The sequence below is a fragment of the Oncorhynchus gorbuscha genome, linkage group LG14 (genome assembly GCF_021184085.1).
Source record: "Oncorhynchus gorbuscha isolate QuinsamMale2020 ecotype Even-year linkage group LG14, OgorEven_v1.0, whole genome shotgun sequence".
NCBI classification, from domain to species: domain Eukaryota; kingdom Metazoa; phylum Chordata; class Actinopteri; order Salmoniformes; family Salmonidae; genus Oncorhynchus; species Oncorhynchus gorbuscha.
In genome coordinates this window covers 35,806,539-35,950,717 of record NC_060186.1, presented here as the reverse complement: position 1 = coordinate 35,950,717, position 144,179 = coordinate 35,806,539, and the positions used below count along the sequence as shown (strand labels likewise).

The 144,179-nt window shown below is 44.5% G+C and overlaps 2 protein-coding genes across 2 annotated transcripts in view; both read right to left on the bottom strand.

Moving 5' to 3' along the window:
* LOC123995832 (solute carrier family 35 member F6-like) overlaps nucleotides 1–9,020 on the bottom strand; it is a 12,116-nt gene extending 3,096 nt beyond the window's left edge. Inside the window, exons 1-4 of the mRNA XM_046299515.1 lie at nucleotides 8,842–9,020; nucleotides 4,363–4,435; nucleotides 4,021–4,192; nucleotides 3,140–3,355 (exon numbers count right to left, since the gene is read on the bottom strand). Coding sequence (XP_046155471.1) covers nucleotides 3,140–3,355; nucleotides 4,021–4,192; nucleotides 4,363–4,435; nucleotides 8,842–8,918 — 538 coding nt within the window. The 5' untranslated portion in view covers nucleotides 8,919–9,020. The remainder of the gene's footprint in view (nucleotides 1–3,139; nucleotides 3,356–4,020; nucleotides 4,193–4,362; nucleotides 4,436–8,841) is intronic.
* Nucleotides 9,021–77,711: 68,691 nt separating this feature from the next.
* Nucleotides 77,712–143,282, bottom strand: LOC123995771 (potassium channel subfamily K member 3-like). The gene is made up of 2 exons (XM_046299444.1): nucleotides 142,833–143,282; nucleotides 77,712–80,758 (listed from the first exon to the last, which is right to left on the bottom strand). Exons 1-2 carry the CDS (start codon nucleotides 143,113–143,115, stop codon nucleotides 79,821–79,823), a joined length of 1,221 nt encoding a protein of 406 aa, XP_046155400.1. The 5' UTR covers nucleotides 143,116–143,282; the 3' UTR covers nucleotides 77,712–79,820.
* Between the last annotated feature and the right edge of the window lie 897 nt (nucleotides 143,283–144,179).

The following is a 144,179-nucleotide window of genomic DNA, read 5'->3' as shown; positions in this document are numbered from 1 at the left end:
AAGTCGTTGGCCATGTTTGAATACCATTCATATGTATCCTTCCCATTTTCCTTGAGGTAATCGCTGATCAGATGTGACTGGACTGGTGAAATAACTGCTCTGTTAAGCTTGCTTTCAACTACCCAATCATAAGTTAGATCCGTAATCAATTCAAGTGAGGACACAGTAATAATGTCAGATAAAACTGATTATGGCAGTAGGCAGAGTAGGGCTGACAACATTTAGTTGACTGGTCGATTGTTTATCAAGATTTGTTTTTAGTCGAGCAGCGGCAAATAAATAAATAAATAAAAATAAATATACCGTGGGGAGAACAAGTATTTGATACACTGCAGGTTTTCCTACTTACAAAGCATGTAGAGGTCTGTAATTTTACATCATAGGTACACTTCAACTGTGAGAGACGGAATCTAAAACAAAAATCCAGAAAATCACATTGTATGATTAATTTGCATTTTATTTTATGACATAAGTATTTGATACATCAGAAAAGCAGAACTTAATATTTGGTACAGAAACCATATGTTTCCTGTAGTTCTTGACCAGGTTTGCATACACTGCAGCAGGGATTTTGGCTCACTCCTCCATACAGACCATCTCCAGATCCTTCAGGTTTCGGGGCTGTCGCTGGGCAATACGGACTTTCAGCTCCCTCCAAACATTTTCTATTGGGTTCAGGTCTGGAGACTGGCTAGGCCACTCCAGGACCTTGAGATGCTTCTTACGGAGCCACTCCTTAGTTGCCCTGGCTGTGTGTTTCGGGTCGTTGTCATGCTGGAAGACCCAGCCACGACCCATCTTCAATGTTCTTGCTGAGGGAAGGAGGTTGTTGGCCAAGATCTTGCGATACATGGCCCCATCCATCCTCCCTTCAATACAGTGCAGTCGTCCTGTCCCCTTTGCAGAAAAGCATCCCCAAAGAATGATGTTTCCACCTCCATGCTTCAGTTGGGAGTGGTGTTCTTGGTTGTACTCATCCTTCTTCTTCCTCCAAACACGGCGAGCGGAGTTTAGACCAAAAAGCTCTATTTTTGTCTCATCAGACCACATGATCATCTCCCATTCCTCCTCTGGATCATCCAGATGGTCATTGGCAAACTTCAGACGGGCCTGGACATGTGCTGACTTGAGCAGGGGGACCTTGCGTGTGCTGTAAGATTTTAATCCATAACGGCGTAGTGTTACTAATGGTTTTCTTTGAGCCTGTGGTCCCAGCTCTCTTCAGGTCATTGACCAGGTCCTACCGTGTAGTTCTGGGCTGATCCCTCACCTTCCTCATGATCATTGATGCCCCACGAGGTGAGATTTTGCATGGAGCCCCAGACCGAGGGTGATTGACTGTCATCTTGAACTTCTTCCATTTTCTAATAATTGCACCAACAGTTGTTGCCTTCTCACCAAGCTGCTTGCCTTATTGTCCTGTAGCCCAGCCCAGCCTTGTGTAGGTCTACAATTTTATCCCTGATGTCCTTACACAGCTCTCTGGTCTTGGCCAGAGGTTGGAGTCTATTTGATTGTGTGGACAGGTGTCTTTTATACAGGTAACGAGTTCAAACAGGTGCAGTTAATACAGGTAATGGGTGGAGAACAGGAGGGCTCCTTAAAGAAAAACTAACAGGTCTGTGAGAGCCAGAATTCTTACTGGTTGGTAGGTGATCAAATACTTATGTCATGCAATAAAATGCAAATTAATTACTTAATCATACAATGTGATTTTCTGGATTTTTGTTTTAGATTCCGTCTCTCACAGTTGAAGTGTCCCTATGATAAAATTACAGACCTCTACATGCTTTGTAAGTAGGAAAACCTGCAAAATCTGCAGTGTGTCAAATACTTTTTCTCCCCACTGTGTGTGTGTGTGTATATGTGTATGTAAAAGTATTTAGTCAGCCACCAATTGTGCAAGTTCTCCCACTTAAAGATGAGAGAGGCCTGTAAATCTTCATCATAGGTACACTGCAACTATGACAGAAAAAATGAGAAAAAAAATCCAGAAAATAACATTGTAGGATTTTACATTAATTTATTTGCAAATTATGGCGGAGCGCACAACCAAGGCTACACTTGTGAGGAAAAGTTTTAGTTTTATTTTATTTCATTTATGAGTTGTAAATTTATTTTGTCTTGTTTGGAGCGCTCCTGTCAATCTTGTGTAAGGACACGCACCTGATTACGCATGGCCCTGGGCCAACGCTACCTGGCCTGCGCACAAATGTAGGCTTATAAATGTGCCCATTTGGCAATCTGATACTATTTCTGATTGTCTTAACTCACCATCACCATGGAGTCATTTTTTCTTCGCCTCAAAAAGCAAGTCAACTAAGTATATTTTTACATGAGAATGACAATAGTTCCTCAACGTAGCCTATTTGAAAAATGCTCTCCCTTTTGATAACCACTCAGCATGAAAGGGTAAAGAAAATGGTATGTTCTGATCCAGTAGAAATGTCATAAAAAAGGCCTATATTTTATCTCTTGTGCAAATAGCCTACAGCTGTGCCTGTCTGTCCGGAGCTCACTGGAGCAGGAAACTCTAAGGGCCCAGAATATTTCATACAATGTTGCAAGTTTGCTAGCATGAGCTTCAGGCCGGACCCAAGTTAATAGTTGACACAATGTTCAAGTTCCTTGCAGACAGGCCATGCATAGCCAATGTGATTTATAGGATATTTTATACCTGTGCACTGCAATGTTTTTATTTGTTGGCTTGATGTAGGCAATTTTTACATGTATTTGATCTGCGCACATCCCACGCAAGCTTTCTTCTTTTGCACAAGTATATTGAGTTTGGAAAAACTGGATGTATTCATCTTAGAAATAGTTTTCACAAACAAACTTCATATGTCTGAACTCAGACTCAAATAGGCTTCACAAAAATAACCTGTTCGCTGTGGTAAAATGTTTATTGTGATTGGTGATTTTCTACATTTATCAAAGTCCCATCAGGTAGCCTGTTTTCCGATGTGTCCATGTAAACAGGATTAAGGAAATTGTTCTTCTTGCAAAGCATGTAAACATTTAAAATCAAACTATTATATTAATCTGACTATTCACAATAATTGTATTATTGTGTGAATGAAACCATACTCATTGTGTTCTACAAGTATCCGCTTCCAACCCACCATTCTCTCAACCTTACCAGTGATGACCTCGCTAAGTTTGTGAGAGTCGTCCTTGTGTCCGCTCATGAAGTCAGCCAGGCCCACCACTATCAACCCCAGGATGGTGATGAGGATGCCTGTCCACTGACTGGCTACCAGGCGGCGCCCTAGGAAGGCCACCGAAAGCAGGCCTGTGAAGATGATCACTGCCCCGCGCAACATCTGGAAGCTGGAGGCGCTCGTCATGTTCAGAGCTGGGGAAGAGAGTCACAGACAGAGCTTGGTTCAAATAGGGTGGCAGGTATCCTAGCGGTTAATAGTGCTGTGCCAGTAACCAAAACATTACTGGTTCAAATCCCTGAGCCGACTAGGTGAAAGGCACTAACACTAAGTCGCTCTGGACAAGAGTGTCTGCTAAATGACTAGAATGTAAATAGGATTTGTTGTTTCAATATGTCTGCCCGGAGTGGCAAATGGACAGCAGTTGCACTTGGGACTATTCAATTGGTTCAACTGGCAATTAGTTCCAGGCAAAAGAAAGCAAATACTATTTGAACCCAGGTCTGCAGGCAGTCAGCACAAACTTTCACTGTGACAATCTAGAGTTCTCAGATATTGTGTTCCAGTTCCTTAATAAAATGGAGGATTCATCACAGGAACTTCAATGGAAAAATGTGTTTAATTGTGTCCCTGACCACAATGTTACAGATAATTTTGACTTCCTTGCAGTTTTTGAAAAATACTTTTGAAGAATAGAACTTGGAAGCTCTTTTCGGTGTGAATTGTCACGTTAAAATATTTTATGTAAGGTACGAGGGAATTAAATGGCGGCTCAAGCAACGAGCAACATGCCCAGAAACCCTGGAGCGCACTGCAATACCAAATTAAGATAAATATCCTGGATGTAGGGGTCACGTACCAACATACATGATGGAGGTCGCGGTCATGTCACAAAGGGCAGGGGAAAGGAAAAGGAGGGGGTTGAAGCTCTGGCCCGTGTTCATCTTGGGCTCTGGTCTCCGTCTGTCGTGACAAAGCAGCATGTGGAAGACAGCCAGACAACTGAGCTCCCCCAGGAACATCCCTACGGCCTAGAGAGGGGAGGCAGAGAGGTAGAAAGAGAGAGAGGGGAGGCAGAAGTGACAGACACTGAGCAATAAAAAAATAACTGACATTTAATCCATCCAAAATGTTGATAAAGACAAGTGATTCATTTAGGTATTAGCTTACACACTATGTATTTTTATTTGAAAGACTGTACCTGTACAAATGGGTGGGCGAATGCGTGTTCAGGGGAATCTTTACAACCCTTTGCGGAGAACATGTCAGCCCATCTGGAGGAGAAGAGAACGTTGATTAAGTTTGCTCAAGAATGTCACACCAGGTCTCCCGAGTGGCGCAGTGGTCTAAGGCACTGCATCGCAGTGCTTGAGGTGTCATTACAGCCCCAGGTTCGATACCAGGCTATATCACAGCCAACCTTGACTGGGAGACCCATGAGGCGGTGCACAATTGGCCCAGCATCGTCCGGGTTAGGGGAGCGTTTAGCCGGCCGGGATTTCCTTGTCCCATCGCGCTCTAGCGACTCCTTGTGGCAGGTGAGGTGCCTGCAAGCTGACCTGGCCAGTTTGACAGTGTTTCCTCCAACACATTGGTGTGGCTGGCTTTCAGGTTATGTGAGCAGTGTGTCAAGAAGCAGTGCAGCTTGGAAGGGTTGTTTCAGAGGACGCAAGGCTCTCAACCTTTGCCTCTCCCGAGTCCATATGAGAGTTGCAGTGATGGGACAAGACAGTAACTGCCAATGAATTTGCAGTTTTTTTTGGTTGTGTTTCAGATTAATTTCAATTGGGGACAAAATAATGGTAAATAATGTAGCGTCATTTTGGAGTCACTTATTCTAAATAAAAAATAGAATATGTTTATAAATACTTCTACATTAATATGGATGCTCCCATGATTACGGATAATCCTGAATGAATGGGCAATAATGATGAGTGAAAAAGCTACAGACACACATATCATACATATAAACAGTGCATTCGGAAAGTATTCAGACCCCTTGACTTTCTCCACATTTTGTTACGTTACAGAAGTAGTCTAAAATGGATTAAATCATTATTTTTTCCTCAATCTAAACACAATACCCCATTATGACAAAGCGAAAACAGGTTCATATTTTTTTCAAATGTATTAAAAAATAAAAATGTACTTATTTACATAAGTATTCAGACCCTGTGCTATGAGACTCGAAATTGAGCTCAGGTGCATCCTGTTTCCATTGATCATCCTTGATGTTTCTACAACTTGGGAGTCCACCTGTGGTAAATGCAATTGATAGGACATGATTTGGAAAGGCACACACCGGTCTATATAAGATCACACAGTTGACAGTGCATGGCAGAGCAAGCCATGAGGTTGAAAGAAAGAGCTCAGAGACAGGATTGGGTAATGGTAAATATCTGGGGAAGGGTACCAAAACATATCTGTAGCATTGAAGGACCCAAAGAACACAGTTGCCTCCATTCTTAAAAGGAAGAAGTTTGGAACCACCAAGACTCTTCCTAGAGCTGGCCACGTGGCCAAACTGAGCAATCAGTGAGAAGGGCCTTGGTGAGGGAGGTGACCAAATACCCAATGGTCACTCTGACAGAGCTCCAGAGTTCCTCTATGGAGATGGGAGAACCTTCCAGAAGGACAACCATCTCTGGAGCACTCTACCAAATCAGGCCTTTATGGTAGAATGCCACTTTCAATCAAAGGCACATGACAGCCCACTTGGAGTTTGCCTAAAGGCCTCTCAGACCATGAGAAACAAGATTCTCTGGTCTGATGAAACCAAGATTGAACTCGTTGTCCTGAATGCTAAGCGTCACGTCTGGAGGAAACCTGGCACTATTTCTACAGTGAAGCATGGTGATGGCAGCATCATGCTGTGTGGATGTTTTTCAGCAGCAGGGACTGGGAGACTAGTCAGGATTGAGAGAAAGATGAACGCAGCGAAGTACAGAGAGATCCTTGATGAAAACTTGCAACAGAGTGCTCAGGACCTCAGCGATGCTCCCCTTCCAACCTGACAGAGCTTGAGAGGATCTGCAGAGAAGTGCAGAAGTGCAGGAAATACAGGTGTGCCAAGCTTGTAGCGTCATGCCATGTAGAAATGACTGACATAGCAGATTTGGACGCGACTAAAAATACAAATGTGGTGTTTTGTGCTTGTGCACATAATTACATTACCTGACCTCCCCCAGTAAGACTAATCCCATCCAAATAGGGCATATCACATCAGACAGCAAAATGGATGCAGAAGACATGACAAATAAACTTGAAATGGGGGAATGTTTACTCATTGCTCAGGAGGTAAAGGGAAAGTCAGATGTGTGGAATACATTTGTCCATTTGTCTTGCTGTGGAAAATACTGGAGATCAATAAAAATGTAAGGAGCAAGCTCTATGTGCATATTATGTGTGCCAAACAGGTGCTGTAATAGATTACAATATAATTTTTCTGACCATTTGGAACAATGTAAAGACTAAATTAATTCTAACCATACCAGAGAGTTTGTTCAAGCCTTTATTACAGCAAAGACTAACTGTCGCATTCATTTGCGAATGCAATTTCCAAAATGGAACTGTTTATTTATTGATTAAGCAAATTATTCAAGGATCGCTTTGTTTTATTTTAAAACTAAAATGCTTGATTGTATTTCAAATCGTGAATGACTCGAATGCTGTATGACATGAACAAATTAATGATTGATACAGTAGCCTATATAAGTATTGAAATATAGGCCTAAGTAAGTTACAGTATTAAGACTAAACAGGATGTGCTTTTAGGCCTACAGCTCAGTGGTGGTTATACGAGGCTGCTATACTAAGCCTACTAATTATAATTACACTATTTATAATAGTAATAATAACAATAAGAAGATCAAGAAAAAGGAGCGTGTTTATAAATATAATTTTTATGACAATTTGGAACAGCCTAATAAACAAATCATCATTGTTTTTTGCCAGATGTCTAGCCTGCATTTTCCGTACTTGACGCCCAAGTGCTTAGCTTTCAAATAGCTAAAAGCGAGCTAGTTGGAGAGTGTGTGTGTGTGTGTGTACTTCCGTTTGTACCACCTCATGGTAAAATGACACATGAGTTGAAAATATTGAAAGCATGCGGTACACAGAATGCACCACAGCCTAGTGCGGTACCCCCAACAATGCGTTACTGACTGCTCTATTGACAATGAAAGACGTCCGTCGGAATGCAATGAGTTTGATGCATCAGGAGGACATGAGTCATCAGTCTCGTCTCTGCTCCACACACACCGAACAGATTCCGATATGCTGTTTTGAGTTTTTATGCAACTTGGTGAATTTATTAATATATATATATTTTTTGTTTTATAATTATGTCCCCCCCACTTCTAAAAGCAAAGTTGTGCCCCTGCAGAAACTGAACATCGAGCTCACAGAAAAATGGAATTCAAATTATTTTATAGATTTAGTTTAAAATTTAAAAAATACCCAACTTTTCTATTAATCGGTCAGCACTAGCACCTATTGGCTTTTATAGTCCAATAGGCCTAATCAGTAAAGGCATGACTGGCATGTGAGTGTTCTCCTTGCTGATTCAATAGAAGGGATGTAGTAGCCACAGTGCCACACAAAGTGATGATGCTGCCTTTTCCCTCACACCAGCAGATTGAGCTCCATATCATAAATATGCCCGATTGAGTCAATGGTTTATTGACAAAAGTTAGCTCTTGATCTGAACACATTTGACATTCACACACTGCCAAGTCTTTAACACAGTTGGTCAAATAAACTCAAAGGGTCTTCACAAATTACCCCTAAAAATAAATAAAATAAATTCTAAACAACAAACAACTGTTCTCAGCTCAAGATAACATTCTCCTCAGTGAAGCGCAGACAGTGAAGGGTTTGGTTTCAGGTGACTGCCCTGGTAAGAAGTACCAAAAAGTGGATGAAACTTGATCTCTCTATTTGCTACATTGACTCATTTCACTGAGCAAGAGCAACCATGTGTAACATACAGTATCCATATTGAGGGACTTTTGCCAGACTAGACCACATCTTTGACAAAATGTTAAAGTTGATTAGGTGTCATTTCCACATGACATAAAAAAGCAGAGTAGCAGAACTACCACCTGTAACCCCAATCCACATCCTATTTTGCATGACAGCAAAATAAGTTAAACTGCTGTAATTTACAGAAGTCAATTTAGAGTCGTGTCTGTTTTGTGGCACAAAGCCAGTGATTTGCTGAGACAGCAGTGTCCTGCATTTCATGACATGACAAGACATGAATCAACAGTGACACAAGACATGAATCAACAGTGACGCAAGGCAAATGTTAAAGGTTTCCTTGTCTGGCATTTTATCTAATGTCTAGCAATTTCCCCATTTCAAATGTAATCATACATTACAATTGACAGCTGTAATTAAACTTACAGAATATCATTATCAACCATGCTTGATTGTATAAAAAGGTATTTACAAAGATGGTGGAAATATTTACTTTCCCAAATTAAAGATACCATGAATCGCCAATTTAGACAACTGTTGATACAAATATATTGAGGAACAACTCTCTTTACCATGAATAGTGCAATAAACATGAACAACATTTCAGGCTGAATCTTGGTCTAACACGCATTACATTCGCGTTGGCTACATTGTAAACACGGTGTCATCAATGGACAACATAATTGAAGCGTTCACTTACTTTGCTGATAGCGTGTTGATAGAGCCGGTTGTGAGCATAAGACCCGCAAGAAAGAGTTGATACTTTGTCCAAGCCATGTTGGACGTGCGAGGATATAATATACAATAACTAGAAACTTTGTTTCAAACCCAGCGAGATGTTTACCAGCAACCGTGTGCACTCCATCTGCCTACAAAAATTCAATCACATGACTTTGAGTGTCAGCTGACTGAGTGCGCACAAGCAGTGAAAGGATGGTTTCTGGCTCGTGGGGCATTTTGTTTGAAATGCAACCCTGTCTCCTAGGGAGTAGGTTACTTTTTGAAGACACGGACTGCTTCTGTATGTGTATACTGTTTAATACAACTTAAAAAATGCTTTTATTGAACACACATGCTGGCAAAAAAATGTCCAGGCTTCTGCCTCCCTGTGACAATCAAGCCCCTCCTATGTCACTGCTCAACATTAACATTACACCACATCTCCCTTTATTGAAAAGAACATACTGAGCGGGGTTCAGTCTGGCTTTAGATCAGGGCACAACACCATAACTGTGCAAACAACATCATTAATGCACTTGATAAAAAGCAACGTTGTGCTGCTCTGTTTGTGAATTTATCAAAGGCCTTTGATTCAGTTGACCATGAATTGTTGCTAGCGAGACTCAGAAACATTGGCCTCAGTGAAGGGGCAGTAAATTGGTTTAGGAACTATCTTTCTGACAGAACACAATGTGTATATACGGACAATCACAGTCTAGCTTTCTTGAGATTAATAGAGGTGTGCCCCAGGGTTCCATTTTAGCTCCTGTGTTGTTCTCAGTTTTCATTAATGATTTGGGAAATGGGATGCAACCAGCAAAGTTACATCTATATGCAGATGATACAGTTATATATGTGCTCCTTTTGTGGTTCAGGCTGTTGAAGAGCTCCAGACTGCTTTTCAGTCACTGCAGGCCTCCCTTTATGGTCTCAAACTGGTCTTGAATGTACAAAAAACTAAATCCATGACCTTTACCAGAGCTAGAACTCTGCCAGAGAATGTTAGCATTGTCACATCTGGTGGCGTATCCATTGAAAAAGTGTCATTCTACAAATACTTAGGTATTTGGTTGGATGACAAGTTGTCCTTTAAAGTTCATGTGGATAATCTTGTGACAAAGCTTAACTTGAAATTGGGTTTTTATTTTCATAATAAGGCTTGGCTAGAAAAAAGCTTGTTCAGTCCACTTTCCTCTCTGTAATTGATTATGGTGACTTGTTGTATATACATGCAGCCTCCTCCGTCTTACAAAGACTGCACTCTTTATCATGCATCCTACCGCTTTATTACAAATGCCAAGTCACTCACCCACCATTGCACATTGTACCAAATGGTAGGTTGGACCTCACTTTATATGCGCAGAAAGATACATTTGTATGTGTTCATCTACAAAGCCCTTTTGGGTAAACTCCCTCTTTACCTCTGTAGTCTGGTCTCCTTCACCACCAGCAGTTACCATACCTGGTCTGCTCGGTGGTTGCTACTTAAAGTCCACAGGACATTCACAGTATTAGTTCTCTTCTTCTAGACTGCCTTCTCTTCTTCTACACCAGATGCATGGAATAGTCTACAATCCATGCTTCATCTAGATATGTTAGTGCCACTGAATTAATTTTAAATATTGATGGGAAACTGTTACAGAGGAGTGTAAATGCTTTTTTTTAGGCGGGATCATGTTGTTGTATGTTTTAATTATGTAATTAATTGATTGTTGCTGCCTTCTTGGCCAGGTTTCCCTTGAAAAAGAGACTCTGGGTCTCAATGGGCATTTCCTGGTCAAATAAAGGTTAAAAAAAAAAAATTCTACATGTTACCACTGGCTAAATCTATGACATTAAAATGCCTATTTACTCTGTTCCATCTGACTGTGCAATCCACTGTCTCATCAACACAGGCAGGGAAATTATAAACTTGATCTCCACTATAAAAAGCATCTAGACATCTGACATTTATTTTAGACTAACTTGTAGTTTTCAACAGTGGAGATTTGTATAAACATTGCCGTCTGTCTCTCCGATATTTGCAACATTGTTTCAATATTCAAATTTGATCTCCAACTTTCCCATAGTAATGAACGTGTAGGGGTCGGTAATCGGGATGAGAGAGACAGGCAGGGTTTCTCAGCCAGTCAAAATCATGAATCAGCTGGCATTATTTTATGGATATATACAAATAAATGTCACTTGAAAAAAGGTCAAACGAAACGAAGCGCAGCTAGTTTGCAGTCTTTCCAGATTTTGTTTGAAGTTATTGTGTTAGCTGTGTTGTTGGCTAGCTCCTCTGTCGCAAGAGGGCACATGTTCTATGCCAGGCAAAATCGTGACTCATTAGCTCATTGTATCCAAATAAATGTCACATCTTAAACAAATGCAGCTACTGTTGTTATTCTGTCTGCACTGTTTGTCGTGACTGTAAATTAGCCGTAGTTGGCTAGCTAAGAACATTGCCAACCAGTATGGCAATAGAACATTCAGAACAAAAAGACTGAAAGACTGGGTCACGGCTCTGGCAACCGAACTAATAGAACGAACGACCAGCCGGCTTGGGTAGCAACCATAGCTTTTTATGGGGGACTATATCTTGTGGAAGTCCTTAAGCCATTTTGCCACAACTTTGGAAGTATGGTTGGGGTCATTGTCCATTTGCACGACCCATTTGCGACCAAGCTTTAACTTCCTGACTGATGTCTTGAGATGTTGCTTCAATATATCCACATAATTTTCTATCCTCATGATGCCATCTATTTTGTGAAGTGCACCAGTCCCTCCTGCAGCAAAGCACCCCCACGACATGATGCTGCTACCCCCGTGCTTAACGGTTGGGATGATGTTCTTCAGCTCATTATGGCCAAACAGTTCAATTTTTTGTTTCATCAGATATTTCTCCAAAAAGTACGATCTTTATCCCCACGTGCAGTTGCAAACCGTAGTCTGACTTTTTTATGACGGTTTTGGAGCAGTGGCTTCTTCCTTGCTGAGCGGCCTGTCAGGTTATGTCGATTGTAGGACTCGTTTTACTGTGGATAAAAATACTTTTGTACCCGTTTTCTCCAGCATCTTCACAAGGTCCTTTGCTGCTGTTCTAGAATTGATTTGCACTTTTCAAACCTAAGTACGTTCATCTCTAGGAGACAGAACGCGTCTCCTTCCTGAGCGGTATGATGGCTGCATGGTCCCCGGTGTCTATACTTGCATACAATTGTTTGTACAGATAAACGTGATACCTTCAGGCGTTTGGAAATGGCTCCCAAGGATGAACCAGATTTGTCTTCAAAATAAATCTGAGGTCTTGGCTGATTTCCTTTTATTTTCCAATGATGTCAAGCGAAGAGGCACTGAGTTCGAAGGTAGGCCTTGAAATATATCCATAGGTACACCTCCAATTGAGTCAAATGATGTCAATTTGCCTATCAGAAGCTTCTAAAGCCATGACATCATTTTTTGGAATTTTCCAAGCTGTTTAAAAGGCACAGTCAATTTAGTGCATGAAAACTTCTGACCCACTGGAATTATTATACAGTGAATTATAAGTGAAATAATCTGTCTGTAAACAATTGTTGGAAAAATTACTTGTGTCATGCACAAAGTAGATGTCCTAACCAACTTGCCAAAACCATAGTTTGTTAATAGTTTGTTAATTAACATTTGTGGAGTGGTTGAAAAACAAGTGTATCTTCAAATCACATACCTATAAATGAACTTACTTCAGAGAAAAAAAACAAATGTAGTAAATATTCTCAACAACATGTATTCATTGTCTAACAGATACAAATAAATTCAATAAACTTGAAATCATCAGCATGGTAATGAAGAAAATAGCAAAGACTGGATCTTTCCCAAATAAATTGTATATGTTTTTATGTAGATACAACTATGTGGATGTTGACATTAGGATGTTTAAAGGGACAACTACATAATTGTTTACATGGGCCAAGTGATAACTGAGCAATAGATGGTATCTTATAATATAGAAACTGAGTATTATTCCTTATTGTTACTAAATTCTGGGTTAATATTGGACAAACACGGCATTGGGTTAATTCAACCCAGCGTGTTTGGGTTGTGTTTCTAACCCAGCGCCTTGGGTTGAACGCTTGACCCAACTGCCGGGTTAATTAAACTACTATATATTGCTGGGTTAAAACAACCCATTGTATTGGGTCGTGACATAAACCCAGCACATTGGGTTGGGAGATTGACCCAGCAGAGGGGTAAATTATATAATCCTAATTTCAATTTTGCTTGAAATGACACATATGGAATCATGTAGTATCCAAAAAAGTGTTAAACAAATCAAAATATATTTTATATTTGAGATTCTTTTAAAGTAGTCACCCTTTGCCTTGATGACAGCTTTGCACACTTGTCATGACTGTCCTGTGAGGATCCAGATGGGTCGGATGTGTTTGGGAATGTCGGATCAGCTTTGCAGTGGATAACTTCGGTCAGACCCCCTCTCACCCCAGAAGGGAGCAGGTGGGGGGTTGACAGTTCACACCCTGTTGTAAATCAGCGATGAAAATATTCCGCTATCTCACTCTCCAAATTCACACAGGAATATGCCTTTATTTCACATTTGTTTTCATGACAAAACTCTAAGACTTTCTAAAGCATAGAACATGGAGAATAACATAGAACATGGAGAATGGGCAGAGGTGACCTAAGAGAAGACTAATGTCATATAGGTTGTTATTTTGTGATGTCATTACAAATGTTATAAAGGAAATACTGTAACTTGAAAGGTATACCCAATATATGTGTGAACTTTCCATCCTTTACGTTGTGTATGAGATATGAAAATTTATGAAAGTGCTTTTGTTAAAGAGAGGGATGTGAACTTAGAAACTATAAGATTATATATATTTGTACAAGTGAGTAGTCACCAACCCCTTGAGTGAGGTCCGAGTGCATGTCAGCCTCACAAACTGCCTTGTCGTCTGGGGAAGGAGAGGAGAAACCAAGGTGCAGCGTGGTAAGTGTTCATATTTTAAATATTTTAATGAACACTGAAAACAAAACAATAAACAACCAATAAACAGTCCTGTAAGGTGCAACACAACACTAAACAGAAAATAACCACCCACAAAACACAATTAAAAACTGCCTACCTAAATATGGATCTCAATCAGGGACAACGATTGACAGCTGCCTCTGATTGAGAACCATGACAGGCCAAACACAGAAATAGAAAATCATAGACAAACTAACATAGACAACCCACCCAATTCACGCCCTGACCATACTAAAGCAAAAGGCAAAACAAAGGAACTAAGGTCAGAACTTGACAGTACCCCCACCCCCCGCCGCAAAACCTGAACATATAGGGGAGGGTCTGGGTGGGTGTCTGTCCGCGGTGGCGGCTCTGGTGCGGGACGTGGACCCCACTCCACCATAGCCTTTCTCTGCTTCCTTAACCGCCTCCGTGGTCTCTTAAGAGCGGCGACCCTCGCAGCCGACCTCGGACTGGGGACCCTAGCCACGGGTCCCGAATGGACGGGAGATTCCGGCAGCACCGGACGGATGGGAGACTCCGGCAGCGCCGGACAGGTGGGAGTATATGATTACTGTAAGAGTAGTTTCTAAAATGTACAAATGTTAAGAGGAGCCCTCTCCATGTCTTTTGTAGCATATCATGTCAGTCCACTAAGGACGTGTTTAAATGTATTAAGTGTGTATGTTTACCCTGTGTTGCCATTTAGTTAGCTAGCAAATAAATCACTCAACCAATTTGTGTAGTACTGAATCTTAAGTAAGGCTGGGTTTTTTGCAGATGCAGGAGGTTACGACTCTTCAGAATGATAATTTGATACGAGGTTATAATTAATGAGTTGACTGTTTATGGCTGTAATAGGTAAAGACCTTTACAGTTTAATTTGGAAGATAACTCTTTAAATAACCGGTCTCGTGGTGACCCAAATCCTAATTAGTTAATTGTTGCATGATTAATTTAATTGAGTAACAATTATACGTAGTTAGTTGATTAGAGAAATAACAGTCTACAGATTAATGAAAGTAAAGTCACAACGCTCTTGGCATTCTGTCAAACAGCTTCATAAGGTTGTCACCTGGAATGCATTTCAATTAACAGGTGTGCCTTGTTAATTTGTGGAATTTCTTTCCTTCTTAATGTGTTTGAGCCAATCAGTTGTGTTGTGACAAGGTAGGGATGGTATACAGAAGATAGCCCTATTTGGTAGAAGACCAAGTCCAAGAACAGCTCAAATCAAATCAAAGTTTATTTGTCACGTGCACCGAATACAACAGGTGAATACCTTACAGTGAAATGCTTACTTACAGGCTCTAACCAACAGTGCAAAAAAGGTATTGGGTGAACAATAGGTGAGTAAAGAAAGAAAAACAACAGTGAAAAAGACAATAGTGAGGCTATATGCAGACACCGGTTAGTCAGGCTGATTGAGGTAGTATGTACATGTAGATATGGTTAAAGGTACTATGCATATATGATAAACAGAGAGTAGCAGTAGTGTAAAAGAGGGGTTGGCAGGTGGTGGGTAGTGGGTGGAAGGACACAATGCAGATGGCCCGGTTAGCCAATGTGAGGGGGCACTGGTTGGCCATGCCAATTTGTACCAGAATTTATAGTTAAAGTGACTGTGCATATATAATAAGAAAAGATAAATGACAGTCCATCATCACTTTAAGACATGAAGGTCAGTCAATCTGGGAAATTTCAAGAAGCGCTATGATGAAACTGGCTCTCATTAGGACCACCACAGGAAAGGAAGACCCAAAGTCACCTCTGCTGCAGAGTTTAAGTTCATTAGAGTCAGCCTCAGAAATTGGAGCCCAAATAAATGCTTCACAGAGTTCAAGTAACAGACACATGTCAACATCAACTGTTCAGAGGAGACTGTCTGAATCAGGCCTTCATGGTCAATTTGCTGCAAAGAAACCACTACTAAAGGACACCGATAATGAGAAGTGACTTGATTGGCCAATAAACACAAGCAATGGACATTAGACCGGTGGAAATCTGTCCTTTGGTCTGATGAGTGCAAATTCGAGATTTTTGGCTCCATCCGCCGTGTCTCTGTGAGACGCAGGGTAGGTGATCTCTGCATGTGTGGTTCCCACCATGAAGTATGGAGGAGGAGTGATGGTGTGGGGGTGCTTTACTGGTGACATTGTCAGTGATTTATTTAGAATTCAAGGCACACTTAAACAGCATGGCTTCCACAGCATTCTGCAGTGATATGTCATCCCATCTGGTTTGAGCTTAGTGGGACTATAATTTGTTTTTCAACATGAAAACGACCCAAAACACACCTTCAGGCTGTGTAAGGGCTATTTGACCAAGAAAGAGCATGATGGAGTGCTGCATCAGATGACTTGGCCTCCACAATCACCAGACCTCAACCCAATTGAGAAGGTTTGGGATGAGTTGGACTGCAGAGTGATGGAAAAGCAGCAAACAAGTGCTCAACATATGTCGGAACTCCTTCAAGACTGTTGGAAAAGCATTCCTCAGGAAGCTGGTTGAGAGAATGCCAAAAGTGTGCAAAGCTGTCATCAAGGTAAAGGGTGGCTACTTTGAAAAATTTAAAATATAAAATGCAGTTTGATTTGTTTAACAGGTTTTTGGTTACTACATGATTCCATATGTGTTATTTCATAAAAATAAAGAAAACCCCTTGAATGAGTAGTTGTGTCCAAACCTTTGACTGGTACTGTCACGTTCTTTCAAAATCGAACCCAGAAGCAGTCCAGGACAAGGAGAGTAGGAAGAAGGTGAGTATTTATTTACAAGTGAATGTGAATGGGTAGATATATCCAGGTGGCGTAGCGGGCAGCGGTGGTGAGTTGATGGGCGTAAATAGGTGGATCCAATGGGGTAGCGGAATCCTCCGACGACCAGGCGGGAATGGGGTAAATGATCCGGGTGAGTAACTGAAGACAGAACAAACGGAGGTAAGTTTAAGGCAAGCAATACATAAAAAACAACAAAACAAATTCTATCCAACTTGAGGCTGATACTATGGCACAACATACTGTTCATGGCTAACGATCCGGCAGGGAATGGATGTCAGGTCAGAGCTTTTGAAGGGGGGAGGTGATGATCAGGACAGGTGTAGGACAGGTGTGCAGATTACTGATGGGATACAGGTGCGGGTGAACATCGATCTCCCAACAAGCTAATTCGCCCGGCAACCAGACAGGGTGCGTTCCAGGACACCGGAAACAAACTCCAGGACAGAAACACAGGCAAACACAGACTCAGGAAGCGGGATTCGTGACAGGTACTGTATATTTTAAAATAGCACATTGAAACAAAGCCCTAGTCTAAATATGTATTTTTCACAAGATACGATTTCATACGATATAATTTATTTATATATTATTTAATGAACCAAACAGTCCAAACATCAGACTAAAGTATTATTTGAAATTGATGTGCACACTCAGATTGATGTGGAAAAATAAACAAAGGATGCATGTGTGTGACACTGAATTAATCTGTGGCATTAACACAGATCTGTCTATCTGTCACGCCCTGGTCTTAGTATTTTGTGTTTTCTTTATTATTTTGGTCAGGCCAGGGTGTGACATGGGTTTATTTATGTGGTGTGTTTTGTCTTGGGGTTTTCGTAGGTATTGGGATTGTGGCTTAGTGGGGTGTTCTAGCATAGTCTATGGCTGTCTGGAGTGGTTCTCAATCAGAGGCAGGTGTTTATCGTTGTCTCTGATTGAGGGAACCATATTTAGGCAGCCATATTCTTTGAGTGTTTCGTGGGTGATTGTTCCGTCTCTGTGTAGTTTCACCAGATAGGCTCGGTCACTTTGGTTTTTCTTTTTACTTGTTTTGGAAGAGAAGAGAAGAGAAGAGAAGAGAAGAGAAGAGAAGAGAAGAGAAGAGAAGAGAAGAGAAGAGAAGAGAAGAGAAGAGAAGAGAAGAGAAGAGAACAAGGGCCAATTTCCTTGCGGAGATGGTGCAAAATACATCAACACGGTCGGTCCCTGGGATTGGGCTGGCCAACACGATTCGGTTTGCTTGGAAGGAAAAGGAGTTGGAGCCTTTAGGACGGGAAACTTTTGGAAGGATAATATTGATGGGGATTCTAAAGCTGACGGTGAAGGACGTGTTTTGTTTCCAAGGCAACTCATTGGAGGGAGCATACGACGTGGCACTATATACAGTGGAGAAACATGATGATATCCTGAGAAGGGCAAGAGCAGTGGGAGGTGAGAGGCCGATGAGCCACTATGAAATAACAAGCCTGGCGAAGAATAACTTTAGGGTTGTAACTGTCAACATTTACAACCCTTACGTTAAGGACGAAGAGGTGAGGGCTTTTCTGGGGAGATACATGGATAACATCTCCTCAGCAAGGCACCTCAAAGACTCCCTTGGGTTTTGGAATGGGAGGAGAGGCTTCCAGGCCCTCCTCAGAGAGGACCCAAAGGGACATGGTGGCTACCTCCATCCTCCTGCTATGTTCTCCCTAGGGGCTGACAGGGGGACGTTGTTTTATGCACGTCAGCCCCCATTTTGCAGGTGCTGTATGGCCTACGGACACATATTCGCCTCGTGCAGCACAAGAAAATGTAGATTTTGTGTATCTGAGGAACACGAGGCGAGGGATTGTGACAAGCCTAAGACGTGCCATGGGTGTGGCTCGTCAACACACCTGTGGCGGGGGTGCCTGGCCCGTCAGAGGTCATATGCGTCTGCGGCTGGGGGGGAGCAGGAGCGGGGGATGGGGGAAGAAGAGGAGGGGAAGGAAGCACGCCTCATGACCAGAGTACAGGTCCAGAGGGGAAGGCCGCAAGGAAGGAGAAGGAGCAGGAAGCGACGGATGGAAGAGAGAAGGAAACGGACGGCACGGGAGTAGGAGAACCAGGAAAAGCGGCGGAAGAAGGCAACCGAGTGGAGGAGCATGAGAGAAGAAAGCGAGGGAGGAGTGGTGGAGAAGGAGATGGTGGAAGAGCAAGTGGACTGGGGGGAAAGTGCCCTGGTGGAAGAGATGAGGGGTATGGTGGAGGAGCTGGCGGGGGGGAGGGTGGTATCTCTCCACTGCCGCCATCACCAAAGAAGAGAATGAAGAGGAGGGTGCGATTGGCCGACAGTGAGAGGGAGGGGATGGCCAAGAGAATGATGGGGGTGGGAGAAACCTCTGGGTTGCTGCTGGTTTCCCCAGGCCCTCAACTTCTGTTGGGTGGGGACACACCTAACAAGACTCAGGACTGGGTACAGTAGGAGGTGGGGAGTTTTTTGTTTGGGGACTCAGCCTCCCCGATTGTTTTTTTTTCTTCTCCAAACCAGCTGCAGCACTGGGGAGGGGAGGAGTGTGGGGGTAGACCCAGGGTGCAGGGCACCCCGGAGCCAAACACTATTCCTGCATCCTAGGTTGGTGAGATGGAGGAAGAGGGGGGGGGGATGTCGGGAGTACGGATGGTGTTCTCACCGGTAGATATGGAGCAGGGGAGCATCGGGTGAGTCTCCTGTTTTTTTTCTGTCTGGGTTTAGAATTTGAGTGTATTACATGTTTTTATTTTTTCATGGGGTCTAATTTTACTTTTGTTAGTTTAAATATAAGGGGTTTAAGGGATTTTGTTAAGAGGAGGGCGGCTTTTAGTTATTTGGAGGGTGTGGGGTTTGATTTTTGTTTTTTTACAGGATGTTCACCAGAGGGATGGAGAGGATGTTAGTAGGTTTAAGAGGGAGTGGGACAAGGGGGAGTCGGTTTGGGGTATTGGGGGGGGGTGCACTCATCGGGGGTAGGGATTTTGTGTGGGCACAGGGAGGTAAAAGTGGAGGGTTATTTTGTGGTGATGCAGGGGAGGATTATAGGGGTGGATGTCACGATAAGGGATTGTAAATTTAGATTAGTGGTGGTGTATGGGCCACAGGTGGTGGCAGACTGGAGGAAGATGGTGGACTGTCTGGCGCCCCTGTGTGTCACAAATAGGAAATTAGTGATAGGGGGTGATTTTAATACAGATTTAGGAATAGGGGGATAGCAGTGCAGGCGCCATCACCGGGCTAATGGCTTGCCATGGTCTGGTTGATGGTGGCCTGCACACTACTCCGAAAATGGCCGGTCCTACATGGCGCAACTCCAGGGGTGTTGCGTGGAGGCTCGACTATATTTTTGTATCCAGGTCTTTGGGTAAAGTTGTCTGGGCGGCTGTTGCCTGTTTTCTTTTCGGATCACGACGGAGTGCTCCTGCAGGTGTGGTCGCCAGTCTGCCTCTTTGGTAGGGGGCACTGGAAGTTAGATCGGGATGTGCTGGAGGAGCAGGCTTTTGTTGACGGGTTTTTTTGGTTTCTTTTGGAGGCTTGAAGGCCTCCGGTCCATGTGCAAGGGGGTGTTAGAGTGGTGGGAATTAGTTAAGGTGAGGATTAGGGATTTTATAATAGGGTATTGCAAGAGGAAAAAGAGGGAGGAGAGGAGGGAGGTGGATCGTATCCAAAGGTTAATTGAACTCGAGTAGGAGGCAGGCAAGCTCTGGGGTGTTTTGACTGGGAGAGATCCGCAACCCTAAAGGCGCAGCTCAGGGAGTTGCTCGAGCTTTCTTGGAGCGTGCGCATAGTGGCTTTCTAGAACACAATGAGACTTGTTCTGCTATGTTCTTTAAGTCGGTTAGTGCCAGACAGAGTAGGAAGGTAATGCATGGCGTTAGTGAAGAAAGTGGTAGTATTGTTAGAGAACCAGAGGATATGGTCAGGGTGACAACTGATCATTTCCAAGGTTTATTTAACCGGTTAAGACTCTAGGGGCAGTATTTCATTTTTGGATAAAAAGACGTGCCCATTTTTAGCGCAATATTTCGTCACGAAAAGATGCTCGACTATGCTTGGAATTGATAGTTTTGGAAAGAAGACACTCTGACGATTCCAGAACTGCAAAGATTTTCACTGTGAGTGCCTTAGAACAAAACCTACAGGCAAAACCAAGATGTTTGAGCGACCAGGAAATCAACAGGATTTCTGATGGCACGTTTTCCATGATCGCCTTATATGGCTGTGAATGCGACAGGAATGAACGGACACTTCCTATCGTTTCCCCAAGGTGTCTGCAGCATTGTGACGTATTTGTAGGCATATCATTGGAAGATTGACCATAAGAGACTACATTTACCAGGGGTCCCGCACGGTGTCTGTGTGGAAATTGGTGCGCAAAAGTCGCCTACCAGTATTTTTCCATCCGAATCTGAGAACAATGCAGGCTTCCAGGAATGGCATTTCAATGAAGAGATATATGACAAAACACCTTGAGGATGGATTCAAACAACGTTTTCCATGTTTCAGTCGATATTATGGAGTTAATTCGGAAAAAGTTTGACGTGTAGGTGACTGAATTTTCGGTTAGTTTCGGTAGCCAAATGCATAGTAACAAAACGGAACGTTGTGTCCTACACAAGCATCTTTCAGGAAAAACTGGACATCTGCTATGTAACTGAGAGTCTCCTCATTGAAACATCTGAAGTTCTTCAAAGGTAAATTATTTTATTTGATCCCTTTGCTGGTTTTTGTGAATATGTTGTGTGCTAAATGCTAACGCTAAATGCTAAGCTAGCTATCACCACTCTTACACAAATTATTGATTTTCTCTGGTTCTAAAGCATATTTTGAAAATCTGAGACGACAGGATTGTTAAGAAAAGGATAAGCTTGAGGATAGGCATATTTATTTCATTTCATTTGCGATTTTTAGAAATCGCTAACGTTGCGTTATGGTAATGAGCTTGAGGCTATGATTACGCTACCGAATACGGTGTGGGTAGGACTAACAGGTTAATAAAAGGGAAATAGATGTAGAGCAGGGAAATGTGTTTTTGGAACACTTTTCCTGGCAGTTGCCGGAGGACATTAGAGAAGTGATGGAGACTCAGATCTCACTAGAAGAGGTTGACCGGCTGAGTTTTATCTCAAGTTTTGGGGTATACTTGGACCAGTGGTCCTCGAAGTCTTGAAGGCCATCCTTCAATGGCTGTTGGTGTGCTGTCACTTTTATATAAGAAGGGGGAAGTAACAGACCTTGGCAACTGGCGGCCGTTGACCATGCTGTGTGTAGATTACAAGCTACTTGCAAAGGTTTTAGCAGACCGGTTGCGCACAGCCCTTCCCTACGTCGTCCATGAGGATCAGACGTGCGGGGTGCCGAGTTAGTGTAAATAGTCACTTGGGTGACGTTTTTGACCTCTCGTCTGGGGTCATGCAGGAGTGCCCACTCTCGGCTCTCCTCTTCGTTCTGTACATGGAGCCTCTGTGGGCTGCCATTAGGGCAGACACAGGGGTGGAAGGCTTGTTGATCCCTGGAAGTGTTGGGCTGCGTGTTAAGATGACGCAGTACGCCGACGACACTTCCTTGCTGCTGTGCAAGGACTCGTGCCTGACAAGGTCCATTGCCATCTTTGGGGATTTCACCCGAGTGTCGAGAGCGGTTCTGAACCATGCAAAGTCTTCCATCAAGTTTTTCGGAAGATGCCGCGGTAGAACGGATGTGCCCGGGGGGTTATCTCTCTGTGAGGAGGCCCTGAGGATTCTCGGGGTCCATTTTGAGACCTCCGGCTCAGCGACGCTAAACTGGAACATGCATATTGCCGTGGTACAGAGGAAGCTAGCAATGTGGAAGGCTAGGTATTTATCTTTTATGGGCAAAGTCCTGGTCCTAAAGGTGGATGTGTTGCCGTCTCTTTTGTATTTGGCGTACATCTACCCATTGCCGGCTTGTCTGAGGAGGCCTCTAGTGAGGCTTGTGTTTCAGTTTATGTGGAGTAGCAGGTGCGAGTGGGTCGCCAGGGCATGCATGCTCTGTCCCATCGGGGAGGGAGGTAGGGGGGTACCACATTTCCCCCTCAAGCTGGACGCAATTTTTGTTTCTTTCTTGTTAACGGAGCTTGCTCATCCAGTGATCCACCCGTCCGGTTACCTCCTGCGGGTGTTCTTCTCGTATCAGGCGAGAAGCATAATGGTGTGGTCTAACACGGGTCCTCGGGCGGAACAGCTGCCGTGGCACTTTGGTCATGCGGCTAAGTGGCTGCATGCGCACCCTGAGGTTGAAGTTGCCCGAGTAGGTTTAGATCACAGGCACCTGTACGAGGAGGTCAGAAAGGCAGGGAGTCCGGCGCCTGTAGTGGGCATCTCGGAAGTGGTCTGGGAGGGAGTGCTGGCGCGGGGTCTGGACAACAGGCTCAAGGACCTGAATTGGTTGAGCCTTCATAAGTGCTTGCCGGTACGTTCCATCTTGTACCGGTATAGTTTGGTGCAATCCCCCCACCTGTCCAAGATCCTCTTGTGGCAGGGAGGAGACTGTGCGCCATGTCTTTTGGGACTGTGCCTTTGCCGGAGTAGTATGGGCTAGGGCACGGGTGTTGTTAGGTTTGGTAAAGGGGGATTTTGTATTGACGTGGGCCAGGTTAGAGAGGGGTGTAGGGAGAGCAAGAGGGATGGATAGGGACAGGTTTCTGCTCTGGCTTCTCATGAGTCTCTTTAAACGGGGGCTGTGGGAAGCAAGGCAGAACATGGTGAAGACAGGGAGAGATTGGGGGGTGGAAGGGATAGTGAGGAGGGTGGAAGGAGATTTGAGGGGGATGATGAAGAGGGAGGAGAGGAAGTGGGGGCAGCATGCTGCTCGGGAGAGGTGGAAGGGGGGTTTAGGCCTGGGTGTCATTTAGATTTGTAAGAGGATAGATTAGGGACGGGGAGATAGGGAAAGGTATTTTGTAGGGTGACGGGGAGGGAAGATGCTCCCCTGAGGTTTTGTTTGGGGTTTATGTTTAGTTTAATTAAAATACCATTATTGGAGTATGTATAAAAATTATGAGTTGTAAAGAATAAATGGTATTGAAGGTAATGAATGATTTTATATTTAAAAAAAATAGGCTGTTTCGGTTTTCATGTTACGTTTATTGTTTTTGTATTGATCGTGTTTCATCTTCATTAAAGATGTATCTAATAACCACGGTTCGACTCTCCATCACCGCAAGAAAACCGTGACAGATTCACCCACCACAACGTGGTGACAGGCAGCGGCAGGAGGAGCAGCGATCACAGGACTTCTGGACTTGGGAGGAGATATTGGACGGAAAAGGACCCTGGGCACAGCCTGGAGAATATCGCCGCCCCAAAGAAGAACTGGAGGCGACGAAAGCGGAGAGGCGCTGATATGAGGAGGCAGCACAGCGACGGGGATGGAAGCCCAAGAGTCAGCCCCCAAAATTTCTTAGGGGGGGCTCACAGGGAGTATGGCTACGCCAAGTAGGAGATCTGCGCAAACTTCCTGTGCTTACCGGGGGGTTAGAGAGACCGGGCAGGCACCATATTATGCTGTGGAGCGCACGGTGTCTCCACGGCTCTATAAGCGTGGTCGCAATATTGGAGATGGCTTGGTGAGCTCTGACATGCCCCCTGAGCACACTCAGACACTCTTGACTCCTATCCCAAATGGAAACTACAAATGTGGCTCATGCACACAGTGCAATAGAACTATAAAAACATCTTTCTTCAAACACCCACATACAGGTCAAAAGATCCCTGTTAGGGTTATCACCTCATGCAAGACCAAGGGAGTAATCTGTCTCATCACCTGTCATGTTGAAAAGCCTACGTAGGACAAACAAAAGACAATTAAAACAATGCATAGCTCAATCAGGTGTAAGAACATTGACTATCCAGTAGCAGCTCAGTTTGTTGAAGCTAACCATTCAATCTCCTCTCTCAAATACACAGGCATTGAACGTGTTGCTCTACCAAGGAGAGAGAGAAGGTAACATCGAGATCCTACTACTACAAAGGGAGGCTTACTGGATATCATATCTAAAACATTGACCTCTAGTGGTCTGAATATTGATTTTGATCTCAGGCCCATCTCATGAACAAATCTTTCTTTTATGAGTCTTTTTTTAAGTCTTATAAATTGATATTTTATTTCTACAATTTATTAACTTACATCAAATATGTTCCCACTGTTGGTGATGCTCATTATACATAAAGGTTGAACCAAAAGTTTACATGTAACAAATATGAAATTAAATACGAAACAATCGTGAAATTGAATTAAACACTAATGTATGTTGATGCTAATATGATGTACAATATTCAATTGTGTTTCTATATGATAACAATAGCCTAATATATTTTATATTCCATAAACCATTGTTTTTTTAACAGTTTCACTATTTCATTTTAATTAACTTAATCATTATGACACGCTCCTCACTATTGTCATTAGTTGTACTAATTGCACTGTTTGTCTACATAACCTGGTTCAAGTACTTATGACATTACCCTGAAGAAGGCACAGTGATGCCGAAATATTGGTAAATATCCATTAAATTGCCGGGAGTTTATACACGGAGTGTGCAACTTTATTTTGATAGTTTATAGTTTATTCTCCGTTAGTCAGCACCTCCACATAAACACATTTTTCTGCGTGTGCGACAGATCATGTTTGTTAATCTTCTTTAAAACCTGTTAGGGATGATGCAAATTTTCGCAGCTTTTTGTTAAAAATCGTGCAACATTTCAACGTCCTGCTACTCATGCCAGGAATATAGTATATGCATATGATAAGTATGTGTGTATAAACAACACTCTGAAGTCTCTGAAATTGGTTAAATCATGACTGTGGCTATAACAGAATGTGTTTAAGAGTAAAAATCCCAAGGAAAACGGTTCACCAAAAACACAAAATAAATATTCATCCGCCAGTTTATGTATTGTCTATGGCGATAGAAAATAGATGAAGTCCCGTTTACAATGCCTACAGCTTCCACACGATGTCGCCAGTACTGGCATTTCATTGCATGTTTATCCTTGGTGGAATGACATAAAGGCACTTCCTGTCTTGGGGTACACCGAGGAATTTATGAAAGTGAAAAAATGGACGATGATTTCAAGACTTGCTGCTATCGAATACAGATCGACCCGTGATCAATTTTATCGATTATTAACGTTTATTAATACCTGAAGTTGGTTTACAAAAGTAGTTGAAGTGATTTGTAAAAGTTTATAGGCAACTGTTTTAATTTTTTAAAATGACGTTACGTCTTGTGAAGGTGAATTTTCCTGGATCAGACGGCCTTCATAAATGGACATTTTGGGTATACAATGACGGATTTAATAGGGAAAAAGACCCAATGGTGATGTTTATGGGACATATAGGAGTGCCAACAAAGAAGCTCGTCAAAGGTGATGAATGTTTTATATTTTATTTCTGTGTTTTGTGTAGCGCCGGCTACCGCTAATTCTTTTGTTTAGGCCTCGTTCAGGTATTTTGGGGGGTGCATGCTATCAGATAATAGCTTCTCATGCTTTTGCCGAAAAGCATTTTACAAATCTGACATGTTGGTTAGATTCACAACGAGTGTAGCTTTAATTGAGTACCTTGTATGTGTGTTTTAATGAAAGTTTGAGTTTTATCGAGTACTACAGTTGGCGCTCTGAAATTTCCGCTGATTTTGGTCCCTGTACAGGATATATCTCTGGACTTCGTCACTGGACTCCTCCTGTCTGATGGCTACATGGTTATCCTTACTGTGGTTGACCGTTTTTCCGAAGCCATCCATTTCATTCCTCTCCCCAACCTACACTTAGCCAAGGAGCTGGCTCACCTCATGGTGCAGCATGTCTTCCAGATCCACTGTTCCGGTGGATATGGTAGCCCAGTGATTTGAGCGTTGGACTAGTAACCGGAAGGTTGCAAGTTCAACCCCCCGATCTGACAAGGTACAAATCTGTCGTTCTGCCCCTGAACAGGCAGTTAACCCACTGTTCCTAGGCCGTCATTGAAATTAAGAATTTGTTCTTAACTGACTTGCCTAGTTAAATAAAGGTAAAATAAATATGGTCTCAGTTCTGGAAGGCGTTCTACACGCTCATTGCGTCGTTTGCCAGCCTCTCATACGGGTTCCACCTCCGGTCAAACGGCCATTTGAAGCAAGCCAATCAGGACCTGGATATGACTCTTTGCTGCCTGGTCTCTGCCAATCCCACCATCTGGAGTCAGCAGCTCGTGTGGCCAGTGATCTCTCGCCTTTTTAGTGCTCCCTGTGATATCAACCCGCTCTCTTCCAGGAGGAAGAGGTCAGCATACCCTCAGTCAAGATGTTCGTCCACTGCTGTCGCCGTACCAGGAAGAGAGCCCAGTCGGCTCTTCTCTAGACCACCTCCAGGTATCAATGACAGGCCACCAGACCCCGGCTCCCCGTTATCGTCTTGGGCAGAGGTTATGGCTGTCCACTCAGGATCGTCCCCTCCAGGTAGAGTCCCTCAACCTGTCCCCCGCTTTTATCAGCCCTTTCCCAATCTCCAAGATTCTTAGCCCCTCTGCTGTTGGTCTTCTACATTCCACTTTTCTTGTGTCTAGGATTAAACCTATGTCCCACAGCCTTATATCTACTGCTCTTTGCCTGCCCCGTGTTGAAAATAAATGATCTGAGAACTGTATTATCTGCCTCCTGTGTCGGCATCTGGGTCATATCCTGAGTTGTGATAGAGGCTTTATACAGGGTGTCCCGGTTCCGAGTCAAAGTGTGGGGATACAGATTAGTCGAGGTCATTTTCCTCCCTATAAAGCAAGATGGCGCCGACAGAGATGGTCGCCTTGCTTCAGGTCCTTAGGAAACTATGCAGTTATTATTTCTTACATTGTTAGCCCAGAAAATCTCAAGTGTTATTACATACAGCTGGGAAGAACTATTGGATGTAAAAGCAATGTCAACTTACCAACATTACGACCAGGAATACGTCGTTCCCAAAGCGGATCCTTTGTTCGGACCTCCAGCCTGGACATGAGCTCTTATCCCAGAGGCCGACCCAAAACAACTAGGTTGCCGCAGGAGAGGCAGACGGAGCGGCCTAATGTTCAGACTCAGAAGGCAAGGACGCCTTCCACCTCCAATGTCCAATCGCTAGTTAACAAGGTGGACAAAATTAGGACACGAGTTGTCTTCCAGAGAGACATCAGAGATTGTAACATTCTCTGTTTCACGGAAACATGGCTCAATCGGCATATGTTGCCAGAGTTGGTACAGCCACCCGGTTTCTTCATGCATCGGCCAACAAAGACAAACACCTCTCTGGTAAGAAGAAAGATGGGGGTGTATGCCTTATGATTAACGACTCATGGTGTAATCACAACAACACACATGAACTCAAGTCATATTGTTCACCTGACCTAGAATTCCTTGCAATCAAATGCCGACCACATTTTCTTCCAAGAGAATTCTCTTCAAATAGCCACAGCCGTGTATATCCCCCCAAGCAGATCCCTCATTGGCCCTGAAAGAACTTCACTGGACTCTATGTAAACGGGAAACCATACATCCTGAGGATGCATTTATTGTAGTTTGGGATTTTAACAAAGCTAATCTGAGAATAAGACTTCCTAAATTCTATCAGCATATCGAATTCGACACGAGATGGTAGCATCTATTTAATCTATTGTTTCATCTATTTGTTTCTGTTTCATCTATTTTAGAGAGCATTACTCCTTCGCCAAAATAATCCTCCACCTGACAGGTGTGACATATCAAGAAGCAGATTAACCAGCATGATCACTACACAGGTGCACCTTGTGCACGGGACAATAAAGGGCCCCTCTAAAATGTGTAGTTTTGTCACACAACACAATGCCACAGATGTCACAGAAGTTTTAAGAGGGCATACAATTGACGTGCTGACTACAGGAATGTCCACCAGATCTGTTCCCAGAGAACTTAATGTTAATTTATTTACCATAAGCATTCTCTACCGTGTTGTTTTAGAGAATATGGCAGTGTGTCCAACTGGCCTCACAAATGCAGACCAAGTGTAACCAAGCCAGTCCAGGACCTACACATCCGACTTCTTCACCTGCGGGATCGTCTGAAGAGGGGGAAGGGGGGTGCTGAGGAGTATTTCTGTCTGTAATAAAGCCAATTTCTGGGGAAAAACTCATTCTGATTGGTTGTGCCTGGTACCCCAGTGGGTGGAAATTGCATGGAAATGGCCTGGAAATGTTTGCAAACTTTTGGCAACATTTTGTGAAATACCATTTAGTTTGCAGCAAAATGACCTATAATGTTTTGGGTCAATGTGCAGTGGGCATAACCTTCTCTTCATTCACTTGAAGGACTATCATTTGTTTACTTGCAGAAAAAAAACATTTAGACAGTTTTTCGCATAGAGTATCTCATTGACAAGATCAGAATTGATTGTTACCATATTAAGTTCTTAATGTATAGCTGGGGATATCAGTTGGCTATCACTGGCCCCTCAGTGAGTTTTGGGGTCACTAAGTAGCTCACATTGTATAGAACATTGCAATAAATATACTGTACATTAACAAATATATATATGTTGTTCTAAAAATGTTGTCACCACTATAACCTTTATCTGAATCAATGGGGCTGATTCTTTTGGAAAAAGTCTCAGACAGTATACAGTAGGCTGTTAGGGTTTTCCTGTGGTGAAGTAGAGGCGGACCAAAATGCAGCGTGGTGGTTATTCATGTTCTTTAATGAAGGAACTATGCATGAAATATCTAACAAAACAATAAATGTGTGAAAACCAAAAACAGTCCTATCTGGTGCAAACACAGAGACAGGAACAATCACCCACAAACACACAGTGAAACCCAGGCTACCTAAGTATGATTCTCAATCAGAGACAACTAATGACACCTGCCTCTGATTGAGAACCATACTAGGCCGAAACATAGAAATACCCCAAAACATAGAAAAACAAACATAGACTGCCCACCCAACTCACGCCCTGACCATACTAAATAAATACAAACAAAGGAAATAAAGGTCAGAACGTGACATAGGCCTATATACCAAAATCCACAGATCTAGATTATTACAAAGTATCTCTATTCAATCAAATATATTTATAATGTCCTTAAACCCCTAACAGAAAGCAATGCAGATGTAGAAGCACAGTGGCTAAGAAAATCTTCCTAGAATGGCAGGAACCTAGGAAGACAAGGAAGGCTAAATGTTCAGCTCATGATAGAGCTTACATCATTTGAAGTGAGAGATAAGTGAATAGGCTTGAATAGGTTTAATTAAACTGAAATATTTAGCATTCAATTATTTTATTCATGAGCTACATTACACAAAATGCTTGAAATGAACCAATTACAATTAAGCTTTGTATTCAATTCAATTATTGATGGGCTATGCAATGTCTCAGAGAACAGAGAGTACAGAATCCACACTAACATCCAGGCATAAAGTTCACTACACTTTTATGCATTCATTGATCCATAGGTGATTTGACCATGCATTCATGACATACAGGGTTAATGTTGTTTATGTTATTATGATCAACATCCTTAGAAAGATTATGTTACATTGGCTAAGAAGGATAATTCAATGTCTGTGGTAAGGTATCGTTATTGACTTGTAAATCTACCAGGATTTGTTTCATTGAGGTCACATGAATCATCGGCCTCAGCCTCCAGGTTGGTTACTGTATTCAAATACATGGAAATCATTGAAATGTTAAAATATGGACAGCAGATGGCAGACAAGTCCAAAGTGGTTTGGCTGGCTCTGGCTTCTTCTGCAAGAACCTCTGACTTGCTCAGAGCTAGTGTAGAGGATGTCAATCAAGCCAGGTTGATGAGCAGAGCAGTTTGTCAAGGACAGCTGTCATCCTTAAAGAAAGGCCCCCAGACCTCACATAATTACGCACCAACCTGGCTTGATTGACATGACGATATGCACGTCTCGTTTTTTCAGACACATTGTTTCATCCGATTATGTCCACTGACTTAAAGCTGTAATATGTGGAAATGTGGGTTATAAGCAAGTCCAAGAATCGGTAGATCTGTTCTATGTGCTCTATTTCTATGCTTCCCATTCTTACGTTTTGTGTTTGTGTCTTTTACTTCCGGCTTTCAACTTACACTTGAAACTTGTAATAGTAGAATAGACATGGTACAATTTCGAAACTGGGTAGTGCATCATCAGTTTTCCTCTTGTCATGTCAATCATTGCATACCTTAGAGAGCTATTTATAACTTGTTAGAAATGTCCAGATCAACTAACGAGCCCATGTCAGCTTACATTTTTTAACTAGATTTTTTGCTTTAAACCTGCCACATTGTCTCCACACCCCATTAAAAATTTTGGAGAATTGTAGGAAATATACTGTAAACCTGCAACATTTTCTCTCCGCCAACAAGAGGGATGTGAAACGTTTGTGTCTTGAACATTGCTTGTGTCCGTAGAAATAGCGTGCGGAATATTCCCCTAATGCTGGAAGTGGGACCTGATCGAAAAGTTTGGGAACCCCTGCTCTACAATATACATTGCTTGTTTTGTCACATAAACTGAAATTAGGCAAGCTATTAGAATTTTTGCATCAAGGAAATTGAGTGATTCCAACATATTGAGGGGTGAAAGAAAAGCATAATATATACAGGTACAATGGGGAAAAAAGTATTTAGTCAGCCACCAATTGTGCAAGTTCTCCCAATTAAAAAGATGAGAGGCCTGTAATTTTCATCATAGGTACACTTCAACTATGACAGACAAAATGAGAGTTTATCTCAATACTTTGTTATATACCCTTTGTTGGCAATGACAGAGGTCAAACGTTTTCCGTCTTATTTTTTGTTTGTTTCACAGAAGAAAAAAAACATTTGCCTCTTCAAAGTGGTGGACGTGTTGTGTAAATCAAATGATACAAACACCCCGAACAATCTCTTAAAAAGATGAGAGAGGCCTGTAATTTTCATCATAGGTACACTTCAACTATGACAGACAAAATCTTTTTCTCATTTTGTCTGTCATAGTTGAAGTGTACCTATGATGAAAATTACAGGCCTCTCTCATCTTTATAAGTGGGATAACTTGCACAGTTGGTGGCTGACTAAATACTTTTTTGCCCCACTGTATATTACTAAAGATAAGTCTAGGGTTTATATCTAAGGTTTATTTAATCCTGTAGTAAACGGGATATTTTGTCAGGACAAGATGCTAGAATATGCATATAATTGACAGCTTAAATCATGTCTGTGGCTATAACAAAACATGTTTAGGAGTAAAAATCCCAAGGAAAACTGTTCACCAAAAACACAAAATAAATATTCATCCGCCAGTCTATGTATTGTCTATGGCGATAGAAAATAGATGGAGTCCCGTTTACAATGCCTACAGCTTCCACACGATGTCGCCAGTACTGGCATTTCATTGCATGTTTATCCTTGGTGGGATGACGTATAGGAACTTCCTGACTTGGGGTACACCGAGGAAGTTATGAAAGTGAAAAAATTGACGATGATTTCAAGACTTGCTGCTATCGAATACAGATTGCCCCGTGATCAATTTTAATCGATTATTAACGTTTATTAATACCTAAAGTTGGTTTACAAAAGTAGTTTGAAGTGTTTTGTCAAAGTTTATAGGCAACTTTTTGAATTTTTAAAAATGACGTTGTGTCTTGTAAAGGTGACTTTTCCTGGATCAGACAGCCTTCATAAATGGACATTTTGCGTAGACAATGACGGATTTAATCGGGAAAAAGACCCAATTGTGATGTTTATGGGACATATAGGAGTGCCAACAAAGAAGCTCGTCAAAGGTAATGAATGTTTTATATTTTATTTCTGCGTTTTGTGTAGCGCCGGCTACCGCTAATTCTTTTGTTTAGGTCTCGTTCAGGTATTTCGGGGGGTGCATGCTATCAGATAATAGCTTCTCATGCTTTCGCCGAAAAGCATTTTACAAATCTGACATGTTGGCTAGATTCACAACGAGTGTAGCTTAATTGAGTACCTTGCATGTGTGTTTTAATGAAAGTTTGAGTTGTATCGAGTACTATTAGTTGTCACTCTGAAATTTCCGCTGATGTTGATCCCTGTACAGGGACAGCAGCCGTAAAAGGTTTTAAGGATCTCTACACATCGGTGTCCCACCCTCGGGACAGTTGAGCTAATGTGCGTTAATGCGATTAGCATGAGGTTGTAAGTAACAAGAACATTTCCCAGGACATAAACATATCTAATTTCAGAAATCTTAAATTCTTGTTAATCTAACTGCGCTGTCCAATTTACAGTAGCTATTAGAGTGAAAGAATACAATGCTATTGTTTGAGGAGAGTGCACAGTTATGAATATGACAAATTATTAATAAACCGATTAGGCACATTTGGGCAGTCTTAGCACAACATTTTTAACAAAAATACAATGGTTCATTGGATCAGACTAAAACTTTGCACATACACTGCTGCCATCGAGTGGCCCAAATTTTAATTGCGCCATGGCTGGAATAATTCATTAATGGCCTTTCTCAAGCATTTCAAAGATGACGGTACAACAAAAACTACAAAAAAGTTTTTTAAAATTGTATTATCGGTTTTTAAATTGTATTATCTTTGACCAGATCTAATTTGTTATATTTTTTAAGGTAAGGTAATATAGGCCAGAGTAGCAAGTAATTACAATTTAGCAAATTAACACTGGATTGATAGATGTGCAAATGTTGATGTGCAAGTAGAAATACCGGTGTGCAAAAGAGCAGAAAAATAAATAAAAACAATGGATGAGGTAGGTAGATTGGATGGGCTATTTACAGATGGGCTATGTACAGCTGCAGCGATCGGTGAGCTGCTCGGATAGCTGCTGTTTAAAGTTAGTGAGGGACATAAGTCTCCAGCATCAGCGATTTTTGCAATTTGTTCCTGTCATTAATTTCACATTTCCACAAACTTCAAAGCATTTCCTTTCAAATGGTATCAAGAATATGCAAATCCTTGCTTCAGGTCCTGAGCTACAGGCAGTTATATTTGGTCAGGCATTTTAACCTCTTGCTCCTACCTGACATGCAGGCGTCCCATCTAGACATCTGGAAATGCAAATGCACTACGCTAAATGCTAATAGTACTAGTTAAAACTCAAACGTTCATTAAAATACACATGCAGGGTATTGAATTAAAGCTACACTCGTTGTGAATCCAGGCAACAAGTCAGATTTTTAAAATGCTTTTCGGCGAAAGCATGAGAAGCTATTATCTGATAGCATGTAACACCCCAAAAGACCCGCAGGGGACGTAAACAAAATAATTAGCATAGTCGGCGCTACACAAACCGCACAAATAAAATATAAAACATTCATTACCTTTGACCATCTCCTTTGTTGGCCTCCTAGATGTCCCATAATCACTATTGGGTCTTTTTTTCGATTAAATCGGTCCATATATAGCTTAGATATCGATCTATGAAGACTGTGATAAACGAAAAAATAGCGTCTTATAACGTAACGTCATTTTTTTTAATTAAAAAAGTAGACGATATACTTTCACAAAACACTTTGAAATACTTTTGTAATGCAACTTTAGGTAATATTAAACATTAATAAGCGATCAAATTGATCACGAGGCGAAGTATATTCTTTAGCTGTCCATCTGGAAATAATGTCCGGGTAAATCTCAACCAAAATATCCGGTCAGAGGCTTGAACAAATGGCTTGTCTCTTCTTTGTTTGACCAAGAAACAAAGCCTTGGCAAATGACAAGACTGTTGACATCATGTGGAAGCTGTAGGTATTGCAATCTCAGCCCCATTTATTGTGGTTCGCCTTTATCAATGGGTTGAAGTGGCGGGTGGATACAGTGCCTTGCGAAAGTATTCGGCCCCCTTGAACTTTGCAAACTTTTGCCACATTTCAGGCTTCAAACATAAAGATATAAAACTGTATTTTTTGTGAAGAATCAACAACAAGTGGGACACAATCATGAAGTGGAACGACATTTATTGGATATTTCAAACTTCTTTAACAAATCAAAAACTGAAAAATTGGGCGTGCAAAATTATTCAGCCCTTTTACTTTCAGTGCAGCAAACTCTCTCCAGAAGTTCAGTGAGGATCTCTGAATGGTCCAATGTTGACCTAAATGACTAATGATGATAAATACAATCCACCTGTGTGTAATCAAGTCTCCGTATAAATGCACCTGCACTGTGATAGTCTCAGAGGTCCGTTAAAAGCGCAGAGAACATCATGAAGAACAAGGAACACACCAGGCAGGCCCGATATACTGTTGTGAAGAAGTTTAAAGCCGGATTTTGATACAAAAGGATTTCCCAAGCTTTAAACAACCCAAGGAGCACTGTGCAAGCGATAATATTGAAATAGAAGGAGTATCAGACCACTGCAAATCTACCAAGACCTGGCCGTCCCTCTAAACTTTCAGCTCATACAAGGAGAAGACTGATCAGAGATGCAGTCAAGTGGCCCATGATCACTCTGGATGAACTGCAGAGATCTCCATCTGAGGTGGGAGACTCTGTCCATAGGACAACAATCAGTCGTATATTGCACAAATCTGGCCTTTATGGAAGAGTGGCAAGAAGAAAGCCATTTCTGAACGATATCCATAAAAAGTGTTGTTTAAAGTTTGCCACAAGCCACTTGGGAGACACACCAAACATGTGGAAGAAGGTGCTCTGGTCAGATGAAACCAAAATTGAACTTTTTGGCAACAATGCAAAACATTATGTTTGGCGTAAAAGTAACACAGCTCATCACCCTGAACACACCATCCCCACTGTCAAACATGGTGGTGGCAGCATCATGGTTTGGGCCTGCTTTTCTTCAGCAGGGACAGGGAAGATGGATGGAGCCAAATACAGGACCATTCTGGAAGAAAACCTGATAGAGTCTGCAAAAGACCTGAGACTGGGACGGAGATTTGTCTTCCAACAAGACAATGAAATGATCCAAAACATAAAGCAAAATCTACAATGGAATGGTTAAAAAATAAACATATCCAGGTGTTAGAATGGCCAAGTCAAAGTCCAGACCTGAATCCAATCGAGAATCTGTGGAAAGAACTGAAAACTGCTGTTCACAAATGCTCTCCATCCAACCTCACTGAGCTCGAGCTGTTTTGCAAGGAGGAATGGGAAACAATTTCAGTCTCTCGGTGTGCAAAACTGATAGAGACATACCCCAAGTGACTTACAGATGTAATCGCTGCAAAAGGTGGCGCCACAAAGTATTAACTTAAGGGAGCTAAATAATTTTGCACGCCCAATTTTTCAGTTTTTGATTCGTTAAAATAGTTTGAAATATCCAATAAATGTCGTTCCACTTCATGATTGTGTCCCACTTGTTGTTGATTCTTCACAAAAAAATACAGTTTTATATATTTGTGTTTGAAGCCTGAAAATGTTCAAAAACCTGAGGATTATAGTCTGTTCCAGTCCAGGAGCTGTAGCTAAGCATGATCTGCTGTATTGTTTACCTTACCCATCTTCAAGTGAGAATGGAATCTGGGGCAAACCTTGTGCCATAAACACTTCAAAATATTACAGAGGAATGTTATTCTCTGAGGGTTGAAGTGAGAGTTGATCTGTTGTGTCACATGGAGAGGCACTTGAACAGACCTTGTGGGGGTGAGAGCTGAGAGGGCTCCAGTCTGCAGTGAGGAGAGACAAGTGGCTTCACAGAGAGTGGGGAGGGGACAGAACAGAGGCTTTCTAACTTGCTCAGTAGGCGTCTAGTTGTCCCTGCCATTCGCCTGCCCTGAAACCATTCTCCATCACAAGTGCTATTTCAGTGGAAAGTAAAGTGTACATGCAGGCAGGAGGGAAAGCAACAGGCAGCCCATTTCAGTAAATTTAATAAACAACCGATGAGAGGGGATGAGCCCTGGATATGAGGTCTTTCTAAACCCATTTGAACTTAAACCTTAGATATAAACCCTAGACTCTTATCTTTGGTAATATACAGTCAGCCACCAATTGTGCAACATCTAATGACTCCCCACCCCGCATGCGGGAGCGTAATCATTGCCTGATCGATAGCCTAGCATAGCATTTTGTCCAGCTAGCAGCAGGTAACTTGGTCACGGAAATCAGAAAAGCAATCAAATTAAATCGTTTACCTTTGATGAGCTTCGGATGTTTTCACTCACGAGACTCCCAGTTAGACAGCAAATGTTCCTTTTTTCCCAAAATATAATTTTTGTAGGCGAAAAAGCTCAGTTTGATCTTCACGTTTGGCTGAGAAATCACCCGGAAATTGCAGTCACGAAAAGGGCGAAAAAAAGATTCCAAATTAGCTCCATAATATCGACAGAAACATGGCAAACTTTGTTTAGAATCAATCCTCAAGGTGTTTTTCAAATATCTATTCGATAATATATCCATCGGGACAATTCGTTTTTCCAATAGGACCGATAGGAGTAATGGCTACCTCTGTATTTTACGCGAGAATCTCTCTGGGAGCATCAGGTGACCACTTGCGCAATGTAGCCGCTTACGGGTATTCTTCAACATAAATGCGTAAAACTATGTCACAATGCTGTAGACACCTTCGGGAATACGGAGAAAGAGTAATCTGGTTGATAGCCCATTCACTGCTCAATAGGGACGCATGGAACGCAGCGCATTCAAAACATGAGGCACTTCCGGATTGGATTTTTCTCAGGCTTTCGCCTGCAACATCAGTTCTGTTATACTCAGACAATATTTTTACAGTTTTGGAAACTTTAGAGTGTTTTCTATCTTAAAACCTGTTAGGGATGCTGCGAATTTTCACAGCTTTTTGTTAAAAATCGCGCAACATTTCAATGTCCTGCTACTCATGCCAGGAATATAGTATATGCATATGATAAGTATGTGTGTATAGAAAACACTCTGAAGTCTCTAAAACTGGTTAACCTCATAGACCGAACCCATCCCGGATCCGGTATCGTGACTACTGCTCAAGCTCATTACCATAACGCAACGTTAACGATTTCTGAAAATCGCAAATGAAATGAAATAAATATGCCTGTTCTCAAGCTTAGCCTTTTCTTAACAACACTGTCATCTCAGATTTTCAAAATATGCTTTTGAACCATAGAAAATCAATCATTTGTGTAAGAGTGTTGATAGCTAGCTTAGCATTTAGCGTAGCATTTAGCACGCAACATATTCACAAAAACCAGCAAAGCAATCAAATAAAATAATTTACCTTTGAAGAACTTCAGATGTTTCAATGAGGAGACTCTCAGTTACATAGCAGATGTCTAGTTTTTCCTGAAAGATTCTTTGTGTAGGACAAATCGCTCCGTTTTGTACATCACATTTGGCTACCGAAACGAACCGAAAATTCGGTCACCTACACTTCGAACTTTTTTCCGAATTAACTCCATAATATCGACCGAAACAATGGCAAACGTTGTTTGAATCAATCCTCAAGGTGTTTTGTCAAATATCTTTTCATTGATATACCGTTCGTGGAATCATGGTTTTTCTCTGAATCCCATGGAAAAATACCAGCAGCTGAGTTTTGCGCACCAATTTCCACGCAGGACACCGGGCGGACACTTGGCAAATGTAGTCTCTTATGGCCAATGATATGCCTGCAAATACGTCACAATGCTGCAGACCCCTTGGGGAAACGATAGAAAGGGTAGGCTCATTCCTGGGGCATTCAAAGCCATATAAGGAGACAATGCAAAACGTAGCTTCGGAAATCCTGTTCATTTCCTGGTTGCAGTAACATCTTGGTTTTGCCTAAAGCTTGTGTTCTAGGGCACTCACAGTGAAATTTTTTGCAGTTCTGGAAACGTCAGAGTGTTTTCTTTCCAAAGCTATCAATTCCATGCATAGTCGAGCATCTTTTCGTGACAAAATATCGCGCTTAAAACGGGCACGTCTTTTTATCCAAAAATGCAATACTGCCCCTAGAGTCTTAAGAGGTTAACGTAATGGCAAACCGGTTCACCTGTCAACATACCTACTAAATCGTCTAAACCGAAATCTGGAGATGTCATATATTTCAATGTTTTATTGATATAGAGGTAAGAAATTAGGAGGATATAGACGGAGGGAGAAGTCCAGGGGTGTGCTGCAATTCAATCCCATGCAGGTAGGACGACATATACAGTATGTGATTGAGGCCACGACCTAACCGTACACATTTTTGTTTTAGCTCCAGACAAAACACCTGCTTTTCAAGGGCTTGATGATTTATTGACAAGTAGAATCAGGTGTGCTTGTCTGGGGCCACAACAAAAATAGGTACTGTTGCGGGTACTGGAGGTATACCTACTCAGGTATACCTGCTGCTGCTCTTATGTTGTGGTACAGTGTATTGGTGGATTTGGTTCTGTCTGTAGAGTGAGGGTAATATTACATTTGGTAAAGTGAACTAGATTATTGTAGCTCTTTATCATATTATCACATGCTCTTACATTATGTGGTCCTTCTGTAGCTCAGTTGGTAGAGCATGGCGCTTGTAACGCCAGGGTAGTGGGTTCGATTCCCGGGACCACCCATACGTAGAATGTATGCACACATGACTGTAAGTCGCTTTGGATAAAAGCGTCTGCTAAATGGCATATATTATTATGAGCGTATATACAGTTTTCGTGTCTTTGGCTATGCGGGATTAAGTGATATGACATGCTATTCTATAAAATAATTTCTCCGTAATTAATATTACCTGATTGAGCTAACCATGTAAATGTAATTAACTAGAGAGTCGGGGCACCACAAAATAATATTTATAGAGCTGTGATCTTCCGAATAAACTCTTAAAGACCTAGTAATATTTAACATCAATAGCAGTCAATATTAATCGTCACTTTAATTCAGTCTCATTGTAACGTTGTTCGTCTGTTGTAAGAAGAGAGTCAGACCGAAATGCAGCGTGTAGGTTACTCATGACTTTAATGAAGTTAACTTAATCGCGGTACATGAAATAACTGAATAAATACAAAAACAACAAACGGAACGTGAAACCTATTACAGCCTATCTGGTGAACACTACACAGAGACAGGAACAAACACCCACAAAATACAAAGCGAACTCAGGCTACCTAAATACGGTTCCCAATCAGAGACAACGATAAGCACCTGACTCCAATTGAGAATCGCCTCAGGCAGCCAAGCCTATACAACACCCCTAATTAGCCACGATCCCAAATACTACAAACCCCAATACGAAAAACAACATATAAACCCATGTCACACCCTGGCCTACCCAAACATATAACAAAAACACAAAATACAATGATCAAGGCATTACAGAACCCCCCCCCCTAAGGTGCGGACTCCCGGACGCACCTTAAGAGCATAGGGAGGGTCCGGGTGGGCTTCTGTCCATGGTGGCGGTTCTGGCTCGGGACGTGGACCCCACTCCATAAATGTCCTATTTCCTCCCCTTCGCGTCCTGGGATAATCCACCTTCTCCGCCGACCATGGCCTAATAGTCCTCACCCTGATCCCCACATAACTGAGGAGCAGCTCGTGACAGAGGGGCATCTCAGGACAGAGGGGCATCTCAGGACAGAGGGGCATCTCAGGACAGAGGGGCATCTCAGGACAGAGGGGCATCTCGGGACAGAGGGGCAGCCCGGGACAGAGGGGCAGCCCGGGACAGAGGGGCAGCTCGGGACAGAGGGGCAGCTCGGGACAGAGGGGCAGCTCGGGACCGAAGCAGCCCGGGACTGAGGGGAAGCCCAGTACTGAGGGGGAGCCCGGTACTGAGGGGAAGCCCAGTACTGAGAGGAAGCCCAGTACTGAGATGAAGCTCAGGCAGGTAGTAGGCTCCGGTAAATCCTGGCTGGCTGGCAGATCTAGAAGAGACTGGTTGTCGAGCAGATCTGGAAGAGACTGGTTGTCGGGCAGCGCTGGGCTGACTGGCGGCACTGGCGGCGCTGGGCAGACTGGCGGCGCTGGGCAGACTGGCGGCGCCGGGCAGACTGGGAGCACTGGCGGCACTGGGCAGACTGGGAGCACTGGCCGCTCTGGGCAGACTGAGAGCACTGGCTGCGCTGGGCAGACTGGGAGCACTGGCCGCTCTGGGCAGACTGCTGGGAGCACTGGCCGCTCTGGGCAGACTGGGAGTACTGGCCGCGCTGGGCAGACTGCTGGGAGCACTGGCCGCTCTGGGCAGACTGGGAGTACTGGCCGCTCTGGGCAGACTGCTGGGAGCACTGGCCGCTCTGGGCAGACTGGGAGTACTGGCCGCGCTGGGCCGACTGGCGGCGCTGGGCAGACTGGCGGCGCTGGGCAGACTGGCGGCGCTGGGCAGACTGGCGGCGCTGGGCAGACTGGTGGCACTGGGCAGACTGGCAGCGCTGGCGGCGCTGGGCAGACTGGCGGCGTTGGGCAGACTGGGAGCACTGTCGGCGCTGGGCAGACTGGGAGCACTGGGCAGACTGGGAGCACTGGCGGCGCTGGGCAGACTGGGAGCACTGGCGGAGCTGGGCAGACTGGGAGCACTGGCCGCGCTGGGCAGACTGGGAGCACTGGCCGCGCTAGGCAGACTGGGAGCACTGGCCGCGCTGGGCAGACTGGGAGCACTGGCCGCGCTGGGCCGACTGGGAGCACTGGCGGCGCTGGACAGACAGGAGACTCCGGCAGGGCAGGAGAGGAGAAAGGCTCTGGCTGCGCTAAACAGGCGGGAGACTCCGGCAGCGCAGGAGAGGAGAAAAGCTCTGGCTGCGCTAAACAGGCGGGAGACTCCAACAGCGCAGGAGAGGAGAAAAGCGCTGGCTGCGCTGAACAGGCGAGGCGCACTGGAGGCCTGGTGCGTGGTGCTGGAACTGGTGGTACTGGCGCTAGGACACGCATAGGAAGCCTGGTGCGGGGAGCTGCTACCGGAGGACTGGTGTGTAGAGGTGGCTCTGGATAGACCAGACCGTGCAGGCGCACTGGAGCTCTTGAGCACCGAGCCTGCCCAAGCTTACCTGGCTCGATGCCCACTCTAGCCCGGCCAATAGGAAGGGCTGGTATGTGCTGCACCTGGCTCTGCACCCGCACTGGAAACACCGTGCGCTCCATAGCATAACACGGTGCCTGCCCGGTCTCTCTAGCCCAACGGTGAGCACAGGGAGTATGCGCAGGTCTCCATGCTGCCTCCTCATACCTGCGCCTCTCTACTTTAGCCGCGTCTATTTCATCCTTGGGACGGCGATATTCTCCCGGCTGCGCCCAGGGTCCTTTACCATCTAATATCATCTCCCAAGACCAGAAGTCCTCATATTGCTGCTCCTCACAATTAACAGGGAGAGTAGGCTCAGGTCTGACTCCTGACTCAGCCACTCTCTGTCTGCGCTCTCCCCCCGTTACTTTCGGTTTTCGCTCTGCGTTGCCGTGTTTTCCTTAGACTCCTGTAGCCCTCTTCGCACTGCTGAAGCGAATCCCAGGCGGGCTCCTGCACTCGCTCTGGGTCGGCCGCCCACCTGTCGATTTCTTCCCACGTAGTATACTCCATGCTTCTGCTGTCCATAACGTCGTCCTTTAGCTCCTGCCAGTTCACACGCTGCTCGGTCTGTGAGTGGTGGGTGTTTCTGTAACGTCGTTCGTCTGTTGTAAGAAGAGAGACAGACCGAAATGCAGCGTGTAGGTTACTCATGACTTAAATTAAGTTAATCGCGGTACATGAAATAACTGAATAAATACAAAAACAACAAACGGAACGTGAAACCTATTACAGCCTATCTGGTGAACACTACACAGAGACAGGAACAAACACCCACAAAATACAAAGCGAACTCAGGCTACCTAAATACGGTTCCCAATCAGAGACAACGATAAGCACCTGACTCCAATTGAGAATCGCCTCAGGCAGCCAAGCCTATACAACACCCCTAATTAGCCGCGATCCCAAATACTACAAACCCCAATACGAAAAACAACATATAAACCCATGTCACACCCTGGCCTACCCAAACATATAAAAAAAACACAAAATACAATGACCAAGGCGTGACACTCATCTGAAAGTTGTACATTCTTGGTTATCTGCACAAACCCTGGCAAACAAGTTGAATCAACAATGCAAAATTGGATTTAATTATTTATTTATTAAATACCTAACTAATCACACAGAACTACATATATACATAATTAATCATAACTTGTTTACAAATTACATCCTAAATGAAAACATGCGAGCGGAACAGATATGACAGCTTGTTATACAAAAGAAAAGGGGCTGGATTTGAATGAAAGGGTGTGAAGACTGAGGAACAAAGGGCGAAGCTGTGCTATCGTAAATACAGTATCTTATGCAATCTAAATTACCACCCATTTGGAAAACGAAAATGCAATAAATATTTACTCTGACCAGCAATAAATATTTACTCTAGGTTGGTGGTGGAGGGAAGGCCGTGTTGCCCAACTGAGTCCTTTGTCCTTTGAAGAATGTCTCTGCTGGTAAATTGGATACGTTGTAGTAACATTGTTGTGTGGTAGATGGATACTCTGTCTGTTCCTTCCTAACCTGCGTTTGCAGCTGCTGTTGCTAACTCAATGCCTAGGAGGTATCACTTCTGTAGTGAATGAGAGTTCAAAGTTCATACCATTCGCAACCAAAGCTCACGCTGATGTTTGCTTCGTTCTGTAGTTATTATCTGAACCATTCTGACATCGGACCGTCATCCTCAGAACAGGACGTTATATTGTCGTCAAGGCTTTATATGGGAAGGGAGAGGAGGGCGTGTTTGAAACGTTTTATAGCCCATGTCCCTTCACAGGGGAGGGCCACTGATTGAGCAGAGCCCTACCTTATGAAAACCCAAATCTCACATTTTAGAAGCTAAAATCACATTTCATCCCATCACGAAAATATGATCATATTACTCCAGTGCTAGCCTCCCTACACTGGCTTCCTATCAAGGCAAGGGCTGATTTCAAGATTTTACTGCTAACCTACAAAGCATTACATGGGCTTGCTCCTACCTATCTCTCTGATTTGGTCCTGCCGTACATACCTACACGTACGCTACGGTCACAAGACGCAGGCCTCCTAATTGTCCCTACAATTTCTAAGCAAACAGCTGGAGGCAGGGCTTTCTCCTATAGAGCTCAATTTTTATGGAATGGTCTGCCTACCCATGTGAGAGATGCAGACTTTGTCTCAACCTCTAAGTCTTTACTGAAGACTCATCTCTTCAGTGGGTCATATGATTGAGTGTAGTCTGGCCCAGGAGTGTGAAGGTGAACGGAAAGGCTCTGGAGCAATGAACTGCCCTTGCTGTCTCTGCCTGGCCGATTCCCCTCTTTCCACTGTGATTCTCTGCCTCTAAACCTATTACAGGGGCTGAGTCACTGGCTTACTGGGGCTCTTGCATGCCGTCCCTAGGTGGGGTGCGTCACTTGAGTGGGTTGAGTCACTGATGTGATCTTCCTGTCTGGGTTGGCACCCCCCCTTGGGTTGTGCCGTGGCGTAGATCTTTGTGGGCTATACTCGGCCTTGTCTCAGGATGGTAAGTTGGTGGTTGAAGATATCCCTCTAGTGGTGTGGGGGCTGTGCTTTGGCAAAGTGGGTGGGGTTATATCCTTCCTGTTTGGCCCTGTCCGGGGTTGTCATCGGATGGGGCCACAGTGTCTCCTGACCCCTCCTGTCTCAGCCTTCAGTATTTATGCTGCAGTAGTTTGTGTCGTGGGGCTAGGGTCAGTTTGTTATATCTGGAGTACTTCTCCTGTCCTATCCGGTGTCCTGTGTGAATTTAAGTATGCTCTCTCTAATTCTCTATTTCTCTCTTTCTTTCTCTCTCTTGGAGGACCTGGCTATATAAATAAATTTGATTTGATTTGATTTTCATATTCAAACATTTAAATTTAACAACAATTCCATGTGAATCCGATAACTCTGATTTAGACTTTCCACTGTAGAGTTTGTCATCTTATCATTGATCAGAATGTCTCAGATGACAACCAAACTGACATCATATTCATTAAGTACCACCGCATATGTTCAATTGGTCGGATTACCGGAATATAGTTAATTTCCCCCCACCTTCTGATGTTCCCAGAATCTCTATGTTAACCAAGTGTTTTGCAAATGTAACATCAGTAGGGTAGAGAGAGGAAAAAGGGGGGAAGAGGTATTTATGACTGTCATAAACCTACCCCCAGGCCAACGTCATGACACAGTTCATGCTTGTAACAGGGTTTACAATTAAATCATGAACATGCATCTATTCGTCCTATGTCCTATACTGAGTTTGAAAACCAAATTCATACTTTTGTGATACAACCCTAAGAAATGCATGTAAATTGGAATCACTCTGTCTGTGTGTCTGATACTGCGTGACCCATTTGGCAGTGGGTGCTTTTGATGAATAGTGGTACATAACAATGGCTCAGGTCTGCTGTACAAGTGCAGTAAAATCACACATTCACCTATAAGCCTATTAAAAGCAGCAGGGCACTTAGGAAATAGTGTCTACGGCTTAATCAAGCCTGTTGCTAAGCTACATCTTTCTAGTCTCATTTGATGTCTTTCCCAGACTCCCTAATCAATTTAATGGCTCTCTTTCATGTATTTACTTGTTTGCTTTTCCCCTGCTTTTTAAATTTGAAAACAAGGGTCCTCATTTTGCACATGGAGAGATGTATTTATCATTTGAAACTCCAGCCATGATGACTTGGTAGCACGTAAAGTAGTTGAATTTGCTGTACTAAGAAATGCTATTAGCCCCACTTTAATAATATATTTCCACATGCTGCCAAGATGATCACCCTCACAGTGAAATAACTGCAGTTCATGTACTCCTAACATGTATTCCTAATTTACTTGAATGTTTATTAAAGCAAAGTTATGCATACTGACTACATTCAAACCCTGATTTAAAATGTGATACAATCAGTCATTGATACAAAGCTTTCCATTGGAATCCCCTTATATATTCAGTATGTATCAGTGAAATAAGTAAGAAGACTGTCCCTCAAGCCTGTAGTCACCAGCTGTTGAGACACTTGGAGGAGAAAAATAATTTCCAGCTGATTTTCAAGCATTTGCCTATGGCCAGCAGTCAAAGAAAAAGCACACACACACACACACACACACACACACACACACACACACACACACACACACACACACACACACACACACACACACACACACACACACACACACACACACACACACACACACACACACACACACACACACACACACACACACACACACACACACACACACACACACACACACACACACACACACACACACACACACACACACACACACACACACACACACGAGAGCAAACACATGGCGTTGGATGTGACGTCTCCATATTAGTTAGACAGACACACGTTTGCACACATACAGACACAAATACAGACACGTACAGACACACACTTTGGGCCCCATCCATTGCCGTTGGCTGGAAATGTGCAGGATGTAATAGAATTGGCAGCCCTCCATGTCCCTTAGAGAATATGTCAACAATCAGTCTGCATCGTTGTAATAACTGTTATTTCCAACTCAGAGGCAGGCTGATGCAATCCTGGATGCCCTTTCATTGGAGACCCGCGTTTCAAATTGGAGAGGCATTCAAGTAAACACGTACTGGGGACACTGTCATCATTGTCAAAGCTCGAAGTCTCAGGTGACTGTTGACGTAAAAGGGATGTGAAAAGAAGGGGATATGGGCTGGATGGAAAGAGGGAGTGAATTAGATATAAAATACAACATGATGCCAAAGACTTCTATGTAAACCTCAGGCTTGTATAAAAATTGGATCAGTAAATCAGATGGAAATGTGTATTGTAGAAGAATAACGTTGGTCATGTCTGTTATAGTTACTCTATGACTGTCGCATAACTGAAGTTGTTTGTCTGTATTTTGCATCCTCAGTCACATGAGCAAGCTCACATTTCCATATTTGGCTGTGATGATACTGCAACAGATATCTCTACAAGTGGGGGAGTGAGCTCACCTAATTTAGTTGGATCATAAATCGGCAACAGCAAACCAGAACCTCCACAGCCCTAAAGCTTAGTACTGCAAAAATATTAAAGGGATAGTTTGACATAATTACATATTTTAAAAACAAATGGAAGTTAATGTCTCCGTTGAACATGTTTTACATTTCATGTTTTGTTGCTCAATTACTTGTTATGAAATTATTTTGAGATCATATGTAATTTTGCTGAACTGTCCCTTTAGTGGTGTTTTTTAACAAGTAAGGTGTTCTGTGTTTGAGTCAGTCTTTTGAGACCATAAGGAGACTAGAATTTGAGCAGAGCCAGGGTCTAAGGCTATGATGTAGAGCTGGGTCATGTTCCACAGTTTATGCTTTAACCACACAATGGTTTGACTTAAACAACCTTACCCTTTACCGTGTTTGACCATTCTTTTAAACTATACACACATTTGCACAAGACTAATGAAAAGCTGTTGGTAAAGCATGATGGTGAAACCCATAGATGGTAGTAGAAGCTTATGTATAATTTGCTTTGCATTGCCACCCTGCTTTAACATCCTCTCTGATTCAGAGGGGCTGGGTTAAAATGGGAGACACAATTCGGTTGAATGCATTCAGTTGCACAACTGACTAGATATTCCCTTTCCCTTTTCCCTTTATTCTTTGAATATATTGAATCTTAGTTCTCTTTCATCCTTGAAAAGATGTGTGATATAAGCCTAGTGTTTATAGAAATCATACATTAATGTCACACCCTGGCCTACCCAAACATATAACAAAAACACAAAATACAATGACCAAGACGTGACAGAACCCCCCCCCCCCCCTAAGGTGCGGACTCCCGGACGCACCTCAAGACCATAGGGAGGGTCCGGGTGGGCGTCTGTCCATGGTGGCGGTTCTGGCTCGGGACGTGGACCCCACTCCATAAATGTCCTATTGCCTCCCCTTCGCGTCCTGGGATAATCCACCTTCTCCGCCGACCATGGCCTAATAGTCCTCACCCAGATCCCCACATAACTGAGGAGCAGCTTGTGACAGAGGGGCAGCTCGGGACAGAGGGGCTTCTCAGGACAGAGGGGCATCTCAGGACAGAGGGGCATCTCAGGACAGAGGGGCATCTCAGGACAGAGGGGCATCTCGGGACAGAGGGGCAGCTCGGGACAGAGGGGCAGTTCGGGACAGAGGGGCAGCTCGGGACAGAGGGGCAGCCCGGGACAGAGGGGCAGCCTGGGACTGAGGGGCAGCCCGGGACAGAGGGGCAGCTCGGGACAGAGGGGCAGCTCGGGACAGAGCGGCAGCTCGGGACCGAAGCAGCCCGCGACTGAGGGGAAGCCCGGTACTGAGGGGAAGCCCGGTACTGAGGGGAAGCCCGGTACTGAGGGGAAGCCCGGTACTGAGGGGAAGCCCAGTACTGAGAGGAAGCCCAGTACTGAGAGGAAGCCCAGTACTGAGAGGAAGCTCAGGCAGGTAGTAGGCTCCGGTAAATCCTGGCTGGCTGGCAGATCTAGAAGAGACTGGTTGTCGAGCAGATCTGGAAGAGACTGGTTGTTGGGCAGATCTGGGCTGACTGGCGGCACTGGCGGCGCTGGGCAGACTGGCGGCGCTGGGCAGACTGGGAGCACTGGCGGCGCTGGGCAGACTGGGAACACTGGCCGCGCTGGGCAGACTGGGAGCACTGGCCGCGCTGGGCCGACTGGGAGCACTGGCGGCGCTGGGCAGACTGGAGATTCCGGCAGCGCAGGAGAGGAGAAAAGCGCTGGCTGCGCTGAACAGGCGAGGCGCACTGGAGGCCTGGTGCGTGGTGCTGGAACTGGTGGTACTGGATCGAGGACACGCACAGGAAGCCTGGTGCGGGGAGCTGCTACCGGAGGACTGGTGTGTAGAGGTGGCTCTGGATAGACCGGACCGTGCAGGCGCACTGGAGCCCTTGAGCACCGAGCCTGCCCAAGCTTACCTGGCTCGATGCCAACTCTAGCCCGGCCAATAGGAAGGCTCTGCACCCGCACTGGCTCTGCACCCGCACTGGAAACACCGTGCGCTCCATAGCATAACACGGTGCCTGCCCGGTCTCTCTAGCCCAACGGTGAGCACAGGGAGTTTGCGCAGGTCTCCTACCTGGCATAACTATTCTCCCTTCTAGCCTCCCCCCAATATTTTTTTGGGGCTGCTTTTCCGGCTTCCAACCGCGTCGCCGTGCTGCCTCCTCATACCAGTGCCTCTCCGCTTTAGCCGCATCTATTTCTTCCTTGGGAAGGCGATATTCTCCCGGCTGCGCCCAGGGTCCTTTACCGTCTAATTCCTCCTCCCATGTCCAATTCTCCAAGTGGTGCAGCCTCTCCCACTGCAACTGCTCTTCACGATTAACCGGGAGAGTAGGATCAGGTCTGACTCCTGACTCAGCCACTCTCTCTCTGCGCTCTCCCCCAATAAATATTTGGGGGTTACTTTCGGTTCTCGCTCTGCGTCGCCGTGTTTTCCTTTTAGACTCCATTCGTCTATAGCCCTCTTCGCACTGCTGAAGCGAATCCCAAGCGGGCTCCTGCACTCTCTCTGGGTCAGCCGCCCACCTGTCGATTTCTTCCCACGTCGTATACTCCATGCTTCTGCTGTCCATAACGTCGTTGCCAGTTACACGCTGCTCGGTCCGTGAGAGGTGGTGGGTGTTTCTGTAACGGCGTTCGTCTGTTGAATGAAGAGAGTCGGACCGAAATGCAGCGTGTTGGTTACTCATGCCTTTAATGAATGATAAGACGGTACATGAAATAACTGAAATACGAAAACAACAAACGAAACGAGAAACTAATTACAGCCTATCTGGTGAATACAACACAGAGACAGGAACAAACACCCACAAAATACAAAGCGAAACTGAGGCTGCCTAAATACGGTTCCCAATTGGAGACAATGATAAGCACCTGACTCTAATTGAGAATCGCCTCAGGCAGCCAAGCCTATACCACACCCCTAATCCCAAATAATACAAACCCCAATGCGAATACAACATATAAACCCATGTCACACCCTGGCCTACCCAAACATATAACAAAAACACAAAATACAATGACCAAGGCGTGACAACAGTGGTAATGTAAGGTGAGCTCGAACCACGACTTATTCGGTAGAACACATAATCATAACTGACACAGGAGCAACACGGCAGATTTAACGATAATAGGCGGTGAAGTCACAAACATTTCTGAGGCACACAGTGCTACTCCCTTTCAAAAAAAGGCAGTAAGTTCTATTGCCATGGCTTCATTAAGAATTTTGTTCTTGTATAATTCATGTCCTTCTGTACAGTGCTTACATATCTGTAGAACAGGGAAAAAACGTTGTATATTCACAAATTCATTCTCACAAATCCTCTTGCAGTGTTTGCATCAGCAGGTGAGGTTTGATGAGGATGTTACTGCTTACAGGTTAGGAGCTATCATTAGTGTAAATATACCTTGCATTTCCATTCTTTAAAGTTCTCAATTATATGCAGGCTCAAATCAATCTTCAGATCTGCAATGCAGCATTAAAGGTCAAAGGTGAGATGTAATATTTTTTCTTTAATAATTTTTTTTTTTTTTTAATATAAGTGAAAGACAGAGCATTCAGGAAGTATTCACACCCATTCACTTTTACCCCATTTTGTTGTGTTACAGTCAACATTTAAAATTGATTAAATTGAGATTGTTTGTCACTGGCCTACACGCAATACCCCATAATGTCAAAGTGGAATTATGTTTTTCACATTTATGAAAAAATTAAGCTGAAATGTTTTGAGTCAATAAGTATTTAAGGCAAGCCTAAATAAGTTAATGAGTAAATATTTGCCTAACAAGGATCCACCATTTTTTTTAGATGTTTGCCTAAAATGACATACCCAAATCTAACTGCCTGTAGCTCAGGACCTGAAGTAAGGATTTTTAAAATATTTGTATTTATTTATTAATGTATTATTAGGATATGCATTTTATTCTTGATACCATTTGAAAGGAAACACATTTGTGGAAATGTTTAATTAATGTAGGAGAATATAACACATTATATATCTACTTATATATATATATATATATATCTACTTATATTTGTACCATCTTTTAAATGCAAGAGAATGGCCATAATGTATTATTACATCCCAGGTGCAATTTAGATTTTGGCCACTAGATGGCAGCAGTGTACACGCAACGTTTTAGACTGATCTAATGGACCATTGCATTTCTGTTAAAAAAAATGTCCATCAAGACTGCCCAAATGTGCCTAATTGGTTTATTAATACATTTTCAAGTTCAAAGCTGTGCACTCTCCTCAAACAATAGCATGGTATTATTTCACTGTAATAGCTACTGTAAATTGGACAGTGCAGTTAGATTAACAAGAATTTAATCTTTCTGCCAATATCAGATATGTCTTTGTCCTGGGAAATGTTATTGTTACTTACAACCTCATGTTAATCGCATTAGCCTAAGTTAGCTCAACCATCCTGCGGGGGACACACCGATCATGTAGAGGTAAGTCACAAAATAAGCTGCATGGACTCACACTATGTGCAATAAAAGTGTTTAACATTATTTTCTGAATGACTACCTCATCTCTGTACTCCACACAACAATCTGTTAGGTCCCTCAGTCTAGCAGTGAATTTCAAACACAGATTCAACCATGAAGGCCAGGGAGATTTTCCAATGCCCCGCAAAGAAGGGTAGAGGGGTCAAAATAAAGAATAAAATAAAAAAAAGCAGACATTGAATATCCATTTGTGCATTGTGAAGTTATTCATTAAAATGTGGATGGTGTATTAATACACCCAGTCCCTACAAAGATACACTACAAAGAATCTGGAGAGAGGAAGGAAAACACTCAAGGGTTTCACCATGAGGCCAATGGTGACTTTAAAACAGTAAAAGAGTATAATGGCTCTGATTGTAGAAAATTGAGGATGGATCAACAACATTGTAGTTACTCCACAATACTAACCTAATTGATAGAGTGAAAAGAAAGAAGTCTGTACAGAATACAAAATATTCCAAAACATAGAAGGCACTAAAGTAATACTGCAAAAATAGTGTCAAAGCAATTTTTACTTTTTTTATATTTGATTATGAATACAAAGTGTTATGTTTGGAGCAAATCTAAAACAACACATTACTGAGTGGCACTCTTCATATTATCAAGCAATAGTGGTGGCTGCATCATGCTATGGGTATGCTTGTAATTGTTACACACTGGTGAGTTAGGATAAAAAAGAAACCGAATGGAGCTAATCACAGTCAAAATCCTAGAGGAAAACCTAGCTTAGTCTGATGTCCACCAGACACTGGGAGATGAATTCACAATTCTCTTTTTTCTCTTTTTTTACCTTTCAGAACGACAATAACCTAAAACACAAGAACAAATCTACACTGGAGTTGCTTACCAAGAAATGAGTGTTCTTGAGTGGCCGAGTTACAGTTTTACTTGAAAAGCTATGCCAAGACCTGAAAATAGTTGTCTAGTAATAATCAACAACCAATATGACAGAGATGGAAGGATTTTGAAAAAGAATAATTGTCAAATATGTCACAATCCAGATGTGGAAATCTCTTAGCCAGAAACACTCACAGCTGTAGTCACTGCCAAAGGTGCTTCTAGAAAGTATTGACTCAGGGGTATGATTACTTATGTCAATTAGCTATTTTTTTCTTACATTTTCAAAATGTATGCAAACATTTTGCCAAAGTTTGCACATGACAGGGACTCCGTGAAGCTCTGTCTAGTCTTTCGAAAGTGAGCGCAAGCTTGGCCACATGTCCAATATGAACCCACTGCATTCATCCTGTGTGACTCAGCCTGTAGAGCATGGCACTTGCAACGCCAGGAGTGTGGATTCAATTCCTGCTGGGGCCATCCATGTAAAAATGTATGTGCACACCACTGTATGTGCACACCACTTCAGATAAAAGTGTCTGCAAAATGCAATTATATTACAGTACATACTACTTTTTTAAACCTAAGTAACATATAATTCACACTCTGAATAGAAGATCGATTCAAGTTTCGTATCAACATTTTATTTTCAACATCAGAATAAAATAAAATTTAAGATAGATAGGCGTACTAGTATGCTAATTATGATCAGTATTGGTTAACCATATAATATATAGTGTGATCTCCACAGTGCAACAACAACATTAACAAAACAAAAACAACGACAACAATACAGTTAAGTAAGCGGCAGAAAGACAATTATATTGTCTTCATGTTATGAATGGGTGGTACTGTATTGGGAATGGGTTTGGTCTTTCATGTTGAGCTGCTTCCTGACAGGGGCTGTTTGGAGTGGGTCTCTCTCTCTCTCACACACACACACACACACACACACACACACACACACACACACACACACACACACACACACACACACACACACACACACACACACACACACACACACACACACACACACACACACACACACACACACAAACACACACACACACACACACACACACACACACACACACACACACACACACACACACACACACACACACACACACACACACACACACACACACACACACACACACACACAATTAGATCAGCCTGCTAAAGCTCTCATTACCCTCTACATCTGCTTTGGGTGGACACAGAAGCCACAGATAACCGTAATGCCAGGTGCTTTAAACACACTGATCTAACACGTCGCTCTGTGTGCCACCTGAATCGGTGATTCTATAGGAGTAGTGCAAATTGCAGTCCCACCCCCCTCAAAAACAAGATAAAAAACAATAAAGTCTCCAAAATTATAACATTTATTTGTATCATGATATGTTATAATTCAATCCAAGGCAATAACAGACGTTGTCAACATTATATAGTTTCACAGACGTAATGTATTGATGCTCGAGTGCCAAATCAACACTAATTTGTATCTATTTGTCTTTGTTACTTCTTTTTGAGTCTAATTTTTGTATATATTTATGCATTTATATAGTGTTAAATTTTATGCTTATCTATTTGTGTTGTTCAAAATGTCTGAATAAAAATGACAGTTAGTGCAGAATGGGGTGTGGGGGGGGGGGTGCCCAGGGAGCCATACAAGCTAGAACTGCCACTGTTCATAGACTCGGCGGTCATGTAGTGTCCCTAAGGGGAGGACTAGAAAATTCTATCCCCTTTGGTGCTGCCATAGAGTTACATTAGAAGTGCCCATCAAATCACATTTTCTTTGTCACATGGGCTGAATACAACAGTGAAATGCTTACTTACAAGCCTTAACTTACAAGCCTTTAACCAATAATGCAGTTTTAAGAAAAAATGTCATATCACGTTATATGTACAGTAGCTTTGATTGGACTGATCATGTCAACATCATACTTTCAAAATCTTAGCTAGCAGTCATCATCATGAATCAAGTCGACAATCTACTGGAAAATCCTTTTTAATCCTTGTCATATGAAGAGAAATTATGAAGAGAAATTATAGATGAAACGGCAATTGGACATAAACATTACACAAGTTGGAAATCACAAATTCAACATTGAGTGGTTTTGAAGGAATCCGTGACAGTGGCTCACGTTAACTGCAAGCATTGCAAAGCAATCACTAGCCTTCTATTCAGTGAAGTGGCTGTATGGTCCCAAATCTGGGATTAGTTAGGGATAGGGTCTAGTTTCCTGAATTTCCGCCAGACTGATGTGCCCAAAGTAAACTGCCTGTTACTCAGGTCCAGAAGCCAAGATATGCATATAATTGGTAGCATTGGATATAAAAACTTTTTTTAAATTTTCTAAAAGTGTTATAATAATGGCTGAGACTGTAAAAAAAATGTATATGGCAGGCAAAAAGCTGAAGAAAAGCTCACAGGCTCTTATAATGGGAACCTATTGTTTCTATGTAAATCTGTCTCCCAGATTGCAATTCCTATGGCTTCCACTAGATGTCAACAGTCTTTATTCAAGATTTCAGGCTTGTTTTTTGAGAAATGAACAAGTATTTGGAGTTTTTGTGAGAAGAGCACCGGAACAATATCAGTCTTTCAGCTTGTGAGGGAGAGGGCGCGTGCTTACTAATTTTCTCTTTCCTATCGAACATACTACTTTCTGTATGAAATATTATAGTTTACTTACATTTTAGAGTACCTGAGGATTAAGTAGAAACATCGTTTGACTTGTTTGGACTAAGTTTAGCGGCAGCTTTTTGGACTCCTTTGTCTGCAAGTGGAATGAGTGGATTACTGAAATTGATGGCACCAACTAAACAGACTTTTTGGGACATAAAGAATCATTTTATTTAACAAAATGGCCATTCATGTTGTAGCTGGGACCCTTGGGATTGCAAAAAGAGGAAGATCTTCAAAAGTAAGTGATTTATTGAATTGCTATTTGTGATTTTATGAAGCCTGTGCTGGTTGAAAAATATCTTGATGTGGGGCACCGGCATCAGACAATCGCATGGTATGCTTTCTCCGTAAATCCTTTTTGATATCAGACAACGGATTAGATTAACAAGGATTTAAACTTTTAAATTATATAAGACACTTGTATGTTCATGACACTTGTATGTTCTAACCCCAACCCTTAAATTTCACAGGATTTTTTTTGGCTTGTGTCCAGCTAGCGAGACACCTATCTCTAAAGTTCAAAATAATAAACATTCAACGTGGCCATTCTGTCAATGAAGCATGATTTGTGCCGCGGTCAAAACAACTGTTAACCTGACTATACAAGCTCTGACCGGGAAAATACTTTTTGAACAGTCATTCAACTCGAATTGTAAATCCGGCCTCTTTCTAGAGCTACGACCTGAAGATCAAAGATGTCATCATGATTTGAATTGTTTTTTTTTCCGAGTTCCTAGTTGTTTTGAAGCACCATAAATCCAGAGAATGACAGATTTTGATGATAAAATTTCCCCACGAAGGACCGGTCTCCTCTGAAGTAAGCACAGCAAAACAAGGCTTGTCCAAAAATGTATTTTATGCTGCTGAATTAATGATGCAATATGTCAGGGAGATATAAATATTGTTGCTAAGAAAGTAATACTAAGTCTAAGATGTTAGTAGGCCATGTGTCTCACCCTAATAATTTGGTCTATTTATCCTTCTTAACTTCGCCTACTGTTCTGACTTGGTGGTGCACATGTAGCCTATAACCTGTTTTAGAGAAATGTTATCATTGAATATCGTAAGAGCTTTCATTGTTTGCTTATATGCCCCCTTTATTTATCCTATCGTTCTGACTTGGTTTAAAGGGAGAATACTGTAAGAATGGCCCATGTTCTGAATTCTGTTGCTGTATATTTTCAAAGTGCTAAACAAATAGTTATATTGACTACATCCATCCTAGCTCGCTCATTATGTCTTAATCAAAATTACAGATGGTCTCTTTTCCACTTGTTGTCCCATTATGCCATAGTTTGTACATCTCAATTGTCATTAGAAACCACATTTGTTTAAGCAAGTCAGCCATATCAGCTATGTTTTTTAAAGGCAGTAAATGAGTCTGAATGAATTGTTTCACTGCTGCCAATGACTGGAAAGAACTACAAAAATCTCTGAAACTGGAAACACATCTCCCTCACTAGCTTTAAGCACCAGCTGTCAGAGCAGCTCACAGATTACTGCACCTATACATAGCCCACCTATAATTTAGCCCAAACAACTACCTCTTTCCCTACTGTATTTATTTTATTTATTTTGCTCCTTTGCACCCCATTATTTTTATTTCTACTTTGCACATTCTTCCACTACAAATCTACCATTCCAGTGTTTTACTTGCTATATTGTATTTACTTTGCCACCATGGCCTTTTTTTGCCTTTACCTCCCTTATCGCACCTCATTTGCTCACATCGTATATAGACTTGTTTATACTGTATTATTGACTGTATGTTTGTTTTACTCCATGTGTAACTCTGTGTCGTTGTATGTGTCGAACTGCTTTGCTTTATCTTGACCAGGTCGCAATTGTAAATGAGAACTTGTTCTCAACTTGCCTACCTGGTTAAATAAAGGTGAAATAAAATCAAATAAATAAATAAGATGGACCTAAATCATGGGCTGGTGCCACCAATTGTAAAAGTAAGTGGCACCAGTGACACCAGGGGAAAATGTTAGTCTAATTAACAGTTAGAGTAGTTGTTGATTCAGTAAAAAATACAGTATATGACAGACACTAATTTGTATATAACCTAAGTCGTTAGCGTGGCTTTTATAACATATAAGGCTTAAGCAGACAGGCAGTGATGTGGTATGGATTAAATGCTAGGGCTGAATTCTTGTCACAGTACGCCCCTGGCCCAGTGTCAGGCAACACACACACACACACACACACACACACACACACACACACACACACACACACACACACACACACACACACACACACACACACACACACACACACACACACACACACACACACACACACACACACACACACACACACACACACACACACACACACACACACACACACACACACACACACTGTGCCTATTGTCAGGCTGCAACAACAGCAAAGCTGGAGGTTACGGTTACATAACACAGCTAATGTCAACCCCATCGCATGAGATGAAACCCCGGAATCCATGTCACCGGCTGCCATTTTCTCTGAGTTGGAGGCCAGCTAAACAATCACCCAGTACAGTTGATTTGAAACAACTTTCACAACCAAGCAAGCTCCATCACTGAGACCAGCCAAGCACTCATACATGCACTTCTCGCACATGCAGAGTGTTTGAGTTATCTAGAGGCCTCTTCATGCAATTGCTCTCTGCTCTTGGGCCAGTTGATCCCCAGCATATAAATGCACCAGTGGGTTGATTAAAAGCCTTTATAGCTCCCACGCAGGGCCTTTGGGTCAGCTCCACTGTGAGCAAAAATAGAGTGTGTGAAGAGGAGAGAGATGTTGTAAGTAAGATGGCTCCGACGGATATGGTAGATCTGCTTCTAGCTGCTAGGCAATTCTGCAGTATTTTGCTTTGTGTGTTATTTCGTCATCGCACTGCACACTGTCCTATCCCATCTGGACAAGAGGAATACCTATGTAAGAATGCTGTTCATTGACTGCAGCTCAGCATTCAACACCATAGTACCCTCCAAGCTTATCATTAAGCTCGGGGCCCTGGGTCTGAACCACGCTCTGTGCAACTGGGTCCTGGGCTTGCTGATGGGCCGCCCCAGGTGGCGAAGGTAGGAAACAACACCTCCACTTCGCTGATCCTCAACACAGGGGCCCCACAAGGGTGTGTGGTCATTCCCCTCCTGTACTCTCTGTTCACCCATGACTACGTGGCCATGCACACCTCCAACTCAATCATCAAGTTTGCAGATGACACAACAGTAGTAGGCTTGATTACCAACAATGACTCCTCCTACAGGGAGGAGGTAAGGGCCCTGGGAGAGTGGTGCCAGGAAAATACCCTCTTACTCAACGTCAACAAAACAAAGGGGCTGACCGTGGACTTTAGGAAACAGCAGAGGGAGCATCCCCTATCCAAATCGACGGGACCACAGTGGAGAAGGTGGAAAGCTTGAAGTTCCTAAGCGTACACATGACTCACGATCTGAAATGGTCTACATACACAGACAGGAGGCTGAAGATATTTGGCTTGGCCCCTAAAACCCTCATACTTTTGCAGATGCACAAATGAGATCATATTGTCGGGCTGTATCACCGCCTGGAATGCCAACTGCACCACCCACAACTGCAGTGCTCTCCAGAGGGTGGAGGGTCCAACGTATCACCGTGGGCAAACTACCTGCCCTCCAGGACACCTACAGCACCCGATGTCACAGGAAGGCCAAAAGGATCATCACAGACATCAACCTGCTATCATCTAGAAGGTGAGGTCAGTACACGCACATCAAAGCTGGAACAGAAAAAAGCATCTATCTTAAGGCCATCAGACTGTTAAACAGCCATCACTAGCTGACTTCCACCCGGTTAAGCAACCTTGCACCTTAGAGGCTATATACAGCTGAAGTTGGACGTTTACATACACCTGTTAGGTGCCTCTTAAGAAGAGGTAGGTGCAGGTGTCAGGAGCAGGAGAGCAAGAAATTCCAGTTTGCACAGTTGTTTAATATAAGTCCCAACCCACCAACAACAGGCAGGGAAATCATGAAACACACAGAGCAGAAACCTCTACTCCTAAATATAGTACCCACGGTACACCGACTGTCAGGAAAACAACATCTTAGCCAAATATTTTTTTAAAACTCAGTTAATAACAATTCCTGACATTTAATCCTCGTAAAAATTCAATGTCTTAGGTCAGTTGGGTACACCACTTTATTTTAAGAATGTGAAATGTAAGAATAATAGAGATTTAATGAATTATTTCAGCTTTTATTGCTTTCAGCACATTCCCAGTGGATCAGAAGTTTACATGCACTCAATTAGAATTTGGTAGCATTGCCTTTAAATTGTTTAACTTAATGTTTCGGGTAGCTTTCCACCAGCTTCCCACAATAAATTGGGTTATTTTGGCAAGTTCCTCCTGACAGAGCTGGTGAAAACGAGTCAGGTTTGTAGGCCTTGCTCGCACACGCTTTTTCAGTTCTGCCCACCAATTTTCTATAGGATTGAAGTCAGGGCTTTGTGATGGCCACTCCAATACCTTGATTTTCTTATACTTAAGCCATTTTGCCACAACTGTGGAAGTATGCTTGGGGTCATTGTCCATTTGGAAGACCCATTTTGCGACCAAGCTTTATCTTCCTGACTGATTTCTTGAGATGTTGCTTTAATATATCCACATCATTTTCTTTCCTCGTGATGTCATCCATTTTGTGAAGTGCACCAGTCCCTCCTGCAGCAAAGCACCTCCACAACATGATGCTGCTACCCCCGTGGTTCAAGGTTGGGATGGTGTTCTTCGGCTTGCAAGCTTCCCCCTTTTTCCTCCAAACATAACTATGGCCATTATGACCAAACAGTTCTATTTTTGTTTCATCAGACCAGAGGACATTTCTCCTCTTTTTTGGAGGTTTTGGAGCAGTGACTTCTTCCTTGCTGAGCGGCCTTTCAGGTTATGTCGATATCGGACTAGTTTTACTGTGGATATAGATACTTTTGTAGCTGTTTCCTCCAGCATCTTCAACAAGGTTATTTGCTGCTGTTCTGGGATTGACTTGCACTTTTCGCACCAAAGTACGTTCAGGTCTTTAATTTTTTCCGAGGTTTTGGCTGATTTCTTTTTATTTTCCCATGATGTAAAGCAAAGAGGCACTGAGTTTGAAGGTAGGCCTTGAAATTAATCTACAGGTACACCTCCAATTGACTCAAATTATGTCAATTAGCCTATCAGAAGCTTCTAAAGCATTGATATACTTTTCTGGAATTTTCTAAGCTGTTTTAAAGGCACAGTCAACTTAGTGTATGTAAACTTCTGACCCACTGGAATTATGATACAATGAGTTGTAAGTGAAATAATTTGTCTGTAAACAATTGTTGGAAAAATTACTTGTGTCATGCACAAAGTAGATGACCGACTTGCCAAAACTGTAGTTTGTTAACAAGAAATTTGTGGAGTGGATGAAAAATGAGATTTAATGACTCCAACCTAAGTGTATGTAAACTTCTGACTTCAACTGTACCACTGGTATGCCATTTTTTTATTGTTCTAATTAGGTTGGTTTCCAGTTTAGTAGCATCAGACACCGCTGGGGTTTGTGGTATATGACCAATATACCATGGCTAAGGGCTGTATCCAGTACACTACATTACCAAAAATATGTGGACACCTGCTCGTCGAATATCTCATGTCAAAATCATGGGCATTAGCATGCAGTTGGTCCCCCATTTGCTGCTATAACAGCCTACACTCTTCTTAGAAGGCTTTCCATTAGTCAGAGCTGACAGACAGGTTGGTTGAGTGGCCAATTTTACTCAACTTAATTTCTGTCTCTTTACTAAAAATCCATTTCCCTTGCCAAAAACATTGTTCTATTATCTTTAATCCTCTGTCTGGGGAAATGCTTTATCCATAACAGTTATATGGGGTATACTGTCCTCCCCCGGGAAACCTTTGTGCACTTGAGGAGTTAAATAGTTTGTTTTCTTCTTTTACTAAATCAGAAGTTATTATTCTGGGTGACCTATATTATGATTGGGAAATGCAGGCTTCAGGCAATCAAAAAAACATGTGTAATGATCTAAACCTAATCCAGCTGGTGACTAAGCCTACATGGCCCAACCCTAGAGATCCATCAGTCAACTCTGATTGATCTTATTTTAACGAATAGACATCTCCTTGGTCGGGAGGCGTTCGGCGGTCGACCTCACCGTTCTTCTAGCCATCGCCGATCCACCTTTCATTTTCCATTTGTTTTGTCTTGTCTTCCCACACACCTGGTTTCAATTCCATCATTACATGTTGTGTATTTAACCTTCTGTTCCCCCCATGTCCTTGTCAATAATTGTTTATTGTAAGTTCTTGTGCACGTCATGTCTGGTGTGCTATGGGTTTTGTACCCATTGTATTTTGATTGTTTTGTTTACGGTGATTTTTATTATTAAACTGCGCCGTTGTAACACAGTTTTTGCTCTCATGCGCCTGACTTCTCTGCCGCCAGTACGCACCCCTTACAGAATTCCGGACCAAACTTAAGGAGTCAGCAGGAGCAGGTACACCGGGTACAGGGATGGAGGAGCACATCCGGGAGCACGCAGCAATGCTCCACCATCTTGGCACCACCATGGATCGCGTTGTCCAGACAATGGACTGCTGGGAGAGACCGGGGGTTCTACCAGCATCTCCACCAGCACAACCGGGGTCCCCACTACACACCCCTTCTTCTCCTGGTCCCAGTGGGATTCATCTCTCCCTTCCCCAGGAATATGATGGGACGGCTGCGAACTGCCAGGGGTTCCTGTTGCAGCTGGACTTATACCTGGCAACCGTTTACCCGGCTCCTTCGGGCTGTGAGAGGGTGTCCGCCCTCATCTCGTGCCTCACCGAGAAAGCCCTGGAATTGGCCAACGCCGTGTGTAGAGAGGGAGATGTGGTGTTGGACCAGTTCAACCACACACCCGCCTCTTCCATCTGAAGCAGTGGACGAGGAGCGCCCAGGAGTTCGCTCTGGAGATTTGGGCCCTGGCTGCCGGTGCGGGATATTGCGACAGGGCCCTAATCGACCATTATCGCTGCAGTCTGTGCGAGGACGTCTGTCTGGAGTTGGCCTGCAGAGACACCACCCTCACGTTCGACCAGCTGGTGGACCTGTCCGTCCGGCTGGAAAACCTGCTAGCTACCCGTGGACGTTCAGATCGGGGTCTGTTGGTTCCATCCCCCCACACCCCTTCTCCGATACCCATGGAGCTGGGAGGGGCGGTGCGCAGGGAGACCGGAGGGGATTCCAGCTCGTGCACCATCTGTGGCCGCAGAGGTCACACTGCAGGTCGGTACCGGGTTGGTTCCTCTGGGTATCGAGGCAACAGGCAGGACGCTCTGGCATCACCCCAGGTGAGCCGGCTCCATTCTCACCCAGAGCCCTCTGTTGCACATATGTTTGTGTATGTCACTTTTCCGGAGATTTCCCCGCATTCCCAGCATGAGGCGCTCGTCAATTCAGGCGCAGCTGAGAATTTTATAGATAGATTGTTTGCCCATATTTTAGGGATCCCCATTGTTCCTGTGACTGTGCCCTTCCCCATTCACACCTTAGATAGTCAACCATTAGGGTTGATTAGGGAGGCCAATGCTCCTCATTGGCATGGTGATGCAGGGGGGTCACAAGGAGAGAATTAGTCTCTTCCTTATTGACTCTCCTGCGTTTCCCGTGCTGCTAGGCCTACCCTGGTTAGCTTGTCATGACCCCTCTGTTTCTTGGCCACAGAGGGCTCTCACGGGGGGTAGTCACAAGAGTACTCAGGGAGGTGTTTATGGGTTTCCGTTGGTGCTACTACGGTGGAAAGTGCAGACCAGGTCTCCACCGTGTGCATCCCCCCCTGAATTTGCCGATTTGGCTCTCGCCTTCCCCAAAAAGAAGGCGACTCAATTACCACCCCATCGACGGGGCGATTGTGCAATAAATCTCCTGGTATTCGCTGCACTTCCCAGGAGTCACGTGTATCCCCTCTCACAGGCGGAGACGGAGGCTATGGAAACATATGTCTCCGAATCCCTGCGTCAGGGGTACATTCGGTCCTCCACTTGACCCGGGTTGATCTATTGGGCCCACACATCACCCTTCTCTGGTCATCCTGGGATCAGTCGGACAGTGCACTGTTTGAGCCTGAGGTACTGATGGTCTACCTTGGCTAAGAACGTGAGGGTTTATGTTTCCTCCTGCTCGGTATGCGCCCAGTATAAGGATCCTAGGCACCTGCCCAGAGGGAAGCTACACCCCTTACCCGTTCCACAATGGCCTTGGTCGCACCTGTTGGTTGATTTTCTTACCGAACTTCCCCCCTCACATGGTAACACCGCGATCCTGGTCGTTTTTAGATCGGTTCTCTAAGTCATGTCTCCTCCCTCTTTCCGGTCTCCCTACGGCCCTACAGACCACAGAAGCCTTCTTAAAGCACGTCTACTTGCACTATGGGGTGCCTGAGGATATAGTGATCGAGGTCCCCAGTTCACGTCTAGGGTCTGGAAGGCATTCATGGAATGTCTGGGGGTCTCGAGCAGCCGTACTTCAGGATTTCACCCAAGAGTAATGGGCAGGTGGAGAGAGTAAACCAGAATGTGGGCTGATTTCTGTGGTCTTATTGACAGGACCGGCCGGGGGAGTGGGCAGCGTTCGTGCCCTGTGCCGAGATGACACAAATCTCACTTCGCCACTCCTCCACTAACCTCTCTCCCTTCCAGTGTGTACTGGGGTACCAGACGGTTCTGGCGCCTTGGCATCAGTCAGACCGAGGCTCCTGCGGTGGACGACTGGTTCAGGCGTGCGGAGGAGACATGGGAAGGCACCAGAACCTTCAGCGGGCTGTGCTGCGCCAAAAAGAGAATACAGACCGTCACCGTAGTGAGGTCCCGGTGTTCGCACCGGGGGACCGGCTCTGGTTCTCGACCCGAAATCTGCCCCTCCGGCTGCCCTGCCGGAAGCTGGGTCTGCGGTTTGTGAGGCCTTTTCAAGTCCTGAGGAGAGTGAACAAGGTTATAGGTTACAGATTCCCCCTGATTACCGGCCTGATTTGTTCCATGTGTCTCTCCTCAGGCCGGTGGTGGCTGGCCCGCTCCAGGAGTCTGAGGTGCGAGAGGTTCCTTCGCCCCCTCTGGTCATCGAGGGGGTCCCGGCGTACTCCGTTCGCTCCATACTGGATTCGATGCGTCGGGCGAGGGGCCTTCATTATCTCGTGGAGTGGGAGAAGTACGGTCCGGAGGAGAGGTGCTGGGTTCCTGTCGAGGACGTGTTGGATCCTTCAATGCTGCAGGAGTTCCACCGTCTTCGTCCAGATAGCCCTGCACCTCGCCCTCCGGGTCGTCCCCAAGGCCAGTGTCAGCGCACTGCTGGATTCGCACGTCAAGGGGTGTACTGTCATGACTTCCGCCGAAGTTGGTCCCCCTCCTCGTTCAGTCGGCGGTCGACGTCACCGGTCTTCTAGCCATCGCCGATCCACCTTTCATTTTCCATTTGTTTTGTCTTGTCTTCCCACACACATGGTTTCAATTCCATCATTACATGTGTATTTAGCCCTCTGTTCCCCCCATGTCCTTGTCCGGAATTGTTTATTGTAAGTGCTTGTGCACGTTATGTCTAGTGTGCTATGGGGTTCGTTTTGTTTCCAGTGATTTTTATTATTAAAAACTTAGGGCTGCAATACATTAACGGGATCGATATGACAAAAGCCAGTGAAAGTGCAGGGCGCCAAATTCAAAACAACTGAAATCTCATAATTAAGATTCCTCAAACATACAAGTATCTCATACCATTTTAAAAGTAATCTTGTTGTTAAACCCACCAACGTTTCCGATTTCAAATAGGCTTTACAGCGAAAGCACCACAAACGATTATGTTAGGTCAGAGCCAAGCCACAGAAAAACACAGCCATTTTTTCAGTCGAAGAGAGGAGTCACAAAAAGCACGAATAGAGATAAAATTAACCTAACCTTTGATGATCTTCATCAGATGACACTCATAGGACTACATGTATGTTTTGTTCGGTAAAGTTCATATTTATATCAAAAAATCTCAGTATACATTGGGCGAGTTATGTTCAGTAGTTCCAAAAACATCCAGGTTTTTGCCTGCCATATGAGTTCTGTTATACTCACAGACATCATTCAAACAGTTTTTGAAACTTCAGAGTGTTTTCTATCCCATACTAATAATAATATGCATATGTTAGCAACTGGGACTGAGGAGCAGGCAGTTTACTCTGGGCACCTCTGGGCACCTTTTCATCCAAAGTACTCAATACTGCCCCTGCACCCATAAGAAGTTAAACTGCGCCGTTGTAACACAGTTTTTGCTCTCCTGCGCCTGACTTCTCTGCTGCCAGTACGCACCCGTTACAACACCAGTGTATTATATTTCTACTGGTGTCTTCACATTAGTAACCATTGCCCAATTGTTTGTGTTAGAGACGTGACGTACAAAAAAATAAGCCTCGTATCATCACAAAGAGGAACTATAAAAACTTCCGTGAACAGACTTTATTTTACATTATCTTTATTTTAGTGTCCTTGATTGTATTTCAGCTATACCTGAACCTACTTAAGCTTTGAGTGTCTTTGCAGATGTCTTCAATGCTATCTTCTATAATCATGCTCCCTTCAAAACATTATGTGTTGAAAGTAAATTGAATGCCTGGTACACTCCAGAATTATCAGAAGTAATTCTAATTCATAAAAGAGATGAGGCCAGGAACACCGGCTTAGGCCCAGACTGGCAAGCTTTTAACACTAGAACCTCCTGTTCTTTCAGCCTATAAAAGTCGACAAAGTTGCCAGGCGTTCAATTTAGCATACACATCAGATGCATGTCAACCCGCAAAGTACGCAAACATAAGCACCAAGACTTGATAAATAGTGCATAAACAATTGTAAAGTATGAAGAAATGAAGAAATATTAGTGGAAATACAGTACCAGTCAAAAGTTTGGACACTACTACTCATTAAACGTGTTTTCTATATTTTACTATTTTTTACATTGTAGAATAATAAGTGAAGACTTCAAACTATGCAATAACACACAGGGAATCATGTAGTAACCAAAAAAATGTTAAACAAATCAAAATAGATTCTTCAAAGTAGCCCGCCCCCCTTTGCCTTGATAACAGCTTTGTACACTCTAGGCATTCTCTCAACCAGCTTCACCTGTTGTAATGGAAACTATCGGCCTTACGAGGAAGCAAGCTACATGAATGGGCAGCTAGGTGGGGTTCAGGCATTTGTGAAAACCTACTGGCAATATGCCCTGCTCATTCATTGTTATTCACACAAACTAAACTTAGTTTTAGCACAATGGACAAGCAATATTCAACACGTAAAGTATTTTTTTTGTATCATTGACAGTTTTCATAACTTTTTTACCTGGTCATACAAAAGGACAGCCATGCTTACTGAGATTGACAATACCATTGCGATAACGGGAGGCTTTGCTATTCATTGGAACTTCAAAAGTAGAGCAGTGCATGCTGTGCACCAAGGACAGAGATAATTGGATATTGTTAATTGAAATGCATTCCAGGTGACAACCTCCTGAATCTGGTTGAGAGAATGCCAAGAGTGTGCAAAGCTGTCATCAAGACAATGGGTGGCTACATTGAAGAATCTCAAATATAAAATACTACATGATTAGGTTACTACATGATTCCATATGTGTTGAACGAGACACGTTCTGTCTCCTAGAGATGAACGTACTTTGGTGCGAAAAGTGCAAATCAGACCTATATCTATTCTACCCTGTCATTCTAAGGTCTTCGAAAGCCAAGTTAACATCAGATTACCGACCATTTCGAATCCCACCGTACCTTCTCTGCTACACACCCTGGTCATGGGTGCACCTCAGCCACGCTCAAGGTCCTAAACGAGATCATAACCACCATCGATAAGAGACATTACTGTGCAGCCGTATTCATCGACCTGGCCAAGGCTTTCGACTCTGTCAATCACCACATTCTTATTGGCAGAATCGACAGCCTTGGTTTCTCAAATGATTGCCTCGCCTGGTTTACCAACTACTTCTCTGATAGAGTTCAGTGTGTCAAATTGGAGGGCTTGTTGTCCGGACCTCTGGCATTCTCTATGGGGGTGCCACAGGGTTCAATTCTCGGGCCGACTCTTTTCTCTGTATACATCAATGATGTCGCTCTTGCTGCTGGTGATTCTCTGATCCACCCCTACGCAGACGACAACATTCTATATACTTCTGGCCCCTCTTTGGACACTGTGTTAACTAACCTCCAGACGAGCTTCAATGCCATCCATCTGTCATTCCGTGGCCTCCAACTGCTCTTAAATGCAAGCAAAACTAAATGCATGCTATTCAATCGATCACTGCCCGCACCTGCCCGCCCGTCCAACATCACTACTCTGAATACATGGACAACTACAAATACCTAGGTGTCTGGTTAGACTGTAAACTCTCCTTCCAGACTCACATTAAGCATCTCCAATCCAAAATTACATCTAGAATCGGCTTCCTATATCGCAACAAGGCATCCTTCACTCATGCTGCCAAACATACCCTCGTAAAACTGACCATCCTACTGATCCTCGACTTCAGCGATGTCATCTATAAAATAGCCTCCAATATTCCACTCAACCAATTGGATGCAGTCCATCACAGTGCCATCCGTTTTGTCACCAAAGCCCCATTCACTACCCACCACTGCGACCTACACGCTCTCGTTGGTTGGCACTCGCTTCATACTCGTCGCCAAACCCACTGGCTACAGGTTATCTACCAGTCTCTGCTAGGTAAAGCTCCACCTTATCTCAGCTCACTGGTTACCATAGCAGCACCCACTCGTAGCACGCACTCCAGCAGGTATATCTAACTGGTCACCCCCAAAGCCAATTCCTAATTTGGTCGCCTTTCTTTCCAGTTCTCTGCTGCCAATGACTGGAACGAACTGCAAAAATCACTGAAGCTGGAGACTCACATCTCACTCACTAGCTTTAAGCACCAGCTGTCAGAACAGATCACTGCACGTGTACATAGCCCATCTGTAAACAGCCCATCTATCTACCTCATCCCCATACTGTATTTATTTATTTATCTTGCTCCTTTGCACAGTATCACTACTTGCACATTCATCTTCTGCACATCTACTGTTCCGGTGATTAATTGCTATATTGTAATTACTTCGCCAATATGGCCCAAATAGGTCCACAGACGATGCAATCTCAACCACACTGCACACTGCCCTAACCCACCTGGACAAGAGGAATACCTATGTGAGAATGCTGTTCATCGACTACAGCTCGGCATTCAACACCATAGTACCCTCCAAGCTCGTCATCAAGCTCGAGACCCTGGGTCTCGACCCCGCCCTGTGCAACTGGGTACTGGACTTCCTGACGGGCCGCCCCCAGGTGGTGAGGGTAGGCAACAACATCTCCTCCCCGCTGATCCTCAACACGGGGGCCCCACAAGGGTGCGTTCTGAGCCCTCTCCTGTACTCCCTGTTCACCCACGACTGCGTGGCCACGCACGCCTCCAACTCAATCATCAAGTTTGCGGACGACACAACAGTGGTAGGCTTGATTACCAACAACGACGAGACGGCCTACAGGGAGGAGGTGAGGGCCCTTGGAGTGTGGTGTCAGGAAAATAACCTCACACTCAACGTCAACAAAACTAAGGAGATGATTGTGGACTTCAGGAAACAGCAGAGGGAACACCCCCTATCCACATCGATGGAACAGTAGTGGAGAGGGTAGCTAGTTTTAAGTTCCTCGGCATACACATCACAGACAAACTGAATTGGTCCACTCACACTGACAGCGTCGTGAAGAAGGCGCAGCAGCGCCTATTCAACCTCAGGAGGCTGAAGAAATTCGGCTTGTCACCAAAAGCACTCACAAACTTCTACAGATGCACAATCGAGAGCATCCTGGCGGGCTGTATCACCGCCTGGTACGGCAACTGCTCCGCCCTCAACCGTAAGGCTCTCCAGAGGGTAGTGAGGACTGCACAACGCATCACCGGGGGCAAACTACCTGCCCTCCAGGACACCTACACCACCCGTTGTTACAGGAAGGCCATAAAGATCATCAAGGACATCAACCACCCGAACCACTGCCTGTTCACCCCGCTATCATCCAGAAGGCGAGGTCAGTACAGGTGCATCAAAGCTGGGACCGAGAGACTGAAAAACAGCTTCTATCTCAAGGCCATCAGACTGTTAAATAGCCACCACTAACATTGAGTGGCTGCTGCCAACACACTGTCATTGACACTGACCCAACTCCAGCCATTTAATAATGGGAATTGATGGGAAATGATGTAAATATATCACTAGCCACTTTAAACAATGCTACCTTATATAATGTTACTTACCCTACATTATTCATCTCATATACATATGTATATACTGTACTCTACAACATCGACTGCATCCTTATGTAACACATGTATCACTAGCCACTTTAACTATGCCACTTTGTTTACTTTGTCTACATACTCATCTCATATGTATATACTGTACTCGATACCATCTACTGTATGCTGCTCTGTACCATCACTCATTCATATATCCTTATGTACATGTTCCTTATCCCCTTACACTGTGTATAAGACAGTAGTTTTGGAATTGTTAGTTAGATTACTTGTTGGTTATCACTGCATTGTCGGAACTAGAAGCACAAGCATTTCGCTACACTCGCATTAACATCTGCTAACCATGTGTATGTGACAAATAAAATTTGATTTGATTTGATTTTGATTTGATTTGATTTGATTTATTTATTGCCTTATCTCACTTATCTTACCTCATTTGCACACTTTTTTTGCTATCTTTTTTTCTACTGTATTATTGTCTGTATGTTTTGTTTATTGTCTGTATGTTTTGTTTATTCCATGGGTATTCCATGTGTTGTATCTGTCAAATTGCTATGCTTTATCTTGGCCAGGTCGCAGTTGCAAATGAGAACTTGTTCTCAACTAGCCCTCTTGATGTTACCCATCCCGGATCCGGGATCGTGAATACACCCTCAGGCTCATTACCATAACGTAACGTTAACGATTTCTAAAAATCACAAATGAAATTACATAAATATGCCTGCTCTCAAGCTTAGCCTTTTCTTAACAACACTGTCATCTCAGATTTTCAAAATATGCTTGTGAACCATAAATCAAGCATTTGTGTAAGAGTTTTGATAGCTATTGTAGCATTTAGCATAGCATTTAGCACGCAACATTTTCACAAAAACCAGAAAAGCAATCAAATAAAATAATTTACCTTTGAAGAACGTCGAATGTTTTCAATGAGGAGACTCTCAGTTACATAGCAAATGTCCAGTTTTTCCTGAAAGTTTCTTTGTGTAGGACAAATCGCTCCGTTTTGTACATCACATTTGGCTACCGAAACTTTTTTCCAAATTAACTTCATAATATCGACCAAAACATGGCAAACGTTGTTTAGAATCAATCCTCAAGGTGTTTTTTCACATATCTCTTCATTGATATGCCGTTCGTGGAAGCATGCTTTCGTCTCAGAATCCCATGGAAAAATACCAGCAGCTGAGTTTTGCGCACCAATTTCCACGCAGGACACCGTGCGGACACCTGGCAAATGTAGTCTCTTATGGTCAATCTTCCAATGATATGCCTACAAATACGTCACAATGCTGCAGACACCTTGGGGAAACTTTAGATAGGGCAGGCTCATTCCTGTCGCATTCACAGCCATATAAGGAGATAATGAAAAACAGAGCCTCAGAAATCCTGCTCATTTCCTGGTTGCAGTTTCATCTTGGTTTTGCCTGAAGCTTCTGTTCTAGGGCACTCACAGATCATATATTTGCAGTTCTGGAAACGTCAGAGTGTTTTCTTTCAAAAGCTATCAATTATATGCATAGTCGAGCATCTTTTTGTGACAAAATATTGCGCTTAAAACGGGCACGTCTTTTTATCCAAAAATGAAATAGCGCCCCCATAGACTTAACTGGGTAACTGGCTAAATAAAGGTGAAATAAATGTCATAGTTTTAACATCTTCGCTATTATTCTACAATGTAGAAAATAGAAAACAATTAAGAAAAACCCTTGAATGAGTAGGTGTGTCCAAACTTTGACTGGTACTGTACATTTTTTTTCAATATTTTTTTTAAATTTTACCTTTATTTAACTAGGCAAGTCAGTTAAGAACAAATTCTTATTTTCAATGACAGCCTAGGAACAGTGGGTTAACTGCCTGTTCAGGGGCAGAACGACAGATTTGTACCTTGTCAGCTCAGTGGTTTGAACTTGCAACCTTCCGGTTACTAGTCCAACGCTCTAACCACTAGGCTACCCTGCCACCCCTACATAGAGCAGCAGTCGCTAAAGTGCAGGGTAGAGTACCAGATGTTAGCCGGCTAGTAACAGTGTATGAGGTGGAAGGCGGGTACCGGCCAGCGGCCGGCTAGTGATGACTGCTCAACAGTCTGACGGCCTGAAGATGGAAGCTGTTTTTCAGTTTTGATATTCCTGTACTGTCTCCGTCTGTTAGATGGTAGTAGGGCAAACAGGCCGTGGCTCAGGTGTCTGAGGTCCTTGATGATCTCATTGGCAGTGGTGATGGGTTGGGCTAACTGCACCATCCTCTGTAGAGACCTGTGATTAAGGGGGTGCAGTTGTCGTACCAGGCGTTGATACATTCTGAAGTAATGCTCTCGATGGTGCTTCCGTAGAAGTTATTTAACCTTTGAGGTTGAATAGAGCATGTTGCGCCTTCTTCACTATGGTGTTGGTGTGGAGTGACCATTTCAGGCCCTCAAGGATGTAAACATTGAGGAATTTGAATCTTTTGACCCTCTCCACTGCGGCCCCATCGATTTAGAGGTGGGCGTGCTCTCTCTGCTGTCTCCTGCAGTCCATGATCAGCTCCTTCATTTTGTTGATATTAAGGGAGAGGTTATTTTCCTGGCACCACTCCACCAGGGCTCTCACTTCCTCCCTGTAGGCTGTCTCAACATTTTTGGTGATCAGGTCTGCTACTTCGGTGTTGTCAGCAAACTTGATGATTGCTTTGGAGTGCGCAGCCACACAGTCATGGATGAACAGGGAGTACAGGAAGGGGCTGAGCACGCACCCCTGTGGGGCCCTCGTGTTGAGGATTGGCGTGGCGGAGGTGTTATCTACTTTTTCAACCTGGGGTTTCCTGGCAGGATAGGGAAGGAGCAGTGCAATTGCGATTGCATCGTCCCTGGATCTGTTGGGGCGGTATGCAAATTTAAGTGGGTCTAGAGTGTAACAGAATATGTTTGTAACGGCGTTCTTGGTTTGTAGAATGAGAGTCGGACCGAAATGCAGCGTAGTGGTTACTCATGTCTTTAATGAAAGGAAAAAAGCGATACATGAAATAACTATACAAATACGAAAACAACAAAAGGAACGTGAAACCTATTACAGCTTATCTGGTGAAACTACACAGAGACAGGAACAATCACCCACGAAATACAAAGCGAAACCAGGCTACCTAAATACGGTTCCCAATCAGAGACAACAAGAATCACCTGACTCTGATTAAGAACCGCCTCAGGCAGCCAAGCCTATACAACACCCCTAATCAGCTGCGATCCCAAATACTACAAACCCCAATACGAAAATACAATAACATAAACCCATTCCACACCCTGGCCTGACCAAATATATAACGAAAACACAAAATACAATGACCAAGGCGTGACAGAACCCCCCCCCCCCCCCCTAAGGTGCGGACTCACCTCAAAACCATAGGGAGGGTCTGGGTGGGCGTCTGTCCATGGTGGCGGTTCCGGCTCGGGACGTGGACCCCATTCCATTAAAGTCATAGTTCCAGCCCTTCGCGTCCTGGGATAATCCACCCTCGCCGCCGACCATGGCCTAATAGTCCTCACCCAGAACCCCACAGAACTGAGGAGCAGCTCGTGACTGAGGGGCATCTCGGGACTGAGGGACAGCTCGGGACTGAGTGGCAGCTCAGGACTGAGGGGCAGCTCGGGACTGAGGGGCAGCTCGGGAGTGAGGGGCAGCTCGGGACTGAGGGGCAGCTCGGGACTGAGGGGCAGCTCAGGACTGAGGGGAAGCCCAGTACTGAGAGGAAGCCCAGTACTGAGATGAAGGTAGTAGGCTCCGGTAGATCCTGGCTGGCTGGCGGATCTGGAAGATTCTGGTTGACTAGCAGATCTGGAAGAGACTGGTTGACTGGCAGATCTGGAAGAGACTGGTTGACTGGCAGATCTGGAAGAGACTGGTTGACTGGCAGATCTGGAAGAGACTGGTTGACTGGCAGATCTGGAAGAGACTGGTTGACTGGCAGATCTGGAAGAATCTGGTTGACTGGCAGATCTAGAAGATCATGGCTGACTGGCGGATCTAGCTGCTCTATGCAGACTGACAGCTCCTTGCAGACTGACAGCTCTGACTGCTCCATGCAGGCTGGCAGCACCTTGCAGACTGGCAGCTCCTTGCAGACTAGCAGCTCCTTGCAGACTGGCAGCTCTGGCTGCTTCATGCAGACTGACAGCTCTGGCTGCTTCATATAGACTGACAGCTCTGACTGCTCCATGCAGGCTGACAGCTCTGTCTGCTCCATGCAGGCTGACAGCTCTGACTGCTTCATGCAGACTGACAGCACATTGCAGACTGACAGGTCCCTGCAGACTGGCAGCTCAGGCTGCTCCATGCAGACTGACAGCTCAGGCTGCTCCGAACAGGCAGGAGGCTCCGGCAGCGCTGTAGAGGAGGAAGGCTCTGATAGCGCTGAACAGGCGGGAGACTCCGACAGCGCAGGAGGGAAGGAAGGCTCTGGCTGTGCTGAACAGGCGAGGCGCACAGAAGGCCTGGTGCGTGGTGCTGGAACTGGTGCTAGAGGATTGAGGACATGCACAGGAAGCCTGGTGCGGGGAGCTGCTACTGGAGGACTGGTGTGTGGAGGTGGTTCTGGATAGACCAGACCGTGCAGGCGTACTCGAGCTCTTGAGCACCGAGCCTGCCCAAGCTTACCTGGCTCGATGCCCACTCTAGCTCGGCCAATACGAAGGACTGGTATGTGCCGCACCGGGCTATGCACCCGCACTGGAAACACTGTGCGCTCCATAGCATAACACGGTGCCTGCCCGGTCTCTCTAGCCCACCGGTGAGCACAGGGAGTTTGCGCAGGTCTCCTACCTGGCATAGCCATACTCCCATTAAGCCACCCCCCAATAATTTTTTGGGGCTGCTTTTCGGGCTTCCATCCGCGTCGCCGTGCTGCCTCCTCATACCAGCGCTTCTCCGCTTTTGCCTCCTCTATTTCCTCCTTGGGGCGGCGATATTCACCAGGCTGAGCCCAGGTCCTTTTCCGTCCAGTTCCTCCTCCCATGTCCAATTCTCCAAGTGGTGCAGCCTCTCCCACTGCAACTGCTCTTCACGATTTACAGGGAGAGTAGGCTCAGGTCTGACTCCTGACTCAGCCACTCTCTCTCTGAGCCCTCCCCCAATAAATATTTGGGGGTTACTTTCGGTTTTCGCTCTGCGCCGCCCTGTCTTTCTTTTTGACTCCATTCGCCTATAGCCCTCTTCGCATTGCTCCAGCGAATCCCAGGCGGGCTCCTGCACTCTCTCTGGGTCGGCCGCCCACCTGTCGATTTCTTCCCACGTCGTATACTCCATGCCTCTGCTGTCCATAACGTCCTCCCTTCGCTGTTCAAGCTGTCGCTGCCTGTTAACACACTGCTCGCTCCGTGAGTGGTGGGTGATTCTGTAACGTCGTTCTTCGATTGTAGAATGAGAGTCGGACCAAAATGCAGCGTAGTGGTTACTCATGTCTTTAATGAAAGGAAAAAAGCGATACATGAAATAACTATACAAATACGAAAACAACAAACGGAACGTGAAACCTATTACAGCCTATCTGGTGAAACTACACAGAGACAGGAACAATCACCCACGAAATACAAAGCGAAACCAGGCTACCTAAATATGGTTCCCAATCAGAGACAACAAGAATCACCTGACTCTGATTAAGAACCGCCTCAGGCAGCCAAGCCTGTACAACACCCCTCATCAGCCGCGATCCCAAATACTACAAACCCCAATAGGAAAATACAATAACATAAACCCATGTCACACCCTGGCCTGACCAAATATATAACGAAAACACAAAATACAATGACCAAGGCGTGACAATGTTGCAATCCCTTATGTCTCTGTGAAAGGATATCCTTGCCCTAAGCTCATCTACGTTATTGTCCAGGGCCTGAACATTCGTGAGTAATATACTCGGAAGCGGTGGATGGTTTGCTCGCCACCTGAAACTGACTAGAACCACAGCTCTCCTCCCACTCCTCTGGTGTCGTTCTTTTGGTGGAGCACATGGGATGCTCAGGCTGATCCAAACAAAGGATCCAGGTCATGTGGAGCAATGTATTAGCTGCCAAGGTTGTGGTGAGTTGTGACACAATGTTAGAACTATCCCAAGTGAGATGTGGGTGCAGTGATTTGAAGCATACATAGTTGTAGGCCAACAATGGAGTATGCATGTGTACCTGTTTCACAACTGTGAATCTGACTGAAAATGCTTCCTATGTGTACGTTGGCATGCACGCACACAGACAATTATTGTTTTAGTTGTTGTACTGTATAACTTACAAAGTCAAGTGTGAAAACAAACACAATATAACAATGATTGGTGTAGTTCAGTTGTTTGCATAACAACAGTTTTGTTTCATTAGACTTGAACTGAAAAATGTTTTCATAAGGTTTGAGTTAAGTAGTTTCTTGGTTAAGAATAGTGCCACAATGTGTTAAAAATGACAATGGTCTTCTGATATTTTTTCAAATTCTCAATAAAGACCTTATTGCTAAGTTGCAGGTTATGATTTTTGCATTTAAAAAAAAAAACATTTCACCCCAAGCAGTGTTACAACTGACCCGGGAGGTGGGGTAAATTGTAACATTTCACTCTTTGTATTTGAGACAAAATCACACCTTGTGCATCTGACTTATAGAGATAATACCTATACCAATTTGTAACACACATATGTAAGTTGTTTGTATCAAATGTTGAATGTTATAGCTCAAACAAACCCTGAGAAATTGACAAAAAGGTGAAAAGTGTTACAACCATATCCAGTCGCCCCTAATAGGAGGATTTGGGCTTTTGGGGCTTTGCCCCGGATGATTTTGGGTCAGGCCTGAATCTTCTGCACTGCTGCGATGGTTATAAAATTATAGTCAACTGAATGCACCGCTTAGTTCGTAGAGCTGTGGTTACGTAACACTCCCAATGTCATCCAACCATTGAAATAAATGTAAAGCAATTGCCGTGTGTGGTCAGATGATCAATTCAGCACCGTTTTGATTGTGACAGTGCCATTGAGCTGCTTTGAAACAAGCATGGGTACCCATCTTGATAAATCAATCAATTTAAGATTTTTGTTTTCACTGAATCTCCATTTGGAAATGTTACAATTAGGTTGGCAATGTTAACTAAGTTATGGTGAGTGCACATGGTCATTAGTCTAGGAATTTAAAGCAGTGCAGATCTACTCTAAACACACACTAGGCCTATATATCTTACCCGATGAGATTCCCCGATGTTTTCCTGAACTTTCTAACACTTTTCTGCTGGCTTTCTGTCATTTTTCCTACTGATGTGAATACACATTTTGACACTTTTCCCATAGGATATTCAAGTCATTTGACATGTTGTCTTATTAGCATTATGAACAGAGAAACTGTGCTACAATGGTTAAACAGGTAATAAGGCCTACGTTGTTTCTATAACAATGCAGTGCCTTTAGAAAGTCTACACCCCCTTGAAAGTTTTCACGTTTTGTTGAGTTAAGATCTAGTTCTAGTTTTATGTCATTGATCGACAGGGCAGGAAGGACACTGGTCAGGGATTTCACTTTGAGGCCATTGGTGATTTTTAAACACTTACAGAGTTCAATGGCTCTGATGGAAGAAAACTAAAGATGGATCAACAATATTGTAGTGACTCTAAAATAATGATCTAAATTACAGTGAAAAGAAGAATAAAGATATACAGATGCATATGTATCCAACAAAGCACTAAACTAATATTGCAAACAATACTGCAAAGGAATACACTTTTTGGCCTAAATGCAAAGCCTTATGTTTGGGGCAAATCCAACACAACACTTCAATGAGTAACTGCCTACTTGTGTTCAAGCATGGTGGTGGCTGCATCCTTATATGGGTGTTCTTGACATTGGCAAAGACTGGGGAGTTTTTGAGGATGAAAAGAAATGGGATGTAGCTAAGCACAGGCTAAATCCTAGAGTAAAACCTGCTTCAGTCTGCTTTACACCAGACACCGGGAGAGGACTTCACCTTTCAGTAGGATAACCTTACAACACAAATCCAAATCTACACTGGGGTTGCTTGCCAAGAAGACAGTGACGAAGTTACAGTTTTTAATTAAACTGGTTGAAAATCTATGGCAAGACTTGAAAATTGCTGGCTAGCTATGATCTCCAATACCTTCACAGAGCTTAAAGAATAATGGATGAATATTGCACAGTACAGGTGTAAAAAGCACTAATGAGATTTACAGCTCAGCTGTAAGGTGTTTCTAACATATACTCAGGGGGTGAATAATTATATATTAGTATATTAGTATATATTATATATATTAGTGTTTGTTTTTTGATTAATGAAAAATAAATCTTCCACTTTGACATTAGAGTATTCTGTGTAGTACGTTGACAAAAAAATATAATTTCATTTTAATCGCACTTTCTAACACAATAAAATTTGAAGAAATCCAAGGAGGGTGTAGACTTTCTATAGGCACTAAAACCACTTGGCTAAACAGGCAAAATAAGTGATTAGGTAGAAACACTTGTTCATTGACTTACTGAAATTATTCTCTTGTAATTGTAGGCTATTTGCTGATAGATTATTTTCAATATTATTGCAACAGTAGGCCTACCTACTCAATAACATCATATGGGGTTACTCACCACAATCCATTGAATAATAAGAAGTTTTCATCATTAGCTGCAGGAAGGGGGGTGTTGGAATTATATAAAATTATATAATTACTCCTGTCTGTTCAGATATAAAGGAAATCCTTGAAAATACTACACCAGATAACATAATTTAGCCACATGTGCATTGTTTCGCCACATCATTAAGCGCATTTTGATTGTATTATTATTTTATTTTATTTAACTATTTAAAATACATACTGATGTCCCACCAGGCAACAATTACAGACTGTTATTCAAAATTCAAAAGGTAATCGCAAAACTGAGCCATCTTTGTTGCAGGTTCATGGAAACAGTTGAATAAGATTGAGAAAAAAGAAGAAACCCACACACTGCTTTTGCCTTGAGGCCGATACGTAGGGCTTGGTGGGGAGCAGTGATACTAGCAAGAGCAGTGTGCAGGTTTCTTATTTTTTCTCAACAATTCACCAAGCTGTTGAAAAATACTGTGATGAACTGAGATTTTAACTTTCACTTTGGTTACCATTATCGCCCAATCAGAATATATAAAAATTAAAAAATACATTTTGGAATTAAATTGCCAACTTCTATACTTTATTAAGAAAATGTGATTAATAACTCCAACTCAAAGAAATGGTAATCTTCAAATCAATCTAAAGTGATTGAATCAAAAAGAGTTTCAATTTAAAATCTGTTAAACATTCATAGTAGCATCTCATGATGTTTCAAACAAATCTCATTTCTCTATAACATAAATATTATTCAGTAAATCATTAACTTGTGATCCATATGACCCTCACCAAAGACACTCTATCTGCTTGAAGATGTGCATTTCCAGTCGACAAAAATGTGCCATGTGACCTCATAATGATGTAGGTTTCTGGTTATAAATTGGTTTTCTTGTTGAGGAGATGGAAAATAAACAGATTAAAACCAATTAAAGATATAATTCTTCATAACGTCAAGACATCATATTTTGGTTTTTATGATGTAGACATATTTTTCTGGATGCGAAAAAGGCATTTAAAAATCTATTTCAACCAACTGAACCAAAGACAAAAGACATCCGAACCAATACCCTGTGTAGTTCAAATTAAACAGCTGTAGCTTTTTGGATTTGTGCTTCTTCTTGGATGACACACACACGTTGAAAACCGCAATATGGTAAATTAATTCATATGAAAATACATATCCATTTTAATATGAAGTTGACGATGCAAATTTGAAGCAAATTCTAAGCCTTCAAAACAAGGATCCCAGAAGTAAAAATGTGTGTCACTTTCATAGGGTATTACAAATCTCCCTTAGACAATATTTAAGAGCATTACACCTATAAGAATAAATTATTTAGGTACCAAAAAATCAGGTGAGTAAGCATAAATTCCAGTGCCTTAAAGTACACAATAATGTTATAAAGTGCAGCAGTAAATTAGACTGTCTACTACAGTATACACAGTGAGCCCAAATGCTCTCAGTAAAACCCTATCATGAAAACATAAAACAAATTAATAACAAACATACAGTAAATCAATTATATGGATGTAAAAAAAAGCATTAGAAAGAAAATTACAATACTTTTTACAAAGTATGATAGGTCTTGAGGATTGAGAGAAAGATACAGTAAGTAACTAAAACAGATCAAAAGTGTTCAGCTTGAAACTGAACTTCAGTTACAGACTCAAGACATAGTCGACTGAGTTTTTAGAATACTTTAACTGAAAATGTTCCTTCTTCCCTAGTAACTACGTTGGTTAAAAACTGTATTCATATGAGAAATATATTTACATATATTTTATTGATGACTACTGGGAGTTTTTATTGATGATTACTGAGAGTAACACTTCTATATATCTCTTGTGATATATTGAAGTGATAATATTATTTGTAAAAAATAATAGTATCACTTCACCAAACATAAAATCAAGTGTGGCTTATGATGCACAGTTTCTTAAAATGAATAATCCTCGCTTTCACATAAAAATATGTCTCTCATAGTGCAATGTCCTCTTATCATTCAAACAATCTCCCAATATTGAAGATCATGAACTTCAACCTTAAATACGGCAAAATGTGAAAGGATGCAGAAAATATAGTAAAGATATAGTTCAAGGGTCAAAACTTCGGCCTATTCTTGTTTTTCGAAAATCAGTGACATTAATCGATCACTTAAGTGCCAGTGCAAAACAAAGCACCACAGGACAGTGATCCCATGAGGACTGTTAGTTGAGCTCTCTTGGTTTAGTCCACCTAAAATAGTGCCACAGTCCTTCCATGTGGTAGAGAAGAGGTGGGGCTTGGTTTTACACGCATTGCGTCCTCCAGGCCTCTATATGGAGCTTCGCCGCTTGCTGTGTCCTAGTCTGTATGGGGTGAGACAGTGCAGGCCCGTGGACACAGAGCTGATGGCAGAGTGGGGATGGTGCATGCTGCAGATGCAGCCGTTGGAGTGAAGCGGGTGGAGGGGGTCGGAGGAAAAGGCCTCCCCCTGCTCCATGTATGTGTCCGAGGTGGACAGGTCCCGGGGGATGATCATGGGGATAGAGTACTGCAGCTTCTCCCTACTCTTGTACCACAGGCAGGAGCACATGGACTGGAAGTGGAGCACCTCCGCATAGACGTTTCGCAGCCCCCTCCCTGCTCCCCCCACACCACTGTTCCCTGATCCACCACCACACCCTGAGGCAGCTGAGGAGGAGGAGGGCAAGTCGGGGGTGCAGCGCATGTGGTTGTGCCCTCCGGCCTGGCCGTTTCGGGAGAGGAGGGCGCGCTGCTCGGCGTCCCGCTTCTCGTCCTCTGCGTTCATGGTCATGAAGCGCAGCACGACAAGGTTGAGGAAGGCTCCGATCACGGTAAGGCCAGTGAGAATGTAGATGAAGCAGAAGGCCACGTACTTGGGGTTGGTCTGTAGAGCGTGATCCTTCTGCAGTGCCACATAATCCCCGAAGCCGATAGTGGTGAGCGTGATGAAGCAGTAGTAGTAGGCGTGGAAGAAGCTCCATCCCTCAAAGTAGGAGAAGGAGAGTGCTCCAATGCACAGCGTGCTCATGCAGGAGATGAAGCCAATGGCCACCATGTTGACCATGGAGACCTCAGTGCGCCGCATGCCAAGGCACTTCTTCAGGCGGTGCAGCAGGTAGCGCACCAGGGTGTTGATGCGCTCGCCCAGGCTCTGGAACATGACCAGGGTGAGAGGGATGCCCAGCAGGGCGTAGAGCATGCAGAACACCTTGCCTCCATCCGTGCTGGGGGCCGCATGGCCGTACCCTAAGACAGAGAGAGACAGCAGTAGAGAGTCAGTGGGGTGGAACAGACAAAATGAAGTCAGTTGAGGTATTCAATTGAGTTTGTTGAGTTACTTTGTTTCGTGAGTGAGCGAGTTAGTTGAGTTAGTTAGTCAGTCACGTTAGTTGAGTTTCTTCTATAGTTGTTAGTCTTTTGAGTTAGTCAGTTAGTTGAGTTACTTAGTTGAGTTACTTAGTCAATTGAATTAGGGATGAAGGTCGAAAGTGCCACAGTTTTGAAATTCAACACAATTTAATATTCCTAATTTTGAGGGGCTCCAGATAGGATTTTGGCAGAATACAAGGGAGTTATGAATGTGCAGCAGTAGTGGTGGTTAGAATGGTTCAGTGTGGATGTTGTGTGGGGGAGAAAGGCCTTCAATTATTCATAACGAGTCAGTCTCTCTGGGGTTTGGCAAGTATAGACAACTAAGGACAGTTGCTTCTAATTAGCCCCTTACATTGTTTTGGGTGAGATGCACTTGCTGTCAATATGAATATTCTCTTTTATTGAAGGAAGATCAGTTAAGGGTGTTATTTTTGAACATTTTTCTGCTAGGTGTATTGTACAAGGTTTGTATCATTAATTACAGTACACAGATACTGCATAATGGAAACAAAATGTATTCGGTATGCTAGGGTGTTACCTGGCCAACTGAACAGGCTTTGACATGATTGATCAAGGGAAAGAAAGGACAAAGACTGTCTAAAAGATAGAGACACCCAATTTAAGCAGAAAACCCAACTTCAGAAGGCCAAGCAATAATGAAATATGATTTTACGATTAGCGCAATTATTTTAAAACGTAACATTTTTTTAAACGGGTTGATATGAGATGAGAAACAGGTTTTAGTGATCTTGCACTTACTGATAGAGCCACTTAAAACCACTTGGAATGGTAGAATAAAGGGTTTTTCAACACTTTACAGTAATTCTGAAGAAAGGACTCATTCCATGGGTACACCAGCTGAGCTGACCAAGCTGATAAACCCACTGAACGAGTGATCTGCCATGCACCCTGGCACATTTTAGGTGAAATATCATTCAGGCTGAAAAATCTAGGTTTAACCGATTTATCAAAAGTGCAGCCAACCTCAATCCCACACACACCCCATCCCACACACGTGTACTTTAACATGGTTGTCAAGGGAAATATATATTTCCACGTGCGGCGGACCAGTTGCATGCAAGATCCTTGCAACCCGATGTCAGATAACAATGGTGCCAGAAAAGACTGTTCAATTGTTTGCATGTAATTACTTTGCTGTTTGATTTAATTTCAAGGGCTCTGGTTTTATTGTCACACCAACCTATGTGGTTAACTCGTCTGTCTCGCTGAAGGCAAATGAGTTTAAAATCTGACCTGCCGCACTGCCTTGAAAGGGAAAGCTGTCCTGGGCTTGGCTCTTCCTCTCCGAAGTGAGAAGAAATAACATCCTGACGACACTTAGCTAGTTCTAGTTTAATCTACTGTACGTTAGAGCATTCATCTTCCTATCCTGAGACGTTTCATGTTATTTTCAGATGAGTTTTCCATCTCTATCTTTCTTCACCTTGTCCTATAGGGCAGATTAAGATGCTTTACGGTGTCCTACACTAACATACTTTTAAGACAATTTACAGCATATATCTCTTCATACACAGTGCTTACGAGGACACAAATGTGGCAGGAGATTTACTGCCTCGATTCTTATTTTCTACCTCCTTCAATATTTCAGTCTCTCTTATATCTCTCTCTCATATATCTCTCATCTCCCCCTCTCTCTCGCTCTCTCTCTCTTCCACCCCCCCCTCTCTCTTTGTCTCGCTCTCTCTCTCCCCCTCTCTCTCTCTCAATCTTAAAATTATCAACTTTAGTTTATGTACAAGCATCATGAAACACTATCAATTCATTTGGGGAAAACCTGTTTTTTGCACCTAACTTGCTTACTACGTTTTCCATCTTGTTTCTTACTTGACAGACTCCGTGAAACGATGACCTCTTCCTAAATATATGCAAAAAAATGTTGTGTATGGTTTCCTCGAAACAAGGGTGTGTCTCAATTTACCCCTTTAGCTCAAATTATCGCACTCTCCACTATAAATTGTGAAGATTAGCTGATATTGGATAAATACAGACCAAATTGAAGTGTCTTGGGTTTCTTTGCGTTACCTATAGTCTTGTGAAGAGAGGGGGGTGACTGGGTGTAATGGCGTTCTTCGTTTGTGGAAAGAGAGTCGGACCGAAATGCAGCGTAGTGGTTACTCATGACTTTAATAGGAAAAGTGACACATGAAATAACGATACAAAATACAAAAACAACAAACGGAACGTGAAACCTAATTACAGCCTATCTGGTGAAACTACACAGAGACAGGAACAATCACCCACGAAATACCAAGCGGAACCAGGCTACCTAAATACGGTTCCCAATCAGAGACAACGAGAATCACCTGACTCTGATTGAGAACCGCCTCAGGCAGCCAAGCCCATACAACACCCCTACTCAGCCGCAATCCCAATAATACAAAAACCCCAATACGAACATACAATATAACATAAACCCATGTCACACCCTGGTCTGACCAAATATATAACGAAAACACAAAATACAATGACCAAGGCGTGACACTGGGACAGGAAAAAGTTTCGTAAAAGTTGCACCTTACATCGGATCATCTTGAAATATTCTATTTCAACCTAACTTTCATTCATGTTTTATCTGGTTTTTAATTGGTTTCTCTGTTCATTTTCATTATCCCTTTTCAGTGTTATGATATCCATAACATCCATAATGGTTGTGGATGTGATGGATATTAAATGTATCATATCTTAGCTTCAGAAGATTGTGTATCCACCACATTCTGTGTGCTTGTTCTGGTATGTATTCTTTAGACCTGTGGTTCTCAACTGGCTTTGCCTGGGGACCTAAATTTGACAATGACAATTGAGTCACGACCCAATATTATGGACTGTTGACGGTTACATTTTGTAATGTTGTATTGCAGCTGCCTTCTTGGGCAGGCTTCATTTGCAAAATAGACTGTCTCATGGGTCTACTATTACAGTATTAAAGAAAGTATTAAAGTATTAAAGCCATATTAACGGAGAAAATATTTATTATAAATTCAAGAGAATAAGCCATTTTAATTAGGAGACGAGTTCAGGAGTGGGGTTTAATACATTATCAGACTCAGAACATGACATCAAAACCAGTCCAATAATGTTAATAAACAGTAACACGTACCAGTCCAATAACGTTAATAAACAGTAACACGTACCAGTCCAATAATGTTAATAAACAGTAACACGTACCAGTCCAATAACGTTAATAAACAGTAACACGTACCAGTTTCTAAAATAGAAAAAACAGCAATCATTAGGAATTCTTAATCATCAATTACCATGTGAAAAGTTTCACAACCATAAAGTTTTTTTTTAAGTGTATGTTTTTAACCAGTAATATAAATGTCAGAATGAATTAACAATAATTAACTTAGTGAACAATAACTCATGAACATGTTAATTTTATTGTGTTTGTGTGCGCGTGCGCGCGTGTGTGGCCTATCAGTGGGAAAGCTGGGGGTGTTTCTTCAGTTTGAAACGTTTATGGAAGTCTGGGGTGATGGTTGACAGGACAACTCCGAGGTCATGCTCGCTGTCCAGTTTGTTTCTGCTTTTAGTTTTCAGCATGGCCATAGCAGAGAAGCCACTTTCACACAAATAGGTAGTGCTGAACGGGAGCATGATTCTGATTGCATGACAGGCGAGAGCAGGATACTCTCCCACTAAACTGTACCAGAACTGTGGCAGTGTCATTCCCGAGTTGCGCATGCTCAGTCCCCGATCAATCGACAGCTCCACCAGCTGATCCTCTTCATTGCTTGGCAACGTAACGCTTCCCAGCTCCACTCGAAAGCCATCCCGTGTCCAGTCGTCTTGTCTCCCGTTCTCCTGGAAGTAGTTGCAAAACGTTCCCTGCAGCTTGACATGATGCTGTTTGACGTATTTTTTTTCACTGTGTCGCCGTGCTCTTTGTTGATCAGATTCTGAATATCGAAACAGCGTTGGGAAACATGCCAATACTCCCGTTAGAAACATGATTTGCCGAAACGTAAACTTCATCTGGAAGGCATCCACTTTGTCCCTCTGTTCAAATCGATTGTGCCCCTCCATTGCATTGACACATTGAGCGAATTCAGATGATCAAAAATATCTGCCAGGTAGGAAACCTGTGCGAGCCATTCCTTCCAAGTCCGAACGGAGCTTGCCATTTCAACAGTACTGATGTGCGGCAAAGCGGGAAAGCGCACGGACGTTTGTGTGTAGCCGTAACGTTGTGAAAGTCAGCAACAATATGCGCTGAGGCCGTATCCTTTCAAAATAAAAGTGACACTGAGGGGCAGTGTTTTTACAGCTAATGCCGGTCTGCCTGATGCCGTGCAGGTGTTTGTACACATGCATATACACACTCTCATTCAAATACGCACATACACGGACACACGCACATGTAAATAGTGCCAGACATGCACTCAAACATATACAGTTGGCACTGCTGTTATGATTTTAGTTGTCCTTGATGTCCTTTGTTTTTTTTTTGCATTGTTCTTTTCTGTTTTCCTTTGGGATCTTGGAGGGTTTTGTCCCGGTTTTTGGCATTGAATCATGTATCACATAGAATCATGTAGTAACCAAAAAAGTGTTAAACAAATCCAAATAAATTTTATATGTGCGATTATTCAAAGTAGCCACCGTTTGCCTTCATGACAGCTTTGCACACTCTTGGCATTCTCTCAACCAGCTTCATGAGGTAGTCACTTGGAATGCATTTCAATTAACAGGTGTGCCTTGTCAAAAGTTAAATTGTGTAATTTCTTAATGCATTTGGGCCAATCAGTTGTGTTGTGACAAGGTATGGGTGGTATACAAAAGCCCTGTTTGGTAAAAGACCAAATCCCATAGTATGGCAAGAACAGCTCAAATAAGCAAAGAGAAACGATAGTCCATCATTACTTTAAGACATGAAGGTCAGTCAATCCGGAAACATTGCAAAAACCATCCAGCACTATGATAAAACTGGCTCTCATGAGGACCGCCACAGGAAAGGAAGACCCAGAGTTACCTCTACTGCAGAGGATAAGTTCATTAAAGTTATCAGCCTCAGAAATTGCGGCCAAATAAATGCTTAACAGAGTTCAAGTAACAGACACCTCAACATCAACTGTTCAGAGGAGACTGAGTGAATTAGGCCTTCATGGTCAAATTGCTGCGTAGGAACCACTAGTAAAGGACACCAGTAAGAAGAAGAAGAGAACTTGCTTGGGCCAAGAAACATGAGCAATGGACATTAGACCGGTGGAAATAGGTCCTTTGGTCTGATGAGTCCAAATTTGAGATTCTTGGTTCCAACCGCTTTGTCTTTGTGAGATGCAGAGTTGGTGAACGGATGATCTCCGCTTGTGTGGTTCCCACCGTGAAGCCTGGAGGAGGAGATGTGATGGTGTGGGGGTGCTTTGCTGGTGACACTGTCTGTTATTTATTTCGAATTCAATGCACACTTAACCAGAATGGCTACCATAGCATTCTGCAGCGATACGCTGTACCATCTGGTTTGCGGTTAGTGGGACTATCATTTCTTTTTCAACAGGACAACAGGACAATGACCCAAAACACACCTCCACTAAGGAGAGTGATGGAGTGCTGCATCAGATGACCTAGCCTCCACAATCAACTGACCTCAACCCAATTGAGATGGTTTGGGAGGAGTTGGACTGCAGAGTGAAGGAAAGAAGCCAACAAGTGCTCAGCTTATTTGGGAACTCCTTCAAGACTGTTGAAAGGCAAGCGGTCCTTCACCCTACATATACAGTAAACTGTCAGCTATGGATGACTGTAGAACTGCTCTATAAATGACTGTGTAGACCTAGGTTTTGTTAGTAAGTACACTCTTTACTGCACACTGCACACAGGCCTTCAGCCTGGGTATATGATGATGGGACACTCTACTACTCTTAACTGTACTCTCTACTCCAGGAGCCCCAGAAGTTAGTTTGGAGAGGCCCATGTGACAACACAATACCGCCCTTTACCCCGGTGTCCCCTCACCACGACCTGATGACTTTGCCTTCTGAGTCAGGATGTGTCAGTTTCTCTGGCCGGCACGCAGTTGTTCATCCAGGGGCCACTCACATTGTTCAAAATGATTAGAGTCATTTGGAGAGGAAAAGTGGAGAAGTGTACCATCACCCTCTATGGCAGGTAAAGAGTCCACTCAGGGCCGTGCACAGACCTTTCAGGGGGCAGGTGCTCAAAATGAAAATAATAATAAGACTTTCATAATTAATTAAACACTAACTGCCTCTGAACATTGATCATTTTTTAACATAGGCCTATTTATTTCTGCAATAACACACTCACTCATCACAAATTATTCGTAATCTTCTAACTCATGATATACACTGTGTCCAAAATATTAAGAACACCTTCCTAATATTGAGTTACACCCCCCCCCTTCTTCTTTTTGCCCCCAGAACAACTTAAATTCATTGGGGCATGGACTCTACAAGTTGCACAGTGGTCTACGACTCCGGAGTGGCGCAGTGGTCTAAGGCACTGCATCTCATGGAAGAGGTGTTTACTGCAGTCCTTGGTTTGAATCCAGGCTGCATAACATCTGGCTGTGATTGGGAGTCCCATAGGGTGGCGCACAATTGGCACAGCGTCGTCTGGGTTTGGCCGTCATTGTGAATAAGAATTTATTCTTAATTGACTTGCCTAGTTAAATAAAGGTTAAATAAAAATACAAGGTGTTGAAGGTGTTCCACAGGGATGCTGGCCCATGTTGACTCCAATTCCTCCCACAGTTGTGTCAGGTTGGCTGGATGTCCTTTGGGTGGTTGATCATTCTTGATACACACAGGAAACTGTTGAGTGTGAAAGACCCAGCAGATTTGCAATTCTTGACACAAACTGGTGTTCCTGGCACATACTACCATACCCTGTTCAAAGGCACTAAAATATTTTCTTGTCCATTCACCCTCTGAATGGCACACGTACACAATCCATGTCTCAAGGCATAAAAATCCTTCTTTAAACCTCTTAAGGAACAGATGCTTTTTATTTTTTTTTGCCTAAACTAACATACCCAAATCTACCTGCCTATAGCTCAGGACCTGAAGAAAGGATTGACATATTTTTGATACCATTTGAAAGGAAACTCCTTGAAGTTTGTGAAAATGTGAAATTAATGTAGGAGAATATAACACATTAGATCTAGTAAATGATAATATAAACAAAAAAACATGCATTTTCTACATTTTTTGCTCCATCTTTGAAATGCAAGAGAAAGGCCATACATTCAGATAGGAGTTTAGGTGTAATCTAGATTTTGGCCAGCAGATGGCAGCAGTGTGTGTGCAACGATTCAGACTGATCCAGTGAAGAATTATATTACTGCACGATATTTTGTATCAAGTTTTGCTGGTGTTTGCCCAAATGTGCCGAATTGGTCAATTGATACATTTTCAAATACATAACTGTAGAGAACATACAAAAATGCTATGGTAATAAAACATGTACGTTTACACACTCCCAGGAGTGTCATACATGATGAATCATTAGCTTATACATTAACTTTCACACATCTAGATGGCTGGGCGGGGTGGGTGTGGAGCCAAAGACAGCAGTGGGTTCAAACTGTAGACCCCAGATCCTACATTTGAACATAAAAATAGATTTTATCAAACAAAACAATGCTACATTTTATCTCTGGGACCCACAGGATGACAAATCAGAGCAAGATTACTGAATGTAAGTACATTATTCATCTTCAGAGGTGAATGTATCAAACCAGTTGCCGTGATAAAAGTGCTTTGCTGTTGTGCACTCTCAAACAATAGCATGGTATTTTTTCATTATAATAGCGACTATTAATTGGGTACCACAGTTAGATTAACAATAATTGAAGCTTTCTGCCCATATAAGACATGTCTATGTCCCAAAAAGTTGGCTTTTGTATACAACGTCATTCCAGTCACATTAGCGCACATTAGCAACAACCGTCCCAGTTTAGGGACACTGATCCCGTATTAAACTGTCTCCCCCCTTCATTTACATGGATTGAGTGGATTTAACAAGTGACATCAATAAGGGATCATAGCTTTCACCTGGATTCACCTGGTCAGTCTATGTTATGGAAAGAGCAGGTGTTCATAATGTTTTTGTACACTCAGTTTATAACCATCTGGGAATGTTTATTACCAGTGACAGAAAGGCCACTTTGTCCTAAATTAAATATATATTTTGTTTTTTAATTAGAAACTAAACGAGACACATCAATGAGAAATGCCACAAACGTGGCACCTGAGTACATTTTTTTAAATAATACAATTTCCATAGCGGAAAGAAAAAAGAAAACTTGCAGTGGCCAAGATTAAGGAGAAGAGAGGACTTGATAAAACTCACAAGCACACAGGTGGGGCGGCAGGGTAGCCTAGTGGTTAGAGCGTTGGACTAGTAACCAAAAGTTTGCAAGTTCAAATCCCCCAGCAGACAAGGTATAAAATCTGTTGTTTTGCCCCTGAACAGGCAGTTAACCCACTGTTCCTTGACCGTCATTGAAAATAAGAATTTGTTCTTAACTGACTTGCCTAGTAAAATAAAGGTAAAATAAAAAAGGTGCACCCTCTCTTTATTCCTCTCTCAGTCCCCCCGCATTTAAGTTGGGGAAATTATATAATTCTGGGGAAATAATTTTATGCAGCAACGAAGCAGTCCGGTGTACCCAAAGCAATAAAGTTGTTCTATGATGATTCAGCCTCATAGAAGTTAACACACTTTACAGTTTAGTGTGTAGGCTAGGTGAAAGACAACACTATATTTGTCAGACATGGGGCAGCAGAGAAAAACTCAAAAAAGTAACCCATCAGATAGGCAAAGAATTAAAAAATCAAATCAAATGTAGCTCATCTGGTAAATCAAATCAAATCCAATTTTATTTGTCACATACACATGATTAGCAGATGTTAATGCGAGTGTAGCGAAATGCTTGTGCTTTTAGTTCCGACAATGCAGTAATAACCAACGAGTAATCTAACCTAACAATTCCAAAACTACTACCTTATACACACAAGTTTAAAGGGATAAAGAATATGTACATAAAGATATTATAAAGCATTTTAACAAGACCCACTAGCAGTATTGTATTGAGTGTTTGATTCAGACAACGGCAGCAATAACAGTTTAAGTCTGCCTGCCATGTTATCCTTAACCCCCCAAGGCCTGAACATAGTCTAAACCATAGAGGGACTTTGGTCGTTGTGCAATCTCTTCCTTAAAAAATGTGTTCACAATTTTTAATCCCCCATATTCATTTTATCAGGCCTTTGCTCGGCTTTACGCAGCTTTGAGCCATATTAACCTTTACACAGATTTTCAAAATTAAATTCCTGATATCATCCAAATGTTTTTCTTACAAAACCTGTAGCAGGGTTTTAAACAATATGATCTATGTTCGGTCACCTTCATGGCTGTGGCAGCCGGTTAAGTGGTAAGTGGTTCAGTCTTGTGTACAGATGAGAGTGTATAGACTAGTTTCCCTCGTCGTGACGTGTGCTTTCAGAGGCACCCACCTGATGCAGTTAACCGTCTTGATTATCCTGATTAATTGGGTGGAGATAAAGAGGCTTTGAAAACACATCAAGGATGGCATAATGTGCCTGTTAGGGCCCCCTGTCTCTGTCATTATTACATTTCCATTGATTACAGAGCACATTTTGTTCTCGCCAAAGAGAAGAGGAACACCGCCCATTTATCAACCTGCAGAGCACGTACAGTACATCACCTCGCAAATGGGCCAGGATTCACAAAGGGGGTGAATCTATCAAAGAAGGAATTTGTGGAAAGGCTGAGGTGCAGTATAGACAGACCCATGTCTGGCAAAGAGCTGGAAATCAAAGAACCTTGGTCATGAGTTCAAGACAACATGAAATTGCAAGCATTAGGCAATGTCTAACAGGCCTTTCGTATGAGGTATTTTCACATGACATTGTAAACAACTGGGACTTGAAAAGGACTAACGGTATAAAGATTACGTAACAAGACATGATACCCACATCAGGGTTGGCGTTAATTCCAATTTAATTTGAAATTTTACTGAAATTCCTGAATTAATTCATGAAGTAGAGAATGTATGTTGAATTCAATTTGTATGGAATTTAAGTTAATTAAGGTAAAATAATTAATCTTAAGAAATTAATTGCAATTCAGTATTTTCAAAGTTAATGGAATTAATGTACATAATTTCACACATTACGACAAGAGAGACGACACAACACTACATAAAGAGAGACCTAAGACGACAACATAGCATAGGCAGCAACACATGAAAACACAATTGACTACAGGATTAGTTTGAAAACATTTAAAGTTGAATATAAATTGTAGCAGATTTGTGGAATTGTTGGGGATAATAATTAATTGGGATATGAATAATTGGAATTGACCTAATATTGGAATTGAGAGGAATTTTATTATAGCTGAAGACAAGCTACAAGTGTAGGGGGACCATGACAGCAGAAGTTCCTGAGGTGGGGTCATGAACTCTGGGCTTCATCCCTTACTAGATGTCCTCTGACATCTGGAGCTCCCTGGAGACATGTGCAAGGCTGGATGCTGAATTTTAAACTGCCACAGCAGGAAGCAAAACAATAATCTGTGGGTGGTGGGTTCAACTCTAGACATCAGATAGACTGTAAAACATGGGACACCTGTTGGTTCAATAAGCAAAGAACATCTGCATCAATGACAATGGAGTTTGTTCGGAGGTCCCATAGCTTTGAGATGCTGCCAAACCATATTTGGCTAGCATAGTTTTCCAGCACTGATGGCCACATTAAACTAGTCTTGTCATATTCCAAGCAAACTGTGAAAATCCCCAGAACTTTATCTAAGATTCCACTTATTTTTTAACTTATTTTGTACATACTATTGCCTCTACCGTCTCTTATGACCGAAAATAACTTCTGGACATCAGAACAACGAATACTCACCAAGAACTAGAATAAACTTTTTCCTTTAATGAGTCTGACAAGAAGGATATACTGCTTTCCCGGGAACAGGCCCAAATCCCCATAATTTGCGTGAAGAAAAGACGGAGGAAAAGGGGGCGCAGGTCGGGCTGCTAAAGGGTAGAGCTACCACTTTCAAGGAGCAGGACTCCGACGAACCGTCAATACAGGACTAAGATCGAATCGTACTACTCCGGCTCTGACGCTCATTGGATGTGGAAGGGCCGAGAGCTGAGAGCTGCCCATTGACACGAACCTACCAGATGAGCTAAATAACTTCTATGCAAGTAACACTGAAACATGCATGAGAGCATCAGCTGTTCTGGACAACTGTGTGATCACGCTCTCCGCAGCCGATGTGAGTAAGACCTTCAAACAGGTCAAAATTCACAAGGACGCAGGATCAGATGGATTACCAGGACAAGTACTCAGAGCATGCGCTGACCAACTGATCTCCCTGTCTGACTCTGTAATATCTACATGTTTCAAGCAGACCACCATAGTCCCTGTGCCCAAGAACACTAAGGTAACCTGCCTAAATGACTACCGACCGGTAGCACTCACGTCTGTAGCCTTGAAATGCTTTGAAAGGCTGGTCATGGCTCACATCAACACCATTATCCCAGAAACCCTAGACCCACTCCAATTTGCATACCACACCAACAGATCCACAGATGATGCAATCTCTATTGCACTCCACACTGCCATTTCACATCTGGACAAAAGGAACACCTATGTGAGAAGGCTGCTCATTGACTATAGCTCAGTGTTCATCACCATAATGCCCTCAAAGCTCATCACTTAGCTACGGACCCTGGGACTAAACACTTCCCTCTGCAACTGGATCCTGGACTTCCTGACGGGCCGCCCCCAGGTGGTAAGGGTAGATAACAACACATCCGCCACGCTGATCCTCAACACAGGGAACCCTCAGGGGTGCGTGCTCTACCCCCTCCTGTACTCCCTTTTTACTCATGACTGCAAGGCCAGTCACGAATCCAACACCATCATTAGGTTTGCTGATGACACAACAGTGGTAGGCCTGATCACCGATGAGACAAAAATGAGACAGCCTATAGGGAGGTCAGAGACCTGACCTTGTGGTGCCAGGACAACAACCTCTTCCTCAAAGAAACTGATCGTGGACTACAGGAAAAGGCAGGCCGAACAGGCCCCCATTAACATCGGGGCTGAGTGGAGAGGGTTGAGAGTTTCAAGTTCCTTGGTGTCCACGTCACCAACAAACGATCATGTGCAAACACACCAAGACAGTCGTGAAGAGGGCACTACAAAACCTTTTCCCCCTCAAGAGACTGAAAAGATTTGGCATGGGGCCCCAGAACCTCAAAAAGTTATACAGCTGCACCATTGAAAGCATCCTGACCAGTTGCATCACTGCCTGGTATGGCAACTGCTCGGCATCTGACTGTAAGGCGCTTTAACAGCTTCTTCCCCCAAGCCATAAGACTGCTGAACAATTAATCAAATGGCCATCGGACTATTTACATTGACCCCACCCCCGATTGTTTTGTGCACTGCTGCTACCTAAACTAATCTGTACCCCCGCACACTGACTCGGTATCGTTATCCCCTGTATATAGACTTGTTATTGTTGTGTTATTGAGTTTTTTATAATTTTTTGCTTTAGTTTATTTGGTAAATATTCCTAACTCTTCTTGAACTTCTCTGTTGGTTAATGACTTGTAAGTAAGCATTTCACGATAAGGTCTACACTTGTTGTATTCTGCGCACGTGACAAATAAAGTTGATTTGATTAAGTTCTAGTTAGCGTTGTATGTAACATTAGGATGATAACCAAAAACATTAAAATAATGTAGAGAAATAAAAATGGTTGTAAGAAAATATTCTGCTAATGTTGATGGAGAAGTTATTTGAAACACCCATAAAAACAAGCAGGGAATATTTCCACAATGCTCGCAAAAAAGTGTGATGTTATGACATTAGTATTCCAAAAACGATCCATAAACATTCTTCAGCAATCATGTCTGGATTCAATTAAACTGGTTTGGAGAAAATGTTACTGGAACATTCTGCTAATATTAAAGCTAGAATCCTTCATTGAAACCATAACAAAGCGGTTGCCTTACCACAGTTTTGGTGAAAATCTGGAGAAATCTCAATCAAATTCATAGACAGAGCTATGGATGGACAGACTGACTATTTAGGATATCAAAGTCATAGTTTTAATCATGTTTTAAATTAAAGCTACAGAGTTTGTTTACATTTACATTGTTTACAAACATTGGAGTAAAACAAGCTTACATTTTGGGTTCTGATGGGAAACGACCATTGCACGAAGCTCATTGTAACGATGGGTGAGGAGTCAAACACAGAGAGCAAAGTAAATGGGGAAAAACGCTTTTTAATGTCCTTAACAAAGTAACAGGTCCAAACATGGGTGAATGCCCTAAAACACAGGTGCAAAACAAACCCAAAAACCTAGTTACACAAACACGGACAGTGAAAACCCAAAAGTGAGGATACACCACAAACACAACTATAAATGATGACATGAATTTACAAAACCGAAACAGTACCGTGTGACCCAAACACTCACACGGAAACAAACACCCACAAACCAAAAGTTAATCCAGGCTACCTAAGTATGATTCTCAATCAGAGACAACTAACGACACCTGCCTCTGAGAACCATACTAGGCCGAACACAAAAATCAACATAGGAAAACAAACAGACTGCGCACCCCAACTCACGCCCTGACCATACGAAAACAAAGAATAAAATAACAGAACTATGGTCAGAACGTGACAGTACCCCCCCCCCCCCAAAGGTGCGGACTCCGGCCGCAAAACCTGAACCTATACGTGAGGGCCTGGGTGGGCGTCTGTCCGCGGTGGCGGGACGTGGACCCCACTTCACCATAGTTTATGTCCACCTCCTCAACAGCCCCCGTGGCCTCTTATGAGCGGTGACTGTCGCCACCGACCTCGGACTGAGGACCCTCACCATGGGTCCCGAATGGACGGGAGACTCCAGCAGCACCGGACAGGCGGGAGACTCCGGTGGCGCCGGAGTGAAGGGTGATTCCGGCATCGCCTGGCTGACTGACGGCTCTGGTGGCTCCTGGCTGACTGGCGGCTCTGGCGGCTCCTGGCTGACTGGCGGCTCAGGCCAGACGGGAGACTTTGGCGACTCAGGACAGACGGGAGACTCTGGCGGCTCAGGGCAGACGGGAGACTCTGGCGGCTCAGGACAGACGGGAGACTCTGGCGGCTCAGGACAGACGGGAGACTCTGGCGGCTCAGGACAGACGGGAGACTGGGGGCTCAGGACAGACGGGAGACTCTGGCGGCTCAGGACAGACGGGAGACTCTGGCGGCACTGGGCAGGTGGGAGCACCTGTAGGAAGAAGACGGAGAGACAGCCTGCCACCGGAGGGCTGGTGCGTGGAGGTGGCACCGGATAAACCGGACCGTGCAGGCGCACTGGAGCTCTTGAGCACCGAGCCGGCCCAACCTTACCTGGTTGAAAGCTCCCCGTAGCCAGGTCAGTGCGGCAAGGTGGAATAGCCCCCACTGGGCTGTGCTGGCGAACCGGGGACACCATGCATAAGGCTGGTGCCATGTACGCCGGCCCGAGGAGACACATTGGAGACCAGATGCGTAGAGCCAGCTTCATGGCACCTGGCTTGATGCCCACTCTAACCCGGCCGATACGAAGAGCTGGAATGTACCGCACCGGGCTATGCACACGCACCGGGGACACCGTGCGCTCCACCGCATACCACGGTGCCTGACCGGTCCTTCTCGCTCTCCGGTAAGCACAGAGAGTTGGCTCAGGTCTCCTACCTGACTTAGCCACACTCCCCGTGTGCAACCCCGCCAATACATTTTTGGGGCTGCCTCTCGGGCTTCCTTCCACGCCGCCGTGCTGACTCCATTCACCGGTATCCCTCACACTGCTCCAGAGAATCCCAGGCGGGCTCCGGCACTCTCCCTGGGTTATCCGACCACCTGTCTATCTCCTCCCAAGTAGTGACATAGTCCAGATCTCGCTGCCATGTCCAGGAGTCCTACGATCGCTGCTTCTGCTGCTGCTGCCCGTTACCATGCAGCTTGGTCCTTTTGTGGTGGGTGTTTCTGTAACGATGGGTGAGGAGTCAAACGCAGAGAGCAATGTAAACGGGAAAAAACACTTTAATATCCTTAACAAAGTAACAAGTCCAAACATGGGTGAATACCCTAAAAAACAGGTGCAAAACAAACCCAAAAACCTAGTTACACAAACCCGGACAGAGAACACCCAAAACCGACGATACACCACAAACGTAACAAACACAACAATAAACGATGACGTGAATTTACAAAACCGAAACAGTACCGTGTGGCCCAAACACTCTCACGGAAACAAACACCCACAAACCAAAAGTGAAACCTAGGCTACCTAAGTATGATTCTCAATCAGAGACAACTAACGACACCTGCCTCTGATTGAGAACTATACTAGGCCGAACACAAAAACTAACATTGAAAAACAAACATAGACTGCCCACCCCAACTCACGCCCTGACTATACTAAAACAAAGAATTAAATAACAGAACTATGGTCAGAACGTGACACTCATTCCGCATTTATAAGTTATATCCTTTAATAATCAGTGGGTATGCAGTATATATTTAATTTAAAAGTCCAAAGATGTATGTAACAACTAAGGATTTTAGCTTTAATGGAGATGTAATCCTAGACACCTATAACAAGAAGCAGGGAACATTCCCTTAATACTCTTATTAAGTTAAAGTGTGATGTTATGAAATTATTGTTCCAATAAAGTTCCCTAAACATTGCTCAGCAATCGTGTCTGGAGTCAATTAAATTGGTTTTGAGAAAACATTACTGGAATGTTACGCTAAACGTAATGGAGATGACATTTGAGACACCAACCCAGGTATCTTAATTTTCTCACAGCAGGAAAATAGTCCTGCAGCAATTGGAAATGTGAATTACTACAGTATGTGAATTATAATTAATGGACATTTTTGGATGGGTTGATAAGGGCAAATCAAGTCTAAAATTTTTAAGTGGAAATCACAAACAATTTTAAACCTCGGATACACTGCAAGTTTTCATTTCCTGTGGCGCAATAACATTTCTCCTGCAACAGGGTGGTCAAATTAAGATCCTGTAAAGTCCTAACAACCAATTTTTTCTTTTTTACCTTTATTTAACTAGGCAAGTCAGTTAAGAACAAATTCTTATTTACAATGATGGCTTAGGAACAGTGCCTCTTTCAGAACCAGAACAACAGATTGTTACCTTGTCAGCTTGGGGATTTGATCTAGCGACCTTTCAGTTACTGGCCCAATGCTCTAACCACTAGGCTAACTGCCTCCCCAACGATGTGTATTGATAACAACAAACAGCGCAGCAAACCAGGAACATTCCCCGAACATTAGCTAACATACCCATTAAGTTCTAGTTAGGATTTGAGGATGATAATGTCCATCAATTATTGAAATTAAATATCCATGGAATGGTCTCCTAATGTTCACTAAAATGTTCACAATTGCCTTTGTTTAACTTGGGTTAAACGTTTCTGGTAGCCTTCCACAAGCTTCCCACAATAAGTTGGGTGAATTTCAGCCCATTCCTCCCGACAGAGCTAGTGTAACTGAGCCAGGATTATAGGCCTCCTTGCTCGCACACACTTTTTCAGTTCTGCCCACAAATTTTCTATAGGACTTTGTGATGGCCACTCCAATACCTTGACTTTGTTGTCCTTAAGCCATTTTGCCACAACTTTGGTAAAATTATACATGATCCCAGTTCTGACCTTTCTGCCTGTCCTGACCCTGATCCTGCTGTCCTGTACCTGCCTGACTCTGATTTGCCTGCCCCTTGTACTATAATAAACTCTGAGACTTTGTAAGGGTTTTCTGGTGAAAGAGAAGCAGACCAAAAAGCAGCATGGTGGTTATTCATGTTCTTTAATTTATAAAGAAACTACACATGAGATAACTAACAAAAAACAACAAACGTGAGAAAACCTAAAACAGTCCTATCTGGTGCAAAGACAGAGACAGGAACAATCACCCACAAACACACAGTGAAACCCAGGCTACCTAAGTATGATTCTCAATCAGAGACAACTAATGACACCTGCCTCTGATTGAGAACCATACTAGGCTGAAACATAGAAATACCCAAAACATAGAAAAACAAACATATACTGCCCACCCAACTCACGCCCTGACCATACTAACTAAATACAAAACACAGGAAATAAAGGTCAGAAAGTGACAGTACCCCCCCCCCAAAGGTACGGACTCCGGCCGCAAAACCTTGACCTATAGGGGAGGGTCTGGGTGGGCGTTTGTCCGCGGTGGCGGTTCTGGCGCGGGACGCGGACCCCACTTCACCATTGTCTTAGTCCGCCTTATTGTCCGCCTCCGTGGCTTTCTCACCATGGCAACCCCTCTCAATGACCCCACTGGACAGAGGGGCAGCTCGGGACAGAGGGGCAGGGGCTCTGGCGCCTCTGGGCTGAGGGGCTCTGGCGCCCCTGGGCTGAGGGGCTCTGGCGCCCCTGGGCTGAGGGGCTCTGGCGCCCCTGGGCTGAGGGGCTCTGGCGCCTCTGGGCTGAGGGGCTTCGGCAGCGGTGCCGGACAGGCGGGAGGCTCCGGCAGCGGCGCCGGACAGGCGGGACGCTCCGGCAGCGGCGCCGGACAGGCGAGAGGCTCCGGCAGCGGCGCCGAACAGGCGGGACGCTCCGGCAGCGGCGCCGGACAGGCGGGAGCACCTGCAGGGAGGAGACAGAGAGACAGCCTGGTGCGTGGAGCTGCCACAGGAGGCAGCGGCGCCGGACAGGCGGGACGCTCCGGCAGCGTCGCCGGACAGGCGGGACGCTCCGGCAGCGGCGCCGGACAGGCGGGAGGCTCCGGCAGCGGCGCCGGACAGGCGGGAGGCTCCGGCAGCGGCGCCGGACAGGCGGGAGCACATGCAGGGAGGAGACAGAGAGACAGCCTGGTGCGTGGAGCTGCCACAGGAGGCAGCGGCGCCGGACAGGCGGGACGCTCCGGCAGCGGCGCCGGACAGGCGGGACGCTCCGGCAGCGCTGGAGAGGAGGAAGGCTCTGTAGGCCTGATGCGTGGTGCTGGCACTGGTGGTACTAGGCCGAGGACACGCACAGGAAGCCTGGTGCGGGGAGCTGCCACCGGAGGGCTGGTGTGTGGAGGTGGTGACGGATAGACCGGACCGTGAAGGCGTACTGGAGATCTTGAGAGCAGGGCTGGCACCAACCGCCCTGGCTGGATCTTCAGTCTAGCCCGGCAGATGTGAGGAGCTGAGATGTAGCGTACTGGGCTAAGCACGTGTACTGGGGACACCGTGCATTCCACCGCATAGCACGGTGCCTGACCAGTACCACGCCCGCCACGGTTAGCACTGCTAGGCACACTGTAGCGCTGAGCTGGCACAGGACATGCAAGGCTAGGGAGGTGCACAGGAGGCCTGGTGCGTGAGGCTGGCACCATCTTCACCAGCCGACTAGCACGCACCTCAGGACGAGTATGGAGAGCTGACCCAGGTGTCATCAAATCCTCGACACGCTCCGTCGGGCGAATTCCGTGTCTCATGCACCAACACAGCAACTCCCTCATATCTCTCTCCTCCAATCTCCCCATTAACTCCTTCACAGTCTCTGCTTCGCTCACCTCCAACACCAGCTCTGGTTCTGAGCTCCTCCTTGGCTCCTCACGATAAGCGGGAGGAGTTGGCTCAGGTCTGACTCCTGACTCTGCCACACTCCCCCTGTGCCCCCCCCCCCAAGAAAATTTTGGCGGTACGTCTCAGGCTTCCAGCCGCTCTGCCGTGCTAGCTCCTCATAATGCTGCCTCTCTGCCTTCGCTGCCTCCAGCTCGGCTTTTGGGCGACAATATTCCCCTCCTTTCCCGTCAAGGATCTCCTCCCAAGTCCATTTATCCAAATAGTGCAGCCTCTCCCACTGCTGCTGCTGCTGCTGCTCCTGCTGCTGTTGCTGCTGCCTCTGTTGCTTCTCCTGCTGCTTCCTTTGCTGCTGCTGCTCCTGCTGCTCCTGCTGCTGTTGCTGCTGCCTCTGTTGCTTCTCCTGCTGCTGCTGTTGCCTCTGTTTACCACGTCGCTTGGTCCTTGGTTGGTGGGTGATTCTGTAATGAATTTCCTCCTCTTCTTCCGAAGAGGAGAGGCGAAACGGATCAGAGGACCAATACGCGGCGTGGTAAGTGTCCATGGTTCTTTTTAATACGTTAAGGTACACATGAACAACTGACTACAAAAAAACAATAAACGTGAAAACTCAAAACAGTCCTATCTGGTGCAAAGACAGAGACAGGAACAATCACCCACAAACACACAGTGAAACCCAGGCTACCTAAGTATTATTCTCAATCAGAGACAACTAATGACACCTGCCTCTGATTGAGAACCATACTAGGCTGAAACATAGAAATACCCAAAACATAGAAAAACAAACATAGACTGCCCACCCAACTCACACCCTGACCATACTAACTAAATACAAAACACAGGAAATAAAGGTCAGAACGTGACAGACTTGTACTATCCGCCTCCTGTATCTGCATATGGGTCATATCCTGACTTCTGATAGTATGAACGGGCCATGACTGACCCAGCAGACTCGGACCAGTTCCACAACACTTGTCTCCATCCAAGGAGTCGCCATTGGTAGACACGAGGTAGTACTTCAAGACCTTATGGAAAGACCCCAGACCTTGGCGGAATGCCATGACCACGCTTCCACTGCATTGCTGGAGTAATTCCGCGGGTTATCTACTAAGCAGCAAGCAACAACAGTAACCCCCCAGACTGTCAGTTACCCCGCTACCACCGGCACTTCTCCCCAATCTACCACGGCTTCCCAAGTTACCCTGAGCCAAGGAGACAGCCCAGAACATGGTGCAGCATGTCTTCCAGATCCATGGACTTCTGGGGGACATGGTCTACGAACGTGGTCCTCAGTTCTCATCCCGGTTCTGGAAGGCATTCTGCACCCTCATTAGGGTGTTGGCCAGCCTGTCTTCCGGTTTTCACCCCCAGTCTAACGGCCAGTCGGCGTGAGCCAATCAGGACCTGGCGACTGTTCTTCATTGCCTCATCTCCGCCAACCCCATCATCTGGAGCCAGCAACTCGTGTGAGTGGAATACACCCACAACACCATTCCCTGCTCGGCTACTGGTCTCTCGCCTTTCGAGTGTTCCATGGGATATCAGCCCCCAAGCTCTTCCCTGAGGAAGAGGTCAGCGTACCTGGAAGAGAGCCCGGTCTACTCTTCTCAAGACCACCTCCAGGTATCGCTGACAGGCGGACCGCCACCGGACCACTGCTCCTCGCTATAGTCTCGGGCAAAGGGTATGGCCGTCTACTCTGGGTAGATTGTCCTCTAAACTTTCCCCATTTTATCGGCTCTTTTCCCATCTCTAAGATTCTTAAGCCCCTCTGCTGTTCCTCTTCTGTTGCCCCGAACCCTCTGTATACATCCCACCTGTCTCACAGCCCTTTGTCTCCTGTTTCCAGGCCCACCCCTCTCCTGTCTCATCGACAGCCATCCGGCGTACGCGGTGAGGCGCCCCCTGAGTGTTCCACCTCTGGGCAGGGGATTCCAGTACCTGGTTGACTGGGTTATGGACAAGAGGAGAGGTGCTGGGCCCCGCAAGGAATATCCTGGACCCAGCCCTCATCGCTGAGTTCTGCCGCCGGCACTCTGTTCAACCAGGTATGTGCCCGGGGCGCCAGGTGGCTCCGCCAGAGGGGGAGGGGTGGTACTGTCACACCCTGATCTGTTCCACGTGTCTCGTGCTTATCTCCTCCCCCCAGCAGGTGTCTCCCATTTTATACCTTCATTTTCTGTTTGTCTGTTACCGGTTCGTCTTGTCCGTGAAGTCCTAACAGCGTGTTCCTTTGTTTCCTGTGCTCTAGTTTAGTTTTTGTTTTACTTAGTCTTCTCAGTTCTGACCTTTCTGCCTGTCCTGACCGTCATCATGCCTGCCGTCCTGTATCCGCCTGACTCTGATTTGGATTATGACTCTTTGCCTGCCTTTGACTTACCTTTTTGCCTGCCCCTTGTACTATAGTAAACTCTGAGACTCGTACTATCCGCCTCCTGTGTCTGCATCTGGGTCATATCCTGAGTTCTGATACTAACACCAAACGACTCTCTGATTATTTATTCATGCACTCCAACACGGCGCTGGCCCATCACTCTCGCCATCTCTCTTCCCCCTCCCCTTCTCTCCATTAGCCCAGCGAGCTTTTGACCTATAAGAGACCCCTGCAACACAGCTGCCCTCACAGGGTTCTCCAAGTGGTGTCCACATCTGCACTGTGAGACCAAGAATGCTGGGAATGAGATTTAGTTGGAATAATAATTACATTTGACAATGAAAGAGTTTAATAATGTATCCTGAGTGAAAAAATGTTTTACTAACTTTTACTGGCTTCATTAATGTTCAATCAGCTAAAAGAGGAAAAAAACTTTTGGTGAGGGAAAAAAAAGCATTTTTGAAAAAGAGTATCTAAAACATTTATATTATGTGATATAATTTTAATCTAGAGCACTTCTACAGTGGGGCCACAATGACTAGGAATAAACGTTGACATTAATATTTATTTCATTCATTCAGTTGATTTTTTGATTAACTGAAATTGCAGGATATCATTGGCCTTCATATTGATATCGGTTGATCATATTGATATCGGTTGATAATGGTGTAACGACCCTAGAGTGTTATGAAAGCATCCTGGGTTCCATCCCTGTTTAGGACAATACTCACCCTCTGTTCGCTACAATGACAAAAAAAATATGATAATGTATTCAGTTGCCAATATTCTGCCACTCATGCATGTGAATATGTGTGGATCATGACATGGACCACGACAATATTTTGATAAATATCAAAGTTATATATGAAATTCCATGCCATGTCAGTTTTGGGATTAGACATAACGGCTAACTGGCCAGCTACTACGGACACCTACCTTTTGCGGAGTGTGAGGCACCCATATTCATTTCTATGAAAGCTGGGCGTAGGCACTTTGGCTACATGAAAATATTGCGCAGCGCAACAAAAAAAACATCTTTTTGTTTCTATTTTCAAGATTTCTACATGCAACTCATAACCAAGAACATTAGGACAAAGTAGCTTGCTCTCTGCCCATGCCAGCAAAAAGTTACTCTTCCGGTGTAGCAAATAGAAAGCCTTTTCTGTTTTCTCGATGTCCTTATGTAAGAAAATAGTGGTTATCAGAACACCTAGAATTTCCATATCGGCACATCTCTAAACAAAATAATTAAGCCATCAATTGTGGATCCCACTGTGTTGTTTCATCATCAACTCCCTGGTTCAGCTCATTCAACCTAAACAACCAGACAGGACAAACATCAGCCCAGGGGGAAAAACTGGTAGAAAAGACGTCATTAAAACCAGAAACTGTTGCAACCAGTTTTGTACACTTGGTGCTTCAATGACAAAACAAACCTCTTGCATGTATCGGTTGACGCTAGAAGCTAGTGCTTCGAAGCCCCATAATTTTCCACGGGTACAAACAGAAGTGACCTTAGCTGATGGGAGTCAAGGGCCTGGGGCCAGGGGCCGAATGGCTCTCATGTTTATGCCAGCCAGTGATCTGTGGCCACAGGGGCCCATGCAGGTCCACCAGCTCTCACAGTCTTGCACAAAGACCAGGCCATTTATTATCTGTAAATTGATGTGACGGCAGAGGAGAGACAGCACATTGGCAGTGGCGCTGTTTGGGTTAGGTTTAACTCAGTTACCCCTCCTGCGGGCTCTGGTCTCCTATGCTGGGCCCTTCAGCATCTATGTTGCTCTCATCCACCCCACAGCTGAGTAATGTCATCATGTTCATCACAGCCCCAAAGAGACAGGAAGGAGAGGGCTGGCTAGATCAGATAGTCGTTATTTGGTTGGCGCACCCCCCCCCACACCCGCCTCTACCCCCCCCTACACACACACACACACATCTGTGCAAACTTCAACACACACACACACACAAACAGCTCAAAAAAAATTCAACCCATGCATGTACAGGCTGTGTCAGTTGGTCCTCTAGTAGTCTAGACCAATAGAGTAATCAGGCCAATTGTTTCCCGCAGTCACTTTGGAAAAAAAAGAATAATGACAGGCGGCTATTTCCATACGCTGTTTCTCAAGGATCCTTTTTAGGGGATATGAGAAGAAACTGTCATGTTTGTCATTTATTATCATGTCTTGTCCCTGTGCTCCCCATTCTATTCGTTTCCCTCTGCTGGTCTTATTAGGTTCTATCCCTCTCTCTCCCCCTCCCTCTCTCACGCTCTCGCTCTCTCTTCTCTCTATCGTTCCGTTCCTGCTCCCAGCTGTTCCTATTCCCCTAATCATCATTTAGTCTTCCCACACCTGTTCCCGATCCTTTCCCCTGATTGGAGTCCCTATTTATTCCTTTGTGTTCCGTTCCTGTCCTGTCGGTTCCTTGTTTTGAATTCACCGTGCTGTGATTGTGTATCGCCCTGTCCTGTCGTGTTTTTTGCCTTCATCAGATGCTGCGTGTGAGCAGGTGTCTCTGTCAACTACGGCCTGCGCCTACCCGAAGCGACCTGCAGTCTGTGGCCGCTTCTCCTGTTATTCCCCTCTACAGACTAGAGGATTTCTGTTATTCCCTGTTTGGACTTGAATAAACTCTGTTTCTGTTAAGTCGCTTTTGGGTCCTCTTTCACCTGCATGACAGAAGGAACCGACCAAGGAATGGACCCAGCGACTTCAGACGCTCGTTACACTGCCGTCGAGATCCAAGGAGCCATGCTCGGCAGACACGAGCAGGAATTGTCTGCTGCTCGCCATGCCGTGGAGAACCTGGCCGCTCAGGTTTCCGACCTCTCTGGACAGTTCCAGAGTCTACGTCTCGTGCCACCTGTTACTTCCTGGCCTGCCGAGCCTCCAGAACCTAGGGTTAATAACCCACCTTGCTACTCCGGGCAGCCCACTGAGTGCCGCTCCTTTCTCACGCAGTGTGAGATTGTGTTCTCTCTCCAACCCAACACATACTCTAGAGAGAGAGCTCGGGTTGCTTACGTCATTTCACTCCTTACTGGCCGGGCTCGAGAATGGGGCACAGCTATCTGGGAGGCAAGGGCTGATTGCTCTAACAAGTTCCAGAACTTTAAAGAGGAGATGATTCGGGTTTTTGACCGTTCAGTTTTTGGTGGGGAGGCTTCTAGGGTCCTGGCTTCCTTATGCCAAGGTGAACGGTCCATAACGGATTATTCTATTGAGTTTCGCACTCTTGCTGCCTCTAGTGAGTGGAACGAGCCGGCGCTGCTCGCTCGTTTTCTGGAGGGACTCCACGCAGTGGTTAAGGATGAGATTCTCTCCCGGGAGGTTCCTTCAGATGTGGACTCTTTGATTGCTCTCGCCATCCGCATAGAACGACGGGTAGATCTTCGTCACCGGGCTCGTGGAAGAGAGCTCGCATCAACGGTGTTTCCCTGCTCCGCATCGCAACCATCTCCCTCCTCTGGCTTTGAGACTGAGCCCATGCAGCTGGGAGGGATTCGCATCTCGACTAAGGAGAGGGAACGGAGGATCACCAACCGCCTGTGCCTCTATTGCGGAGTTGCTGGACATTTTGTTAATTCATGTCCAGTAAAAGCCAGAGCTCATCTGTAAGCGGAGGGCTACAGGTGAGCGCAACTACTCAAGTCTCTCCATCAAAATCCTGTACTACTTTGTCGGTCCATCTACGCTGGACCGGTTCGGGTGCTACATGTAGTGCCTTGATAGACTCTGGGGCTGAGGGTTGTTTCATGGACGAAGCATGGGTTCGGAAACATGACATTCCTTTCAGAGAGTTAGAGAAGCCTACGCCCATGTTCGCCTTAGATGGTAGTCATCTTCCCAGTATCAGATTTGAGACACTACCTTTAACCCTCACAGTATCTGGTAACCACAGTGAGACTATTTCTTTTTTGATTTTCCGTTCACCGTTTACACCTGTTGTTTTGGGTCATCCCTGGCTAGTATGTCATAATCCTTCTATTAATTGGTCTAGTAATTCTATCCTATCCTGGAACGTTTCTTGTCATGTGAAGTGTTTAATGTCTGCCATCCCTCCCGTTTCTTCTGTCCCTACTTCTCAGGAGGAACCTGGCGATTTGACAGGAGTGCCGGAGGAATATCATGATCTGCGCACGGTCTTCAGTCGGTCCCGAGCCAACTCCCTTCCTCCTCACCGGTCGTATGATTGTAGTATTGATCTCCTTCCGGGGACCACTCCTCCTCGAGGTAGACTATACTCTCTGTCGGCTCCCGAACGTAAGGCTCTCGAGGATTATTTGTCTGTGTCTCTTGACACCGGTACCATAGTGCCTTCTTCCTCTCCGGCCGGGGCGGGGTTCTTTTTGTTAAGAAGAAGGACGGTACTCTGCGCCCCTGCGTGGATTATCGAGGGCTGAATGACATAACGGTTAAGAATCGTTATCCGCTTCCCCTATGTCATCAGCCTTCGAGATTCTGCAGGGAGCCAGGTGCTTTACTAAGTTGGACCTTCGTAACGCTTACCATCTCGTGCGCATCAGAGAGGGGGACGAGTGGAAAACGGCGTTTAACACTCCGTTAGGGCATTTTGAGTACCGGGTTCTGCCGTTCGGTCTCGCCAATGCGCCAGCTGTTTTTCAGGCATTAGTTAATGATGTTCTGAGAGACATGCTGAACATCTTTGTTTTTGTCTATCTTGACGATATCCTGATTTTTTCTCCGTCACTCGAGATTCATGTTCAGCACGTTCGACGTGTTCTACAGCGCCTTTTAGAGAATTGTCTCTACGTAAAGGCTGAGAAGTGCTCTTTTCATGTCTCCTCCGTTACTTTTCTCGGTTCCGTTATTTCCGCTGAAGGCATTCAGATGGATTCCGCTAAGGTCCAAGCTGTCAGTGATTGGCCCGTTCCAAGGTCACGTGTCGAGTTGCAGCGCTTTTTAGGTTTCGCTAATTTCTATCGGCGTTTCATTCGTAATTTCGGTCAAGTTGCTGCCCCTCTCACAGCTCTTACTTCTGTCAAGACGTGTTTTAAGTGGTCCGGTTCCGCCCAGGGAGCTTTTGATCTTCTAAAAGAACGTTTTACGTCCGCTCATATCCTCGTTACTCCTGACGTCACTAGACAATTCATTGTCGAGGTTGACGCTTCAGAGGTAGGCGTGGGAGCCATTCTATCCCAGCGCTTCCAGTCTGACGATAAGGTTCATCCTTGCGCTTATTTTTCTCATCGCCTGTCGCCATCTGAGCGCAACTATGATGTGGGTAACCGTGAACTGCTCGCCATCCGCTTAGCCCTAGGCGAATGGCGACAGTGGTTGGAGGGGGCGACCGTTCCTTTTGTCGTTTGGACAGACCATAAGAACCTTGAGTACATCCGTTCTGCCAAACGACTTAATGCCCGTCAAGCTCGTTGGGCGTTGTTTTTCGCTCGTTTCGAGTTTGTGATTTCTTACCGTCCGGGTAGCAAGAACACCAAGCCTGATGCCTTATCCCGTCTGTTTAGTTCTTCTGTGGCTTCTACTGATCCCGAGGGGATTCTTCCTTATGGGCGTGTTGTCGGGTTAACAGTCTGGGGAATTGAAAGACAGGTTAAGCAAGCACTCACGCACACTGCGTCGCCGCGCGCTTGTCCTAGTAACCTCCTTTTCGTTCCTGTTTCCACTCGTCTGGCTGTTCTTCAGTGGGCTCACTCTGCCAAGTTAGCTGGTCATCCCGGTGTTCGAGGCACTCTTGCGTCTATTCGCCAGCGCTTTTGGTGGCCGACTCAGGAGCGTGACACGCGCCGTTTCGTGGCTGCTTGTTCGGACTGCGCGCAGACTAAGTCGGGTAACTCTCCTCCTGCCGGTCGTCTCAGACCGCTCCCCATTCCTTCTCGACCATGGTCTCACATCGCCTTAGACTTCATTACCGGTCTGCCTTTGTCTGCGGGGAAGACTGTGATTCTTACGGTTGTCGATAGGTTCTCTAAGGCGGCACATTTCATTCCCCTCGCTAAACTTCCTTCCGCTAAGGAGACGGCACAAATCATTATTGAGAATGTATTCAGAATTCATGGCCTCCCGTTAGACGCCGTTTCAGACAGAGGCCCGCAATTCACGTCACAGTTTTGGAGGGAGTTCTGTCGTTTGATTGGTGCGTCCGTCAGTCTCTCTTCCGGGTTTCATCCCCAGTCTAACGGTCAAGCAGAGAGGGCCAATCAGACGATTGGTCGCATACTACGCAGCCTTTCTTTCAGAAACCCTGCGTCTTGGGCAGAACAGCTCCCTGGGCAGAATACGCTCACAATTCGCTTCCTTCGTCTGCTACCGGGTTATCTCCGTTTCAGAGTAGTCTGGGTTACCAGCCTCCTCTGTTCTCATCCCAGCTTGCCGAGTCCAGCGTTCCCTCCGCTCAAGCGTTTGTCCAACGTTGTGAGCGCACCTGGAGGAGGGTGAGGTCTGCACTTTGCCGTTACAGGGCACAGACGGTGAGAGCCGCCAATAAACGCAGGATTAAGAGTCCAAGGTATTGTTGCGGCCAGAGAGTGTGGCTTTCCACTCGCAACCTTCCTCTTACGACAGCTTCTCGTAAGTTGACTCCGCGGTTCATTGGTCCGTTCCGTGTCTCCCAGGTCGTCAATCCTGTCGCTGTGCGACTGCTTCTTCCGCGACATCTTCGTCGCGTCCATCCTGTCTTCCATGTCTCCTGTGTTAAGCCCTTTCTTCGCACCCCCGTTCGTCTTCCCTCCCCCCCCTCCCGTCCTTGTCGAGAGCGCACCTATTTACAAGGTACAATAGATCATGGACATGCGTTCTCGGGGACGGGGTCACCAATACTTAGTGGATTGGGAGGGTTACGGTCCTGAGGAGAGGAGTTGGGTTCCGTCTCGGGACGTGCTGGACCGTTCACTCATCGATGATTTCCTCCGTTGCCGCCAGGATTCCTCCTCGAGTGCGCCAGGAGGCGCTCGGTGAGTGGGGGGGGGTACTGTCATGTTTGTCATTTATTATCATGTCTTGTCCCTGTGCTCCCCATTCTATTCGTTTCCCTCTGCTGGTCTTATTAGGTTCTATCCCTCTCTCTCCCCCTCCCTCTCTCACGCTCTCGCTCTCTCTTCTCTCTATCGTTCCGTTCCTGCTCCCAGCTGTTCCTATTCCCCTAATCATCATTTAGTCTTCCCACACCTGTTCCCGATCCTTTCCCCTGATTGGAGTCCCTATTTATTCCTTTGTGTTCCGTTCCTGTCCTGTCGGTTCCTTGTTTTGAATTCACCGTGCTGTGATTGTGTATCGCCCTGTCCTGTCGTGTTTTTTGCCTTCATCAGATGCTGCGTGTGAGCAGGTGTCTCTGTCAACTACGGCCTGCGCCTACCCGAAGCGACCTGCAGTCTGTGGCCGCTTCTCCTGTTATTCCCCTCTACAGACTAGAGGATTTCTGTTATTCCCTGTTTGGACTTGAATAAACTCTGTTTCTGTTAAGTCGCTTTTGGGTCCTCTTTCACCTGCATGACAGAAACCTTGGCAGCAAGCGAGGCATTCCAAACCGAGTGTGAGATCCCAGGAAGATGAATCAGTCACATGGTTTGTAGACCTGATACACAGTCAACAAGGACATATTGTCAGCATAGGGTTCAGCTGACATTTAACGGGCTTAGGTACATAGACAAGTTGAGTTAAAGACAGTAGAAATAAGGGTAAGAGAGGGGGAGGTAAGAGGAGGTGATAGGAGAAGAAATATTGAAGGAAAATAGAACAGAGAAAATGCCCAAGAAGTGTGGACACAGTTTGATTAGATATAGTACCAAGTCTAAAATAGAGTCTAAATAATAATGCTCTATAGTTCTCTTTTCTATTAGCATAGAATGGAATAGTGGTAATTACTTTAAAGTGAATGTTCAACATTTTGACAATTAAGGCCTTTTTTTCTGAATAACTCATGGATACCATTTTTATGTCTCTGTGTGCAGTTTGAAGGAAGTTGAAAGTAATTCCTGGAGGCATTGCTAACTAGTGTTAGTGCAATGACTGGAAGTATACAGAAGCAGCTAGCATGCAGAGACATAAAAATGGTATCCATGAGTTCATCTGACTCTGGGTAAGTAGAATCAAGGGCTCAAATTTGTTGTCATTGCTTATTCACTGACTCTGTGTAGGGGTTTCTATACAGGCTTTTAGAGGGGTAACTAGAATGACGGCCACTTCCGTATCAAGTGTCCCATCTGAGCAGTGTGTGTGTGTGTGTGTGTGTGTGTGTGTGTGTGTGTGTGTGTGTGTGTGTGTGTGTGTGTGTGTGTGTGTGTGTGTGTGTGTGTGTGTGTGTGTGTGTGTGTGTGTGTGTGTGTGTGTGTGTGTGTGTGTGTGTGTGTGTGTGTGTGTGTGTGTGTGTGTGTGTGTGTGTGTGTGTGTGTGTGTGTGTGTGCGCGGGAGAGCAAGAGAGCGAGACATGCAACCTGCTCTGTTTAGGTTGAGAGACTGACACTGACACAATGACAGTGTGTGTTACTGGGTATGTACTTGAAAGCACATGTACACGCTTGACATTAAAGGACATTTAATGGATACGGTCAAATTAAACTGTCATATAAAAGATTTGCAGAATAACATTTCAATATGAAGTCCCTTTATATTGCTTGGGGTTTAAAATCCATCCCTTTTGGTATAGAGCTGGCAAAGCCCCAGGTCTTCTGGCCATTGTAAACCCTGTGGCACACTACTAGCATTGCCAATATTGGACAGAACATTCCAAAACAAGTCAGCAGACATAAAGTACATATCTAAGTCATAGGGTCTGACCAGGAAAAACACTTGGTGACACTTTAATTAACGTTGACAGGTATAATATTTTATCACTTGTTATAAGCATTTATGAGCCCTTATATTGTCTTATTATAAGGCTTGTAACATGTTATGCAATTCCTCAATGATTTAAATATAGCTGTTATTTAGTCAGGATCACTATGAGACGAAAGTAAGACATGGTAACACATTCGTTAAAGCTGAAATATAAAATGCTTGATTACTATTTATAAGCATGTACAGTTGAAATCGGAAGTTTACATACACCTTAGCCAAATACAGTTAAACTCAGTTTTTCACAATTCCTGAAATTTAATCCGCAAAAAAAAATAAATGTCTTAGGTCAGTTAGGATCACCACTTCATTGTAAGAATGTTAAATATCAGAATAACAGTAGAGAGAATGATTTATTTCAGCTTTTATTTCTTTCATCACATTCCCAGTTGGTCAGAAGTTTACATACACTCAATTAGTATTTGGTAGCATTGCCTTTAAATTATTTAACTTGGGTCAAACGTTTCGGGTAGACTTCCATAAGTTTCCCACAGAAGTTGGGTGAATTTTGGCCAATTTCTCCTGACAGAGCTAGTGTAACTGAGTCAGGATTGTAGGCCTCCATGCTTGCACATGCTTTTTCAGTTCTGCCAACATATTTTCTATAGGATTGAGGTCAGGGCTTTGTGATGGCCGCTCCAATACCTTGACTTTGTTGTCCTTAAGCCATTTTGCCACAACTTTGGAAGTATGCTTGAGGTCATTGTCCATTTGAAAGACCCATTTGCGACCAAGCTTGGGATGGTGTTCTTCAGCTTGCAAGCCTCCCCCTTTTCCCTCCAAACATAACGATGGTCATTATGGCTGTCACGCCCTGGTCTAAGTATTTTGTGTTTTTCTTCATGTATTGGGTCAGGCCAGGGTGTGGCATGGAGTTTTTGTATTGTGGTGTGTTTTGTCTTGGGGTTTTGGTGTGTATGTATTTGGGATTGTAGCTAGTGGGGTTATCTAGCAAAGTATATGGCTGTCTGGAGTGGTTCTCAATCAGAGGCAGGTGCTTATCGTTGTCTCTGATTGGGAACCATATTTAGGCAGCCATATTCTTTGAGTTTGTCATGGGTGATTGTCCTTAGTGTCTTTGTTCCTGTCGCTGTATTTAGTTGACAAGTATAGGCTGTTTCGGTTTTCATTACGTTTATTGTTTTGTAGTGTTTTGTGTTTATTCGTATTTACGTTTGTTTTTTCATTAAACATGGATCGCAATCTACACGCTGTAGTTTGGTCCGACTCTCCTTCACCACACCATGAAAACCGTTACAGAATCACCCACCACCAATGGACCAAGCAGCATGTTAACAGGCAGGAGCCACAGGAGATGCAACAGAGGCAGCAGGAGCAGCAGCAGCAGCTGCAGTGGGAGAGGCTGCACCACCTGGAGAAATGGACATGGGAGGAAGAACTGGACTGTAAAGGACCCTGGGCTCAGCCTGGAGAATATCGCCGCCCCAAGGAAGAACTGGAGGCGGGGAAAGCTGAGAAGCGCAGATATGAGGAGGCTGCACGGCGTAGCGGATGGAAGCCTGAGAATCAGCCCCAAAAATGTCTTGGGGGGGGAAGCTCAGGGAGAGTGTGGCAGAGTCAGGAGTCAGACCTGAGCCAACTCTCCCTGTTTATCATGAGGAGCCATGGAGGAGACCAGAACTAGAGCCGGTGTTGGAGGTGAGCGAAACAGAGACTGTGAAGGAGTTAATGGGGAAATTGGAGGAGAGAGAAATGAGGGAGTTGCTGTTTTGGTGCTTTTTGCATGGAATTCGCCCGACGGAACGTGTTGGGGATTTGATGGCACCTGGGTTAGCGCACCATACTCGTCCTGAGGTGCGTGTTAGTCGGCTGGTGAAGTTGGTGCCAGCCTCACGCACCAGGCCTCCTGTGCACATCCCTAGCCTTGCACGTCCTGTGCCAACACTGCTCTCAAGATCTCCAGTACGCCTTCACGGTCTAGCCCATCCTGTGCCACCTCCACACGCCAGTCCTCCGGTAGCAGCTCCCCGCACCAGTCTTCCTGTGCGTGTCCTCGATCCAGTACGACCAGTTCCAGCACCACGCACCAGGCCTTCAGTGCGCCTCGCCTGTTCAGCGCAGCCAGCGCTTTTCTCCTCTTCAGCGCAGCCAGAGCTGTCAGTCTGCATGGAGCAGCCAGAGCTGTCAGTCTGCATGGAGCAGCCAGAGCTGTCAGTCTGCATGAAGCAGCCAGTCTGCATGGAGCAGCCAGAGCTGTCAGTCTACATGGAGCAGCCAGAGCTGTCAGTCTGCAAGGAGATGTCAGTCTGCAAGGAGCTGTCAGTCTGCAAGGAGCCGCCAGTCTGCCCAGCGCCGCCAGTGCCGCCAGTCTGCCCAGCGCCGCCAGTGCCGCCAGTCTGCCGAGCGCCGCCAGTGCCGCCAGTCTGCCCAGCGCCGCCAGTGCCCCCAGTCTACCCAGCGCCGCCAGTGCTCCCAGTCTGCCCAGCGCCGCAAGTCTGCCCAGCGTTGCCAGTCTGCCCAGCACCGCCAGTCTGCCCAGCACCGCCAGTCTGCCCAGCGCCGCCAGTCTGCCCAGCGCCGCCAGTCTGCCCAGCGCCGCCAGTCTGCCCAGCGTCGCCAGTCTGTCAGGATCAGTTAGATCCACCAGTCAGCCAGGATCCACCAGTCTGCCAGGATCTGCCAGAAGTGCCAGTCAGCCAGGATCCGCCAGAAGTGCCAGTCAGCCAGGATCCGCCAGAAGTGCCAGTCAGCCAGGATCCGCCAGAAGTGCCAGTCAGCCAGGATCCGCCAGTCAGCCAGGATCCGCCAGTCAGCCAGGATCTGCCAGTCAGCCAGGATCCGCCAGAAGTGCCAGTCGGCCAGGATCTGCCAGTCGGCCAGGATCTGCCAGTTGGCCAGGATCTGCCAGTCAGCCAGGATCCGCCAGTCAGCCAGGATCCGCCAGTCAGCCAGGATCCACCAGTCAGCCAGGATCCGCCAGTCAGCCAGGATTTGCCAGATCCGCCAGTCAGCCAGGATCTGCCGGAACCACCAGCCAGCCAGGATCTGGTAGATCCATCAACCTGCCTGAGCTTCCTCTCACTCCTGAGCTTCCTCTCACTCCTGAGGTTTCTCTCACTCCCGAGCTTTCTCTCACTCCCGAGCTTTCTCTCACTCTCGAGCTTTCTCTCACTCCCGAGCTTTCTCTCACTCCCGAGCTTCCCCTCAGTCCCGAGCTGCCTCAGTCCCAAGCTGTCCTTCAGTCCCAATCTGCTCCTCAGTCCAGTGGGGTTCTGGGTGAGGACTACTAGGCCATGGTCGGCGGCGAGGGTGGTCTATCCAGGGACGCGAGGAGAGGGGACTAAGACATTGACTGAGTGGGTTCCACGTCCCGCGCCGGAGCCGCCACCATGGACAGACACCCACTCGGACCATCCCTATTGTTTTGAGGTGCGTTCGGGAGTCCGCACCTTAGGGGGGGGGGGGGTTCTGTCACGCCCTGGTCTAAGTATTTTGTGTTTTTCTTCATGTATTGGGTCAGGCCAGGGTGTGGCATGGAGTTTTTGTATTGTGGTGTGTTTTGTCTTGGGGTTTTGGTGTGTATGTACTTGGGATTGTAGCTAGTGGGGTTATCTAGCAAAGTCTATGGCTGTCTGGAGTGGTTCTCAATCAGAGGCAGGTGCTTATCGTTGTCTCTGATTGGGAACCATATTTAGGCAGCCATATTCTTTGAGTTTGTCATGGGTGATTGTCCTTAGTGTCTTTGTTCCTGTCGCTGTATTTAGTTGACAAGTATAGGCTGTTTCGGTTTTCATTACGTTTATTGTTTTGTAGTGTTTTGTGTTTATTCGTATTTACGTTTGTTTTTTCATTAAACATGGATCGCAATCTACACGCTGTAGTTTGGTCCGACTCTCCTTCACCACACCATGAAAACCGTTACAATGGCCAAACAGTTCTATTTTTGTTTCATCAGACCCAATGACATTTCTCCAAAAAGTATGATCTTTGTCCCCATGTGCAGCTGCAAAATGTTGTCTGGCTTTTTTATGGCGGTTTTGGAGCAGTGGCTTCTTCCTTGCTGATCGGCCTTCAGGTTATGTCGATATAGGACTCATTTTACTGTGGATATAGATACTTTTGTAACTGTTTCCTCCAGCATCTTCACAAGGTCATTTGCTGTTGTTCTGGGATTGATTTGCACTTTTCTCTAGGAGACTCCTTCCTGAGCGGTATGACGGCTGCGTGGTACCTTCAGGCATTTGGAAATTGCTCCCAAGGATGAACCAGACTTGTGGAGGTCTACAATTTTGTCTTGGCTATTTCTTTTGATTTTCCAATTATGTAAAGCAGAGGCACTGAGATCGAAGGTTGGCCTTGAAATACATCCACATGTACATGTCCAATTGACTCAAAATATGTCAATTAGCCTGTCAGAAGCTTCTAAAGCCATAACATAATTTTCTGGAAAATGTTTTTCCAAAATGTTTAACTTCTCTAGGATAGGGGGCAGAATTTGGAATTTTGGATGAAAAGCATGCCCAATTTCAACTACCTGCTACTCATCCCCAGAAGATAAGATATGCATAGTATTAGTAGATATGGATAGAAAACACTCTGAAGATTATAAAACTGTTTGAATCATGTCTGTGAGTATAACAGAACTTATGTAGCAGGCAAAACCCAGAGGACAAACCATTCAGATTTGTATTTTTGAGTTCACCCTCTCTTCAATGAGCTTTCATTGGGATTCCAGATTTCTAAGGGACTTGCTTGCAGATCCTACCGCTTCCACTAGATGTCAACAGTCTTTAGAAATTGGTTGAGGTTATTCCTTTGTGTAACGAAGAAGTTCCGCATCTTGAACAAGTGTCACGTCACGTGTACTGTTTGATAGAGGTGCAAGACCAGAAAGCATGCTTCCTCTATTGAACACAGATCCTCCCGTCTTCAATATTATCGATTATTTACTTTAAAAAATACCTAAAGAGTTGTATTACAAAAGTTGTTTGAAATGTTTTGACAAAGTTTACAGGTAACTTTTGAGATATTTTGTCGTCACGTTGCGCAAGATGGAAGCAGTGTTTTTCTGGATCAAATGTGCCAAATAAATGGACATTTTGGATGTACATGAACGGAATTAATCGAACAAAAGGACCATTTGTGATGTTTATGGGACATATTGGAGTGCCAACAGAAGAAGCTCGTCAAAGGTAAGGCATGATTTATATTTTTATTTCTGCGTTTTGTGTCGCGCCTGCAGGGTTGAAATGTTTTCTCTCTTTTGTTTACTATGGTGCTATGCTCAGATAATAGCATCGTTTGCTTTCGCTGAAAAGCCTTTTTGAACTCTGACATGTTGGCTGGATTGACAACACATGTAGCTTTAATTTGATATCTTACATGTGTGATATCATGAAAGTTAGATTTTTATTGGAATTTATTAGAATTTGCCGCTCTGCATTTTCTCTGGCTTTTGGCCACGTGGGACGCTAGCATCCCACATATCCCAGAGTTAAAGGCACAGTCAACTCAGTGTATGTAAACTTCTCACCCACTGGAATTGTGATGCAGTAAATTATAAGTGAAATAATCTGTCTGTTAACAATTGTTGGGGAAATTACTTGTGTCATGCACAAAGTAGATGTCCAAACCGACTTTCCAAAACTATAGTTTGTTAACAAGAAATTTATGGAGTGGTTGAAAAACGAGTTTTAATGACTCTAACCTAAGTGTATGTAAACTTCCGACTTCAACTGTATGTGCCTTTTAAATGTTGTATAAGGCTTATAATATGTTATGTCTTTCTATTTTTAACTGCCTTACATCATAGAGAGGTCATAGGTGCTTATAAGTATATTATAATGCTTTATAATGTGGTCATAAGCACTTGTGCCTGCCTTCCTGCAGTGTCAGCATACCCCTGTCACTGATGACATGTGGGGCTGAACAGTGATGTACCCCCTTGAACGCATACGGCAGGCTATTTATGGCACGCGCCTACCTGAGAACACCCGCCTGTGGCACACAGGATTGCAAACATGTCACGCAATTGGAAATATACGGAGCCAAGCAATGAAGCAATCTTGACAGACCAGCTGTAATTTTACATGGTTACTTTATGCCTGCCTAGTGATCGAGTAATTTTCACTGTGCAGCCGGTTAATGTTTTATTCAGTCGAAAGCTCTTTTCAAAAATAGCTTTTGCTCATCTCTCTCTTTCGTGCTCTCTCTCTCTCTCCAATGCTCTCTCACTCACTCCCCCTTTCTCTCTCTCTCTCCACTGTTCTCTTACTCTCTCCCTTCAACTCCGCTATCTCTCATACCAACTCTCTTTCTCCCATCTTATATCTGCTAAAGGTGAGGGGAGGCACTGAGGGAGAGACTGGCAGACACACACCGATCCCTCGGATCACTTTACTCTCACCACAAAAATAAAATAAAAAACACTGTAGAGTTCTCCTGGATGAAAAATAGGGAGATATGGTTTCCAAAGTTGATATGTAGCCAATAGTTCTCACACCTTCACTGGATGTGGTAGGGACAGGGTAAGGACGGTCTGGGGATTGGGATCGAAAATGGACCCAGAGTTAATGGTTGAATGGTTTGAATCAGTACCAGCAGGTCTCTTCTGGAGTGGGTGAGTTTGCTGAGACTTTGGTTTGCATCAGCACATAGACAGACAGCCATGACAGATGGTTGGGCAACAGGCTTTGGGTAGGACCCGCCCGGGGCATCTACGGTACCAAAACAAATGCAAACACACACACACACACAAAGGTTCTACATCAGTCATGGATACCCAAACCCTCTCTGCACTTGTTCTCTCACTGGGCTTTGAGTGAAATGTAAACGCTATCACAATAGCGTTGCACAAGCCTATTATAGGCGCATCCTGCATAATGACTAGTGACTTCAGATCCAATTAAATCACGTAATGGATCTTATTTAGCCGTTATATGAAGAGCAATTGTTCCTCCTATGTTAATAGTTTAATACATGCCGGATCCTCTTTTGTTTCCTTTCTGACATCAGTTTTAAATTTAAATATAAAAATAAGATATATAATACACTGATGTCAAACCAAATGAATAGTTCCTTCGCTACCGATTCTATCTTGTACATCTTATCCAAAAAAAGAAACCTCATCTTATGCAAAATATTCTCTATCTATTTCACAAGGCATTAATGAAACTGATCAATCAGGAACCTAACGTGAGGTGAACAATGATATTTTTCAAAGAAAGGGATATTTTGTTGTGTGTGTGGTCCAGCTCTGGTACAGGGTGATAGTACGACTTGCTGTTCAGGAAGGCTCAGCGTCAGCAAGCCGCACTAACGCTCTGAACCAGAGCTATGTGTGGCCCCGAGTCAAACTGCATTGTGAAGTCTCCATCTTACCTCCATGAGGTAGCCAATGTAGCTAGTGCCTCAGGCTACCCATATTCCAAGTGGGGATGGGCAGGGAGGAAGAGAGATGGCATTGGCAGGCCCAAACTGCCACCTGATCTGCATCCTAGGATCCTTGTCTTACATTGCCAGGTACAAAACCTAACACCCTTATTTCACCATCACACGTCCAAATGTGTAAAAAGGCAGGGAATAGAAGAATAGACATGATATCACAGTGATATCTAACGGAGGTCTCCAGCACCACATCTGGGTTCAAATAGTATTTGTTTTCCTTCAAATATTTTCAGAATTTTATTGAGCCTGCCTGGAATGCCACGTGGCTGGGGTTTGCACATTTTGGACTATCCCATTGTGTTCCATTGTGTCAAGCATGCTAAATCAAGTGCAGCTAAAGTATGTGAAAAAATACACAATCATTAACAAATACTCTCCGTGCCATGAAGGACTCCTGGTGGGTCCAAAGGCAGATGATATCCAAAGCCTCGCAGACTCAAACAACACCCATAGATTCAGATTCAGATTGTTTAATAGTCAAATGTACAGGGTTGCAGGTGTGATTGCATGGTACAGTCAACATCTTAGGCTTCGCGCTCCAACATGCAGGACTAGTGAAATAAAATAATGAAAATGGTAATAAAATAATAGAAATAACCAGTGGTGGAAAAAGTACTACATTGTCATACCTAAGTAAAAGTAAAGATAACTTAATAGAAAATGACTCTAGTAAAAGTGAAAAGACACCCAGTAAAGTCTAAAGTCTAAAAGTATTTGGTTTAAAATATACTTAAGTATCAAAAGTAAATGTAATTGCTAAAATATACTGAAGTATCAAAAGTACAAGTACAAATCATTTTAAATTCCTTATATTAAGCAAACCATATGGTGCCATTTTCATGTTTTTTACATTTACAGATAGCCAGGGGCACACTCCAACACTCAGACATAATTTACAAACAAAGCATGTGTGTTTAGTGATCAGTAGGGATGACCAGGGATTTTCTCTTGATAAGAGTGTGTATTGGCAATGATGAATAAATACAGTGCCTTGCGAAAGTATTAGGCCCCCTTGAACTTTGCGACCTTTTGCCACATTTCAGGCTTCAAACATAAAGATATAAAACTGTATTTTTTTGTGAACAATCAACAACAAGTGGGACACAATCATGAAGTGGAACGACATTTATTGGATATTTCAAACTTTTTTAACAAATCAAAAACTGAAAAAATGGCCGTGCAAAATTATTCAGGACCAAAGTACGTTCATCTCTAGGAGACAGAACGGGTGTTATGCAGGTGAATGAGGACCCAAAAGCGACTTAACAGAAACAGAGTTTATTCCAGTCTATAACAAAACGATAAGCCTGGATACTATCACAGGTGAAGTCCAAACAGGAAAACTGAAACCCTCTAGTCAGTAGAGGGGAACAACAGGGGATGCGACCACAGACTGCAGGTCGCTTCGGGAAGGCGCAGGCCGTAGCTGATATAGACCCCTGCTCACACGCAGCATCTGAAGAAGGCAAAAACACGACGGAACAAGAACACAGCACAGCAAACATCAAACAAGGATCCGACAAGGACAGAAGCGGAAAACAGAGGGAGAAATAGGGACTCTAATCAGAGGGAAAAATAGGGGACAGGTGTGAAAGAGTAAATGAGGTAGTTAGGAGAATGAGGAACAGCTGGGAGCAGGAACGGAACGATAGAGAGAGAGAGCGAGAGAGGGAGAGATGGAGGGGGAGAGAGAGGGATAGAAAGAGGGAAAGAACCTAATAAGACCAGCAGAGGGAAACGAATAGAAGGGGAAGCACAGGGACAAGACATGACAATCAATGACACAACATGACAGTACCCCCCCACTCACCGAGCGCCTCCTGGCGCACTCGAGGAGGAACCCTGGCGGCAACGGAGGAAATCATTGATCAACAAACGGTCCAGCACGTCCCGAGAAAGAACCCAACTCCTCTCCTCAGGACCGTAACGGGAGACGATGAAGAGGGAATCTAGGGATATTACTCTTATAAAAATGAGACACGGGTAGAGAACTGTAAGCGTTAGAGCTATCAGGACCAAACAGGCCAGGAGAGTAACAACTAGGGACAGACTGAGACACAGCAAGGCTAAGACCAGGAACAGGAGAGAGGCGGTGGCTGTGGACAGACTGAGACACAGCAAGTGCAGGAGCAGGACCAGGAGAGATGCGGTGGCAGGGGACAGACTGAGACACAGCAAGGGCAGGAGAGATGCGGTGGCTGGGGACAGACTGAGACCCAGCAAGGCCAGGAGCAGAAGCAGAAAAAAAGTTACCGGACTTATTCTGCGCGCAGTCCGAACAAGCAGCCACGAAACGGCGCGTGTCACGCTCCTGAGTAGGCCACCAAAACCGCTGGCGAATAGAAGCAAGCGTACCCCGAACGCCGGGGTGGCCAGCTAACTTGGCAGAGTGAGCCCACTGAAGAACAGCCAGACGAGTAGAGACAGGAACGAAAAGAAGGTTACTAGGACAAGCGCGCGGCGACGGAGTGTGAGTGAGTGCTTGATTGACCTGTCTCTCAATTCCCCAGACATTCAACCCGATAACACGCCCCTCAGGGAGAATCCCCTCGGGGTCGGTAGACGCTACAGAAGAACTGAAGAGACGGGATAAAGCATCAGGCTTGGTGTTCTTAGTACCCGGGCGATAAGAAATCACGAACTCGAAACGAGCGAAAAACAACGCCTAACGAGCTTGACGCGCATTGAGTCGTTTGGCAGAACGGATGTACTCAAGGTTCTTTTGGTCAGTCCAAACGACAAAAGGAACGGTCGCCCCCTCCAACCACTGTCGCCATTCGCCTAGGGCTAAACGGATGGCGAGCAGTTCGCGGTTAGCCACATCATAGTTACGTTCCGACGGCGACAGGCGATGAGAAAAATACGCGCAAGGGTGGACCCCATCGTCAGTATGGGAGCGCTGGGACAGAATGGCTCCCACGCCCACCCCCGACGCGTCTACCTCAACAATGAACTGTTTACTGACGTCAGGTGCAACAAGGATAGGAGCGGATGCAAAACGCTTCTTGAGGAGATCAGTACAACAATCATACGACCGGTGAGGAGGAAGGGAGGTGGCTCTAGACCGACTGAAGACCGTGCGCAGATCATGATATTCCTCCGGCCCTCCTGTCAAATCACCAGGTTCCTCCTGTGAAGAGGGAGCAGAAGAAACAGGAGGAATAGCAGACATTAAACATTTCACATGACAAGAAACGTTCCAGGAAAGGATAGAATTACTAGACCAATCAAAAGAAGGATTATGACACACTAGCCAGGGATGACCCAAAACAACAGGTGTAAAAGGTGAACAAAAAATCAAAAAAGAAATGGTCTCACTATGGTTACCAGATACTGTGAGGGTTAAATGTAGTGTTTCACATAATATACTGGGGAGAGGACTACCATCCAAGGCGAACATGACCGTGGGCTCCCTAACTGTCTGAGAGGAATGTCATGTTCCCGAGCCCAGGCTTCGTCCATAAAACAGCCCTCCGCCCCAGAGTCTATTAATGCACTGCAGGAAGCTGCCGATCCGGTCCAGCGTAGATGGACCGGCAAGGTAGTACAGGTACTTGACGGAGAGGACAGAGTAGTAGCGCTTATCAGTCGCCCTCCGCTTACTGATGAGCTCTGGCCTTTTACTGGACATGAAATGACAAAATGACCAGCGGAACCGCAATAGAGACAGAGGCGGTTGGTGATTCTCCGTTCCCTCTCCTTAGTCGAGATGCGAATACCCCCCAGCTGCATGGGCTCAACACCTGAGTCAGTGGGGAAAGATGGTAGTGTCGGGGAGAGGGGGGACACAGTTAACGCGAGCTCTCTTCCATGAGCTCGGTGACGAAGATCTACCCGTCGTTCAATGCGAATAGCGAGTTCAATCAAAGAATCCACGCTGGATGGAACCTCCCGGGAGAGAATCTCATCCTTAACCTTAGCGTGGAGTCCCTCCAGAAAACGAGTGAGCGACGCCTGCTCGTTCCAGTTACTGGAGGCAGCAAGAGTGCGAAACTCTATAGAGTAATCCGTTATGGATCGATTACCTTGACATAGGGAAGACAGGGACCAGGAAGCTTCTTTCCCAAAAACAGAACGATCAAAAACCCGTATCATCTCCTCTTTAAAGTTCTGATACTCGTTAGTACACTCAGCCCTTGCCTCCCAGATAGCTGTGCCCCACTCCCGAGCCCGTCCAGTAAGGAGTGATATGACGTAGGCGATCCGAGCAATACCCCTGGAGTACGTGTGGGGCTGGAGAGAGAACACTATATCACACTGGGTAAGGAACGAGCGACATTCAGTAGGCTCCCCAGAGTAGCACGGTGGGTTATTAATTCTGGGCTCCGGAGACCCGGAAGCACAGGAGGTAACCGGTGGATGGAGGCGGAGATTGTGAATCTCCTCCGAGAGGCTGGAGACTTGGGCGGCCAGGGTCTCGACGGCATGTCGAGCAGCAGACAATTCCTGTTCGTGTCTTCCTAGCATCGCTCCCTGGAACTCGACAGCAGAGTAGAGAGAATCCGTAGTCGCTGGGTCCATTCTTGGTCGGATCCTTCTGTTATGCAGGTGAATGAGGACCCAAAAGCGACTTAACAGAAACAGAGTTTATTCCAGTCTATAACAAAACGATAAGCCTGGATACTATCACAGGTGAAGTCCAAAAAGGAAAACTGAAACCCTCTAGTCAGTAGAGGGGAACAACAGGGGATGCGACCACAGACTGCAGGTCGCTTCGGGAAGGCGCAGGCCGTAGCTGATATAGACCCCTGCTCACACGCAGCATCTGAAGAAGGCAAAAACACGACGGCACAAGAACACAGCACAGCAAACATCAAACAAGGATCCGACAAGGACAGAAGCGGAAAACAGAGGGAGAAATAGGGACTCTAATCAGAGGGCAAAATAGGGGACAGGTGTGAAAGAGTAAATGAGGTAGTTAGGAGAATGAGGAACAGCTGGGAGCAGGAACGGAACGATAGAGAGAGAGAGCGAGAGAGGGAGAGAGGGAGGGGGAGAGAGAGGGATAGAAAGAGGGAAATAACCTAATAAGACCAGCAGAGGGAAACGAATAGAAGGGGAAGCAGAGGGACAAGACATGACAATCAATGACAAAACATGACAACGGGTCTCCTTCCTGAGCGATATGACAGCTGCGTGATCCTATGGTGATGGTGTTTATACTTGCGTGTGTACTATTATTTGTACAGATGAACGTGGTACCTTCAAGCGTTTGGAAATTGCTCCCAAGGATGAACCAGACTTGTGGAGGTCTACATTATTTTTCTGAGGTCTTGGCTGATTTATTTTGATTTGCCCATGATGTCAAGCAAAGAGGCACTGAGTTTGAAGGTAGGCCTTGAAATATATCCACAGGTACACCTCCAATTGACTCAAATTATTTCAGTTAGCCCAACAGAAGCTTCTAAAGGCATGACATAATTTTCTTGAATTTTCCAAGCTGTTTAAAGGCACATTCATCTTTTTGTATGTACACTTCTAACCCACTGGAATTGTGATACAGTGAAATAGAAGTGAAATAATCTGTCTGTAAACAATTGTTGGAAAAATTACTTGTGTCATGCACAAAGTAGATGTCCTAACCGACTTGCAAAAACTGTAGTTTGTTAAGAAGAAATTTGTGTAGTGGTTGAAAAATTAGTTGTAATGACTCCAACCTAAGTGTATGTAAACTTCTGACTTCAACTGTGTATACTGCATTCTATCCTATTGCACTGTATCTTAGTCTATGCCGCTCTGACATTGCTGGCCCAAATATTTATATATTCTTAATTCTATTCCTTTACTTTATATTTGTGTGTATTGTTGTGAATTTGTTAGATTTTACTGTTAGATATTACTGCACTGTTAGAGCTAGAAACACAATAATTTCACTACACCAGCAATAACATCTGCTAAACAGATATCCTCTCCTGATTTATATACAGGAGGGGCCTGAGGATGTACCCTTGTGGGTCCTCCGTGTTGAGGATCAGTATCGAGGAGGTAATGTTGCCAACCTTTATCACCTGGGGGCGGCCCGTCAGGGAGTCCAGGACTCAGTTGCATAAGGAGTTCAGACCCAGACCCAGGGTCATGAGCTTTTGTAATGATACCATAGTGCAGGGGCGTTAGGAGCCCCTGCCACATACGCCTTGTGTCCGACCCACTGAATTGCTCCTCCACTTTGACTCTATACTTGTGTTTCGGCGTCTTGATCAATCTGCGTCAGTCATATTTGTACTGCTAACCAAACTTTTGTCCCAGGTCACCTTGCTCTGTTCACGAGCAGCATCTCTCTCTTTCAGTTTTGCTACAAGGCTGCTATCAATCCACGTTTTTGTCTGGTACATTTTGAAAGATACTATCTGTATCATGTCATCAATGCATTTTTTGATGAATCTGGTGACTGAGTTGATGTCTCTCCAGAGGCAACCCAGAACATATTCCAGTCCATTTGATCAAAACAGAACGTGAATTCTAATTGGTCAGACAAACGCTGTACAGACCTGATCACCGGAACTACCCACAGGAGTGATGGTTGCTGATAATGGGCCTCTGTACGCCTTTATCGATATTCCATAAAAATGTTGCCGTTTCCAGCTACAATAGCCATTTACAACATTAACCATATCTACACTGTATTTCTGATCAATTTGATGTTCTTTTAATGGACAAAAAATGTGCTTTTCTTTCAAAAACAATGACATTTCGAAGTGACCCCAAACTTTGAACGGTAGTGTATATTGCCTTTCCTCAGCCACAGTGTATTATACATGCAAAAGTACTATCTCAGAACTCTATGAAACCTTCACTCTTGCACAGACATTTAGACGCAAAACATGCCAATTTGAAAAATAAGCCACAGAGTTCTTTGAGAGAGAATTAAGACGACTTTCGAGTAGTAAGTCATGTATAAAAACAACAGATACCATTAATAAGAAGGGGCTAGAAATGCCTTATACGGTGAGCTACCGAGTGGCTAGGACAGGCAAACCCCATACTATTGTGGAGGTCTTAATTCTTCCTGCTGCCGCAGATATTGCTGGGACAATGCTGGGGGAAAAGACCAAAAGAACGATATAGACAATGTCTTCATCAAACAATACTGTTTCGTGACGCATCAGTTACATGGCAGGAGATGTCGTCAAACAGTTACTGCTTCGCATACAAGCCAGTTATTTTCTGAATTTCATTACATTCCAGGGTTAGATTGAACATATATGTAAGTGGTTCAGCTATGAAATCAGCTGCCAGATTTAAAAAGCAGGGATCCAAAAGATCAGGACCTGCAGGCTTTCTCTGATCTAAGGATTTCAGGGCTTTTATGTACCACCTGCACTGAGAATGGCAAAAAGCTCAAAGTTTGACCAGCTCTCACTGGTTCATCCACACAGGGTTGTACAGAGACAAAGGGCACTGAATCAAACAGCCTACCAGATGATACAAAGTGCTCATTGAAACAATTCAGCATTGCAGTTTTGTCATATACAGCAACAGAGTCCTTCAAAACACATGACGGTAATTCATTAAAATGACTGTTTACCAGACATAGACTTAATAGCCTTCCAAAACTATTAAAGGACAGCGAGGGACAGCGTGTATGTTTGAGTCTGAATGTGAGTATTTGCCATTGTGAGTAGATTGGGTGTTGTGGTCGATTGAGAGAACGGGTTGGGGATTGTTGAGCTGCCACTGACAGCCAGGCGAAGAGCAAAAAGGAGCCGCTTCGACGAGACACTCCGCGGATGAAGAAGGAACTCAGGTCAGCCAGAGATAGGGTTACTTTGGTTAACTTCAAGTAATGAAGTGCCGAGTTGAGAGAGACCTGTGATCTTTACACCAGCAAAAACAAAATAGTTTGCACTACACAACAAGGAAGTTACTCAACCATAAATAAATAGGTTATTAGTAGGAACTTTGTTTAGGAACTTGGTTTCCATCACATGGAAACTGGTGGACTGAACTGGTGGGGTCGAAAACGGCAATATTAAGTTGATTTGCCGGACGCTGCAGATGGTGAATTGTATTTAGTTATCCCTTGGATTGACCCTGAATTTGTGAAAGTCTCATAGAGGGATTTGGATCCTATTTTGTATAGTTTAAAGCTGACCAGATCCCGCTTGCTTATCTTCCTATGAATGAACACAATAATGTTTTGTTTAGCAAGGTTAACCATCAGTCATTTTCCATTAAAACAACAGAACATAAGAACACAACAGAAAAAAATTCTGCAAACATGTCAGGAGTACAGCCACATCTCCAATATCCTCAGTTTCACAGCACCACACAGAACGAGTTTTCGCAGCCAAAAATACTCTGCATCGTTTCATTATTTTCTCTCTCTGCTTTCCTGACGAAAATCCTGAAAATCCATTAAATATTTTGACAAATCCGATGTCAAATTGACAAGGATTAATTTCCTTTAATCTGCCATGCCAGGGCTATACCCGGCTTGTTGCTGGTACAGTAGTAGGAGTGGCTACTGCCTGGCTCTGACTGGTTGTTCTATAGTGCCACTGACACTCAGGGCTCCAGTTCTCCTTGTCACTTTGAATCTATGTTTTTATGTTTCCTTTATGTAAGGGCTTGAGGAAGCAAGGGCTAGGAGGCCACTATTCTCTCTTAATAATACCACTGCTATTATAATGCTCACTCATCATGCCTCCACAAGTACTCATGGCTATCATTTTATTTTCTGAAATTAGGATAAGTGCCTTGTCATCTTTTGGAGGTATTGTTTTGATTCAGAGTGAAAGAGGAGGATACTGATAATGGGGGTGAGGTGGTGTCATCCAAATTGAATAGTTCAAAGAATGTTTGAATATTAATATTTTAAAGGGATAGATAGATAGTTTGGCAAAATGTCATATTTTGGTATTTCTTTCTTTACCTTGAAAGCAGTCTATGGACAAGGAGTGGCTGCAATCCACACTTTGTTTTGCTAAACACGCCACTACTATTAGCATTTTCAGGCCAAAAAATCTGAGCTATTGTCCTTTGAGCATGTTTTAAATGTCGTGCCCATGACTGCTTTCAAGGTAAGGAAACAAAAATCTAAATATATAATTTTGCTAAACTATCCCTTTAACCCTTTATACTCATGGGAATTGGCATGTATGGGTATGGCTCAATTGAAATGTTTCTTACAAAAGAAATATGAAAAGCATGTGCATAACCGTATTAGCAATTGAAAGGGAACAGTTTGGGGACTATTGGGAAATTATTAGACCAAAGGTCTACACAACAGTTCACCTAATAGTCTGGATACATTTCAGCAACATGATACAAATATTTCTAGAAAATCTGGTGTAAGTGCAACATAAAACAAAATAATTACAAGGGTTTGAGTAAAATAACTAATGGGTCCTCCAAGTGGCCACACACCTCTCAAACGTGGGCACATTTCCTAAGTAATTTCAATGCACTTTTATGACTAAAAGAAGAGTCTTCAGCTATAAGGTGCTTTTATGAGCTCTCCTAGCAATGACACTTATAGTTGTTTTGTTTGGAACACAACCCTGCATCCCCACCATAACACAATTACTGTTGTTTACACAATCCCCCAAAACGGTCCATTATAAATCGCAATCAGGCTCAGATAGGCATCATTTGACCACTTGACTATTGCCAACATGATTAGCTAAGTATAATAAATACATATGGTATTACAGTGTTAGGCTTTCACAATGCAATTCAGGGAGACAGATCATTATTTTGGTGCGCATGGAAAGGTGACATGAGTGCATTCAGGTGCGTGTTTCTACTGCAAATTTTCTTCACAACAGACAAACCGGGGATCATTCTATTCAGAATAACACATGGTAACTTTACATCAAACATAGTGATCATAAATGTTGACACTGTATATGACATGAGTGGAAATGTGAAATGCACATTTGGACTCCTGGGTGTTCACCTCAACATCTCATCTTTCAGAATACATAGTCCTCTTAATAATGGTGTTTCCCTCAATCAGAGGGATGTGCTAAAAATGTGCTAAAGTTGCCTAATTAGCAAGAGGGATAGGGGCAACTGCTTGTTGCGCGAGGTGCTCAAGTTCAGAACAGCTGTCAGTCCAAAAATCTGTTGATAAGTAAATGCTTGCTAAGGTTACGGTTAGTACGGAAGCCCAAAAGCCCAGGGCAAAGAAAATTATAAAAATTGACTCTTGGAATTCTCATCCAAATGACTTAGTATCTTGTTCCAACGACTTAGAATCTCATTTGAACAATTTAGCGTCTTGTTTGAACGACTTAGTCTTTTTCCCTATGTCGTTCAAATGACTTAATTGTTCTTTTGTCTACTTAGGCCTCATTTGTTATGCAGTGCCAGCTGTTTGTCAGACAGTTGCTGCAGCCGTTCATTAACTGATAACATCCATTGATATGATAAATTCTCCTTTCAGACTCACATTAAGCATTAAGCATCTCCAATCCAAAATGAAATCTAGAATTGGCTTCCCTAAATCGCAACAAAGCATCCTTCACTCATGCTGCAAAACATACCCTCGTAAAACTGACCCTCCTACCGATCCTCGACTTCAGAGATGTAATTTACAAAATAGCCTCCAACACTCTACTCAACAAATTGGATGCAGTCTATCACAGTGCCATCCGTTTTGTCACCAAAGCCCCATGCACTACCCACCACTGTGACCTGTACGCTCTCGTTGGCTGGCCCTCGCTTCATACTCGTCGCCAAACCCACTGGCTCCAGGTCACCAACATGTCTTTGCTAGGTAAAGCCTGCCTTATCTCAGCTCACTGGTCATCATAGCAGCACCCACCCGTAGCACGCGCTCCAGCAGGTATATCTCACTGGTCACCAACAAAGCCAATTCCTAATTTGGTTGCCTTTCCTTCCAGTTCTTTGCTGTCAATGACTGGAACGAACTGCAAAAATCACTGAAGCTGGAGACTCATATCTCCCTCACTAGCATTAAGCACCAGCTGTCAGAGCAGCTCACAGATCACTGTACCTGTACATAGCCCATCTGTAAATAGCCCATCCAACTACCTCCTCCCCTTACTGTATTTATTTATTTCTCTTGCTCCTTTGCACCCCAGTATCTCTACTTGCACATTCATCTTCTGCACATTAATCACTCCAGTGTTTAATTGGTATATTGTAATTACTTCCCAACCATGGCCTATTTATTGCCTTACCTCCCTTATCTTACCTCATATGCACACACTGTATATATACTTTTTCTACTGTATTATTGACTGTATGTTTATTTATTCCATGTGTAACTGTGTTGTTGTATGTGTCGAACTGCTGTGCTTTATGGCCATGTCGCAGTTGTAAATGAGAACTTGTTCTCAACTAGCCTACCTGGTTAAATAAAGGTGAAATAAATCAAAATGATTACTCATTAACAGTTCTTTGATAGGGCTACTTTGAATGCCCAAACATGACCAAGAACCCGAAGGTCACTCTGAAAGAGCTCCAGTTCCTCTGTGGAGATGGCAGAACCTTCCATCTCTGCAGCACTCCATCAATCAGGCCTTTATGGTAGAGTGTCCGGACAAAAGTAGTGAGTAAAGTGTCAGAATACTTATGTAAATGTGATATTTCACTTTTTTTAAACAGTTTTTGCTTTGTCATTTAAGGATATTTTGTATTGATTGATTTTTGTATTATTTTTTTATTTCAACACCTCCGCCACACTGAGCCTCAACACCACAGAGAGAATGCTCAGCCCCCTCCTGTTCTCCCTGTTCACCAATGACTGTATGGCCATGAACGTCTCCATCTCAATCATCAAGTTGGCTGACAACACAACAGTGGTAGGCCTGATGACCAACCATGACGAGAAAGCCTACAGGGAGGAGGTGAGACCCCTGGGGGAGTGGTAATAGAAAAATATCCTCTCCCTCAATGTCAACAAAACAAAGTTGCTGGTTGTGGACTACATCTGTTATGCAGGTGAATGAGGACCCAAAAGCGACTTGGCGAAAACAGAGTTTTTAATCCAGTAAGAAACTTTACAAAACAAAAAGCATAATACTACTCGTAAAGACGAGAACAGACTGGAGACTTGATCGAGAACTGCAGGTTGCCTCGGGAAGGCACTTGAACCTAGCAGACTCAGACACCTGCTCACCACGCAGCATCTGAGGGAAACACGACACGACAGGGCAAAACATAGACACAGCACGGTGAATTATAGATGAGGATCCGACAGGGCAGGTACGGAAAACAAGGAGAGAAATAGGGACTCTAATCAGGGAAAAGGATCGGGAACAGGTGTGGGAAGACTAAATGATGATTAGGGGAATAGGAACAGCTGGGAGCAGGAACGGAACGATAGAGAGAAGAGAGAGCGAGAGAGTGAGAGAGGGAGGGGGAGAGAGAGGGATAGAAAGAGGGAAAGAACCTAATAAGACCAGCAGAGGGAAACGAATAGAAGGGGAAGCACAGGGACAAGACATGATAATTAATGACAAAACATGACAGTACCCCCCACTCACCGAGCGCCTCCTGGCGCACTCGAGGAGGAATCCTGGCGGCAACGGAGGAAATCATCAATGAGTGAACGGTCCAGCACGTCCCGAGACGGAACCCAACTCCTCTCCTCAGGACCGTAACCCTCCCAATCCACTAAGTATTGGTGACCCCGTCCCCGAGAACGCATGTCCATGATCTTATGTACCTTGTAAATAGGTGCGCTCTCGACAAGGACGGGAGGGGGAGGGAAGACGAACGGGGTGCGAAGAAAGGGCTTGACACAGGAGACATGGAAGACAGGATGGACGCGACGAAGATGTCGCGGAAGAAGCAGTCGCACAGCGACAGGATTGACGACCTGGGAGACACGGAACGGACCAATGAACCGCGGAGTCAACTTATGAGAAGCTGTCGTAGGAGGAAGGTTGCGAGTGGAAAGCCACACTCTCTGGCCGCAACAATACCTTGGACTCTTAATCCTGCGTTTATTGGCGGCTCTCACAGTCTGTGCCCTGTAGCGGCAAAGTGCAGACCTCACCCTCCTCCAGGTGCGCTCACAACGTTGGACAAACGCTTGAGCGGAGGAAACGCTGGACTCGGCAAGCTGGGATGAGAACAGAGGAGGCTGGTAACCCAGACTACTCTGAAACGGAGATAACCCGGTAGAAGACGAAGGAAGCGAGTTGTGAGCGTATTCTGCCCAGGGGAGCTGTTCTGCCCAAGACGCAGGGTTTCTGAAAGAAAGGCTGCGTAGTATGCGACCAATCGTCTGATTGGCCCTCTCTGCTTGACCGTTAGACTGGGGATGAAACCCGGAAGAGAGACTGACGGACGCACCAATCAAACGACAGAACTCCCTCCAAAACTGTGACGTGAATTGCGGGCCTCTGTCTGAAACGGCGTCTAACGGGAGGCCATGAATTCTGAACACATTCTCGATAATGATTTGTGCCGTCTCCTTAGCGGAAGGAAGTTTAGCGAGGGGAATGAAATGTGCCGCCTTAGAGAACCTATCGACAACCGTAAGAATCACAGTCTTCTCCGCAGACAAAGGCAGACCGGTAATGAAGTCTAGGGCGATGTGAGACCATGGTCGAGAAGGAATGGGGAGCGGTCTGAGACGACCGGCAGGAGGAGAGTTACCCGACTTAGTCTGCGCGCAGTCCGAACAAGCAGCCACGAAACGGCGCGTGTCACGCTCCTGAGTCGGCCACCAAAAGCGCTGGCGAATAGACGCAAGAGTGCCTCGAACACCGGGATGACCAGCTAACTTGTCAGAGTGAGCCCACTGAAGAACAGCCAGACGAGTGGAAACAGGAACGAAAAGGAGGTTACTAGGACAAGCGCGCGGCGACGCAGTGTGCGTGAGTGCTTGCTTAACCTGTCTTTCAATTCCCCAGACTGTCAACCCGACAACACGCCCATAAGGAAGAATCCCCTCGGGATCAGTAGAAGCCACAGAAGAACTAAACAGACGGGATAAGGCATCAGGCTTGGTGTTCTTGCTACCCGGACGGTAAGAAATCACAAACTCGAAACGAGCGAAAAACAACGCCCAACGAGCTTGACGGGCATTAAGTCGTTTGGCAGAACGGATGTACTCAAGGTTCTTATGGTCTGTCCAAACGACAAAAGGAACGGTCGCCCCCTCCAACCACTGTCGCCATTCGCCTAGGTCTAAGCGGATGGCGAGCAGTTCACGGTTACCCACATCATATTTGCGCTCAGATGGCGACAGGCGATGAGAAAAATAAGCGCAAGGATGAACCTTATCGTCAGACTGGAAGCGCTGGGATAGAATGGCTCCCACGCCTACCTCTGAAGCGTCAACCTCGACAATGAATTGTCTAGTGACGTCAGGAGTAACGAGGATATGAGCGGACGTAAAACGTTCTTTTAGAAGATCAAAAGCTCCCTGGGCGGAACCGGACCACTTAAAACACGTCTTGACAGAAGTAAGAGCTGTGAGAGGGGCAGCAACTTGACCGAAATTACGAATGAAACGCCGATAGAAATTAGCGAAACCTAAAAAGCGCTGCAACTCGACACGTGACCTTGGAACGGGCCAATCACTGACAGCTTGGACCTTAGCGGAATCCATCTGAATGCCTTCAGCGGAAATAACGGAACCGAGAAAAGTAACGGAGGAGACATGAAAAGAGCACTTCTCAGCCTTTACGTAGAGACAATTCTCTAAAAGGCGCTGTAGAACACGTCGAACGTGCTGAACATGAATCTCGAGTGACGGTGAAAAAATCAGGATATCGTCAAGATAGACAAAAACAAAGATGTTCAGCATGTCTCTCAGAACATCATTAACTAATGCCTGAAAAACAGCTGGCGCATTGGCGAGACCAAACGGCAGAACCCGGTACTCAAAATGCCCTAACGGAGTGTTAAACGCCGTTTTCCACTCGTCCCCCTCTGATGCGCACGAGATGGTAAGCGTTACGAAGGTCCAACTTAGTAAAGCACCTGGCTCCCTGCAGAATCTCGAAGGCTGATGACATAAGGGGAAGCGGATAACGATTCTTAACCGTTATGTCATTCAGCCCTCGATAATCCACGCAGGGGCGCAGAGTACCGTCCTTCTTCTTAACAAAAAAGAACCCCGCCCCGGCCGGAGAGGAAGAAGGCACTATGGTACCGGCGTCAAGAGACACAGATAAATAATCCTCGAGAGCCTTACGTTCGGGAGCCGACAGAGAGTATAGTCTACCCCGAGGAGGAGTGGTCCCCGGAAGGAGATCAATACTACAATCATACGACCGGTGAGGAGGAAGGGAGTTGGCTCGGGACCGACTGAAGACCGTGCGCAGATCATGATATTCCTCCGGCACTCCTGTCAAATCGCCAGGTTCCTCCTGAGAAGTGGGGACAGAAGAAATGGGAGGGATGGCAGACATTAAGCACTTCACATGACAAGATACGTTCCAGGATAGGATAGAATTACAAGACCAATTAATAGAAGGATTATGACATACTAGCCAGGGATGACCCAAAACAACAGGTGTGAAAGGTGAACGAAAAATCAAAAAAGAAATAGTCTCACTGTGGTTACCAGATACTGTGAGAGTTAAAGGTAGTGTCTCAAATCTGATACTGGGAAGATGACTACCATCTAAGGCAAACATGGGCGTAGGCTTGTCTAACTGTCTGAAAGGAATGTTATGTTTCCGAACCCATGCTTCGTCCATGAAACAACCCTCAGCCCCAGAGTCAATCAAGGCACTGCATGTAGCACCCGAACCGGTCCAGCGTAGATGGACCGACATAGTAGTACAGAATCTAGATGAAGAGACCTGAGTAGTAGCGCTCACCAGTAGCCCTCCGCTTACTGATGGGCTCTGGCCTCTTACTGGACATGAATTAACAAAATGTCCATCAAATCCGCAATAGAGGCACAGGCGGTTGGTGATCCTCCGTTCCCTCTCCTTAGTCGAGATGCGAATCCCTCCCAGCTGCATGGGCTCAGTCTCAGAGCCAGAGGAGGGAGATGGTTGCGATGCGGAGCAGGGAAACACCGTTGATGCGAACTCTCTTCCACGAGCCTGGTGACGAAGATCTACCCGTCGTTCTATGCGGATGGCGAGAGCAATCAAAGAGTCCACACTGGAAGGAACCTCCCGAGAGAGAATCTCATCTTTGACCACTGTGTGGAGTCCCTCCAGAAAACGAGCGAGCAGCGCCGGCTCGTTCCAGTCACTAGAGACAGCAAGAGTACGAAACTCTATAGAGTAATCCGTTATGGATCGATCACCTTGGCATAGGGAAGCCAGGGCCCTAGAAGCCTCCCCACCAAAAACTGAACGGTCAAAAACCCGAATCATCTCCTCTTTAAAGTTCTGGTAATTGTTAGAACAATCAGCCCTTGCCTCCCAGATAGCTGTGCCCCACTCTCGGGCCCGGCCAGTAAGGAGTGAAATGACGTAAGCAACCCGAGCTCTCTCTCTAGAGTATGTGTTGGGTTGGAGAGAGAACACAATCTCACACTGGGTGAGAAAGGAGCGGCACTCAGTGGGCTGCCCGGAGTAGCAAGGTGGGTTATTAACCCTAGGTTCTGGAGGCTCGGCAGGCCAGGAAGTAACAGGTGGCACGAGACGAAGACTCTGGAACTGTCCAGAGAGGTCGGAAACCTGAGCGGCCAGGTTCTCCACGGCATGGCGAGCAGCAGACAATTCCTGCTCGTGTCTGCCGAGCATGGCTCCTTGGATCTCGACGGCAGTGTTACGAGCCTCTGTAGTCGCTGGGTCCATTCCTTGGTCGGATCCTTCTGTTATGCAGGTGAATGAGGACCCAAAAGCGACTTGGCGAAAACAGAGTTTTTAATCCAGTAAGAAACTTTACAAAACAAAAAGCATAATACTACTCGTAAAGACGAGAACAGACTGGAGACTTGATCGAGAACTGCAGGTTGCCTCGGGAAGGCACTTGAACCTAGCAGACTCAGACACCTGCTCACCACGCAGCATCTGAGGGAAACACGACACGACAGGGCAAAACATAGACACAGCACGGTGAATTATAGATGAGGATCCGACAGGGCAGGTACGGAAAACAAGGAGAGAAATAGGGACTCTAATCAGGGAAAAGGATCGGGAACAGGTGTGGGAAGACTAAATGATGATTAGGGGAATAGGAACAGCTGGGAGCAGGAACGGAACGATAGAGAGAAGAGAGAGCGAGAGAGTGAGAGAGGGAGGGGGAGAGAGAGGGATAGAAAGAGGGAAAGAACCTAATAAGACCAGCAGAGGGAAACGAATAGAAGGGGAAGCACAGGGACAAGACATGATAATTAATGACAAAACATGACAACATCAACAGTGTCTCGCTCTGACCTTAGAGGTCCTTTTATTTCTCTATTTGGTTAGGTCAGGGTGTGATTAGGGTGGGCATTCTAGTTTCCATTTCTATTTTGGCCTGGTATGGTTCCCAATCAGAGAGAGCTGTCTATCGTTGTCTCTGATTGGGAATCATATTTAGGCAGCCTTTTCCCACCTGTTGTTTGTGGGATCTTGTTTTTGTGTAGTGCCTGTGAGCACTCCATTACTTCAAGTTTCGTTTGTTTCTGTATTGTTTTGGTGAGTTTCAATAATTAAACATGCGGAACTCTACGCACGCTGCTGCACCTTGGTCCATTTATTCAACCAACGATCATGACAGACAGGGCCGCAATGGAGAGGGTTAAAAGCTTCAAGTTCCTCGGCGTGCACGTCAACATGAATTGGTCCCTTCACACAGACAGCATGGTGAAGAAGGCATAACAGCACTTCCTCAACCTCAGGAAGCTGAAGAAGGTTGGCTTGCCCCCTAAGACACTCACAAACTTCTACAGATGCAACATTGAATTATCCTGTCAGGCTGTAGCACAGCCTGGTATGGACATTGCACCATCTGCAACTGCAAGGCTTTCTAGAGGGTGGTGCAGTCAGCCCAAACCATCACAGGGGGCACACAGTCTACCCTCCTAGACATCAACAGCACCCGGTGTCACAGGAAGGCCAAAAATATCCTCACTGACCTCAGCCACCAGAGCCACGGCCTGTTCACACCGTTACCATCTGTAAGGCGGAGACAGTACAGTTGCATCAAAGCTGGGAATGAGAAACTGAGAAACAAAATCAAATCAAACCTAATTTTATTTGTAAAATGTGCAGAATAACCTTACAGCGAAATGCTTACTTATAAGCCCTTAATCAACAATGCAGTTCAAGAAAGAGTTAATAAAATATTTACTAAATAAACTAAAGTAAATTGTTTTAAATAAAAAGTAACTCAATAAAATATCAATAACGAGGCTATATACAGAGGGTACCGGTCAATGTGCGGGGGTACAGGTTAGTCGAGGTAATTTGTACATGTAGGTAGGGGTAAAGTGACTATGCATAGATAATAAACAGCGAGTAGCAGCTGTGTAAAAACAAAAGGTGGGGGGGAATGTAAATAGTCCAGGTGGCCATTTTATTAATTTTTCAGCAGTCTTATGGCTTGGGGTAGAAGCTGTTAAGGATCCTTTTGGACCTGAACTTGAGCCATGATCAGCCTTTGAAAGCAATTCATGGCTACCGACGTGAGTAATACAGGGCGATAGTCATTTAGGCAGATTACATTCGCTTTCTAGGGCACACGGACTAGGCTGTTCTCCTTGAAACATGTAGGTATTATAGACTCTGTCAGGGAGAGCTTGAAAATGTCAGTTGGTCCACGCATGCTCTGAGTACATGTCCTGGTAATCCGTCTGGCCCCGCGGCCTTGTGAATGTTAACCTGTTGAAAAGTCTTGCTCACATCGGCTACCAACAGCGTGATCACACAGTCGTTCAGAACAGCTGGTGCTCTTAAGCATGCTTCACGGTTGCTTGCCTCGAAGCAAGCATAAAAGGCATTTAGCTCGTCTGGTAGGCTCGCGTCACTGGGCAACTCGTGGCTGGGTTTCCCTTTGAAGTCCATAATAGTTTGCTAACCCTGCCACATCCAGCGAGAGTCAGAGCCTGCATAGTAGGACTCAATCTTAGTCCTGTATTGATGCTTTGCCAGTTTAATAGTTCATCTGATGGCATAGCTTGATTTCTTAGAAGATTCAAATTAGTGTCCAGCTCATTGAAAGTGGCAGTTCTAGCCTTTAGCTCAGTGCGGATGTTGCCTGTAATCCATGGCTTCTGGTTGGGATATGTACTTGATGAAGCCAGAGTAGGTATACTTCTCAATGCCATTGGATGAATCCCGGAACATATACCAGTCTGTGCAAGCAAAACAGTGTCCACGTCATCCTACCACTTCCGTATTGAGCGAGTCACTGGTACTTCCTGCTTTAGTTTTTGCTTGTAAGCAGGAATCAGGAGGTTAGAAATATGGTCAGATTTGCCAAATGGAGGGAGATCTTTGTATGTGTCTCTGTGTGTGGAGTGTTCTTGAGTTTTTTTCCCTCTGGTTACACATATGATATGCTCGTAGAAATTAAGTAAAATGGATTTAAGTTTACCTGCATTAAATTCCACTAAGAGCGCCACCTCTGGATGAGCATTTTATTTTTTGATTATGGCCTTATACAGCTCATTGAGTGCGGTCTTAGTGCCAGCATCGGTTTGTGGTGGTAAATAGACGGCTCCGAAAAATATAGATGAAAACTCTCTTGGAAGATAGTGTGGTCTACAACTTATCATGAAGTGCTCTACCTCAGGCGAGCAATACCTAGACACCCCGACCCCTCGTCTTACCAGACGTAGCTGTTCTGTCCTGCCGATGCAAGGAAAACCCAGCCAACTGTATATTATCTGTGTCGCCGTTCAGCCACGACTCGGTGAAACATAAGATATTACAGTTTTTAATGTCCTGTTAGTAAGGATAGTCTCGAACAGAGATCATCCCGTTTTTGTCAAGTGATTACACGTTGCCCAATAGAAAGGATGGTAGTTTTTCAAAGTGTCATATTCTTCCTGAGGGTGTATATGAACAGATTAGAACAATATTCCATGTTGCTAAAATGCAGTCAGTCCCACTTTAAATGCAATAATGTTTCATACACAAGTTATTTTCAAAGTGATGTCTAACAGCAAGCGCGCTAGAATACATAACACTGTTCCACTCACCAGATGATGATCATTTGAAACTTAACTTCTTGTTGAATGTTATGCTTAAAAGGGAGAAGGTAACAAATTAGCAACAACATCCTCTTTGATAAGACCAGCTGCAGCCGCTGCAAACTAGCTGACAGAAAAAGTTAACTAACTAGACCATAGAAAAACTACTACTCGCTATTGCACATTGACCTGTCGGCCTTCAAGAAGGTAGAAGTTAACATACTTTTTGTAAAAACAGGCCAACCCATTAAGTCAAAATGTGATTAGTTGATTCCACTGTCACTCCAAATTTTTGCCCAAATACTTTTGAATGGCGGATGCCTTTATCTAGCGTCTGATGGCCTAGCCAATGGCTGACTTGGCTAGATTTATCTCTCTAGAGACAAAAGAAAAATCCTGATTGGATATTTATTTCTCTTCAGAGTTAACCTTTTCTGACAGAAATTGAAGAGATAAAATCAGAACATGATTGAAAATAATATCATTATTGTTATTATTATATTATTATAATAATTATTTTATAAATCCTTTGCCCTTTTCTGAAGGTGTCACGACTTCCGCCATAGTCAGCTCCTCTCCTTGTTCAGGTGGCGTTCGGCGATCGAAGTCACCGGCTTTCTAGCCATCTCCGCTCCATTTTTCATATATCCATTTGTCTTCTCTTGTTTCCATACACACCTGGTTTTCATTTCTCCAATCAATCTACTTGTATTTAACTCCCTGTTTCCCATTATGTTTTGTGTGTAATTGTTTCATGTTATTGTGGTGTTTAATTACGCACTTTATTTTTGTATGTTCCATGTTTTGAGCGCATTTGATTTATGTAGTGCTCTAATTTTTGGAACTAAAATAACAGTGCACCTGTTTACATCACTCTACCCTCCTGCACCTGACTTCGCCTCTACACACCCGTTGACAGAAGGAGTAGAATGCCAGTTCACTTTATTATTTTGTATCTGTGTTCATGTTTAGTTTTTCTTATTAAAAACCATGGACACCTACCACGCTGCGTATTGGTCTGATCCTTGTTTCACCTCTTCAGAGGAAGAGGAGGAAATCTGCCATGACAGAATCACCCACCAAAACAGGACTTAGCGGCGTGGTGACAGGCAGCGGCAGGAGGAGCAGCGCAATCAGGACTTTTGGACGTGGGAGGATATCTTAGACGGGAAAGGACCCTGGGCACAGCCAGGGGAATATCGCCGCTCCAAGGCAGAGCTGGAGCAGCGAAGGTGGAGAGGTGCTGGTATGAGGAGGCAGCACGGCGGCGCGGATGGAAGCCCGAGAGTCAGCCCCAAAAATGTCTTGGGGGGTGGCACACAGGAAGTGTGGCAAAGCCAGGTAGGAGACCTGCGCCAACTTCCTGTGCTTACCCGGAGGGCGAGAGAGAGGAAGAGGAGGAAATCTGCCGTGACAAACACCTACTCATTCGAGGGTTTTTTCTTTATTTGTACTATTTTCTAGATTGTAGAATAATAGTGAAGACATCAAAACTATGAAATAAAACATTTGGAATCATATAGGAACCAAAATGTTAAACACATCTAAATATATTTGAGATGCTTCAAATAGCCACCCTTTTCCTTGATGACAGCTTTGCACACTCTTGGCAAAAATAAAGAAAAACCACCGAATGAGTAGGTGTTCTATAACTTTTGACCGGTAGTGTATGTGAGAATGCTATTCATTGACTACAGCTCAGCATTCAACACCATACTGCCCTCAAAGCTCATCACTAAGCTAAGAACCCTGGGACTGAAGACCTCCCAGTTGGTAAGGGTAGGCAACAACACATCCGCCACGCAGATCCTCAACATGGGGGCTCCTCAGGGGTGCGTGCTCAGTCCCCTCATGTACTCCCTGGTCACACATGACTGCAATGCCAGGCACGGTGTCCACATCACCAACAAACTATCATGGTCCAAAAACACTAAGACAGTCGTGAAGAGGCCACGACTTTTCCCCCTCAGGAAACTGAAAAGATTTGGCATGGGTCCTCAGATCCTCAAAAAGTTGTACATTTGCACCATCGAGAGCATTCTGACCAGTTGCATCACTGCCTGGTATGGCAACTGCTTGGCCTCTGACCGCAAGGCACTACAGAGGGTAGTCTGTACGGCCCGGTACATCACTGGGGCCAAGCTTCCTGCCATCCAGAACCTCTATACCAGGCGCTGTCAGAGGAAGGCCCTAAAAATTGTCAAAGACTCCAAACACCCTAGTCATAGACTGTTCTCTCTGCTACCGCATGGCAAGCGGTACTGGAGCGCCAAGTCTGAGTCCAGAAGGCTTCTTAACAGCTTCTACTCCCAAGCCATAAGACTCCTGAACAGCTAATCAAAGGGCTACCCAGACCCCTCTTTTACACTTCTGCTACACTCTATTTATTATCTATGCATAGTCACTGTAACCCTACATACATGTACATATTACCTCGACTAACTGGCGCACCCATACATTGACTCTGTACCGGTACCCACCTGTATATAGCCTCGCTATTGTTATTTTACTGCTGCTGTTTTATTATTTGTTACTTTTATTTTCTATTTTTTACTTAAACTTTGTTGGTTAAGGGCTTGTAAAGTAAGCATTTCACTGAAAGGTATAGTAGACCTGTTGTATTCAGCGCATGTGAGAAATAGTATTTGATTTGGCATATATTATTTGATTTGACAAAATTACAATCACGGTCTTGAATTGAACTCACATTTTACTGATCTCGCTCTTGACTCGGTCTCGTTTTGAGAAATGGTCAGTGTTTTCGGGTTATGCAGTATGTTTCTCATGAGATGTAGCTGTGTGTCTGCCAGAGATGTGACTTCACTGTTATGCACTATCATGGGGTTATGACTTGGTGTAATTGCGTTTCTACAGTATCGTGTGTGTGTGTGTGTGTGTGTGTGTGTGTGTGTGTGTGTGTGTGTGTGTGTGTGTGTGTGTGTGTGTGTGTGTGTGTGTGTGTGTGTGTGTGTGTGTGTGTGTGTGTGTGTGTGTGTGTGTGTGTGTGTGTGTGTGTGTGTGTGTGTGTGTGTGTGTGTAGAGTATACAATAATATATACAAAAGCCAAACACTGTGTCACTGCCAGCCAGTGGGCTTACAATTACAGTATGCGGTTTCAGCTTCTTGGATCGGGTTCGCATGCAATTAGTCCTCTACATGTGATAGGGTTATCACCACCTTGGGTCACCAGGCACAACTGCCCCAAGTCACCCAATACAGAGCCGAGCCAGAGGGGGGGACCAGAGATGAGGCTGGGGATGAGGGTGATGGTATGGAGGAAGGTGCATTGTAGTTACTTAATATAAAAGGTGATAGTGGGAAATGTGGTTAAGGGATTTAGGTGAGTGTACTTCCTCCATCATGTAGGCTACATTTCTCTTTTGGCAGTAGAAACAACTTTCAAACCTAAATATTATGTTGAGATGAATCTTTTAACATATAGAATATTATCTGGTGAGACTTTTAAAGACCACGCTTTGGTTAGGCTCAACATTTGCACCTGATACTTCTGAATACCCATTATTCCAACGCCTCTTGCAAAGATTATGATTGCAACCTGTTAAAGATAATATTTATTCTACGGTTGTGATGGATTGCTTTGTATGACATATTCCATATCAGACGTCCAGTCAAAAAAGAAGCATGGTCCTAACAAGATTAAACACCATATTTGCAATGGTATCTCACTATAAAACAGATAAAAGTTGATCTTAATAATTTCAAAACCTACTGCAAGCTCTCATAGCAGGGCCGGCCCTAGGCATAAGCGATCACTTGGGGCCCCGTGGCTGCTAGAGTGCTCCTAACAAGAACACACACGCAATTTCTAAATTTGGTTGTGCATCAGCAGTTTTTCTCTTATTGTGTCAGTCACTGACAGTCACTCAATTAGCTCATCTCTGCCAGCTATAATGGTCGAGTTAGCGACCAGGCATGCAGGGAACATGCCAAAGTGTCCTGACCTCCAGGGGCCTCACATTGATTTTGTTTGTCACACTAACTCAGATATCATATTAGTATTGCATAAGTCATGGCAAAATGTGTAGAACTGCAGGAAATGAGTTTGAAAACTGCAAAAATGTTTCTCCACCCTATGGCATAATGTGGAGAATTGCATAATGAGTACAATCGCATGAAATTAGTTATAAAATTGCTAAATCTTCGCTTCACCTCACTGGATATTCTGTAAAATTGTAACAAACTTGCTTTAAAAATGCAACATTTTCTCTACACCCCATGGCAAAATGTGCAGAATTGCAGGAAATTAAGTCTAAAACAAAAAAACAAAAAAATTATCTGCTGCAAAAGAGGAGGGCCACTAAAATGTTTTGCCCACCGGGAATTTTCTTTGCTTAGGGTCCACAAAAGGCTATGGCCAGCCCTGTTCCATAGCAATGCAACTATTTAGAAATATTCTGTAAACTAATTATAAATGTGTCTTTTTGCTTTAGTAAAGCCTATGCTAATAATAATAATAACCCAATAGACTGAACCAAATGGGATTGTTTGTCAAATAAAAATAGCATGAAACGTGATGGACTAAATGTAATCTTCAGCAAGGTCATAAAGGCTAGTTTGAATAAATCCCTTCTCGAATTTGCAAGGCCATGGCACATAGCCTACGCATTATCTAGGCTATTTTGGTGTTTACTTTGATTAATGCAACACGTTCAAATGCAAAACGTCACTGGTATAACAAATCTTACCTATGGTCGTGATCACCGTGATTGCAAAGTAAAAAGATCCAGCGAATTTCCACTGTACCCCGGCTTTGTGAGGCTTCAGCTGCAACACCACCCTCTCCAGCTCATCGAAGTTGAATTGAGAGAGATTGTAGGTGTTCATAAGCTCTTGTTTTCGGTCGTACACTTTCTTTTTCTGGGTCTTCTCCTTCTTAGATTCCAAGGCATCGAAGACAGCCGCACCGACTAACAGGTAAGTGAACGTGCAAATGATGAGCGACAGGGTCCTCACGTTTTGTCTCTTCATGGTCAGGGTGAGTAGACGGGCTCCAAAAGTTTGAACGCGGATCTTGAGGATGGGGAGCTCGGCTGGTTCATGGCTAGGCTGTCTCTATAGACAGGGACAGTGGCGCTATGAAAGCTCTCTGATTACCTTATTTGCCGAAGCGCCCATTTACTCGCGGAGCTGTTCGTTTCAGCACCACCCACTCCTATTGCGAACTGCTGCGTGCCGTCATGGTGTGCGTGCTCAGGGTCTGTGCGTTTGTCTGCAGAGAGCGGGAGGTAGGCAACTGTAGACGGCAAGTTTTTGGTTATATCACAATTTGACAAAATAGTGCTGTTTTTTGACATTGCATTAAAGGAAAAAAACATCCCATTGCCCACCACAACTTTATTTCAACACGGAAAGGTGATATTTGGTTGAGACGTTGATTAATGAGCGGGGCGCTGGTATCCTTGTGGTTAGAGCATTGGACTTGTAACCGAAAGGTTGGAAGAGCTGACAAGGAAAAGATCTGTCGATCTGCCCCTGAACAAGGCAGTTCGTAGGCGTCATTAAAAATAAGATGTTGTTCTTAACTGACTTGCCTAGTTATTAAATAAAGGTAAAAAATGAGATGTCAACCTTTATTAACCCGCTAAAGAAAACATCCAGAAGTGTGATGAATTCCCAATGTGTTATCACTATGGTTTCAACCATTTAACAACACAACACAAAATGTGTTATCACTGCAATTTCAACAATTTAAAAGCACAACAAAGTTCAAATTAAAATACAATGTCAGATATTTTGTATATCACTGTGGTTCATCTATAATAGCACAACCAAATAACCCGGATTGCAGTTGAGATTACATTAAAAGTACATTGTGCAAGTGATCAATGCTGCTAAAAATTCTGCACGGTTTTTAACAGCAATTGTGAAGATTGCCAAAGACCTGTGACCTTTGCATGCTATCTTGAACATGATTACATAAGAAGACACTTACAGTTACAGTAGGCTAACCTCAAAATGTGTCCATGGATGTGTTAACCATTGGGTTGAATAACAACTGTTACATTCGTGTGTAAGAAAACCTTAACTTTAGG

Coding starts and splice junctions, on each gene's coding strand:
- LOC123995771 (XM_046299444.1), bottom strand. CDS start 143,115: ATGAAGAGACAAAACGTGAGGACCCTGTCGCTCATCATTTGCACGTTC. Junction 80,759..142,832: donor CACGGTGATCACGACCATAG/GTAAGATTTGTT, acceptor TCTCTGTCTTAG/GGTACGGCCATGCGGCCCCC.